This window comes from Mustela nivalis (assembly GCF_964662115.1).
Source record: "Mustela nivalis genome assembly, chromosome: 20".
Classification (NCBI taxonomy): Eukaryota; Metazoa; Chordata; class Mammalia; order Carnivora; family Mustelidae; genus Mustela; species Mustela nivalis.
The window spans coordinates 37,063,961-37,208,139 of NC_139039.1; the positions used below are offsets into that span (position 1 = coordinate 37,063,961).

Sequence of the window (144,179 nt, forward strand, 5' to 3'; positions counted from 1 at the left end):
CTGTTACTACCCAGTCAGTCAATATAGGAAAATATGTCATCATTACTCTTAAACATGATACTGTTCATAATGTAATGTCTTAGTTTTTAACATCTTCAGGCTGATAGCCAAGAGATTTATTGTTTACCACAATTTAATTTTTTATTTTGTTAAAGATTTCATTTTTTTATTTGAGAGTGAGCACTCCTGCAAGCAGACAGAGGGGCATCGCCGAGGGAGAGGGACAAAGAGACTCTGCTCTTAGTGCAGACCCCCACATGAAGCTAGGTCCCAAGACCCTGAGATCATGACCTGACCTGAAGTCAAGAATCAGATGCTTAACCAACTGAGCCGTCCAGGTTGCCCAGATAGCCAAGAGATTTAAATTCTAATCTTCATTCTGCCACAAGCAAACTAGGCATTTTTGATCATATTGTTTAACTTTACGGGGTGTAAGATCTCACTTGTCACAAAGCAGACACTGCAAGGGATAGAGCATTTGAGATTAGATTAAGTCGCGTACCATGTCGGTGTGGGGACCATGATTTCTCCTCCACTATCGGGTGTACATGTGTGTTTATGTTTAAACCTGTAGCTTATCTGATGTGCCTTCTCAGTTTCTAGGTGCTGAATGTTAAGATTTTTGGATCTGAGGAAAGATTGTCTCAAGCCTCAGGAGAAGCATGTGTCATACAGGTAGACTTCCATTACAATAAGCTTAGTGGGACACAGAGATACCATCAGAGACACCTACTGAAATCTAAAGAGAGCCATTTTCCAATGTACCTTGGGTTTACACCGTTCAGGGAAACAAGACAAAGCAGGGAGTCGAACAGAGAGGAGGCACAGGTACACCAGGGTCAGTCTTACTCTATTCCTCTACAAATCTGAGATTTCCACCCTCACACACTGCAGTTGTCCTGTCAGGTCTGTGACATCTAGGAATGAAAGCTCCAAATGGTAAAGCCTTTTAATCTAATTAATTTGATTTAATTCAGGTCACTTAACAGTCCCCCATCCTAAACTACTTCATCCCTTAGAATATTGTTTATAAATATGCCACACTGTTATCATTTTGACAGTGCAGTGTGACAACTTACCAGAAACTAATGTACCACCCAGTATTTTACAAGGTAAATGTACTCACTGTACTTGATCCCTTGGCCCCATGAAGCTGTCAAATGCAAACCAAACCTGTGGCTGGAATCATGTGACAGTACCAGGTCATTATTGGGTGTCTTAGTGAGTTTGGGCTACATAACAAATGCCATAGACTGGATGGCTTAAACAACAGACATTTGCATCTCACAGTTCTGGAGTTGGGAAGTCTGAAATCAGGGAGTCAGCATAGTCAGGCTCTAGTAAGTGTCCTCGTCCTGGTCTCTCTTCACACGGTGGAGAGAGAGAGAAAGCAAGCAAGCATTCCCAAATCTCTTCTTAGAAGGGCACGGATTCCATCATGAAGTTACCATCCTCCTGACCCACAGACTTGCCCAAAGCCTCATTTCCAAGTACTGGGAATTAGGGGATTAGGGATTTAAGGATGAATTCTGGAGGACACAACCATTCAGCCCGCCACAGTGATCCTCTGGGGAACCTGAAACTACAGTTAAAATAATTTATTTAAGATTATCTTTTTTTAAAAAAATATTTTATTTATTCATTTGAGAGAGAGAGACAGAGAGAGCACAAGTAAGGGGGAGCAGAAGGCAGAAGGAGAGGGAGAAGCAGGCTTCCTGTAGAGCAGGGAGCCTGACATGGGGCTTAATCCCAGGACCTAGAGATCATGACCTGAGCTGAAGGCAGACACTTAACCATCTGAGCCACCCAGGCGCCCCTATTCTAGATTATCTTTTAAATAAATATACAAATTTTCAAAATTATATAGACTACAGGTTGATAACCACTGATAAAAGTACATGTAAATATAATTCCTACCCTTGGTCAATCAGTATAATTTCAGAAATGAATTGCGTTGTGAAGAATACTCATCATTGCTTTTTTTTTTTGGTAGTCATCACTGGGACTTCTCACTGGTGACCATTTGTCTCCTTCTGTCTGGCACATGAAGACTGAACCCCTTGTGTTGGATGAGCCTGTATAATAGATCTGGTGAGTCTCACATCAAACATGATGTTTTATGTGTAGGTCAAAATCCTCCAAAGCTTTCTGTTATTTCTCTATTGGCCTCAGGAGGCTTGCTTTGCATTATTCAGTTATCCAGTGTTGACTGAATACCAGCTCCTCATTCGGTCCTTTAATCAAATTACACACATACACATTCCTTCTAGGACTGTACTAAAATTATGCCATAAAATCTCTACTCTCTTTCCTTAAGGAGTTACAGTTCTAGATATATCAACAAGCATTTAAACGAAGATGATGTTGAATTACAAAGGGTGCATGACAGAGAATAGCATGGCAACCTTGTTTGATAACACTGTTGTGTTATTGAAATTTGCTAAGACAACAGAACTTAAGTGTTTTCAAAATTTTAAAAAGGATACATAGGTGAGGTAATGCACGTGTTAATTCAGGAGTGGGAATTCTTGCACAATGTATATGAAATAATATTGAGACTCTAAATAAATTGCTATTTTATTTGTCAGTTATACCTCAAGAAACCTTAACAGAAACAAAGTCAAGAGTTTACAGGTTTTAATTAGAGGAAAAAATTTTTAGAATAGAACATTTAATGAGCCTATAATGGGGGAAATATAGACATTTCTCTTATAAAACCTAATATAATTTCAAAATGCTGGGTTTTTTGTTATTTATAAAATTTACTTTCTATATGAAAAACATTCTGTGAGTTACAGTCATAGTTTATTACAAATATTAATGTTCATCCTCAATTATTTGTGTTTTATGTTTCCTATCTGACACTGCTTATTTTCTAATTTAAGAGAGTCTATTGTTTTTAACAAAGATACTTGTTTGTACGTAAAGGCAGAATGAAAAAGAAATTTGTCTCTTTAAATTCACCTCTAAAATAAATACTTAGTAGTTGTAATATTAAGGAATTTTCTAAACCTGATTGTTGTGGCTGGGATTTCCAGTACTATGTTAAATGTAAGTGGCAAGAGCGGGTGCCCTTCTCTTGTTCCTGATCTTGAAAAGCTTTCAACTTTTCTCAGTTAAATGTGATGTTAGCTGTGTGTTCCTCTCGTATATGGCCTTTATTATGTCGAAGTACATTCTTCTATACTCAGTTTGTTGAGACTTTTTATCATGAAATCATATTGATTTCTGTCAAATGATTTTTCTGCGTATGTGGAGATAATAATATTATTTTTGACCTTAATTTTTAATGTGATATATCACATTTATCGACTTGCGTATGTTGGACCATCTCTTTGCATCCAGGGATAATGCCCACCTGATCCTTGTAAGGTACTGTGAATTTGGTTCTCAAATATTTTGTTAAGGATTTTTGCATCTGTGTTCATTAGAGCTATTGACCTGTAGTTTTCATTGTGTGTGTACGTGGGTGTTCTCATATAGTTTTGGCATCAGAATAATAATGACCTCATAAAATTAGTTCGGGAATGTTGTCTCCTTTCCCACTTTTAGGAAGAGTTTCAGAAGGATTGGTATTGTTTTGTCTTTAATGTTTGGTGGAATTCACCAATGAATCCATCTGTCCCTGAAATTTTCATTGGGAAGGTTTTGATTACAAATCAATCTCCTTAATTATAATTGGCCTGGTGTGTTTGTTCATGGTTCAGTCTTGGTAGGCTGTATGTTTCAAGGAATTTTTTAAAGTTCTTTTTATTTTAATTCCAGTATAATTAACACAAAGCATTATATTAATTTCAGGTGTATTAGATAGTTTTTCAGTAATTTTGTACATTACTCAGTGCTCATCATGATAATTGTGCTCTTAATCCCCACCACCTATTTCACCCATTCCTCTACCCACCACCCTTCTGGTAACCATCCATTTGTTCTCTACAGCTAAGAGTCTGTTTCTTATTTTGTCTCTCTGTATTTTTTTTCCTTTGCTCATTTGCTTTATTTCTTAAATTCGACATGAGTAAAATCATATGGTATTTCTCTTTTTCTGACTAGCTTATTTCACCGAGCATAATACTGAGCATAATGTTTTTTCTGCTAACCCCATTCATGTTGTTGAAAATGGCAAAATTTCATTTTTTATGACTGAATAATAAATAGTCCATTGTATATACATAGCACATCTTTTGTATCCAATTCACCTAACAATGCTACCATAATTTGGCTATTGTAAATAATGCTTCCATAAATATAGGGGTGCATATCTCCTTTTAAACTAGTGTTTAATATTCTTTGGGTAAATACCCAGTAGTGGAATTACTGGATGGTAGGGTAGTTCTATTTTTAACTTTTTGATGAACCTCCATACTGTGTTCCATAGTGGCTGCACCAGTTTGCTTTCCTACCAACAATGCAACAGGTTTCCTTTTTTCTCCACGTCCTTGCCAACACACTTTTTTTCCTGTGGTTTTCATTTTAGCCATTCTGACAGGTGTGAGGTGATAGCTCATTGTATTTCTTATTTGTATTTCCTTGATGATGGGTGATGTTGGATATCTCTTCATGTGTCTGTTGGCCATCTATACATCTTCTTTGGAAAGATGTCTGTTCATGTCTTCTGCCCATTTTTAAATTGGATCATTCATTTTTGTTTATTGAGTTTTACTCTTCTATATATATATATTTTTGAATACCTTTTTTGGTATTTTGGGGTATGTCATTTGCAAATATCTTCTCCCATTCTGTTTGTTGTCTTTTAATTTTGTTAGTTGTTTCCTTTACTGTGAAGAAGCTTTTTATTTTGATGTAATCCCAAAACTTTATTTTTGCTTTATTTCCTCCCTTGCCTCAGGACACATCTAGAAAAATATTGCTTCAGTTACTATGAAAGAAATTACTACCCATATTCTTTCCTAGGAGTCTTTAGGATTTTCTCTTTCAATTATTTTGAGTTATCTAATTTGTCGGCAGATATTATTTCAGGTTATTTTCTTATGATCTTTGGTATTCCTCTGTTATCAGTTACAATATCTCCTCTTTCATTTCTGGTTTTCTTTGAGTCTTCTCTCTCTTTTTTTTTTTTTTTAAAGATTTATTTATTTGACAGAGAGAAATCACAAGTAGACAGAGAGGCAGCCAGAGAGAGAGAGAGAGAGAGGGAAGCAAGCTCCCTGCTGAGCAGAGAGCCCGATGCGGGACTCGATCCCAGGACCCTGAGATCATGACCCGAGCCGAAGGCAGCGGCTTAATCCACTGAGCCACCCAGGTGCCCCACGTCTTCTCTCTTTTTATCTTAGCTTGTCTATCTGAATGTTTCAATTTTATCTTTAAAATCTGGAGAATATTCAAAGGTGCTAAAGAATATGTATTCTGCTACCTTTGGATAGAATGTTTTATTTAGGACTTTTGGGTCCATTTGGTCTAAAGTACAATTCAATTCTAGTGTTTTCTTTATGATGTTTTGTCTAGATGATCTACCCATTTTTGAAATTGACATATTGAAGTCCCCTAGTAATATTGTATTGTTGTCCACTTTCCCCTTCAGATCTTTTAATATTTGCTTTGTCTACTTAGGTTCTCTGATGTCAGGTGTATAAATATTTACAAATGTTACATCCTCTTGTTGAATTGGCTACTTTATCATCATATATGACCCTCTTTGTCTCCTGTTACAGTTTTTGACTGGGGTGTTAGGTATGCAGTCCAACCCCTTGTTTCATGGGGAGAAGCTGGGAGTCAGAATTACCCCCTAATTTTATGGTGCTATGCTAGACGTGAAGTTTATGGTAACACTGTGTCTTACTTAGCCTTTCCTGCCTGCTCTTATGCGTATGTATACATACACATAAGAGTATGTATACATACACATGTATGTATATATATGTATGTATGTATATATGTACATATGTGTAGGAGTCACTCAGCTAGTTTCTAAGTTTCTCATAAAATAAACTAGTGAATTGCTTTGTGTGTAGCTATATGTACCAGAGTATAATGTAACTTTATCTTTCAATCTGTTTTTAGGTATAATTTTGGGGAATTTCAAAGAAAATAGTACACAAAATAAGAATAACTTCCAAGAAGATTTTGCTCTGATTTTGAAAATTAACATATTGGTCATTCTTGACATCTTGCCTTTAGCAATGGCATGGATGGGGTATGATGCTAAGTGAAATAAGTTAGTCAGAGAAAGACAAATACCATATGATTTCACTATATGTGGAACTTAAGAAACAAAATAAATGAGCAAGGGGGAAAAAGACATAAACCAAGAAACAGACTCTTATCTTTAGAGAACAAAGTGGTGGTGACCAGAGGGGGAGTGGGGGATGGGTTAAATAAGTGATGGCAATTAAGCGGTGCACTTGTGATGAGCTCCAGTTCAATTAAAATAAAAACTAAAATATGTATACACACACACACACACACACACACACACACACACTGATATATATAACAACATCCTTTCTCATAATACATTATAAAGTATTTTATACAGTGGTGCTTTCTCTGTGCATAAATTTCAAAAGATAAATATTAACTAAAAAGGGTGCAATGCATCTACCCTAGTTTTAGGAGGCAGTCTAAACAGTGGTCACCTGAATGACAACAGAGCCGTTTGTTAATAGAGTTCCTTAAATTTTGGATGGATGAAAAAAAAATTTTTTTGGATGATTGAAACTGAAACCATATATATATATATATATATATATATATATATACACACACACACACACAGAGACCATGTGATTATGTACTTAACTCTCTATATTTAGACATTGCCAGAAGAATGTCAGACATTCCAAGTCCCCCAAACACTGGGAACCAAATAATGGGTCATTTATATATTGTTCTTTACACAGTTTTTAAGGACAGTTGTTATGTAAGGCATTTTAAATTTACTTTGTCCGTTCTTCATTGCAAAACAAACCAGTCCTTGTCTTTACTTATTACTTTATCATCTAAATTTAGATTCGTTAAAGTAAAATGTTGATGTTTGAACCTTGTGCACAATTTTTTGAAACTCATATCCTTTATAGAAGAGAGAATTTTAACCAAAGGAATTAGGAAGATAATATCTAAAAGGCTCTTTATAACCACTTCTCTCTCCTGGCAACACCTTGGGCTGGCAGGGTTGAATGAAACCAGACTTCCTTGTTTGTTGATAGAAAAGGTCCCAGGCTCCCAGGCTGACTCCTAATGCATGCGTAGTTGGGCTTTGCCAGTTACTCAGAGAAACCAAAATGTACCCCACTTGATAAAGTGGAGTCAGCAAGCTGAGCTGCTGGTTGACAGGGAGGGAGGTCAGACAGGGCGGCACTAGCTATGACTTCTTCTTTCTCTTCACCCCTAGTAACTACTAAAGCTTGTTGTTGGGTAAAATCAGTGGTTTCCTGGAGTTATGGAATATCCCAGGACATTAAGAATAAGGGGGTAGGAACATCAGGATGAGCTAACTACCATTATAAACAATCCCCAAATTTTAATACAGTATGTTTATTTTGCACAGGTACTGAAGGCATTAGGAGCCAGGGCTATAAGGGATTTATGCAAAATCTGTCCACATTCCACATGTAAAACCTGTGGGTATAACTCATTAACATGACCTCACTGATGTTCAGTAGAGGCTGACTTTATGCTGAGGAGAGAGAGAATGGAACATGATAGCAGTTTTTTTTTCCATATTATAATTAGTAAAAGGAATTAACTAATAAATACATTTTACATGATATTTTCCTTAATTCCTAAAAAGAGTTCTGCATAGTACGATGCAGCAAAACCGAGAACTTGGAAATAGACATGAATAGCTATGCCTCGCTGATTGTTGACCAAGATGTAGAAAGAATTCAGTGCAAGGAGAGCCTTTTCCAAATACGATACTAGAGCTATTGCACATTAATAGGCAAGATGTAAACCTCACCTTAAACCCTACACTTTATGAAAAGATTAATTCAAAATGAATCACAGGGGGCGCCAGGGTGGCTCAGTGGGTTAAGCTTCTGCCTTCAGCTTGGGTCATGATCTCAGGGTCCTGGGATCGAGCCCCGCATTGGGCTCTCTGCTCAGCGGGAAGCCTACTTCTTCCTCTCCCACTCTCACTCCTTCTGCTTGTGTTCCATCTGTCTCTGTCAAATAAATAAATAAAATCTTAAAAAAAGAAAAAAGATGAGTTGCCAAACATTCAGATTTTTACATTGGTATATATGGAATACTTTCATATTAATATAATTCTTTATCTTTAAAATTAGATGATATCAAATTCTTATCTTTAAAATTCTGCTGCTAGAGTATTAATAAATGTGCTCTTTATCTGAATGTAATGCACAATTTACATTTTTACTAAAATTGCAGGTTACCTAAATAAAATTTAAGAAATATCCTGTATTGAATAAAAATGTATAACAGTTGAGGAATACCAATAAAAATAGACATATATGTACTTGTTCTTTATATCCCAATAGGAATTTTTTTATATTCATTTAAAATACAGGGAAATTACGCCATATTTGTCTCCCTCTTCCAAATAAGTAGCTTCTTTGCTAAATATAAAAATATATTGGTGTGAGAAACGTTTGTTTCTTAGTATCCTCTAATATTGTGATGGACTATTTGCTTCATTAATTATAAAATTTTTTCAAGGTTCTGAAAGCCCAGAACCTTTTGAAGTGATTTGGTAGCTTAATCTACATTTACCAGACAACAGATATGTGGTTTCAAATCCATTTTGCACACAAAAGTGATGCATTCTCTCATAATCAATTCTATAAATAAATATAATTTTTGTCATTCTGACATGGTCATATTTGTCATTATCAGTTAAAATTCAAATAGAGAGGGGCACCTGGGTGGCTCAGTGGGATAAAGCCTCTGCCTTCGGCTCAGGTTGTGATCCCAGGGTCCTGGGATTGAGCCTCGCATTGGGCTCTCTGCTCAGCAGGGAGCTTGCTTCTCTGCTTGCCTGTCTACTTGTGATCTGTCATAAATAAAACCTTTAAAAAAAATTCAAATAAAGAAAATTCCTTTTCAAATCATAATATTTTTTCAAATCATAAAATTTTGCATTTCTGAGCATATTTAGCAGCTCTTTCTCTGAATAAAGTGCTTATGAATTTTATGATTGAACTGGATCAATATTATTATTTCTTCCAGAAATTAATTGGCCTGCATTTACTTTCTTCTTGTCCTTTGAATGAAACTGCTTCTAGTTTATTCCTTTTACTTAAATTTTTTACTTACATGTTTACTTATATTTCTCTCTGAAATAAGGGCAGGGAAATGAATTTCTCCCAATATTAGAGAAAGGACACATTTACAATGTTATTTACATTTTGAGGGATAGCCATAAATGGAAGAAAATAAAAGAGTGCTGAGTCCTCGGATTGAAAAAAAAAATCGTAATAAAATTTGACTGTAACCAAATAAGTAAGATCACTTTTAAGAGAATCATATTGCTCAAGAGACCCACATCCAAGTCTCAAAAAAATGACTCTTCAGTGTGGCCAATAGAGTCTCAAACAGTGACTCCAGCGTTCATGGGCAGTGAGCCTGCGGGGTCTGCGCAGACCCTTGTCCTCTGAGGGTGAGAATCAGCCATAAGCGGACATCTTCCTTCTGATGCTGTACAAGTTCAGGACCAGAGATAGCTGTGTGGCCCCCCATCCTTCTCCTTCCCAAGGGGCTGTGTTTATCATGGTGACGTTCTTCTGTCCTATCACTGTGGATTGTGTGAGTGCAAGGGAGATTCCTTTTTCGTCAAGTTTTCTCTCCGACAAGAGCAATAGCAGGGGAATTTCATATGAGTAAAATGGTGTCATTCAGGGATCCTAGACTTTGACCTTGACGCTGTGACTGGTGGGATTTAGATTCTCTCCCTGGGGAACAGGGTGAGTGCAGCTTATGTGAAGAGAGTGTACTGAGTCAGAGGTCGTGTTTAGAAGGACACAGACGGTTTTTGTTACTTTTTCCCATGAAAAAAATCAATTTCTCTTTCTTCTGGGTGTATGATAGAATTGCACTCCTCAGCCTTCTTTGAAGTTAACGGAGGTAATGTCACATGTCAGCCAAAGAAATGGGAACAAAGGGGACTGAATCTCTCCTGGGCAGAAACTGTAAAGGCCGTGCACAGTTCACGCTCATACGTGCGTGTGTTCCCGGAGACGGACCCCAGCAGCTGAGCGGTGCCGACGCTGCCGACGGGTATTCTCCCCCGGCCTGCATCAGCCGTGGAATGGTGGAGGTCGGCAAGACCTCGCCTGTCCTGGTGAATTAACTCCAGGTACATGCAGATTGCACTCAAAGGAGACATAACGCAGTCCTTATTAACATAGATGGAAATATAGTGACATCAAACGCTAGGGAGCCCGAGAGACTGTTTTACATTAGGGAGCTGGCCCATGTGATTGTGGGGCCCTCAAGTCCACGTTCCGCAAGGCAGGCGGGCAGGCTGGAGACGCAGGGTAGAGCTGACGCTATAGTTCAGGTCTGCAAGCGGTCTGCAGGCAGGATCTCTTCCTCGGCGAGCCTCACTCTTTCCTCTGAAGACCTTCCCCTTACTGACTGAAGCCCACCCACAGTCAGGCAGCTAGCCTGTACTTTCAACGTCTACTGATTTTAATGTGAAGCCCTTGTAACCAAATACCTCCACTGTAGGGCGCCTGGGTGGCTCTCTAGGTTAATCGTCACACTCTTTTTTTTTTTTTTTTTTAATCATCAGACTCTTGATTTAGACTCAGGTCATATCTCAGGGTGGTGAGATTGAGCCCGACCTTGAGCTCTGCGCTGGGCATGGAGCCTGCTTAGGATTGTCTCTCTTTCTCTCCCTATCCCCCATGCCCTCACTCCCACTCACGCTCTCTCTTAAAAAAACTAACAAACAAAAAACAATAGAAAGCAAAAAAGCTTCATAGCAATATCTTGACTGGTGTTTGACCAAATATCTGGGAATTAAAAGCTAGCCATGTCGGCACACACATTCATCATGAGAGGAGCACAGTGGGTGTATCTGGGAACGATTCAGTATTTCCTTCCCCTTCTTGCATTTTAATAAATATGTGAGGTAGAGAGGTGTTCTCTCTGGGAGGTAAAATGTGTCTGTGTAGAAGGAACACATTTTTGCAGATATGCTTCCTATCAGCTTCAGTGTGGGGGAGAGCACGAGAGAGAAGCTTAAGAAGATCCCTCTCTGTCTCCTGAGGTAAGCGGCCCGTCCCATCAGACTAACCATGAGGAAGCATCTAGTGTCAGAATGCAGTCTCGCGTTCTTCCTGTGTTAAGGCTGAATCCCTAGAGCGGACTACCTACCCAAACTGCAGTCTCGTCATCGGTGTGTGTCTGTGAGAAGACAGCTTGGTCTCTGGACTCCCAGTAGGTACGGACCTTCATCAGCACCTCTTCCTGAAGCCAAAGCCATACTCCTGAAGGAGGAAAAAACCAAAAACAAGTAAACTGAAATATGTTGTTTGTAAGTGGCTCTTCTTTTCTCATCTAAAAAGTCACAGAAGCCATGATCTTTTTTCTCTCTGCCCTTTTTGTTTAAGGCAGGGTCATCTTCACTGGAATCTACTGTAGATTTGAGATTCACTCCCTCTACCGTTATTATGGGAAATATTGATAAACCCTCAGAAAAGTTAACCAGTTGGGCTTTTTGGCTGGAATTCTTTTAGTTTGAAATCCTGGTTTTTTTATTCCTGTGTTTTTTATTTTAAAGATAATTCCCAGAAAAACTGATCCCGCTGAAGAAATATAAGTGAAAATTAGAACTATAATTCATTTAATCATCAATAAATGCATATAACCTTTTAAATCCAAATGATAGATGCATGTAATAAAAATATAGTATAGTATTCTATTCTAGGTTATTCCTTAACGTAGAGGTGTTGATTTTGTGATAATAGCTCAAGTTACTTACTTCTGTACTGAAAAATCTAATGTTACAGAACTATTCATCCTGAAAATGACAGCCTCTCACCGTACCTCTCGTCATCCTGTTCAACTTTCTTTATTCATTGTATCATTTCCTTGTTTTACGTGAACAATATCATCTTGATTATTTGTGAGGATGCTTACTAGAGTTGTTTTCTTTTCTTTCACTAGCTACCTCCGTTTGCGAAGTGTTGAGTTGTTCTGCTTACCTTGTCCTCTTCTGCCTTTGCTCTTTGCAGCACTGGGCTTTCTCCTGTGACTGCACATCTTGACTGTACCACTGGTTGGTTTCTCTAACCACAGCAGAGGTTCCCATATCACCAAGGCTGTGAAGTCACTGGCATACCTTAGATATTCACATTAGGATGTCTGCTGCAAGAATACAGTCGCAAGTGCAAGGATTTGACCAAACTTGAGACAGAGTAATTCAGTAGGAGAGTAAGTGGACCGTGTAAGAGCGCCAGTCAGGGAGCCTGGCTTGAGCCCTGGAGCCGCCATGTACGTGGGGGGTGAGGGTTGGGGGACAGGCGGCCTTCTTAACTTCTCCATGCGTCTGTTTCTGAACAAGGATAATACCTGCTAGAGGCTTTAGTCCATTTGGGCTGCTGTAACTGAACACCAAAGGCTGTTGGCTTATAAACAACACAGACTTACTTTCCACGGTCCTAGAGGCTGAAAGGTCTGCATCCAGACCCCAGCACGTGTGGTGTGTGGAGCGAGCACACTGCCTGGTTCATAGACACCCGTATTCTCTCTGTGCCAGAAGGGACGCGGGTGTTCTCTTATGTCCCGTTTCTAAGGGGACGAATCCCCTTCATGGGGGCTCCCCTTTCACGTGACCTATCACCGCCCAGAGACCCCCACCTCCTAACACCATCACTTTGGCGGTTGGGTATCAACACAGTGGATTTTAGGGGGACACCCACACTCAGCCTGTGGCACAGATGTTTATTTCTTTCATTTTGCCAGGTTTGGCACTGAGTCTTTTCATTAGTCTTTGTGTAGTTTTTATTGTAATGGTGTTAAGTAAGAACTGTTAAAGATGGAGGAACTTGCAGTTAGATTCTAAAAAATTCTCCCAGGGATGTGAAGAAGAGGAGTCAGAATTTTGTGTGGCACAGAAGTTTGTCATTAACCACTAAGCTATACTGACTCTGTCCATGAGACTCCATTATGACGGCAGCAGTCCCCGTGTTCCCAGCACCCAAGAATTCAGTTCTGGGTTGTTGTTGTTGTTGTTGTTTTAATTTAATTTGATTTTTTTCATTGTTCCAAGATTCTTTGTTTATGCACCACACCCAGTGCTCCATGCAATATGTGCCTTCCTGAATACCCACCACCAGGCTCACCAACCCCCCAGCCCCTCCCCTCCGAAACCCTCAGAGTCCACAGTCTCTCATGGTTCATCTCCCCCTCCGATTTCCCTCAATTCACTTATCCTTTCTTTCTCCTAATGTCCTCCGTGTTATTCCTTATGCTTCACAAATAAGTGAAACCATGTGATAATTGACTTTCTCTGCTTGACTTATTTCACTCAGCATAATCTCCTCCAGTCCCATCCATGTTGATACAAAAGTTGGAGGCATAATACTGATGGAGGCATAATACTCCATAGTGTTTATGGACCACATCTTCCTTATCCATTTGTCTGTTGAAGGGCATCTCGGTTCCTTCCACAATTTGGCGACTGTGGCCATTGCTCTTATGAACATTGGGGTACAGATGGCTGTTCTTTTCACTCACTACATCTGTATCTTTGGGGGTAAATACCCAGTAGTGCAATGGCAGGGCCATAGGGAAGCTCTATTTTTAATTTTTTGAGGAATCTCCACACTGTTTTCCAAAGTGGCTGTACCAACTTGCCTTCCCACCAACAGTGTAGGAGGGTTCCCCTTTCTCCACATCCTCTCCAACACATGTTGATTACTGTTTAGTTGATGTTGGCCATTCTAACTGGTGTGAGGTGGTATCAGTTCTGATGAGGAGGTAAAACTTGCCCTCACCTCAGTCTTTGTGCATTTGTCCTTTATGTCAATAACATGGACCCATTTTCTTGATTTTTGTCTTAGCTTTCTTCCTGGCTATGCTGTCATTCATTTTCTTCGGTATGTGAACACATGGATATATCCCAGGAGAATGCTACTTGGGAGATGGACCAGTCCTCAAAATCCTGGCTCTTAAGTCCAAGAAAATCCTTCATCTGGGCTGTAGGGAGGATTCCTGATGTAATTCAGATGTTAGGAGTTTTGTAGGACAGTGAGACTGGTATGAAACATTGAATCCTACGCTTTTCAAAATCATCAGTTACTCGACAAGTAGAGTAAAACTTGATAAATATGAAAATGGATAATAAATTTTATTAACATCTCTAAAAATTTTGCAGTGGAAGAATCCTGGAAGACCATTACATAAACATTTCTATAGGTAGAATAACTTTTGAATATGGAGTAATATAAATGGTAATGCACAAAGTTAGCAAGTATGACATGATGGTTAAGTATACAATTGGGTAAAAATTTACCCAAAAATTTACCAAAAATTGTGGGTAAATTGGGGTTGTGTTAAGTGGTTATGGACAAAATTGGATGATCTGTCCCTGAGGATCAGTGGTGAAAGCAATCCCTTATGTTGTTTGCAAGGAAGTGGGTAGAGAAAATGTTCAAAGAACATAATATAGACAGATAATTCATGAAGTTAAAAAAAAGCATTAAAGTTCCTTTTTAATAATGTAAACAATCTTCAATAATATACCTTGAAGTAAATAGAAGGGAATCAGAGGCTCAGGTATTAGCATGGCAGAAAATCATAGCAAGAGACCTGCATTAGTCACTTATTTTCATGAGATTTTCTTTTATTTATTAATTTATTTTTATTTTTTTATAAACATATAATGTATTTTTATCCCCAGGGGTACAGGTTTGTGAATTGCCAGGTTTACACACTTCACAGCACTCACCATAGCACATGCCCTCCCCAATGTTCATAACCCACAACCTTCAGTTTGTTTTGTGATATTAAGAGTCATTTATGGTTTCTTATTTCATTTATTCTTTTCCTACCCCCAGACCCCCCATGTTGCATCTCCACTTCCTCATATCAGTGAGATCACATGATAATTGTCTTTCTCCGATTGATTTACTTCGCTCAGCATAATACCCTCTAGTTCCATGCACATTGTCGCAAATGGCAAGATTTCATTTCTTTTGATGGCTGCATAGTATTCCATTGTATGTATATATAACACATCTTCTTGATCCATTCATCTGTTGATGGACATCTAGGTTCTTTCCATAGTTTGGCTATTGTGGACATTGCTGCTATAAACATTTGGGTGCACGTGCCCCTTCAGATCACTACGTTTGTATCTTTAGGGTAAATACCCTGTAGTGCAATTGCTGGGTCATAGGGTAGCTCTATTTTTAACTTTTTGAGGAAAATCCATGCTGTTTTCCAGAGTGGCTGCACCAGCTTGCATTCCCACCAACAGTGTAGGAGGATTCCCCTTTCTCCGCATCCTCGCCAGCATCTGTCATTTTCTGACTTGTTAATTATAGCCATTCTGACTGGTGTGAGGTTGGATCTCATTGTGGTTTTGATTTGTATTTCCCTGATGCTGAGTGATGAGGAACATTTTTTCATGTGTCTGTTTTCTGTTCATGTCCTTTGCCCATTTTCATGAGATTTTTTTTTAAAGATTTTATTTATTTATTTGACAGACAGGATCACAAGTAGGCAGAGAGGCAGGCAGAGAGAGAAAGGAGGAAGCAGGCTCCCTGCTGAGCAGAGAGCCCGATGCGCGACTCGATCCCAGGACCCTGAAATCATGACCTGAGCCAAAGGCAGCGGCTTAACCCACTGAGCCACCCAGGCGCCCCTTCATGAGATTTTCTTAATTCTACTTCACTGTTGCTGTAAAAGATGCCAGAACATGTATACATTAGCTAATCATTGCAGGCATATGCCTGATCCTCTCTTCCTCTTTTTTTACACCTTGTTAATGAAGGTACTTGCTAGTTCACATGATTAATGGAATCTAAATCATTCTGGTGTTTTGATGGAAGGAATTCTGGGTCAAGATTAGTTTTAACATTTCAGAGTTGACTGTGAAAATGAAAGGATTTGTACTCAGAGAACTTACAGGAACTACCTATCCTCCAAAACTATCTACTGGCCACGTCTTCATGACCAGTGAACTTAAAGTGGGAGGAGGCTTGTTGCTAGGCCAGTTAAGTAAGGATGGTCTTGCAAGTGTTTTTGAATTAACCAGGTGTCTTTGCACACGGGAGTAACAGGAGTCATTCCTGAAGATTTCCAGGAGATTAAATGTTTTGAAGACCGCTTTTCTTGACCCAAAAAATACCAAGCGATTAACAAAAAGTGAACGTTTATTTATAATAAAACATATTAAAATGATAGTAAGGTATCAAGAGAATCAAGACGATGAATCAAACAACGTACATGAAGCAGAAGTTGCCATTCGGACACCATCAGAGTTCACAAGCTATGACAGAGACGACCTGACTGGCTCTACGTCTAACACAAAAAGGGAATTTGTTGGTAAAAACACTCCCTTGAAAAATCTTTTCAAATATTTAAGGAAAGTAATACCAAATATACAAAATATTCCAGAAAACTGAAGAGAAGGGGAAATTAAGTGTATTCTATGAGGCTCCCATTACTCGAATATCAAAACCAAACATATTAACAGAAAAACAGAACAATATTCCTTATAAAATTTATACAAAAGTTTTAACAAATTTCCAGCATATCGAATACAGCAACACATAAAAAAGATAACATACAGTGAGTTGGGGGAGTTTGTTCAATATTAGAAAAGTAATCAATTTACACTGAAACATACTAAGAGACAAAAATGAAAAACCATGATCACATATATGAAAAGCATATAAAAAATTCAACATTTACCCCTGCTAAAACTTTCAGAAGCGTAGTAATAAAGGGAAAATTTTTAAAACTGATAAAGAGCATAAATGAAAACATATCATTAATATCAGAAGACAGAGTGAGGGGCTCCTGGGTGGCTTAGTGGGTTAAGCCTCTGCCTTCAGCTTGGGTCATGATCCCGGGGTCCTGGGATCAAGCCCCGCATCGGGCTCTCTGCTCAGCAGGGAGCCTGCTTCCTCTTTTCTCTGCCTACTTTTGATCTCTGTCTGTCAAATAAATAAATAAAATCTTTAAAAAAAAAAAAGAGTGATTTTCCCTTGATATCAGGACAGAGACAGGAATGTACACTCTCATGACATTAATTCAAAATCATGTTAATGTTCTAATGACTTAAATGAAGCATGAGATATAAATAAAATAAAAAAGGAAGTAAGGACGATTCACAAGCTAGACTACATGGAAAATCCCATGGATTCTATCAAAGCACTAGAAGAATAAAGTACTAAGCTGAACCAATTTTCAGAATACAGTATCAACATACAACTATTCAGTTGTATTTCTATATGTGAGCAATGAACAAATGGAATTTGAAATTAAAATTATAATATGGTGTTAAAATATGAAGCACTTTGGGATAAAACATGTAAAGTTTATGCAAAACTCTACAATAAAAGCTACAAAATATTATTGAGAGTAATTAGGAAGGACATATGGAGAAATACATCATTTTTATGGATCGGAAAATTTAATACAGAATGTCAATTTTTTGCAAACTGATCTATAGATAGATGTAATAAGATTTCAGACAAAGGTGCAGCAGAATTTTATTGTAGAAAATAACATATGAGTTTTAAAATTTAAATGGAAATATAAATAAATGTCAAATGACTTTGAAAAAAGAGGACAAATTTGGGAACATTAAACTATCTGATTTTAAGACTTATTATAGAGTTATGATGGTGAAGAGAAGGTGTGGCGTTAGCATTAATAGAGGCAGATGCATCATTGGAACAAAAGAGTGATTCCAGATAAATAGTCGCAATGTATGATTGATTGATTTTTAACAAAAATGCAGTTGCAATTCAGTGAAAAAGAAGATAGTCTTTGTAAAATGAAAAGACAAAAACAAGCAAATAAACTTTATACATCATGCCGTATACAAATTAAGTGTCAGCACAGCGAACCTAACTTACCAGCTCTCCCAAAGAAAATAGAGAAAACCTTTGTGACTACAGGCTAAGCAAAGATTTTGTAGATGCAATGCCCAAAGAATGACCCATAAAACAACAAATTGATAAATTGGAGTTTATCAGAATTAAAACTTCACCCCGAAGAAGACACTTTGGGGTGTCTTCGGGGTTGAGGGAGAGTAGCAAGCCAAGAACTAGGAGAAAATATTTGCAAATTAGAAATCTGACAAAGGATTTTGTATGCAGAAAACACTTCAATGATGATCAAGACTCAATAAGAAGAAAAATAACCCTATAGATAAATGGGCAAAAAACACTAGAGCAGACAGTTCGCCAAAGAAGATATACACATAGCAATTTAGTAGTTGAAAGATACTTAACTCATTACTCATTTTAGGTAAATGCAGATGAAAACCACAATGAGAGGCCACTATCCACTCTTTAGAATGACTAAAGGGGAAAAAAATATTGTCTATACCTAGTCTGGGCAAGGATGTGTTGGAATTTGAACTTTCAAAGAAAAAAACGGGTGAAAATAATAATTATTAGAAAATAGTTCAACATTTTTTTAAAAAGCTAAACATACACTGACTGTATATGCATTTATTCCCGTCATAGTTATTTGCCCAAACAATATGAAAGTTTATGTTCATATAAAGACTTGTCAGTGAACATGCATGTCATCATTATTTTTATTACCCCAAAGCTGGAAACAACCCACCTGTTCATCAAAAGGTGGATGTAGGGACACCTGGGGGGCTCAGTTAGTTAAGCATCTGCCTTCTGCTTGGGTCATGATCCCAGGGTCGTGGGATTGAGCCCCACATCGGACTCCCTGCTCAGCGGGAAGTCTGCCTCTCCCTCTCCCCCTCCCCTGCTTGTGCTCTCTCTCTCTTGTTCTTTCTCTCATTCTCTCTTTCTCACCTTCTCTCAGATAAATAAATAAAAATCTTAAAGAAGGTGAATCTATACACTAATGGTGATGTAATTATACAATAGAATACTACTAAGAGATGAAAAAGAAGCCAGCTGTTGCTATAGCAACATGGATATATGTCAAAATAGTTGTGCTGTATAAAAGAAGCCATAGAAAAAGCAAATAATTCTGTGTACATAAAATTCTAGGAAGCTCCAACTGGTCAGTAGCCCCAGAGAGCAGCTCTGTGGTTGCTTATGAAGATGGTCATGGGTCAGCAGAGATGGGAGGCGGAGTCTACAGAGGGTCTGAGGGAAGTTCTTGAGATGGTAGGGATATTCATTTTTTGGTTGTGGTGATGTGTACGTATATAAAAACATATGCATTTCAAACATGGACCATTTATTTTAGGACAACTACACTTTAATAAAGCAATTAAAATAATCTGGAAAACATGTAAATTTAAAGAAATTGACATTTCCATAAACACCGCACACACACATTAGCAATATCTACATAGATTTACAATCTCTTTGAAATTTTCATATTGCCCTGACTTTGTTTCATTTTCTATAGAAAAAAAGAGAGAGGTAATTTACTCTCTACTATTTTCTTAAAGACTTACTTATTTGAGAAAGAGCGTACATAAGGTGCATGAGCTGGGAGAACACAGAGAGAGTGAGAGAGCGAGAATCCACTAAGCGTGGAGCCCAGTTTGGGGCTCAATCCCATAACCCCGAGATCATGACCTGAGCCAACACCAAGAGTTGGGCACTCGACCACCTTAGCCACCCAGGCGCCTCTAATCTCTAGTGTATATTGGTCAAAATTTGTAACGGACTCTTGGATGCATAAAACATACAGCTTTTCTCTCAGTACACTGTACTTCAACTGCAGTGTTCTCAAGCCTTTCAGGGCTAACAAGTTGTATGTCATATAATCGCCATCAAAACATAGAGTGATCGTACATATTGTAGCATTTCTCTACTGCCATAATGCTACTTACAGCATGACAAATACATACCAAACTCAGTGGTTTAGCGAAGAATTACTTTTTCTCATAGGTCTGTGGCTTGACTAGCATTTGGCTGGTCTAGTCTGGCTCAGCTACATGGCTGACCAACGTTGCTTCTTACTAGAGTTCTGTGGGTCCTCTGGTGGTCCTAATCCATGATTTTCTCATTGTCTTAACACTGGGAGCAAGGCAGGACATATTTCGCTCGTGGCAACATCAGGGGAGGAACGGGCAAGCAGGACTGCATTCGGTCTCTAAATGCCCAGGCCAGAATTGGCACATTGACATTTTTACTGCATTCCTTTGTATGAGCAAAGAGCCAAGGTAAGTGTAATGTCCCAATAATGAGATCGTAACCAATATGGAGATGACTAGCAATGCAAAGGAACAGAGCTAATTGTTCAGTCCATCACATGCTTTTATAATTTATGTACTGAACCACTACGGATATTCCTGCTAGGAGGTGACTTCTGTTTTGATTAGAACTGTGTTTTCTGCCTATGATTTTATACGTCTGATGGCTGGAAGAATTTTGCAAGTCTAACTGCTAGATACATACATTTCAAACTTTGTTTTTCGTATGCTATGCATATATTTACAATACCAAGTTTGGTTACAGGGACTCCACTCTTGGCCCTGGAAATTTGTCATAGTGTTGTATTGGTTGACAACATGGCCTAAAAAAAAATGCTGCTGGAAATCATTTATAAGCTGGAAGAGTTGTTCACAGAAGTAACCGCAGACCACATCATCACATTTCCCTTGTACTGGAAAGCAGAAGCCTGTGTAGCCACTGCCGTAGCCCCAGTACAGGGGAAATCGAGGCCAAGAACATCCAGGAGTGAAAATCGAAAGCTGTTGTCATGGATTGTGATTTTACAAAATTTAGCAAAAATATATGATTATCTGGACCCCAGAGTGCATTCCTCATAGGTCTTTGGAAACGGCTGAGCAGATGAGGGTCTCTTAACCTTAAGCAGCATTGGTTTCAAATCCGTCAGCCCAAACTTTCTATCCGTTCTTGTCTACTCAAGCTGCTTGCTTCTTGAGCTCGTTTTACAGGCAATTCGGTGGGAAGTCTGATAAATGTAGCTTCTGTATTTCGAACTCAGCGGGGTCAATTTAATTCAGACATTCACTAATAAGTACGGGATGCAAAACACTGGGTAGACAGGTGGTGCTGAGCGGGTCACAGATTTTGCCCACAGAGTATTGACCTCCTGGACAGCAGGGGTGGTCTGCTCCCAGTTAGAAGACTCATCAAGTCATATACATTAGTAGGTACAGATTTTTGTATTTAAAAGAGACAGGGTTGGGGTGCCTGGGTGGCTCAGTGGGTTAAGCCTCTGCCTTTGGCTCAGGTCATGATCTCAGGGTCCTGGGATCAAGTCCCGCCTCGGGCTCTCTACTCAGCAAGGAGCCTGCGTCCCTCTCTCTCTTTGCCTGCCTCTCTGCCTACTGGTGATCTCTGTCAAATAAATAAATAAAATATATTTTAAAAATAAAAATAAAAGAGGGTTAAAAAGAATATGTTGTTACAGTGTAGCAAAATGTTGGAAACTAGAGAAACAGAGGCAGGGAATTCCTGCGTGCTTGGCGATATACAAGGTGCCCAGTCTCCCCCATTTTATCTCTGTCTTTATGGTAGTCTTGGGAGCTAAGAACTTAAAGATCTCAGGGAGAGACTAACTTTACCATATGTGATTGCAGTCATACCAACTTTGGGATGGTATAGGTCAGTTACAAGTAACAAGTCCAGTTATGTCATTCCTTAGAAACGAAGAGCCAAGTCTTCCGTAGGCCTCCGCTCTCGGGACTGTCCTGCCCTCCACGTAAAGGTGAGATCTCAGCCGCCTGAGCTTCTTGCTTTAGCGCGGGCACGGCTTGCTCCCTGTGCTTGGAGAAATACAGAAGAGGTCACACCCTCTTTAGTTCATTTTCCATCAGTTTTCAAGTTGCAATCATTCCTCCTTAGTCCACTAGAAGATATGTCTTTTATCTATTTTTTATAGAAAAATAAGAAAGCAAAACTCATGTCTAAAAAATTCTTTGAGCGGCAGGTTTGATGGTGACACCTGTTCTCAATTTTGGCCAGATTTTCTGTGAAAACGGGTGCACAGATTTAAGTGGATTCCCTCCAGGGCATTATGTGATGGTCCCAGGGTGTTGCTCTCGCCTCTTCTCAGTGAGAGGCAACAATCAGGACATGAGGAGGCGAGAGACTTCACTCAGGTCCCTCGGTGGGATTTTCCGTAGCGCCTCCCAACCTCTGATACAAAGGATCAAGAATCCTGGAGATGATGTGATTTACCCGAAGTCGAACCTGATGCATGTGACAGGCCAAAATCCAATGTAGGCTGAACTGTCTCAGACCACTAAAAACAAGAAAATACTTCTATCTGGGAGAATTTGGGAGATGATTTTGAGAAGATGCATTTAAGTGGGACCTTGAAGAAAAAAATGAGTCATTTTAAGAGGGAGAGGTGATAGGAAAAGATGGTTTATGAACTGAGGCAGGGACCTGTAGGGTCTGCTTCAAGAGGCAGTAACGGAGGCCACTGTTAGCGAATAAGATGACTGGGGGGAGGCCTGAGAGAGAAAAAGTATGACAAGGTGCAGTCATAGCGGGCCTCACCCACCAGCATAAATTATTTAGGTTTTATACTGCACACAGTGAAGCTTCGGTGTAGGAACTTTTACCAGAAGTCTGCCTTCACTTTATTTGGGTAGATGGGAAGGTTCTTGTGTGCCAAGGTCCCCTCCAGATTCAAAGACGCGGAGACAGATGCAGCAGTCAGCCGAGGACGACACACAAAGATCAAGCCAGAGGGAGGGAGTCAGTGTGAACACACACAGTTCAGACAGACGTGAGAAAGAAGGACAGCACGATTAAGATGTGACAGAAAAAAAATGACAAACCGTTCTCACGAGAGACGGGAAGTCAGTGTGGTAAGCGCCTCCCTGGGAGCAGCGATGCCGGAGTGTGGAGTACAGACCGTGGCCTCCACAGTTACCTGTCGGTCGTGGAGCCTCTTCGTCTACCCCGGAGCTGGAGCCCGAGCCTCTGCTGCCTTTCCTGCTTCATCTCCTTGCCTTGTTCGGCTTCTCCGTAAAACAGGTCATAAAGATCGTGTTCCTCTTGGAGTTATTATACGATAATTTAAATAAAACGTTTACTCCACTGTGAACAGTACCTGGACATACATATGTGTTCTTTAAAAGCTTGTTGGAGGGGCGCTTGGGTGGCTTATTAGTTCATTAAGCGTCTCCCTTCAGCTCAGGTCATGATCCCAGGGTCGTGGGATCGAGTCCCGCCTCATCCTACCTGCTCAGTGAGGAGTCTGCTTCTCCCTCTCCCACTCCCCATGCTTGTGTTCCCTCTCTCACTTTCTCTGTCAAGTAAATAAATAAAATCTTTAAGAGAATTTTTAAAAAAGCTTGTTAGAAAAGAAACTTGCCGATAGTATGCCCTCTCCCTACTCCTCTGAATGAACCTCATTGCTGTCCCTCAGCACAAAGAATCTATTTAATCTCTGAAACAAGTTTGTCCTGTGACCGTAACATTCAGTGCAGTGTCCGTTCGAGTATTGTGACCATTGTGAGAATTGCCATCAAGTCAGTCTCAGTCCCTTTGTTCCTCACCGAAGTTACAGCATTATTTTTACATGCTAAGAAAAGGACAAGGGTTTTGTGGTGGGAGAGAAGCTATTTACTGAGCATATACTAAGTCCAGAGAATTTGAATATTAATTTAATTCTCACTATTGGAGCAGAAAGATAATGATTTTATATAACTAAACAGATTAGCGATCTGAGGTATGAAAGAGTTAAGTTACCTCTCCAAAGCCATCTGTGTGGTAAGTTAGAGCCTTGGAAAGAAGCTTAGAACCCAGATCTGTCTGGTTCCGCCTGACCCATTTGCTGGCGGAGGTGGTTGGAGCTGTGTCTGTGTTCACGGCCTTTCATGGGCATTCAGCTTCTCACCCACTAATCTGCTGATCCTAAAAGAGATATATGATGTTGTGGAGTTTTTTAAAATATTATTTTTCTATCTTCTTGGAGGGTTTTGTTTTGTTTTTGTTTTTTGAAGTTTTTTTTTTGTTTTTGTTTTTGTTTTTGTTTGTGTTCGTGTTTGTGTTTGGCCAAATTAACTAGCCTGAAATGACAGGAGAAGCAGGAACAGCTTTTTATCCAGACAACTTTGTTTTTCCCTCTTCGGTGGAGAGGCATATAGTTTGAAGAGGGAAAAAGAAGGCAGATAGCCTTTCCAGAATGGACAGCACATTACGTTAGACCTTCCTGTGTAAATTCACCAACAAACTCTTCCGTCATTCTCCGACTTTATTCACTGAAGGCCTGCATTGAAAATCGGACTCAAGGGTGGGCTCAGTTTGTTGAAGGCGTCCCCAGCACAGCAGCCTCGAGGAATTCAGGAATTTCGTCAAGTAGCAAAGTTGCTTCTGAGCCTGGTTTCAGAGACAAACCAGAAGGCTGGCATGAAGCCTGCTTGTCGCCAAGACAACTGGCCAGTTCCCCGCCTGCTCTGGAAACCGGACTTCACAGTGTAAAACTTTGCGGCGTTTTGTCTACAATGAGATGAGAAAGGTCGGGTCCTTATCTTCTACCTGGCATTTTGTTTGGATTTCAGTCAGTGTTCTCAAGCCAATTATGAAGTTGCATCAAGCATCCCTGGAACTAGGTTCTTGGTCGCAAATTGTGTTTATAGGCAGAATGGCGTCTGGGAAAGTAAACACTGTGTTCTGAGCCATGAATCTTAAACATTTGCAAGACATCGTACCATTTATAGAAATTATGAAAAATATTTGGAGACTTGAAGGTTAGTCTGTCCCTAAGTGAACTCTGATGACAGGACACCCTTTCTTTGCAAAACCATAAGAGTAAGGAAAAAAGAAGAAAAATGTAAATGCAGCCACACAGAGAGTGTAGAATCTGTGTTTCTTTACTCATAGATCTGTTGGAAAAGTAAAATCTTCCATTTCCCCTCTATATCTTCATTTTTTTTTAAAGATTTTATTTACTTGACAGAGATCACAAGCAGGCAAAGTGGCAGGCAGAGAGAGAGAGAGAAGCGGGCTTCCCGCCGAGTAGGGAGCCCGATGCGGGGCTCGATCCCAGGACTCTGGGATCATGACCTGAGCCAAAGGCAGACGCTTAACCTACTGAGCACCCAGGCGCCCCTATCTTCAGTTTTTTAAAAAACTTCTTTCTTGGTTGATGATAAAGATCAATTATTGGTCTTAATAAGAGGCTGTGTTTCCAATGCTTCATGTTCACCCTTAGTAACTAGGACACCGACAGGAAGTAGGAAAGACCCAGTTCTCTTGGAGACAAGGTAGCTGTCACATTGAGTGTCATCTTCCTTTCATTCTCTTACCTCTGTTACTGGGCTTCAGTTAAATGTCAGAGGACTCCAATGAATAAAAAGCAAACGAACATCTGAAATAGAATGCTTATCCAGAATTCCTTGGGATGAAAATTTCTTTTTTTGAAAAAGATTTTATTTATTTATTTGAGAGAGAGAGCGAGAGAGAGAGCATGAGAGAGGGGCAGGCAGAGGGAAATGGAGACTCCTTGCTGAATGGGGAGCCTGATGCAGAATGCATGGCTGGACCCTGGGACCCCAGGATCATGACCTGAGCCAAAGGGAGACGCTTAACTGACTGAGCCCCCCAGGCGCCCCAGAGATAAAAATTTCTGAATGGGAATACAAGAGCCACAGTGTGGCTGAGAAGAGTGCACGTGCCCATGCTCATGAAGCTCCTAGATTAGTTCCGGATCCATAATGTGTACAGTAAGTAGCTGTCACAGCTGAGGACTCCCACTGCCACCAGCACCAGGCCCTCCTTCTCATCTCCATCCCCATCCAGTCGTGGTTGGGGGACTTTTCAAAATGCCTTATGTACCAGGGCAGGAGACAGAGACAAAACCTGAGGAATAGTGGTCACATCACAATGTCATCCCTGTGACCCACTATTACAAATGCAGAAAGCACAGCCTAGAATATATAGTATATAAATTTATATATTTCTATTTTCAGAAAAAATATATATATCCCCACCCCACCCCGTTGTGGTCACTCCATCCATTTTCACACAGGGAAAGGCCCCTTCCAGCATTACAAAGTCTCCAGGGAGCATGGCAAGCCAGGAACACTACTGAGCCTAGTTATGGGCACCAAGGGGTCTGGGAGACCCACATATTCTGAAGATTCCATACTCAGGAAGCAGATTTTTACAGAAGAACCCTTGTATGTTCTTTCCCAGCAATGTCCTGCAAAGGAAAGGGCTCACGCAGGTCCCCTTTCTGGGAGTCTTTGATGATGCTTTCGGCCAGCTGTGACAAGTGACTGATGTGTGTGCCAGAGAAAATGCCATTTCACTTACAGTGGGCAGGTTCCTAGATTTCCCCAGCTGACCTGCACATAAGAAAAGTATGAAAACTGCTCCAACTGCCATCGTTGCGAAAATTGATGCAGTGGAGAATTTGATTATACTCTGCCCCATTTCGCTTGTGAGATTCCCAGTTAATTTTTTAGACTGCAGAATGGATACTAAAAGCCAAAGAGCGAGCCATGAACTGTCTCTGTCTTTCTTCCAACTCCAGCGTCCCTGCACCTGCACACAAGCAAGCCTGGTTTTGTTGCTGATGAGAGAGTGGCTCAGACTCACTGCATTGTGTTCACTTGTCATCTTCCAAACTGCCAGAGGACTTGTTGGTCTACACATTTTGCAGGAACAGAATCTAATTTATTGTAGGCTCCCATTTAAAAAAAAAAAAAAAAAACTAAACTAAAATGAAATCCTGAAATCTGGGGGTCATGAGTAAATGAAATTTGCATTTCTTCATAGGGCATGATCCAATTAGAATGTGATTTCAGAAAACATGTATTTGAAATACATGTATCAAAATATTAAAAACAGTCCAATGTATGTTTTCAGACTCTGTTATTAAAAAGTTAATCATAATTCTTGGCCACTGCAGCACCTTAGGCAATCAGCTATAAAGTCTTAGTTGTAGGGAAAATAGACTTGGAGATCTTTAAAATGTTGCCTTGATGAAAAAGATCTTCATATTTGTTGTTTGTGGTGGGCTTCATGCACTTAAAAAAAAATCTAGTGGTGTGTGTCCGCTTTTTGTCTTATGAAAAGGGATAAAGAGAGTAAAGGTAACGATTAGCCAGTGACTTTTACTCACACAGTCGTCAGTTCCGTTCGTAAGCAGGCCCGTGAGTGTCTGCCAGGTGTGAGATTCTGCTGACTTTGCTGGTGGACAGGGAGCAGGATACACACCTGTGCCCCTGAGAAGCTCACCGCGGGGGAGAAAAAGCAGGGATGCGCACCTGTACTGAAACATAATCAAGTTTGATAAGAGGGATTAGGAATCCTGTGTTATCCTATCACGTGGCAAAGACTGATTGATTCTCTGTAGTGGTTTCAGACCATTTTTTGGAAGGCCTTCGAAGAATGGAGAGGATCTCAAAGCTTTTGAGTGGGAAGGTCAGGAGGAGGCAGGCACAGCTGCCTGGGAGCAGGGTGTTGGCAATGGCAGGTAGGCCGCGTGCTCAGGTGGCTGGGAGCACTCTGGGGGAGCACTCCCGAAGACCAGCAGGTTGGTCGTGAGGAAGTGAGGTCAGTACAGAGAAGAGTAGAAGGGAAGTAGAAGCGTGTCACAGATGCCAGTCCTTGGGCTGGCCTTGCAAGTAGGTGACTCTGATCTCTGTGGAAGGGGGGCTGGTGGGGCTGTGTGACTGGGACTGCACCAAACTACTCTGGGTAAAGACAGCGGAAGCTGAACTAAGGTACCAGGAAGACAGTGAGTGGAGAGCGTGGAATCAGGACCTTGTTCCAGGACGGCTGAGTGAGAGTCACCGGGCATTTGGACATGAACTATGAGGTTGAGGGAAGAAAGGTACTGAGTTTTGAATGGGACAGGGTGACCATCCCCAGAAGCCAGAATGATGCGTGAGTGGGCTGGGGCCTGGACTGGTAGAAGTCAAAGGAATTCACATTTATGTTTAGGATTATCTGATACCCTTAACACATTCTGAAATGTAGAAGACAAAGGAAGGCAAGAAAGAGAATTGCAGCTGTTCTCTGGGTTTGTGACAGGAGGGAACTCGGGTGGAAACAGGATCAGGTACCTGAGGGGTTACCTCTTTTGAGGCCTAATTGCCTGGTGAGTTTCAGAGCTCTGGCCCCGCAGAAAGCCTGTGCTGCTAACCCTAACCCTAACCTGTCGGGCCGATGCCACCTTCCCAGTGAAACCTGGGACACTTAATTACAAATGAGCGCTGGCACAGACACCAGCATAAGTTAATTGTACTCGCAAAGATAGCAGTGGTGGAAATTATCACTGGAACGTCTGCAGCTCTTAGCGGATATTTTGGGAAGCACACCAGCGCCGGAGTTAGAACAACTTAAGAGAAACAAAAAGAGATTCCTTTGTCTGCTGCAGAAGGGACGCTGAGGGAGAGCTTCAGAAACGACTGGGTGTGGCGACAAAAAGACGCTGCATATCGTATGTCACTGGGGAAATGCAGCTCAAACAGCAGGGAGATAGCATGATGCAGCCATTAGAATGGCCAGATCTGGAGCATTGGGACCACCACAGCTGGGGAGGGGCCCACCCAGTCGGGGCTTCCCCCCTCCCTGGCAGCAATACAGGTTGGTACAACCACCTTGGAAGGGTGTTGGGTGATTTCCCACAAAACAAAACATCCTCTTACCACAGGCTCCAGCCATGATGTTCCTCAGTATTTATCCAAAGGGACCGAATATACTCGTGTCCACACAAAAACCTGCCCGTGATGTTTATACTAGCTTTATTCATAATTGCCCAAACTTGGAAGTAACCAAGCTGCCCTTCAGCAGATGAATGGATGACCTGTGGCTCACCCCGACAACTGAATATTACTCAGCACCAAAGTGAACTGAGCCATGAAAAGACTTGGAGGAAGCTTAAGTCCATGTTGCTTAGTGAAAGAGGCTACATCCTGTACGAGTCCATTGACATGGCACTCTGCAGAAGACAGAACGAGGAACATGGAAAAGTTCAGTGATTTCCAGGAGTTCGGAGGAGGGAGGGTTCATGGGAGAAACGCAGGGGAGTTGGGGAACAACGCAACTCTAATCTGTGATACGTCCATATCTACCTACCTATCTGTCAACCCATCATGGGAGACGGATCGGTAATGATAGGTCGATAGATGTATCACATATTGTTGTATAAATACATAGCATGTATGTGTGGCTTTGTGTGTATACAAATATATACATATATGCATTATGTACCATATATTCTCATGTTCACTTTGGGGTGGAGACTTGACCTGAGAATGAGGAAGAATTGAGTCCCTGATGTCAGGAGGTTATCTTGGGACGAAGAGAATGGGCTGTGGGCATGCTCTCGGAGCTGGTACAACCTGGATGCGGTCTTAGGCTCGTTCTGTCAGGAAAAGAATTCAGGGCCTTGTTTGTTCATAGGCTGCAACCGTAGCAGTTGACCTTGAGTCCAGACTTCTGCAGAGACGACTAGTATTTTGTAGCAGGGCCTGGTAAGGCTGTGGGAAGCTCTGTAGGCAAGGCATCAGGCCAACACTTCCAAGGGGTTTTATTGGCTCCATAAAATTGATCAGACTTTCTTTCCTTTTTTTTTTTTTTTTTTTTAAGATTTTACTTATTTATTTGACAGAGAGAGAGCATACAAGTAGGAGAGCAGCAGTGGGAAAGGGAGAAGTAGGCTCCCCGCTGAGCAGGAAGCCTGATACTGGTCTTGATCCCCGCCCAGGACCTGAGCTCAAGGTAGCTGTCTCACCGACTGAGCCACCCAGGTGCCCCTGATCTTTCTTGAAGCTGTCTACCCATGTGTCTCATAAAGATGACATTCTAGGGCATATTTATTTTTTATAACATATGTGGGAGACAGATATGCATATAGGGATCTATCTCTATCCTCACTGTAATGGCGGATACATGTCTTTACATACTTGTCAAACCCATAGACTGTACAACACACGAAATGAAGCTGATTAATCTGTGTACTTTAGTTAATATTAATGTATTAGTGTTGGCTAATGTTAGATGTTAAAAAGGGGACACTGGACTTGGGGATCAGGGGATATATGGCAACACTCTATTTTACACTTAATTTTTCCGTAAAATTAAAACTGCCCCCCAGTAAAGCTTATTAGTTAAAAAAAAAAAAAAACAACAACAAAGCATTGAGTTGCAAGGTTTCATAAAGTGTCTTTATTTTTTTCTATCAATGCTTCTCTGGGATTTGACCTCCTTGGGGTATACATGGATTAAACTATTGCCAGGTAAAATCTAGCAAAATGTGGTTCTCTATATCATGCATAAGACACTAATTCATTTGAAATGCATGCTATTTTTATTTTAATTATCATATTTCAAGGCTCATTAGTCTATTATATCAAAATACCTGTGATTTATTATCAAATTTTTATAATTAGGTTTTAGATTACATAGTGTTTCTAAATTTAAAATCAGCCTTTTTTGTTGTTGTTGTTATTTCTGAAAAGGCATCGTGCTGATTGTCTACTTCCTTCTATTTTTACAGCTGTTCCCTGTTACTTGTTACCTTCCAGTTTTCTATGCTGTGAATTTCCTACATATGTCATTTGCTTTCTTTTACATTAGAATTACATGTACTCTCACACATTTTCAATATTTCCATTGATATTGTAGATACGAATTCTTTAACATTTTTGGATGTTCCAAATGTCCTCTCCGCATCTGTCATCGATCTGTTTAATTTGTTAACATGATTACATCAACATACAAATTTCTAATTTTGAGGTATTCCTATCTAAAGCCACTCGGACATTCCGATTTCTCCACGGCCACCTTTACATGGGTGCCTTTTCCATGGCGGTTCTCCACACGTCACCTGATCACTTCCGTGTGTGGTGTGGATACCAAACCGCCGGAAGTGCTTTTGCTCAGATTGTCCAAATCAAAGAGCTCTTTTGGGCTTAGTCAGCACTGGGTCACCTTAGAACACAGACAGGGAGCAAAACCGAGTGTAGAAGGAGCATCGCACAGGACACAGACACTGAGACAGAGATTCATCATGTCCTTAGTCATCCCCTCTGAAGACGGTGGAGAGGTTGGCAGGAAGCTGATACGATGCAGAAAACATATCAGCGCAACAAAGCTGTGACATTCAGGTTCCTTCTACTTAAATGTCTTGGTAGCAAGAGAGTCAGGCTGAGTGAGCAGCTCCCTGTCCGTCAGTCATGCCATGAAGCATCCAGACTGCATAGTCCGGCCAACTGACGACGCTCCCGGGACAGGCTTTCATACAGAGCTGACCACAGGACTCTCGTGTTGGTGCTTCAAGGTTAATACTGTATAGCGACCACTTTCTTTAGGCTGGAGAAGGGACCCACGTCAAACTCTTAAAACTTTTTATTTTCATGTGGAGACTCAGTATTATTCTTTTTCACACAATGAACCATTTTTTCCCTACACAATCCGTTAACTATCCATCATTTCTTCACGCTGTCTTGGGCTGTCTTTATGAGACACAGTTTCCTTTGTATTTATGACAATGTGAGTGTTTTATTTTGTATAATCTGCTTAAGTGGGTTTTTTTTCTTCTGTGCTCATTTGGCACTGTTTTTAATACTCTCACTGTGAATAATACTTTCTTTTCATGATGTTTTTCTGACTCATTATTGCTGATCATCTTGTACCTGACAAATTTGCAGAACTCTAATTTGTTTTAAACATTTGTCTGATGATTCTATTGTATTTTCTTTAACAATGAGCATATTGTCTGTACATGATACCACTTGTTGACTCCCCTCTGTTCTAGTCTGGGACCCCTAGAAAGCAGCATCTCATAAAATGGCTTATGTGCTACCAACTTATTAGCAAGTACAATTCCAGGAACACAATCAAGGGTCTGGGAAAGGGAAGCAGAGGAGGGAGAGCCGATATGACATATGCTGTCAAACTAGCTGCCACTAAGCACTGATCATTGGTTTTGTTTACCAAGAAGTCCATTTTAGTTGTTTTGTAGGACAGTGTGTCCTGAGGGGAAAAAGGAGAAGAATGAACCCATTGGCTCTCTCCTCCAATTAAGCAAAGCGTTACAGTGCAATGACTACAAGCTTCGTGTCCCAGCATACACTGTGAAGCAGAGGGGACTCAGCTTGGGGAAGCAGCAACGCCCTCTCCAGTTGTGTCCAAGTGGAAATTGATTATATCATGGACTAGTCAGTCCCTATCAGTGGTGGAAGAAGCCATACTTAAGGAGCCCAATAAAAGGTGACGTGGTCTGTAGAATGTGTCTGCTAGAGTCTTGGACCCCTCTCAGACGCACTCTGTCACTCCACTGTTGCTTGCCCTCTTCATCTTAGTATGATACAGGTCTCCATTAATGTGAGAAGAGACGCTGTGACTTGTTTCCTGAGAGGAGATCTGGCACTGTCCCTTCACAATGGCGGCCAGATGTAGACTCCACAAAGATTTCCGGAAAGATGGGGAGTGGGGCAAGCTGCAGTCTTTGCTGCTGTGAATTTGCCGACAATTATACCTGGTGTCCGTCCCCTCTCCTTCAGTATTCATTTCAGATTTCACTCACCTTCGGCCAGTATTTTGGCTGATCTTAGTGGTTTGAATGGTGCGGTAACCCAACCTTCATTCTGAAGAGAAATGGGTGTGTTGTGTTTTTTGTTTGTTTGTTTGTTTTTCCCAAGTCATATTTATGCACACATACTTTCTTATACACTAGGAAAGCAGAAGAGTGATCCCAGGGTGAATCTTCAGATCCATTAGTCCTACTCTGAAACAGGCCTTAGCTAAACCTCCATTTCTCATGCCACCTCTAAATGCATCTTGTCTATCCAGAGAATCAAAATGGTTTTAGTTGCCTCCTGGTATCAGCACCAGCTCAGGCTCCATTTCTGCTAGCTGCAAAATACCTGGATATCCTAACCTTCATCTTTTGGTGCATTACTTTGGAAAATAGTCATAGAACTTGTTGGGAAAAGTTGAAGAAGCATTTATGACATTTTTCACGTTGTGGAAAGCTCTTGGTTTGTGAACTGATTTTGATCTAGAAAGTTGGTGATGAACCACAATATTCCATTTGTCAACTGATACCAGCCTTCAGCCTTCAGGTTACCAGATTGTGTAAATAATAGCAGCACAGAAAAGTTACACGCACGTGCATGCGCGCGCACACACACACACACACACACATATACACACCACACCACATATATATAGCTAACTGGTTGTTCTCTCTTCACCATGAGAACACCATGATAAAGTAACCATTGTGGGCACTCCGTCCTTACTGTCCACTGTAGTAATGACATCTGCCTTGTCTCAAAAGGGATCGGGAATCGCTATGTCATTCTGCAACCCTACCATCCTCACTGGTACACAGCAGCACATCTTACCCTCAACCATGGCCTACAGAGAATATGATGTTTTCTCAAATATCTTTGTGCTTCTCTCAGAAGTACGTTTCTTATTTTCATAGTAAAAGGTGTGTCCTTGGACCATTTCAGGGAACATTATTAGAAGGAGTTTCTCACATTCTACAGAGTTAATCTCATTCAACATTATCACCTCACTGAGATGTCTGACATTTCCCTCAGTACTGTGCCTAGAAAGTTCTGGCATCATCAACTTATTCAGAGGTCAAGTTTTTGCATGTCAAAGAAGTGGCTCAAGGAGCCAGTTAAGCTATTAGGACCACATCCTGGTGTCCTTGAGAGCACACTGAAACTCTGACTTAGCTGTGGACTCCACATCAGTAACCCCTGCTTGGTACCTCCAGTTCAGCGCCTTTAATGCCCAGCCTTATGACACATGTGTTCCCCTGTTCTCTTCAGTGTCATTTAACCAGTTTCTGCAATTTCTGTGGCCATATAGCTTTTTCCTCCCAAAACAGAAACTATAGTTATCCTGTCAGGAGGAGATGTGTCCTGCTTCTGGTTTTAACCAGGAAGCAGCGAGAAGCCAGGTGGCAAATCCCAAGGAAAGCCTGCAACGTTGTGGCACACCCCTACCTCAGTGAAGTCACTGCATTTTTCTCTTGTCAGAGTGAGGCTACTTTTCTCTGGAAAAATCAGAGATTGCTTCTACCAATCAAAACTTTCAGGAGAGGGGCCCCTGGGCATTCCGTCCGGTAAGCATCCGACTCTTGGTTTTGACTCGGGTCACGATCTCAGGGTCCTGGGATGGAGCCCTGCGCAGGTTCTGGGCTCGGGGCAGTCTGCTTGTCTCCCTCCTCCTGCCCCACTTCCCGGCCCTGCTTCTCTGCCCCACGCCCACCACATCCCGCCCCACTCATGCTCTCAACCTGTGCTCTCTCACTCTCTCTCAAAAAAAAAAAAAAAAGAAAAAGAAAAAAATCTTTAAAAACAAACTAAACAAAGCCTTCCATGACAATCTCAGGACTCAGGCTCTCTAGACTCCCCCACCCAAATATCCCTCTCCTCACCGTCAGGTTTGTGGTCTTCCGTACCAGGGTTCCAGTTCTGACCCTGGAGAGTATTGGCCCTGGGCGGGGTCTTCTCTACCATCTTATCACACACATCTGCAGTTGGATCCTGGCTGCGAGGTCCCACGTATTCTACTCTGCACCCACAGAGACGACACTGTCTTTAAAAACAATCTCTTGAAAAGTCCCTCAGAATCCATGGTGTACTTTGAGTTGAAAGCTGACCACCCTAACTTAAGTTTCTTTCACCAGAGATTCCAAATGGAGTTATTATACCCCCCCCCGCCCCCATCCTTGCTAGTTCCCGCGCTCCCCGACCTGCTCCTGCCGTGGCCACCGTGGTCGCCGGCGCTTCCCCTGCACCTGCCCCTCTTCACGACTAACCACAGACAACAGCCTTGATCAGAACACCGTGGAGGGTCCGTAGTTCTCACTGCCAGTTGGACACCAGGGTTTGGTTTGTGTGAAACCTGAGGCTGTGCGATGACCGAGCTGCACTGCACAATCCCCGTGTGACAGTCTGCGTTCCAGGGCCATTAGCTTTTGTCTCTCAGAAAGAATCTTGGACTAAGGCGTATGTGCTTTTTCACTAGGGAAAGTAATCTCAGGGAGAAGAACTAAGGTCAAGGGCATGCCAGGGGAAAGAATGGAGAGCCAGTGAATTAGCTGCTGCTAATTGTAGCTCTTTGCTTGATTTAACGCAGCCTCCCCCAAATCGTGAAATGAACTGCATTTCTAGAGAGTCTGTCTAGAGGAAGGAAAAGAGTAGAGTTCGTTTTGGTTCCTACTTCTCTTGAGCCAGTGGTTGGCCCACGGGGCATAGGTCAGTCCCTTTCCTGAAGCTCACAACCGCAGTGCGAGTAGGGCCCCATCATGTCTCACGCTGCGGCGTGACAGCAGACCACAGGGCAGGACACAAGAGAATGCCACTTGGGCAAGGAGGAGGTTGCCCTGAGAGCGAGTTTGCGTGGAATTCAGATGGTACTGGTCCCTGCAGTAGTGGCCGCCACATCAGCCGGGTGACACTGGGAGGGTGTGAACGTATGTGCCTGTTGGTCAATTGGACTCTTTCTCTCTCTCTTTTTTTCCTTCTTTGCTTTACTTGCGCAGCCAACCAGTGGAGCAGTAAGTTGAGTGATCGTAGTGCCTTGCTCCAAGTAGTAAAGGAAGCACAGCCAGTTGTTCCTATTGTAAATGATGTTGGCTGTAAGATTTTTGCACATGCTTTTTTTTTCCTCCGTGTAAGACAGTTTCCATTTTATAAAATCTTCAGCTATTGCATATTAATTTAGATTTTTTAATTTATCAAAAATTTTATGCATGTATTCAATGACATTTTTGTATAGTTGATTGAAGTGAATTAAATTATAGAATTTTTCTGATGTTATGAGAGTCTTGCATTTCCGGAATGTACTCAGGTCCATTGGGCTGTTTTATATTTTTTAACACATTGCTGGATTTAGTGAGATGTTAGACTTTTGGATTTTATTCCTTGTCTGGCTTTGTAATCGAGGTTATATTAATCTTACAAAATGAGCCGCATTCATTTTAGTCTATAGTGAGGAAATAAACCTTTCACCAGGCAGGAGGTTTTTCTTGATTGAGGTTTTCCGAGAACTCTCAGGCAAAGCCTTACAGGAGCGGAACGTCTGGTGGAGTGCTTTAATTCCGTTTGAACATCTTCACCTGCAGTGGGTCCTTTGAAGGTTTTTTCTTTGATTCCTCAATCTTGGCCTTTGGTTTTTCTTTTTTTAAAAAACTGGTTTTGTTTCGCTGTGACCACCTGGGCCCCCGAGTGTGGCAGGAGTCCGCCTTGCGTCGCCCCTGTCCGCTGCCTCACACCGTCCATCCTGCTGGGACCCCTTGATCACCGCTGGGCTGCCCCCTTTTCCAATAAACCCTTTCACCATCAAGAAGAAAACAGCAGCAACAAACAAACGGAATGAGGGTTACAAAATCAAGACGTGGGGTGCCCGGATGGCGCGGTCTCTTAAGCACCTCGGCTCTTGGTCTTGGCTCAGGTGTGATCTCAGGGTCACGAGACACATGCTGATTCCGTCTCCCTCTCACGCCATACCCTGCTCTCTCTCTCTTTCAAATAAATCAATAAATCTTTTTTGTGTTTTTTTTTAAATCAAGGAATGGTTTTGTTATCGAAGAAGATTCCTGACAAGCACATCACTTACAGAAAATGCTTGTTGAGGAGCGCCTGGGTAGCTCAGTGGGTTAAAGCCTCTGCCTTCAGCTCAGGTTATGATCCCAGGGTCCAGGGCTTAGCAGGGAGCCTGCTTCCTCCTCTCTCTCTCTGCCTGCCTCTCTGCCTGCTTGTGACTTCTTTCTCTGTGTGTCAAATAAATAAAATCTTAAAAAAAAAAAAAGAAAAGAAAATGCTTGTTGATATTTGCCATCTGCCCCATGGCTCGTACTGATTGATATCACTTGTCCACATAAAATCCAGATACTGAGTCAGGAGCAGAGGCATCTACTTCAAAAGTATGTCATTATTTTTCAAAGTCGTGGCTAAAGTGGTGGTTTGACATGTTGAGCAGAAGAAGGCTATGCAAGGAGCCCTCTGCAGATAGATCATCAGTTTTCATTTAGATCAAATGATTCTTCTTGTTGATTAATTCATCTTCGTCCCAGTTCAGAGTGTGCATAAGGGGTGAGGGGTGCATACAGGAAAGGTCAAGGACTAGATGTTAGCACTGACATAACTTCACAAACACCGCAACAGGGGACACACGAAAAGCAGCATTCATCAAACTAAAATATCATGCTAAGTCCAACAGCAGGTTGTGGTTTTTTTTTTTTTTTTTAACAAATTTATGGCAGAAAAGTAAAGCTCTTAAAAATTCTTTATGTGGAAAGTGAAAGAGCAGAGATTATTGTGAATGCTACAATGAAAAGGTTGCATTTTAACCTCAGAGAAGAACATCTGTTGTTTTTGAAACATGAAAAATCTACAAAGACTGTTTTGGGGAAGGAAAACATCATAGTAAAACTGTCTTGCTGAATTAAGGACGTTATGTAATACAAATGTATTTGGGGTTAATTGTGGTTGAAATAGTTCATAATGTCACTTAGCATTAAAAAACAACAAGAAAAATCCATAACCTTCAAAATTCACAAATACAATTTCATATATATATAATTAGCACATATATATAATTAGCATATGTATACATATACAAAATATGTGTGTGTGTGTGTGTGTGTGTGTATATATAAGTTCTCTAATTATATATATATATAAGTTCTCTAATTATATATATATATAGAGAGAGAACTTATTTAACCAAAAAAATGGTCAGCATTATACTAGCGTACAGAAGCTGGTTTAAAAAGTAGGTTTTAAAGGCTCTAACGTTTCTAAAATATAATCAGTCACAGGCAACAAAGACGAAAAGTATTTAACAATAGCTGTTTTCAAAAGTAATTTTTGATAATGCCGGTATTAAATATAAAATCAGCTCATCTGTATATATTGTTCTTGTTTTTTGCCTGTGATCAATTATGTTTTAGAAATATGTGAACCTTTAAAACCTACCTTATAAATCAGCTTCAGGGGACACAAGGGGCCCAGTTGGTTAATCATCTGTTTATTGATTTCGGCTCAGATCATGACATGAAGAGTGTTGAGAATGAACCCCGCGTCGGGCTGCACGCTCAGCTCAAAGTCCTCTTGGGATTCTCTGTCTTCCTCTCTCTGCTCTCCTGCTCTAAATAAAATAAAATAAGTAAATAAATAAAATCTTTTTTTAAAATTTAAAATTTTTTTAAAAATCAGCTTCTGTATCCTAGAACGATATTGAACATTTTTTTGTAAATAAATTCAATAAATATTGGTTGCAATTCATTAAAAAACCAGTTGAAGATGTTTAAATAAATGAAACACCAAACTTCAGCTTCTGACACTTTTGGAAGCTGACATTTATTTAAAACAAAGCAAACAGCGAGGAGACCCCAAACACCTAGAATGTTTAATTGTGACATCCTATAATTACTCTGTGGGATAGCTTAATTCGTTTGATGATGGCTTTAATTTTAGTTGTGTATATGTTATGTCCTATACTGTAATAGAAGGAAAATGTCAAGGCCTGTGTAAATAGAGAAAAACCAATCAGACATGTTTTACCTTATAAAATAAGCATTTGTCAGTGGGAAGTATCATGAATATAGACAAAAGATGAACTATTGGTAAAACTCCTGTTTCTTAAATATTTACAAATTATTCTATCACATATATTAGAACTGAGACTATACTTCATTTAGAATAATTTGCTAAGGTTAACATGTCCTTAATGCATTGTAAAAACAGTGTATTCTCATTTAAAAATACAAAACTATCAATTAAAGTTGTTGATAATTTCAAATTTATTAATCATGAAATGAAACTTTAGAGAAGACTGAAGACAATTTTATTTAAAAAAATATGTGTGTGTGTGTATATATATATATATATATATATATATATGTATATGTATTTGTATGTATGTATCTTTAAGGATTTTTGTAGTACGTATTTTTATTTTGCACCTTTTCAATGACAACTATGGCTATGAATCTTGCTTTATTTTTTAGTTAATCAATGCAGGGGATATTTCTGTGTTTGTGAATGGGGGGGTTCCTCATTAATTTCCTTTTATAACTGCATGGAATTTAGTGTGTGATGTATCATGGATTCACAATGTCTGTGATGGATTTATGGATACCTCCACTGTTTTACTATTCTGCACAGCACTCTGAAATGTTACCGTCAACCCATATCCTTTGTATCATATGTGTTATTGCTATAGGGTAAATTCTCAGGGATTTCTGGATCAAAGAGTGAAAGATATGTGAGAAGGTCTTTTTTTTCCCCCCCATTTAAGAGATAAAAATGAAATCTCGCTATAGTTTCAATGTTTATTTCTTTTATTGTGACTGACATTGAATATATATATATATATATTTACATTCAAGAGCTGTTAGTATTTAATTGTGAACTTTCTGGCATTCCTTTGACTATTTTTCTCTTAATTTCTAGGATATACACAAACGTATATTTGTGTATACACACACACACACACACTCACACATGAATCTATGCATGTTAGGCTTTAGACATGAGCTTCAATTTTTTCCCCAAGATGTGTGTTTTTCTTTTGACTTGGTTATTGGTTTGTTTGACTGTTTCTTCATCTCAAGGAAGCATCGTTTTATTTTTATTTATCTTTTATTGAGGCACAATTCATAAATAGCATTATGCTAGTTTCAGACTTATAATCATTCAAATTTGTGTGTGCTGTGAAAGAATCACCACAGCAAGTCTGGTTACCATCTGTCACAGTACACGGTTACATTTTTGTTTTGTTCTGTTTGTTTTACCTTACGGTGAGAACTTTTAACATTTACTCTCTTGGCAACTTCCAAATATGAAAGACAGTACTTTTGACTATAGTCACAATGCTGTACTTATAGGCTCATAACTTACTTTATATCTGAAACTTGTACCCCTTGACCCTACTTATCATGTCTCCCTAAGTCCCCTCCACTCTGGCAACTACCAGTCTGTTCCCTGTACCTATGAGTTTTGCTTTCTTTTGTTTGTTCATTCGTTTTGTTTTGTAAGTCCACATGTAAGTGATATCATGGTATTATTCTTCTTCAGCGTGAATTATTTCACTTAGCGTAATACCCTCCATGTCTATCAACATTGTTGCAAGTGGTAAGATTCTGTTATTTTTAATGGCTTAGTAGTATTCCTGTGTGTGTGTGTGTGTGTGTGTGTGTGTGTGTGTGTGTGTACCTCACATCTTCTTATCCATTAGTCTATTGATGGACATTTAGGTTGGTTCCATATACTGGCTATTGTAAAAAATGATACAGTGAACATAAAGATGCATATACCTTTTCAAATTTTTGTAGGTTTTTTTTTCATATAACCACACAGAAATTGAATTTTTAGACTGTATCATAGTTCTATTTTTAGGTTTTTTGTTTTGTTTTGTTTTAAGAATTTTGTACTGTTTTTTTACAATTCCATCAGCATTGCACCAGCGTTCCCCTTCCCCACGTCATTGCCAACATGCTCCACTTCTTGTCTTTTTGATGTTAGCCATTCTGACTCGTGTAAGATGGTATCTTATTGTGGTTTGAATTTGCATTTTCTGGTTGAGGGATGTTAAGCGTCTTCTCAGGCACCTGTTGGTGATCTGAGCATGTTCTTTGGGAGGTTGTCTATTTAGACCCTTGGCCCACTTTTTAAATTGGATTATTTGGGGTTTTATTAATATTGATTTGTGTGAGTTTTTTATAAGTTTTGAATATTAACCTCTTATCAGATGTATGATTTAATATTTTCTCCCACTCACTAGGTTGCTTTTCATTGTGTTGATGGTTTCCTTTACTATGGAGAAGCCTTTTAACTTGATGTAGTCTCACATGTTTATTTTTGCTTTAGTTGCCTTTGCTTTGGAATCAGATCCAGAAATTTATTACCAAAAACAATGTCAAGGAGCTACCACCTAGTTTTATTTTTTCCTCGGGGTTTAATGGCAGCATGCTTCCATCTTTAGTCCAGTGCGAGTTAGCACTTTGTGTGTAGTGTGAGATAGTGATCTCGTGTGTTACTCTTTTACATGCGGCCCGAGAGTTTTGTCAGCACCATCTGTTAAAGCGAACGTCTTTTCCCCATGGTCTATTCTTGCTTCCTTTGTCATAAATTAATTGACCATATATATGTGGTTTATTTCTGGGCCCTCTGTTCTGTTCTCTTGATCTAGGTGTCTGGTTTTATACCAGTTATACACTGTTCTGATTACTATAGTTTTGTAGTATAGTTTCAAGTCAGGGAGTATGATACCGCTAGATTTGTTCTTCTTTTTCAAGATTGCTTTGGCTATTTGGGGTATTTTTGGTTCCATACAGTTTTTAGGGTCAGTTATTCTGATCCTGTGAAAAATTCCATCAGAATTTTAATCAGAATTTTATTGGATCTGTAGATTGCTTAGAGTATAGACATTTTTTTACACTATAAGTCTTCTAATCCATGAGCACAGAATGTCTTTTCATTTATTTGTGTATTCAGTTTATTCCGTGAATATCTTATAGTTTTCCAAGTACACTTCATTTACGTCCTTGCTTTAGTTTATTCCTAAGTATATTATTGTTTTGGATGCAATTGTAAATGGGATTGTGTTCTTAAATTCTCGTTTTGATATTTCATCGTTAACATTAAGAAAGATAACTGACTTCTATGTACTGATTTTGTACCTTAAAACTTTTAAATTCTGGTAGAATGAGAGAGTGGAATGGTGGTTGCCATGGGCTGAGGGCTGGAGAAAATGGGAAGATGTTGGTCAAAATGTACACACTTCTGGTTATAACATAAGTAAGTTTGGGGAACCTAATGTACACCATGATGAGTATTGTTAAGAATACTGTGTCAAACACTTAAAACTTGTGATGAGAGTAGAGTTTTAATATTCTCACCATAATACCACCAACAACAAAAATTATGTGAGGTGAAGAGTATGTTAGCTAATCTCACTGTGGTAAGCATTTTGAAATATATACATTTAAAAGCATTCATATGTACACCTTAAATCTGCACAATGTCACATGTCAGTTACATCTCAATAAAGCTAGAAAAAATTAATAAAATCGTTTCTAATGTAAATGTGATGAAACACATTTTCCTCTAAGTATTGCTTTAACTGCATTTTACAAATTTAATATATTGTATTTTTATTTTTTATTTCATTTGAAATATTTTCTAATTGCCTTTTGGCTTTTCTACCCATAAGATTTTTTATAAATAGGCAAACAAATGAACCTCATTCATATTTCACACCATTTGAAGAATAAACATGGTCGAAGGTAAATATAAGATGTAAAAACATAAAATTTATATAAGAAAATATAAGAGATCAGATAAGAAATAAAAATATTCATGGAAACAAATGAAAATGAAAGTACAACTGTCCAGAATCTCTGGGATGCAGCAAATGTAGTCCTAAGAGGGAAGTCTCTAGCAACACAGGCCTACCTCAAGAAGCAAGGAAAATCTCAAATAAATAACCTAATGTTACACCTAAATGACCTAGAAAAAGGACAAAAAGCAAAACCTAAAGCCAGAAGAACAAAGGAAATACTAAAGATTAGAGCATAAATAAATGATATAGAAACTTAAAAAACAATAGAACAGGCCCATGAAACCGGGAGCTGGTTCTTTGAAAAAATATCAATAAAATTGTTAAAACCTTTAGCCATACTTAGCAAAAAGAAAAGAGAAAGGATTTAAATAAATAAAATCACAGATGAGAGAGGAGAAATACCAGTGAACACCACAGAAAGGGGAAAAAGATATTTGCGTCCTTGGGTTAAGCAAGGATTTTTCCCTCAAGAGAAAAATTATAAATTTGATGATACTGAATTTACAAACCTATCCTTTGAAAGTCACTATTAAGAAAATAAAAAGAGAGACCACAGATTAAAATGAATTTTTTACAGCACATATTGATAAAGGACTTGTACCCAGTACATAAAAATATGTCACAACTCAATTCTATGAAAATAAACCAATGAATAAAAGAGAATAACAAAATTTGAAAAGACTCCACACACACACAAAAAGATATACAGATGTCAAATAATTATGTGAATAATGTTCAATATCATTATCTATTAGGGAAATGCAAAATAAAGTACAATGAAGTATCACTATGGTATTGTATTAGAATTGCTTTAAAATTACAATACAAGTGAGGTAAATGCAGTGACTGGAATGTTCATACCTCTCTGGAAGGGATAAGAAATGGTAGAATCACTCTAGAACACAGTTTGGCCTTTCCTTATGAGGTGAGAAATACATGTAATATATGATCAATGTTCTGTTTGTTACCAGACTTCTCACATCGCTAACAGATTTCCTTCACGTACATACAAGCCCTTTATCAAATACATCTTAGAAAAACAGTGCATTACAATGTGGTAACTTTGGGTTCACCCTAGTGGTGTGTCAGCAGGAAAATAAAGGCATTACCACATAATGGAGTAATTTCAATTTTATTATTGTTCATTCTTTTACTTTTAACCTATTTGTATCTTTTTATGGAAAGTTCATTTCTTCAAAATTAGTTAAGGGGTTTTTATACAATATTTTTTATGTAAAATCTGACAATCTCTGGATGCTTAGGTCATTTATATTTAATATATTTATTCATAGTCATGTGTTCACTTTACCACCATGTTATTGTTTTTTTCTGTGCTTATCAAGTGTTTATTTTTTCCTTTTCCTTTTTGTAAAATGAACATATACAACTTCATTTTTTTCTCCTTTTGTCTTCTTAGGTATAATTGTTTCCTTTTGTTGTTCTCTTTGTAAGGGCTGGTCTAGGATTTACAGGGACTTCTTTAGCCAATCACAGTTTGTCTTCACATAACATTACACCATGTTACATATATTGTAAGAAGCTTACAAGAGCATATTTCCGTTTCTCCACTCCTGTGCCTTGAGCTTTTGTCATCATTCCATTTTTTAACATATATTTGAAACCCTATAATACATTGATCATATTCTGCATTAAATTGGCAGTTATTTTTTAAAGATTTTAGAAGTGAGAAGGAAGAGTTTTGTATTTAACCACATCCATAACAAGTATGATGTTCTGCATCATGAAAACTCCCATGACTTGAGTTTTTTCTTTATGCCTGAAGGATATGCTTTAATAATATTGCAGTATAGGGGCACCTGGGTAGCTCAGTCATTAAACCTCTGCCTTTGAGTTAGGTCATGATCCCAGAGCACTAGGACATAACCCTACATCAGGCTCCTGCCCACGCTCCCTGCTTATGTTCCCTCTCTTGCTGTCTCTGTCAAATAAATAAATAATCTTAAAAAAAATTTCAGTATATATGATGGTGATAAGCTCTCTTAGTTTCATTTTGTCTAAAAATGTGTTTCTCTTAACCTTATTTATTTATTTTTTTTATATCTTAACTTTATTTTTTTTTTAAGATTTTATTTATTTATTTCACAGAAATCACAAGTAGGCAGAGACGCAGGCAGAAAGAGAGGGGGAAGCAGGCTCTCTGCTGAGCAGAGACCCTGATGCGGGACTCGATGCCCGGACCCTGGGATCATGACCTGAGCCAAAGGCAGCGGCTTAACCCACTGAGCCACCCAGGCGCCCATCTTAACTTTATTTTTAAAATATATTTTCATTGGGTATAGAATTTTTAGTTGGCAGTTTTTGTGTTTCAGCTCTGAAGATGTTGCTACATTGTTTTCTGGCCTGCAGAATCTCTCATGTGAAGTTAGTAATAATTCTTACCATTTTTGGTCTAAAAGTAAGGTGTATTTTTAGCCATCTCATTCTGCTTTATACAGTTTCATCTTTATCATTGTTCTTTAGTAGTTTCATTGTAATATATCATTCATAGTCTTATTTTCTGTGTGTGTGTTTGGTGATTGTTGAAATTCTTGCATCTGTAGATTTATACTATTCATCAAATAAATAAGTTTTTCTTTCATTATTTTTTAAAAATATATTTTTTTAATCTGGATCTTAAATACCATTTATTTTTAACTGCTTGATATTTTCCCCTGGGTCACTGATGCTCTGTTCATTTTTGATGAATCTTTTTTTTTTTTTTTACTTTCTCTTCTCTCTCTAATTTTTGAGTTTCTATTGCTATTTCTTCACCTTCCTAATACTTCACTCTGTGTTTCTAAGAGGTTATTAATTATACCAAAATTATTTTTTATTTTAGATATTAAATTTTTATCCCTTTGAAGTTCCACTTAAATTTTTTAAAAATACTTATGTTTTTCTTCATTATACTAATTTTTTCTACATTTTTGTACACACAGAACATATTTACAGTAGCTGCATTAACTACCATATCTGCTATTTTTGTCATCTTTGTTAGTTATGGGCCTATTTTTATTATTACTGATTTATCTCTTGGCTATGGGTCATATATTTCTGTTTCCTCACATGTCCAGTGATATTTTATTGGGTTAAAGATACTGTGATTTTACATAGTTGGATGCTGAATTTTATTCTATTCCTTCAATAATGTTGATTTTTGTTCTAGAATTCTGTTAAGCCACTTAGAATGAGTTTTACCCATGCAGTGCTTGCTTTTTATCTACATTAGGACCAGACCAGAGCACTCTTCAGTCTAGAGCTAATGCTACCCACTATCATTAAGGGAGAACTCTAGCAAATTCTTTGTGTATCTCAGTGTCTCTATATCCCATCTGGTGGGAAGCAAACGTTTTGCAGCCGTTTGTGGGCTCTGTGAGTTATTCAACCTACTTCTTTCCATGGTTCTTTCCCTATTATCACTGAGTTTCACCTCATACATGAAAATTCAGGGGATTTTTCTGCAGATCTAAGGTTCTCTTCCTGTCTACCTTCCCCTCTGAAAATAAAAAATAAATGAATTAAAAAAAATAAAAAAATAAAAAATAAAAGACAAAAAGATAAATAAAATAAAATTTTAAAAAACATATAAACATGAAAGTAAATTATTCCTATGGTGAATTTTTAGAACATTCATTATACATAAATAGCAAGTGAAATTTACCTTTAAAATCTAGCAGCCTCACCCTCAGTGAATTCTGGTCTCTGTCTCCTAAACCCAGAGAATGTTCAGCTGTGTTCATTTCTTTTCCCCTCTGGCTCAGAAAACTGTCTCCCAGCCTTCAGGTGTAGCTGCATTGGACTTAGCTTGTTGGTTCCTTTCTCTCAAAAATCACAACACTTTGTTGCCTGTCACTCAGTTTATGAAAATAACAATTTCATATATTCTGTGTAGTTTACTAGTAGTGTACTGTGTGAAAGCAACTTCCACAGTAGTTGATTATTCATGGAACAAGTCCATGATTATGTATTTTACTTTTCCATATATTATAGACCCCAATTACATGTTTTATGCATTCAGTATGCACTTAGAATTTAGAGGGGATTTTTAGAGACTTTATTTTTAAAAGTAATTGACAAAATTGAGAAACTATTTATTTGTTTTAGTAGACTTTATTTTTAGAACAGCTTTAAGTTCTCGGCAAAACTGAGCAGAAGAAAAAGATTTTCCACATGTATATGAGACATAGGCTCCCAGCACCATCCCATGCATAGCCTCTCCCCTTATCAATATAATCCATAGGAAATTGTTCCAATTTGTAACTAATTTGTTATAACTGATTGGTTTACATGAACACATAATTATCACCCACAGTCCAGTTTACCTTAGGATTCACTCTTCCATACCTTCTGTGGGTTTGGATAACTACATAATGAAATGTGCCCATCATCATAGTATCATACAGAGTACTTTCACTTTCTGGAAATCCCCTGTGCTCTGCCTGTTCATCTCTTCCCATCCTCCCAACCTGAATCCTGGCAAGAACTGGTCTTAGCTCCATAAGTTTGTTTTTTGCAGAGTTTCATATAGGATATAGCCTTTCATATTGGTTTCATTCGTTAAGTAACACCTATTTAAAGTCTCTCTGTGTCTTTTCAGATCTTGATAGCTCATTTCTTTTTAGTGTTGAGTAATATTCAGTTGTCTTGATGTCCTACAGTTCATTTATCCATTCACCTGGTGCAGAACGTCTCAGCTGCTTCCATGTTTCAGCAACATCCAGATGCAGGGGTTTGCATGGATGTCAGTTTTGAACACCTTTGAGTAAATGCCAAAGAGTATGATTGATGGATTGTGTTGTAAGACTATGTTTAGTTTTGTGAGAAGCTTCCAAACTGTATTTCAAAGTGGCTATAAGATTTTATATACCCCCCCAAAAAAGATTTTATATTCCCACCAGCACTAAGTTAGAGTCTCTGTTGCTCCGCATCCTTGCCGGAATTTGGTGTTGTCCAAGTTCTCTACTTTAGCCATTCTGTTAAGTGTGTAGTGGTATCTCATTGTTGTTTTAATTTGCATTTCCTTAATGAAAATTTAAGTGGCATATCTTTCCATGTGCTTATTTTCCATCTATATTGCCTTTGGTGAGGTGTCTGTTCAAGTTTTTGGCCCATTTCTAATGTTTGTTTTCCTCTTAAAGAGTTTACGAGTTCTTTTTATGTATTGGATAACAGTCGTTTATAAGGCTTTTCTTTTGCCATATTTTCTCCCAATCAGGCTTGCCTCCTTAAGATAAACTTAATTTTTTATGAAAACAAAGATGATTGGAAATTTCACTTGCTATTTATGTATAATGAATGTTCTAAAAATTCACCATAGGAATAATTTACTTTCATGTTTATATGTTTTTTAAAATTTTATTTTATTTATCTTTTTGTCTTTTATTTTTTATTTTTTTATTTTTTTTAATTCATTTATTTTTTATTTTCAGCATAACAGTATTCATTATTTTTTTCACCACACCCAGTGCTCCATGCAATCCGTGCCCTCTATAATACCCACCACCTGGTACCCCGACCTCCCACCCCCCGCCCCTTCAAAACCCTCAGATTGATTTTCAGAGTCCATAGTCTCTCATGGTTCGCCTCCCCTTCCAATTTCCCCCAACTCCCTTCTCCTCTCCATCTCCCCATGTCCTCCATGCTATTTGTTATGCTCCACAAATAAGTGAAATCATATGATAATTGACTCTCTCTGCTTGACTTATTTCACTCAGCATACTCTCTTCAATTCCCGTCCATGTTGCTACAAAAGTTGGGTATTCATCCTTTCTGATGGAGGCATCATACTCCATAGTGTATATGGACCACATCTTCCTTATCCATTCGTCCATTGAAGGGCATCTTGGTTCTTTTCATAGTTTGACGACCGTGGCCATTGCTGCTATAAACATTGGGGTACAGATGGCCCTTCTTTTCACTACATCTGTATCTTTGGGGTAAATACCCAGTAGTGCAATGGCAGGGTCATAGGGAAGTTCTATTTTTAATTTCTTGAGGAATCTCCACACTGTTCTCCAAAGAGGCTGCACCAACTTGCATTCCCACCAACAGTGGAAGAGGGTTCCCCTTTCTCCACATCCCCTCCAATACATGTTGTTTCCTGTCTTGATAATTTTGGCCATTCTAACTGGCGTAAGGTGATATCTCAATGTGGTTTTAATTTGAATCTCCCTGATGGGTAGTGATGATGAACATTTTTTCATGAGTCTGATAGCCATTTGTATGTATTCATTGGAGAAGTGTCTGTCCATATCTTCTGCCCATTTTTTGATATGATTGTGTTTCATGTGTGTTGAGTTTGAGGAGTTCATTATAGATCCTGGATATCAACCTTTTGTCTGTATTGTCATTTGCAAATATCTTCTCTCATTAGCCAACATGTAAACATCATTAGTTTCAGATGTAGTGTTCAGTAATTTATCAGTTGCCTATAACATCTAGTGCTCATCACATCACATGTCCTCCATAATGCCCATCACCCGTTACCCCATCCCCCCATTCTCCTCCCCACCAGCAACCCTCAGTTTGTTTCTTTTAGTTAAGAGTCTCTCATGGGTTGTACCCCTCTCTGATTTCTGATTTCTGATTTCAGTTTTCCCTTCCGTCCACTACAGTCCTCTGCACTATTCCTTATATTCCATTGCTTAAATGAATAAAACCATACGATAACTGTCTTTTTTTGATTGACTTATTCACTTAACATAATAACCTCCAGTCCCATCTACATGGATATAAATAATAAATACTCAGTAAATGTAAATAATAAATGTAAATGTAAATAATAAATACTGAGTAGTGTTCCATTGCATGGATGAACAACATCTTTTTTATCTATTCATCTGTCAGTGGACATGTTTGTTGCATTTTGGTGCCTGTTGCACTGAAAGGAAACACAAACATGTCACACCTTTATTGTTAATTCTTCTTGATTTTATGTACTTAAGATTATTTAGATTTGTGTGTTCTATTCCAAATTTCCCTTTTACACAGGGAATATATTATCAGAAAAGATTAATTTACAAAGCTTTTTCTCTGAAGACAGTGACAGAATTGTGAAATGTGAGACCACAAAGCCATTACAATAGGAGGATAACACAGGGACAACATGTGGAGAGTTCCCTTCTCACTGCAGACACCTTGGAAAAGAAAACAAACATTACACATGAAACTGAGATATCTTCTGTTTGTCTATGTCCTACACTCTGCACCATAAATTCCCACTGTGTAGAAAAATATTTTCAGAAATTCCATGTTTACTGTTCCAAGAGTAAAGTGCTTAGGACAATGCTGGGCATACAGTAAATGCTCAGTAAATGTTCTGGATATTTTACTACATATTTACTCAAAATATTGCTCAATATTGTATTGCAAGTATTTAAGTTTTATTTTTCTTTGCAACTTGCTTTTTCTTACTCCATATTATGTGTTTGAATAACCAAAGCTGTCAAAGTAATTTATAGTTTCCAACTTATAACTGGTGCTATTACTACTTTCTATAAAATACCCACTTCTTTATAGATTTTCCTGTTGAGGGACCTTGCATTATATCTTATTTCTGCTATTAGAAACAAATTGCCAATGAAATTTCCTATACATTCTTATACTTGTGCAAGTTCATAAGAGTTACTCTTAATAATATAACTTGTAAGTGGAATTTCATGGCTGTGGCATATAATCATCTTCAACTTTATTCAATATTATCAAATTTCACTTCAAAATGTCAGTCATAATTCAAGTTCACACCAGTCGAGTATGAAAGTTCCTGTTGCTCTCTATCCTTGCCAATGCGTTTTCAGGTTTTTTTTTTTATTCTAAAGGTATGAGAAGAGTACCTGGGACACAGAGAAGGAGGTGATTATCTCTGTAGGTGCATGTTTCCAAGGAGGCTGTGAATAAAGCAGCAGTGATGACGGCCTGAGCGAAGGCAGGGATGCTGGGCCTGACGAGGAGGAGTTAGGACGCTCATATGCAATTGAAAGTTGTTAGTAAAAGCAGAAAGACGGAGAGTCAGTCATTTTTTTTTTTAAGTGAAAATATAAGAAAATAGAAGTAAAAATATGACTTAAGGCAGTGTAGGTGAGTGGCAGGGCGGCCAGTCCGCATGGAGGTGGAGAATAGGGGCAGATACACCCTTTGCTTGGCATGAAGTTTGTTTGTGAAATAAATGTGTATTATGCGTGAAAACCATGCGGCCCAACATGTGCAGGTGTTTGCGTGCCATTCGTTTCTCTTCGTCCTACAAAAATAGAACATGAGTGTCCTAGGCACACCCACATTTCTAGAATTAATGTGTTTTAAACTTAGATCTCTCCTTCGTTTGGCTAGGGAGAATATTTCAGAGAGAAGAAAGAAAAGCAATCGGGTTATGATTCTTGCTGTTCCTTCTATAGATAGCACTTGAAACTTCAAACCTATGCTTCAAGAGTTTTCCCTACGAAGCACATGATTCATTTAGGAAAATAAATAGAACAGTGATCTTGCTACACTAATTATGTGAGTTCTCACTATAATTACCATAAAATTATAAGTTACAGTAATTTTCGGTACTCCACCAGGGAAAATGAAGTTACTATGAATTATAATGGCAAATTGGATAGTATCTTACAACAATATGAGACAGTGTAAGTAATTTGGGTCACTGTAATATGTGTTATGTCCCCGGATGTGTCCTTTTCATTATCCGATTAAATAAAAACCATATATCCATGCTTGAATTTAGCCTTACTCCCACCCAGTGTATAATAGATGACGAGGCTCAGAGAATCACAGAAGTAATAGTAGATGAAGAGTTCCTCTCCTTGAAGAGGGCAAAGTCTATACATGGGAAATGGGGTGAGGGGGGTTGGGTTGGTTCAGCTTGCTGGTGTGCATTGCAGGAGGGACGCATGTGACATGTAGCTGGGCTTCCATTAACTGCAGCCATGGCCACTCTTTTTTTTTTTTTTTTAAGAAGACTGAAATCATGCCAAGTAGATTTTCCAATCTCAGTGGTACAAAACAAATCATCAACCATAAAAAAAAAAAAAAACTGGAAAATCTACAATGTAAATATTAAATATTTAATAGTAATGTAAATATTAAAAAGACACACTACTGCACAAGCAATGGGCCAAATTAATCAAACAGCAAATCAAAATATGTCTCAAAACAAAAGAAAAAAAAAAGCACATTATTCCAAAACCTATAGGATGCAGCAAAAGCAGATGTTAGAGTAAAATCTATGCTGTAAATGCTTATATTAAGAAATAAAGTTCAAATTAAAAAATCACACCATGAGGAACTCAAAAAATAAGCAACTTAGCTGTAATTTAGTAGAGGAAGGAAATAACAAAGAAAAAATCAGAAATAAATAAAACAGAGACCAGAATAAACAGAAATGTAACATTGAAAGTAATGACCAGTTTTTCTAAATAAATAAATAAATGAACAAACTGGCAATGCTTTAATTACATTAACTAAGGGGAAAAAAGGGAAAAAGCCCCCAAAACCAAGATGAGAAATGCAAGAGACAACAATACAATAGATAATCACAGAAATACAGTGTGATGACAGATGACTATAAACACTCACATACCAGCAAATCAGGTAACTTAGAAAAACACAGATAATCCCTAAAAATGCACGTTACCAAGATTGAGTCATGGATCTTGAATCCGACAAGTAGGGAATCTTCTTAGACCAATGAGAAGAATGAAAGTTGAAGTTTGATTCTGCCAAGTTGTAGAATCAGCAGCCACAGAAGAAGCATATTTTGAGGAGAGATTTGTGGCAAAATAGAAAAAAGAATAGTGGCTTGTTATTTTGTTTTGTTTTGTTTTCAGAGAGGCTCAAGTTCGAATACAGGATCTACCATTTTCTCTTGAGTTGTTTTTTTGTTTGTTTGTTTTTGTTTTATTTATTTATTTATTTATTTGGCAGAGAAAGAGAGGTCACAAGTAGGTAGAAAAGCAGGTAGAGAGGGGAGGAAGCAGGCTCCCTGTTGAGCAGAGAGCCCAATGCTGGGCTCAATCCCAGGACCCCTGGGTTCATGACCTGAGCTGAAGGCAGATACTTGACGACTGAGCCACCCAGACACCCCTTCTCTTGAGTTTTGAATTATTTATTGATAATGTGGGTGTGGTAGTCGCATTTCACAGAGCTACTAGAGAAATTAAATCGTAACATATGAAGTGTCAGAGAGTTTATTACACAGTCAGCTTTTAATAAGAAATAGCCCCTCATTTCTCAGGGCACCCCAAAAATCTGTCCAAAAAGGGACAGGTGATGTAGCATTTTCCTCCTTAACAAAATCCCAGGCAGGGATGTATCAATTATCACACACACACAACTTCTCTGCACGTCAATGAGGTGGTTTCTGATAAAACCATCAGCGGCTCTCAGTGGTGCCGTGAGGAGCCAACAATGGGAATGGGAAGTACTGTGCGCGCTGCAACGTGGGTAGGTTATTTTCAGACACAGCGTTGCCCTCAGTCCCCATCAGAAATAATTCTTCACTTGGGTAGAAAGAGGTTCAAAATGTAACGCTAGGTTCAAATTGTATGACAGTGTTACAACTCTTAAGACAAAACTGGATTCTGAACTTCGAACCTCCAGAACTTTTGTTGTATGGGACACTTCTCCTCCATGACTTGAGTGTAGCACCGAATAGTTTCATCATTAGCTAGAAGGACACTGTTTTTATTTCTCCCCATGAAATAGGATTTTGGAAACCTGGGAGTGATTAGTTGACAAATTAACACAGCAGATAAAATAATATATCCAGAAAAATGGATGCTCCCCTTTCAGAGTATGGTGGGATTACCAGGAAGATTGGGGACTGTGTTTCCCAGACCCTGGTATCTAGTTGTCACGTGACTCTGGTAGCCACCTCTACCAGAGTCTCTAAAATATCCCTGGTGCACTAGCATTTTAATAAGAAATACATTTCAAACTTACTTCCATGTTACGAGATAATTCATGATTCATGAGAATAATTCATGAGAATGTTCTATAGGACATGATGACTATAATTCATTACTGCTCTGTGGTATATTTGGAAATTGTTAAGAGAAGAGATCCTAAGTGTTCTCACAAGGAAAAAAAGCTTTTGCTTTTAAAAATCTATCTGAGATAATGAATGCTAACTAAACTTACTTTGCAGTATATGAAAGTGAAAGCATTATACTGACTACATTGAACTTGGTGCCGTATGCCAATTACATCTTTTTTTTTATTTTTTATAAACATATAACATATTTTTATCCCCAGGGGTACGGGTCTGTGAATCGCCAGGTTTCCACACTTCACAGCACTCACCATAACACATACCCTCCCCAATGTCCATAACCCCACCCCCCTTCTCGCAACCCCCTCCCCCCAGCAACCCTCAGTTTGTTTTGCCAATTACATCTTAATGAAAGTGGACAAAAGTGGAAAAAAAAGAGAAATGTTTCCATTATCTTTCAAATCTGATTTGAGTTTCATTTTTTTTATATTAGCTAGTGTTTCTCCAGCTAGTATAGGTGAGTTCTATTCGGACTAAAGATCCTAAGCTGATTAATATACCTACTATAGGGGATGCCTCGTTGTTTATAAATTACGGGTACTTGGTGACTTTTGATTTGAACAAGATTATTCATTGCACAGGGTTATTTTAATCCCAGTGCAATGGCACCTGAATCTCTGGAACATTATTTTAGTGCACATCATTTTATTAGTCAGTGGTCCATACCAGCCCTGCATTCTGGTTATATTTCCATGTGAAAGGAAATATGGCATGGTATGAAGAACCTGGTGAGAGGAACAAGAAGAGCCATGTCCAGTGCCCGGCATTGAAACTTTCCAACCATAAAGTCTTACTGTGTTATTCAGACTGAACCTCAGGTGTGTGTCCTTATCCTTTGACAGGAATGAAATATATAGAAGTTAATACAAGTACTCACTTCTCACAGTTTTCAAATATTATTACCAGTAGGACACTGTGGTTTATAGTCTTGGGACCACTCTGTAAACAGACTTAAAATAGATACACACACCTGCAGTTGTTATTACAACCACAGAACCTGTGAGCGCAGATGATAACAGCTTTGTGAAACATGTCGCATAATTACATCATACTAATATTTTAGTTCCACGCTAGTTGCTTGCTATTATTAAGGCTTATAATCTTCTCTTCTATGGGATAGAAGATTCATGTTCATTAGTCCTCCTGAATTTGTTTTGAAACAAGAGGAATTTAAAAAAAAAATTTATTTGGAGTCATCATTAAGTCGTCTTACTATGCAAGTGATCATAAATAATTGTGTAGAGTGAAAAAAAAAAGGAGCCAGTTCCTCTATAAATCCAATTAAGATGTCCCCTTAAGCATTAGTATGCATATCCCAAGCACCAGATCACTCTCCAAGCTGAACAGCCAATCTGTGGATACTATCATCATGGGTCAGCTAATGACATAAATACTGTCCTCTCCTGGGTGGGTTCTGAATGGTTTTTCAAGGTGTTTGGTCAGTGGGAAGCATGAAGCCAGTGGCGTGACCATACGCTGTGGGTCAGATCAGGCAGAGATCGTCAGTAGTACACAAATACTCATTTCTGGGGGTCAATGCTTAAAAGATCTGAGGCTCAAAATTGCGCCTGCAGAAAGTTCACTCTCAGAAGCTCTGAGTCCTACAGAGCTTCCACCTGATCTCCCAGTGCCCTAACCAAAGATGTAGTGAGTTCGCAATATGTATTTTTTACATGTGACATTATGTGCATTTTCTTTCATCCACAATGGAAGATCCAGTGACGATGAAACCTAGCAAAAAGGCCTTGGCTCTTTGCAAACCTGCCTTCCTAAAGCTAATCAGATGTAGATCCCGGATTCTTCTCAAATATCTTGTGGGCAGGGGGAATCTGTGCTGAGGGTAAAGCCAATCTGGGGGTTATAGATTCAGTTTCCACTTCTGCTTCGTTTTCTCACCCACAAAAGACAAGTATTAATTAATAGTAGGGGATCTTAACATGCCACTCCCAGTAATAGATCATCCAAGCAGAAAATCAACAAAGAAACAAGAGCATTGAATGACGCATTGGACCAGATGGCTCTTATAGATGTGTACAGAACATTCCACCCTAAAACAACAGAATACTCATTCTTCTCGAGCGCACATGGAACCTTCTCTAGAACAGACCACATACTGGGTCACAAATCAGGGCTCAATCGATACCAGAAGTTTGAGATTATTCCCTGCATATTCTTAGACCACAATGCTTTGAAACTGGAGCTCAACCACAAGAAAAAGTTTGGAAGGAACACGAACACTTGGAAGCTAAAGACCACCTTGCTTAAGAATGCTTGGATCAACCTGGAAATCAAAGAAGAACTTAAACAATTCATGGAAACCAATGAGGATGAAGACATTTCAGTCCAAAACCTATGGGATACAGCAAAGGCGGTCCTAAGGGGGAAATACATAGCCATCCAGGTCTCCCTCAAAAAAAAAAAAAAATCCAGAATACATCCGCTCTCTTTATACCCTAAATAACTGGAGAATCAACAACAAATTAAGCCAGCCCCACACAGAATCAGCGTGAAGTCAAAATTGTGAAATGGATAGAATATAAAGTTAGAAGTCATTTTCCCCAAATTTCCCTTAGCTCTAAAATTCTGTATCACTATAAGGACTTACCAAATTCATTCAGTTATGTAATTACTTAAAATAACCTGGATGTATCTGTTTATCTACCCCTGCATCACTGAAAATCTTGATAATTTGTTTTTAGAACCCAAATTTTATCTTGTATATGGAACAGTTTAAAGATTAACCATTGCATGAGGTTTCTAAGACAAATAGGATTTGATTGGGCTCAGTTCTGTCATCTGTAAACTTAAGACTGCAACAATTACTATAGAATATAGATTAAATTAGATTATAAAAGTAACAGTCCTCCTGAAACCAATATTGCACTACATGTTAACTAACTAGAATTTATTTAAATTTTTTATTTGAATTCAATGAGCCAACATGTAGTGCAACATTAGTTTCAGATGTAGATGTTAATAATTCATCAGCTGCATATAACACCCAGTGCTCATTACATCACGAACTAACTAGAATTTAAATAAAATTTGAAAAAGCAAAAGTAAAAGTATTTTAAGAAAAACAAACTAAAAAGTTTGTTGTTAATTGCTTATATATGTGTGTATATGTAATTATACATATTACTTAATAAAAGTACATATATATTTATATGAAAGTACCTGTGGCTGTAGTAGCTAAGCTAAAATATTTCTATTTATGGCAGCAGGAAAAAAGCAAAAGCAGCCCCCCCCACCCAGAAGTAACAGTGATTCCGCAGGTAGCATTGCAAACTTCCAGTACACATTCCAAAGTTTTTAAACCACATGTTAAATCTTGCATTTTGAAATGACAGCTCTTCCCGTGTGGCAGAGCCCTCTCTGTGGAAATGACTTTCGTGAAGCCTCATCTCGGCAAATGCTGTAATTTTCTCCCAGCTGGCCATTTCCGATCCCCTTCGTGTGCACTTTTCTTTGATGGAAAATTCCCCTCTGTGGTACAGCCTCAGAGATTTAGAAGTTCAGCTCCTGAACAATTGTTCCTCAGAAATATTCAAAATGCATTTTAAGATGATGGAATGTCTGTCTCTTTCTTCCATCTCCTCGTACAAGACAATGAGACAGCCAAGAGGTTACCAGGGGCCCGGGCGCTTTCATCATCAGCGTGGCTGCTGTTGGCAGTGAGCTTGGGGCTGGCGTGGCGAGGGGATGATTTGGTTAATGAGCACATGCTCCTGTTAGAGTGCCTGCCTTTGGACAGAGCAAACCTGTTTGCATCCTAATTGCTCTCCTTGGTGGCTTAGGCTTTCTCCCGTCGTCTTTCTTCTAATAGGATTTCAAACTCGAGCAGCCCTGCGTGTAAGATCCCCCACACAAAGCCATACTGAGCCATAGTGCTTTCTTGGAGGTAGCTTGATGGGTAGCGAGGAAAGGGCACGAGCGCGTGAGAAGACCTGTGCTCTCACCCCAGGGCAGCCACAGGCGAGAGGCATAATGTCGAACAAATCACTTTGCCTCTGAACTTCTATTTCCCTATTAGCAAAATGAAGATTTTGAACGAGATAGTTCTGAGATCCTTGTTAGCTTTCAAATCAAAGTAACTTTTTCTTTTAATGCAAAGCCTTTAGAAAATTAGAATCTGTCCATTCTCAACCCTGACTACAAAACTTGCCCTGCTATATACGTTTTTAGATTCTAGTCTATGAAACTTCTGCATGATTAGATAAATATAAACCCAAATCTGTAATAGGCAGTTTCAGTGAGTTAAAAATATCCTTAGGATCATGCTACTACAGTTTCGACTTCCTTTCTCTTTCTTTTCTTAGACTTCAGCAGTTTTAACAAAGCAGACATCTTTTAAACTGGTGACGGGAAAATAGACACTCAAACACAATGTGTGGAAGGAATGACTGTGGCTGATTCATCCTCATGTACACAAAGCTTAGTACTGAGTATGAGGACTCAGCCCTAAGTGAGGGCCCCGAAGCTGAGTGAGCTACAGAGTCGGGTGGTTGAGGACCGCATTATTGTCACACAAAAATGATGACTACAACAGAAAAAGACCAAAAAAACAGTGTATCTGAAAATTTTGTAAATGATGATAACATTTTTACAAAGAAGGAGGGTAAGACTTATTTGGCTAATGATGCTGAGAATAATGACTAACTGTTTGGGGAAGCAGGCAATTAGAATCTTTCTGCAGACCAGCCACCATACTTAAAGGTAAATGGGTCTGGGAATGTGAAAAATGAAGCCGTAAGGACTATAAGCAGTTGAAGGAGTATTTATCCACACGAGGGATGAGAAAAAGGCTTCTAAGGACCACAAGATCGATAGATTGGTAAATGTTAAATCTGCTCTGTCAAAAGTCAGCATGAGGGGCGTCTGGGTGGCTCAGTGGGTTAAGCTGCTGCCTTCGGCTCAGGTCATGATCTCAGGGTCCTGGGATCGAGTCCTACATCGGGCTCTCTGCTTAGCAGGGAGCCTGCTTCCTCCTCTCTCTCTCTGCCTGCCTCTGCGTACTTGTGATCTCTGTCTGTCAAATAAATAAATAAAATCTTTAAAAAATAAAAAAAGTCAGGGGCGCCTGGGTGGCTCAGTGGGTTAAGCCGCTGCCTTCGGCTCAGGTCATGATCTCAGCGTCCTGGGATCGAGTCCCGCGTCGGGCTCTCTGCTCAGCAGGAAGCCTGCTTCCTCCTCTCTCTCTCTCTCTGCCTGTCTCTCTGCCTGCTTGTGATCTCTCTCTGTCAAATAAATAAATAAAATCTTTAAAAATAAATAAATAAATAAATAAAGTCAGCATGAAACAATGAACCAAGACCAGCTGATGTCCATTCATGTTGTGGGTGTCAGCCGTAATGCTTTCTATCACTGATTAGTATTACCCTGGAAGAGTAATCAGAACGCTATGGATAAAGTTACTGAGCACATTTTAGAACAAGGTGTGTGTGTGTGTTTCTATGTTTTCTTTCTCTTGTGTGAATACCTAGGAGTTGACTTTCTGGGTTATATGTTAGGCGTATCTTTTTTTATTTGTAAGAGCGTATCCAGCCTTTTTCAGAGCAGAATACCATTGTACACTCCCAGCAACAAGAAGAGAACACCATCGGTACCATTGTACACCCCACCAACAATGCTTCAGTGTCCTCTTAGCTCTACGTCCTTGTTAACGTCTTGTGCCAGAAATCTGGTCTTTCTTCTTACGTATTCTAGTGGTGTGTTTTTCACTGTGGTTTTAGTAGGCGTTTCTCAGATTACTAATGATGCAGAGAACCTCCATGTTTATGGGCACTTGTGTGCTTGCCTTATGGACAATGCCAGTTTAAATATTTCACAAATGTATTCTATTTGTTCTTGTGCGTTTTTTAAATACTGCTCTGTTCAGGACTTTATGTCTATCTCAGGTACCAACCCTTTGTCACATACATATTTTATAATGATTTTATTATTTTCTCCAACTCGGGGACTTGCTTATTTATTTTCTTAATAGTGCCTTTTGATAAATAGAAGTTTTGCGTTTTTAAAAATATATGTAAAGTCTAATTTAGCATTTATTATTATTATTAATTCCTACAATTTGTCTAGGAAAACTTGGCTGGCTAGCAAATTATGAATGTTTACTGCTATATTATTTCTCTAAAGCTTCATTATTTTATCTTTTATGTTAGGTTTTTGATTCACTTTGAGTTAATTTGTGTGTAAGGTATGAATTAAGGGCCAAATTTATTTCTTTCTTTTTCTTCTTCTTCTTCTTTTTTTTTTTTTTTTTTTTTGGTGGGTATCCCGGTAATCCAGCATCATTTGTTAAAAAGATTTCCGTTCTCTGAAAGGTTATATTTGGCATTTTTGTCAAAAACTGCATGTATGGGTCTATTTCTGCATGCTTGGTCCTAGTCCATAAATCTATTTGTTACTTCCTATGCCAACTTCCCTCTGTTTTAGTTTCTGTAGTTCTAGAATAAATCTTCAAGTTAGATAGTATGAGACCTCTAGCTATGTTTCATTCATTTTTTTTTTCAAGCTTGCCTTGATTTTTTGTTTTGGTTCTAAGTCCCTGTGTGTGTGTGTGTATCTTAATATATATGCATATATTTTTAAAAGATTTTTTTAATTTATTTGTTGGACAGACAGAGATCACAAGTAGGCAGAGAGGCAGGCAGAGAGAGGAGGAAGCAGACTCCCTGCTGAGCATAGAGCCTGATGCAGGGCTCGATTCCAGAACCTGGGATCATGACCTGAGCTGAAGGCAGTGGCTTAACCCATTGAGCCACCCAGGCACCCCTTAATATATATTTTAGATCATCTTTCCCCCTGGGATTGGCAATGCTCACGTATACTGCCTTTTCTGAATGTCCTTTTCTCTACTCCCTCGCATTGGCCCCTTGCAGTCACCTCAAGAAAAAGCCATGTACATCCATCTCCTTGTCTCGGGCTCTGTTGTGCGCGAATGAAGGTGTTCTTCATTAGTCCTACCTTCACTGGTCTTACGTCATACTTCGTGTGCACTTTCTCTAGCTTAGTAGTTTTAACATATCATAAACATACTTTTGAAAAAAGATTTTATTTATTTATTTGGAGAGAGAGAGAGCACAGGAAGAGGGGAGGGGGCAGAGTGTAGGAGGGAGAAGCAGACTCCCACTGAGCAGGGAGCCCGACAAGGGGCTCATTCCCAGGACCCTGAGATCATGACCTGAGCTGAAGGCAAATGCTTAACCAGTGACCATAAACTTATTTTTAAAAAGACTTCCTAAAGTCTTTACCAGAAGTGTAGATTGGGTTAGAAGTCACAAGTCATTGGAATATACCATTGCTAACTACTATATATATCTCCATGAAAAATTTACTATGATATATTTCTACATTTTGAAAAATGAACATATTTCTATGTGTTCTACCTACTCACAAATGTTTTATACAAACTTTGTATTAAAGTAAGATGGTCTGTGTAACATGATTTTAAATCGTGATTCGTTAGTACAAATATAACGGACGATAGATATAAGAAGTCATTGATAATAATTTGTTTTCTATATATTACCTATAACAAGCGAGTATTTTTACTGTGCTATTAGATTTATTACCACATGGGGTTTTTTTAACTTGAAAAATGAGTATCCTATAATACGACAGGGTCCCTTCCAATGTCAGAAATATTGCCCCTCCCCTACCTAAGATCTTCATGTGATCTAAGGTACTATCGCTTCTACAGTCATAATAAGACATGTCCATAAAAGCAGGAGATACATATATTTTCACTGTTTTCCTAAACTGAAATTTGAAACAGTATTGTGAAGATTATACATGAGTGTGAAGTGTTGAGTGATTTGCAGCGATTCATTTTGGATTCAGGGTCTGTGACTTTCTTCCCTCTGTGGACTCCATATTGCTGTCTAACAGATCAGCCTCGTACATGGAGGATGTTGGGCACATGAATTTTCTTTTCATCCAGCTTAAATGTCTGCGGCAGTTCCTCTGCCTGAGTGCCACCCTGCTGTGCATACCCAGACGGCAAACATCTCCACATAATCTTTCTACAAAGCCTCCAGAAGATAAGAAATGAATGGTCCTTGTCCTTTTCCGTCTTCCCATTAATTCATATTTCTCTGCTTGATTTTCTTGAATGGTAGACTTCCCAAGCCAAAGGAATGCCCAAAGAGAAGTCTTTCTATTCTAGTCTAGAAGGCAGGAACACCACAATGTTTGTCACCCTGTCTTTTATCTGTAACTCATCTCTTCTTAAATGGGCATTTCTGCAAAATGGGGGATTAGTGATGTATTCTCTGGTGGTCCTAGAGGGCTCGCCGTCATCCTCCTGCTTGTCCAGCTGCTGGCTGAAGAGGCCCAACGTATGCCGTTGATTTACTATGATAGATTTTCACAGATGTTATTTGGAGTTTGGTCTGACCGGGGGAAGCAGGGTAATTTATCATTAAGTAACCTGAGATCTTTATCCCAGGGAAAATTAGCGGAAAAAGCAATGTTAATAATGGGAGGGAAAGAGGATCTTTCTATATAGTAATTTTCCATCCTTGCTGCCAAAACAGCAGCCCCTGATCATCCAAAGGAGTGAGTCTGTTTCTCCCTCTGCCGTAATCAGGCAGTGCCACGGAACAGAATGGTGCTCAGGTTTCTGGGAAGAGCAATGTGCCGAGGTCATGCAGAGCCGAATTAAGGAAGCAGCTTGACCTGAGGACGGCTGAAACTTAGCTGTCCTGATAAATGCAGATACACAGGTCCCACTGCTACTTGACGCTATTGGCTTACATCTATCTTACTTTCAGCATTGTGAATAGGCAGGACTATTTTATTGTTAATTTAGCAATTAAAAACCCAACATAGGGGAAAAAATGGTAGCTTCCGGTTGTCACACAGTCTCCTTATAAACACTGCTGATAAAGTCGTGAGAAGTCTCATTTTTCCGTATTTCCTTAATGTCAAAAAACACAAAGAAGGAGGGGTTAATATTCAAGCTCCTTCCACTTTCCAGGCCCGAGGGGAACCTGTTCTCTACATCATGTTATTTAACCCCATTGTAATTTGGAAGTGGTATTCGTGGCAAGGTCTCAAAAGAAATTAGCTTCGAATCTTAGTATTTCACCAAGTCCTTCTCCCATAGGGGTTGCATCCACTTACTCCTTTGTGTGTTGAATTTTTTTTAAAAAGTAACAAAAACTTAAAATTTCATTGTCTGTATTGTTAAGAAGAACATATTTGAAAGGTCAGCCAGAATGGCAGGGATATTAATCACGTGTGTGGCGAGGAGGACCGTGTCCCCCTCCTCCAGTCTTCGTACGACCTCCTCCGTGGTTCCAGGAGCTGCTCTTGCCAACGCCGTCGCGGGAAGAGCGGTCCAGAGGCTGAAGCTCTCCCCGAGTAGGTGAAGTGAGGGAAGATGGATTCTTCTGTCCAAAGGATTGCTTATTCCATTCAGATTTGTGGTGTCTGCAGAACAAGAGCGCTGTCCCTTGTAATGGCTCCGGCCGTCATTCATTTATCAGTGCAGGCAGCGCCTGTGACTCCCAGTCCACCCGGCAGCGGCTGGGCTCGCGGGCCACGCGTCGTCCCCTCTCTCTGCTCAGGCTGTCCGCCTCCTTTGCAACCCGCCCTCTCCCGCTTCCCAGCCTGCGCACTCCGCCTGTGTTTGACCACTGCCCTCCGGTTCCAGAAGGGAACGACTGGCCCAGACACAAGACACAAAGATTGACCGTACACAGTTTAGAAGGTCATTCTGAACCCGGGAGACAGACATATACTTTCACTTGCTTGACCTAATGAGAAGGATCTTCCTTTCCACTCACGTTGCGAGCTGATGGGATGTGGGCGCGGGGCTGCCGAGGGCCGTCGGGGGAGAACCTGCCAGGAGTCACTCTACACCAAGGAAGGAAGACGAGGACACGAAACAAAGATGGAGAGGAAGGCTGCCTCTCCGCCAGCATTTTGCTTTTCTTTTTTCCTTTGCTCCTTTTCCTTCAGCCAATGCGAGGAAGGTGTCTTGTATCTTGGAACTGAGAGAATTCTGACGAAGAAGCAACCAGTGCATTTATGGACGAGATGGGGAGGGATACTGGAGACTAAAGTAAGTGAATCCAGAGAGATGGAACTGTCTTATGACTGACGGACTCACGCCGTCGCAACATCGATGGGCACATGGGCCAACGTGGGCAGGATAAGTTCAGCGAATCACATTGAGAGGAATTGATGAACCCGTTCTCCACCATCTCCGGGAACAGAGACTGGGCGCGATTTACTTCAAATGTGTGATACTTGGGCCTTTGGTACACTGCATTTGTCAGACTGTGATGACTACTAGATAGTATTTTTCTCACTTTCAAAAGATCAAAACTCATGGGCAGGGATGAGGGGCACTGGGTGGCTGAGTCAGTTAAGTGTCTGACTCCTGGTTTCAGCTCAGGCCATGATCTCAGGGTTTTGGGATCCAGCCAGGGCTCCGCGTTCAGTAGGGAGTCTGCTTGAGATTCTCACCCCTCTTCTCCCTCCGCCCCTCCCCAACACCTGCTCATGCACTCTCTCTCTCTTTCTCAAATAAATAAATAAAAATCTTAAAAAAAAAAAAAAGATAAAAACTTGGGTGCAGAAAAGCTGCTATGTACTCCCCAAATCACAAACAAGTAGTGGGAACATAGACAGGATTTGAAGCTACATCTGCCTGACCTGTTTGTTTGGACATGTTTGTTGACTCTCAGTTTATTTGTTGAAAGATTTACTTCTTTATATGTGTGTGAGAGAGAGAGAGCACATGCATGTGCATAGAGGAGGGGGAGCAGTGCAGAGGAAGAAACTCAAGCAGACACCCCACTGAGCACAGAGTCCATCATAGGGCTTGATTCCGTGATCCTGGAGCCAAAACCAAGAGTCGAACTGTTAACCAGCTGAGCCACCCAGGGTCCCTACTCTCAATTTATTAATAACACTAGTGATGCTAGTTATTTTACTAACTCTAGTAGTTGTATTTTTCTGAGATAATAGACAGGCATGATCAAAAGGACCTCACCCACCAACCAGCACCTAAAATCTTAAAAATCATATTGCCTAAATCTTTATTCCTGGACTTTTCTCTGAATTCAGATTTTCTTAATTGCTGTGCTTCTAGGCAGAATACTTAATATGTCTAAATATATTATTCAGAATACTTTTTCACATTCAAAAGGAATTTTTGCCTGTATTAAGTTATCTAATCATATTGATTAAAGAATCTATGTTTTAGATTCCTATTGATTAAATCTACATTTTAGAATCTTATTGATTAAGTCCCTGTGCTTTATGTAGGACTCTTTTTATTTACAAATGTTTTTCAGATACACTGTTTAATGTGAACATCACAGGTCCCTGTGTGAGGAACATGAAGATCCCATTTACTTATTAACTGATTTTTAATTTTTTTTTTTTAATTCAAGTAGAGTTGATGCACAGTGTTGCATTCATTTCGGGTGCACAGACAGTGACTCAGCATCTCTGCGTCTGCTGCGTGGGCATGTATGTGTCCGTGAGCACATATGTAGAGATGATGTCCTGTGGTACCATCTGTCACCATACGACCCTACTATCGCATGTTCTCCATGTTTCTATGTCCGATTCTGCTCTTGGTCTGCTCATTTGTTTGGGTTTTAGATTCCACGTGTGAATGACAACTGGGACTTGGAAGGTCATGCAGTTTGGGAGTGGAAGAGCTGAGTGCTTGAAATGCTGAACTTGACCAGGACACAGAGCATTGAAAGATGACTCTGGGAAAGCATGTGACTGATTCATTTGCTGCCCGTGAGGAAAAGGAAATGCACTTTAAAGAAAAAAAAATTGTAATTAGCTGTAACATGACTAAACAGGCTCTGTTCTGAAGCAGAAATATTTATAGACTATTAAGTGTAAAAGGAGAGCTCATAAATTCACAAAGATTATAAAAGCAGCTTCCAAGCTGTACTCTGGGATCGACATACTCTGAACCGAAACTAGTAGATTAACTGCTACAGAGAAAGAGAAACCCAAGACAGGTGGAGGATTCCTGAGAGCGCACTTAATCCAGTTAATTTACTGGACAGGGAGTCAGCCATTTGCAAATTAGGTTGTGGAAATACTGTCAGTGACTTCCGAGGAACCGCGATCGGTGAGTCTGTGAGAACGCAGGTGAAGGAACACCCTGTGCTTCCTTCAAAGTGCATTCTCCCAGAATGAGCCATATTGGTCTCACAGATTTTGTTTTCCCTTACAGAGGGCATAAGAAAAGTATCCATATAACGGGGTTGTTAAAATCAAGCATGCGTCAAAATCTCCTGGTGGGCTGGTCGCACGCAAGACAAAGCAGACTGTTGGGCTTCCGTTCAGGAGGGTCCGGAGGGCTGGATGGGGACCTGAGAATGTGTTTCACACACTGTGAGGTGCTGCTGCTGCGCTCTTCCAGCAGCCACACATCGAGACCCCCTGGGTGAGTCGTGGTGCCCTGCACTCACGTGACCGTTGGACGTGGTCTTCTCCGCAGCCATCTGGGGAAGCCTGGGTGTGCCATAAGGACACTGTCGGGCCGCATTGTTTCTGCCGTCTCCAGGCCCACCTGATGCAACAACTTCTTCCAACCGAGCTTATGTTACCTGTGCTGTCGGTGACCGGAGGAAGCCTTGGGGCACCCTAGCTCTTTTCAAGTTGCCCAGTTGAGTCATGCATGTTCCCTTTTCTCTAACTTCAGATAAACGGAATCCACTCTAAATAGTTTAGGTAGAAAATAAACTTCCCAATGATTCCCAAGTCAATGACAGAATTGTTAGGACGGCCAAAGATTTATACTTAATGGTAAAATGGCAGGGATAATGCTCAAAACCGTAACACCAAACTGGCCTATTGCGGTGTCCTGCTGGTGTGACTGAACTTGCAAACCATCCTCATTCCGAAAGCCATATGGCATTATTAGCCTGCCTTTGAAATGTTTAGAGTGTCCACAGCTGCCATTCCTTCTGGAGAGGAGAATCTCCCCACGGAGCCTTTTTCCTAAAGTTGCTCACGTCTTCACTGAGGTCTGTGGGTCCACGTAACCCTGGATCACAAACCTGTATCCTAACCAAAAGTGAACTAAGAAATACATGTTTTACTCTACCTTGGAAAGGTAGAACGTGAGGGGCCTATCCAAATTTATGGAGATGTTCCAAAAATGTCAGATGACCTTCTCAGTAGTTGTTTTGGTTTATGGTATGTACGAATGGTGCCAGACCCAATGTATTAAGACGACAATGAGACATCTTTCATGTTTCTGTGGCTAAGCTGGGACGAGCTAAGTGGTTCGTGCTTGAAATCTGTTGTGCATTTATACTCAGAAGTGGTTGGGGCTGTGTCCGTCTGAAGGCTGGACGAGGCTGGGTGTGCAAGAAGTCACTCACTTTGATGTCTGCTGGAGCTGCCTCTCTGCTGAGAGGTCATCTGAGAATGTCATCATCATGATGGCTGATTGTAGGAGAACACAAGTGAAGAGGAAGTATGAGGCAGGGTTAAGAAGAAATGTCCAGATAGTCCAGAGGACTATCCCTGTATTTGGCACAGGACCATCATTCTCTTTGGATCACAGGACCTGCCCGGATTCAAAAGGCAGAGAGCGGCCAGTATTATATTCCAGAAGAGCATGAAGGGCTTGAGTTGTGGTCCTGGCCATCTTTGGAATACACAGTCTGCCAGGGTGCTGCTTGAAAGTGGACAGACGGGGCATTTTTCCAGCTAATTCAAAAAGCAAACAATGCCCACCCCCACGTGTGTGTGCACACACACACCCCACACACGCGCAGCTCAGTATGCGATCAGGTATGTCCCAGTGCCGTTTTCAGGTACTGAGGTAATTGTCCTTACAGCCTACTTCTACACATGCAAGACAAATTGAAGGTCTCTCACCGTGATGGAAACAGCATGGAGATGAGATTCGGGCCTTCCCTCCCGGTCACAGGTGAAGAGTCAGGTTCATCAACACAGATTTCCATACCGATGCTGTCTAATGATGTACATCATTTCTGCCTTTGCTTTTTGTCCTAAGTCAATTTTGCCGGGGCGGTAGGGGGGAATGTTTATACCGCAAACATGGGGTTACGCTGGACCATCAGATTGCTACTCTTGGTTTTGTTTGTTTGTTTGTTTTTAAATTTTATTTAATCAATAGAGAGAGAGGGATCACAGCTAGGCAGAGAGGCAGACAGAGAGGGAGAAGCAGGCTCCCCTCTGAGCAGAGAGCCCGATGCAGGGCTCCATCCCAAGACCCTGAGATCATGACCTGAGCTGAAGGCAGAGGCTTAACTGAGCCACCCAGGTGCCCTGGTAATCTTGTTTTGAGGTCAAACCCCACAAATTGAATATCCTCATGAATTAGTAGTTTGCTTTTAAATAATAAGTTTCATGTTAGGATTCATCTTTAAAAACAAAGGCATCCGTGCATCCTGTGACTTTGTTGCTCAAACACAGAGCTAGTTTCATCTTCGACAGACAATTGTGTATAACGTCATGACCACATTTTCCTTGCTGACCGGCTCTTAGATCAGAGAATACTGATTCTCATTATTCCATCCACCTCTGAAAAATACAGTAAAAGTGGGGACTGTCCCTGGCTGTCCCCGTGGAGAATCTTTATAGACACAGCTGTGCTGTGTAGTTGCTGTCAAGCTGAACGAATTCCAGACAACACTCAAAGGTTCTTCACACTTGATGACCCGAGGCCTTCCTGGACACCCACTAAGGTTATTTACAAGTCCTCACTGAGATCACTTAGAACTCTTCCAAAACCCAAGAGCTTCTTCGACTCTTTGGAAACTGCTTCCAAATTCCAACAGTCGCCAAGAAGTTATTTCTTTTGAATACTTGTCAAATAATTTAGTGCAATCATGAAAACGGATACAGGTGGGTATATTGAGTTGTACTGAATGAAAACTGTCTTACATATGGAATTACATTAAATATTGTAAATGCTGAGACTTTTCATTTTGCTGTCTGTCCCCTCACGATATGGTATCATTTTGATGTGAACAAAAGGCTCCACTACTCTTAAAGTAATAATTTAAAAATATGATGGAGTTGTAGGATTTGATTAGAGGGAGAAGATTGTGAGTCTCACCTTCCTGTGTGCAAACATTTACTTAAGTCCTCTACTTTCAAAATGAAAGTACCACCCTCAGTTGGTCCTGAAACATTAAACCCTAGGGTTCCTAGAACCTGCCTTGTCCATAAGATAATTATCTGTTCTTCTGCCAAAAGAGAGGACAAGCTGGTATGATGAGCTAGAAGGGGAGGCCAGCTAACTGCTTTCCAAACTTTCACCAGGTCTTTCTGTTTATAGCCCAGCCTTCTTACCAACTTCCAGGGAATAGGAGTTCTTCCACAAAAATACGCTGACTTCAATGTCATTTAGCTTTTTAGGATCTACTGAATAAGTTATTAATCTACCATATCCTTTCCATAGTACTGTTTTTCTTACTGTAGCTCCTCTCAAATTGCATGTTTTTGTTGAATTATTTTCCTTTCAAAATAGCTGCTTACTGTATTTTAGGGAGATTTAAGAAATAAAAATACAAAAACATTTTTTAGGGTAGAGAGAGTGCTCCATGGGGTACTGTAGTGATGGGCACATGTCATTATTCATTAATCCAAGTCCTTACTATAATGGACAACACAAGAGTGACCCTGGTATAAACTTACTGACTCTACTGATAATCAGGTATTACCGTGGGTTCATTGGTCATAACAAATGTACCATAGGGTGAGGGATCCTGACAGCGGGAGAGGCTGCTCAGGTGAGGGGCAGGGACTATGTGGGACTGTATCTGCCTCTCAGTCCTGCTTTGAACCTAAAATTATTCTAAAAATTAAGTCTTAGAAAATACAAGATCCTATGATCAATACTCCACTGTAATCTTATTGTGTGATTTTATACTTTTGCCTGCCCTTGACATAATTCAGAATATTCAGTCTAGCAGACTGAATGACTGCCAAGGTGCATGATAAAATATTTATTTGGTATAAAAAAAAATCAAATCAACATATCATGTTCATATAAGTAAGATGTGCTGAGTCAATATATTTAAATCATAAAACTAATTTTTTGCCTATTTCCAATTACAGATTTTTAAAATTTTCCAAAATATAAATATGCACTTTGCATGAAAAGTAGTTATTAAAAATTAAGTAGTGAAGGCATGCCTGGGTAGCTCAGTTGGTTAAGCATCCCACTCTTGGTTTCAGCTCAGCTGAAATCTGATCTCAGGATCTCAGGATCATGAAACCGAGCCCCAGGTGGGGCTCAGAGCTCAATGCAGAGTCTGCTTGAGATCATTTCCCTCTCCTTCTCCCCCTCTGCTCATGTTCTCTCTCTCTCAAGTAAATAAATTTAAAAAAAAAAACTAAGTAGGGGTTGTTTTGTAGAGAAGAAAATAGATGACTCCAGAAATCCTTTAAAGAAGGCAGAACCATGATTCAGAGAGTTGACTTTTGGCTGCATGAGATGTGATAAAACATTTGGAGAAAGCTTGAAAACTGAACGGTAGCAATCCCATGAAGTAAACAGTAAGGATTGTTTTTCCTTGAGAAGAGAAAAAAAATAAAATGATGAAAGAAATGATTACATCTTGCTTTGTGAAAGACATAAATATGTGGTCAAAATATGGGACACTGTGGAGTTACAACAGAAGCCATGATGGCAATATGGAAAGAGCACATGTATTGACTCTATCGGAACGTGAGTGATGCTCTCCACGATACAGGATGTATGATGTTGGCCAAATCATACTCTCCCTGTCTGCTTCCAGGGCTTGGCTGATTATCTGCAGACTCCTTTGAGTTATGCCATGAAGACTGAAAGGATTAATTGAATTTGTCTTGGACTTACTCAAAACAGTCATAGGTTAGATCCTGTCCGTAAGCTACCCGCTCCTCCATCAGAGGAACCAGCATACCTACTAGATGCTGAATATCAACAATCTAATTCTTCATCGAATGTCCATACACTCTTCTCTTATTCAGTTTTCCAATAGCAGAATGTATAGTAGAGCCTCAGGAGGGTTCCCCACACGCCGCTTCCTAACTTTGATGAGGTCGCTGGCTTTAGTAGTTTTCCCTTCTGGACACCTGCCCTGCCTGAGCGCCATATTTAGTCAGTTCTTGGACTTTGCAGTACACACTGAAAATCTAAACTTTGTCCTTCGCTCTTCATCTTCGCTTTCCGCGCCCATGGCCAGCTTCTCACCCTTGATTCTGTTCTGCCGAAGTACACGTATAGGAACGGTTAGACTCGGAGCCCCCAGTCTTGCTTTCTACATAACCATGAGAAAATCTACCTAAAAAATGTATCTGTATCACTGTCAAAGTTATATAAGATAAAAACAATTATTTCTTTTTAAATTTAAAGGCCATGTGCCTTCGCATGACACAGCAGGACCTGGGCCTTCCGGCCACTGATCCCCTTTACATTAACCAATGATACATACTTTTCTGCCTGATCGTAAAGGACCCACCATTGGGTTCCCTCTTGCTGGAATGCCAGCTCGTGTGTCTTTGGTCTGTCCATCACCTACTCATCCTGTTTTTGAAGACTTGGCCCTGGCACCATTTTCAGAAATGTTTCCCTTACGGCCCATTCCTCAGTCTGAGTTGGGTTCTGTCCTATTCTCTACTCCAACTAAACCCTGAATATCACTCTAACAACACGTTAATATAGTTTATCACCACATGTTATGTCCAGCTCAATGACCAATCTCAGGCCTTCTGCAAGCAGGGACCATGTGCTGTTTTTGCTACAGCATTCACAGCCCCTAGCGTAAGCAATTACTAAGTACTCACTGAATAAATACACGATTTTGTCCTCTCCCAGATCATTTGGAAGAAACTTTACATTCTTTTTTTTTTTTTTTAAAGATTTTATTTATTTATTTGACAGAGAGAAATCACAAGTAGATGGAGAGGCAGGCAGAGAGAGAGAGAGAGGAGGAAGCAGGCTCCCGGCCGAGCAGAGAGCCCGATGCGGGACTCGATCCCAGGACCCTGAGATCATGACCTGAGCCGAAGGCAGCGGCTTAACCCACTGAGCCAACCAGGCGCCCGAAACTTTACATTCTTAAAATGATATTTAGTACCCTTTCTAAGTAGTCTAGAAAATAATTGACAGAGAAATGTTACATCAAAAAAAGTAACTTTGGGTTTCTGTCCACCGACTTGCTAAATTTCAGTTTTATACCCACATGCAGCATGCAAAAGTGCATTAAGCAGAAGTAGTTATCAAGGAAGAAAATCTTCATGACACTTGGAAAACAGGCTTCATTCTGGACTGCCACCATAGGTGTAAGGACCACAGCAATGGGGTTTTGCAGCATGGGTGGGAACTTGGGCTCTACTCTGAATGCAAGGAAAGGCAGGGGTATATAGCCAAGGAGCAGGCTGTGGTCAGTGCTTGGAAAATTACTAAAAGGAAATATCATAGATAAGATGGATTCTGCATAAATTGACTTAGCAGGAACCTTGCCAAACTTGGTCTCTTGAGGACAGGCCCAAGGATGGTATCTCATCAAAACAGGCTCAGGGAGGCCGTACAGAGTAGTTAAGGAGAGGGTCAGTATCCGCGGCAATTAATACAGATGCCATTAGCACATTCTCATTTATTATATCAGTGAACAAAAAAATAAGAGCTAACTTATTTGCCCATGGAAGTTGTAGTACAGAATATATATAAACTTCGAATTGGTTCATCTCTTTTCAACACCATAAAAATGATTTCTCCTAATACCGGTATAATACAGAGACTATGCTGGAGGGAGATTTTAACAAAATCAGATGTAGAGGTGCCTGACAGGTTCAGTCAGAGCATCCCATGACTCTTGATCTCAGGGTTGTGAGTTCAAGTCCTACATTGGGTGTAGAGAGTACTTAAAAAATAAAATTTTAAAAAATAAATTAATTATAAATAAATTAAAGATCAGATGTGATTATCTTTTGGCAAAGCCTGTGACTCCCAGTCTCCTGGGTTCCCTGAGGTCCTTTTACCCATCTCTGAGATGAATGGAATGTAATCAGGAAAAGATTTTTGTTTGATAAAGAGTTAGAAAAATTAATTATACAAACATCAAACATAAATTCATAAGTAGAAATAGCATTATTTGAATATATATACCCATAGCCCTTTTCCTTTGTAGAGTGGAATCACTACACAATTTCTGAATAAGCCACAAGCAATCAGCCATTGGCCATATTTTAAGTGTAACAACCAAATCATAAGTTATTCAAATAAAATGCCTTTGCAAATCATTTGTTTAAAATAGTGTGAGTTTGATTTTTCTTTTAGCACTCACCAAAGCACATACCCTCCCCAATGTCCATAACCCCACCCCCCTTCTCCCAACCCCCCTCCCCCCAGCAACCCTCAGTTTGTTTTGTGAGATTAAGAGTCACTTATGGTTTGTCTCCCTCCCAATCCCATCTTGTTTCATTGATTCTTCTCCTACCCACTTAAGCCCCCATGTTGCATCACCACTTCCTCATATCAGGGAGATCATATGACAGTTGTCTTTCTCCGCTTGACTTATTTCGCTAAGCATGATACGCTCTAGTTCCATCCATGTTGTCGCAAATGGCAAGATTTCATTTCTTTTGATGGATGCATAGTATTCCATTGTGTATATATACCACATCTTCTTGATCCATTCATCTGTTGATGGACATCTAGGTTCTTTCCATAGTTTGGCTATTGTGGATATTGCTGCTATAAACATTCGGGTGCACATGCCCCTTCGGATCACTACGTTTGTATCTTTAGGGTAAATACCCAGTAGTGCAATTGCTGAGTCATAGGGCAGTTCTATTTTCAACATTTTGAGGAACCTCCACGTTGTTTTCCAGAGTGGTTGCACCAGCTTGCATTCCCACCAACACTGTAGGATTTCTCTGCATCCTCGCCAGCATCTGTCATTTCCTGACTTGTTGATTTTAGCCATTCTGACTGGTGTGAGGTGATATCTCACTGTGGTTTTGATTTGTATTTCCCTGATGCCAAGTGATATGGAGCACTTTTTCATGTGTCTGTTGGCCATCTGGATGTCTTCTTTGCAGAAATGTCTGTTCGTGTCCTCTGCCCATTTCTTGATTGGATTATTTGTTCTTTGGGTGTTGAGTTTGCTAAGTTCTTTATAGATTTTGGACACTAGTCCTTTATCTGATATGTCATTTGCAAATATCTTCTCCCATTCTGTCAGTTGTCTTTTGATTTTGTTAACTGTTTCCTTTGCTGTGTAAAAGCTTTTGATCTTGATGAAATCCCAATAGTTCATTTTTGCCCTTGCTTCCCTTGCCTTTGGCGATGTTCCTAGGAAGATGTTGCTGCGGCTGAGGTGGAAGAGGTTGCTGCCTGTGTTCTCCTCAAGGATTTTGATGGATTCCTTTCTCACATTGAGGTCCTTCATCCAATTTGAGTCTATTTTTGTGTGTGGTGTAAGGAAATGGTCCAATTTCATTTTTCTGCATGTGGCTGTCCAATTTTCCCAGCACCATTTATTGAAGAGTCTGTCTTTTTTCCATTGGACATTCTTTCCTGCTTTGTCAAAGATTAGTTGACCATAGAGTTGAGGGTCTATTTCTGGGCTCTGTATTCTGTTCCATTGATTGATGTGTCTGTTTTTGTGCCAGTACCATGCTGTCTTGATGATGACAGCTTTGTAATAGAGCTTGAAGTCCGGAATTGTGATGCCACCAACTTTGGCTTTCTTTTTCAATATCCCTTTGGCTATTCGAGGTCTTTTCTGGTTCCATATAAATTTTAGGATTATTTTTTCCATTTCTTTGAAAAAGATGGATGGTCCTTTGATAGGAATTGCATTAAATATGTAGATTGCTTTAGGTAGCATAAACATTTTCACAATATTTATTCTTCCAATCCAGGAGCATGGAACATTTTTCCATTTCTTTGTGTCTTCCTCAATTTCTTTCATGAGTACTTTATAGTTTTCTGAGTATAGATTCTTAGCCTCTTTGGTTAGGTTTATTCCTAGGTATCTTATGGTTTGGGGTGCAATTGTAAATGGGATTGACTCCTAAATTTCTCTTTCTTCTGTCTTGTTGTTGGTGTAGAGAAATGCAACTGATTTCTGTGCATTAATTTTATATCCTGACACTTTACTGAATTCCTGTACAAGTTCTAGCAGTTTTGGAGTGGAGTCTTTCCACGTATAGTATCATATCATCTGCAAAGAGTGATAGTTTGACTTCTTCTTTGCCGATTTGGATGCCTTTAATTTCCTTTTGTTGTCTGATTGCTGAGGCTAGGACCTCTAGTACTATGTTGAATAGCAGTGGTGATAATGGACATCCCTGCCGTGTTCCTGACCTTAGCGGAAAAGCTTTCAGTTTTTCTCCATTGAGAATGATATGGTTCTTGTTCTTTCTTTTATTGATGTGTTGTATCACATTGACTGATTTGCGGATGTTGAACCAACCTTGCAGCCCTGGAATAAATCCCACTTGGTCATGGTGAATAATCCTTTTAATGTACTGTTGAATCCTATTGGCTAGTATTTTGGTAGAAGTGTGTGTGAGTTTTAACAGAGAACTATCTATCCACGTTCTTGTTAAAACTACTTACAGTTCTGTTTTCACAATTCATTTGCTTAAGCATGATGTGAATAAAGGAAAAGTGGGAGGAATCTGTCTCACAGGCAACAGGTGATATGTCTTCTGTCCATCCCTGAATCTCAATGGAAACCAAACAAAGCAGAAGAAAGTTTGGCAAGAGACGAGCAATAACCCCACTTCATTTTGCCACCGCCGCCCCCGCCTGTAAGTGCTCAGCTGGGACATTTGTTTCATCCTGCATCCATGAAACTATTTCACAGTTGTGTGAACATACCGATACAATTGATCCAGATGACACAATAACTTGAGAATCAGTGAGCAGAACTCCAAATTCAAAAAGTAACAGGACATGCAAAATTGAAACTCACAGACTATTTTTTTGGTTAATTGAATTTCATTCAGTTTTGGCCATTAAAAGAAATGTGCAAAAAAAAAAAAAAAAAAAAAAAAGCTGTTTCCAGTCGCAGTGTTAGGAAATGACCGGGGTAACATGAATCAGAAATACACTTCACCATGTACATTCAGAGGCATCCATGTCACCAATACATATGACTTTAAAAACCCTCCTTTATTTTAAGAAAAAGAAATCCCTGCAGATCTACAGTGTGAAGCCTGTCAAAGCACACGATTGTAGAGGAAAAACAATACCTTCTCAATGTTTTACATCTGTTAAGAGCTATCTTAGGAGATATCACTAGATCGTTAATGCCGCTTTTCTAGAGATGGTGTTGTTTTCTGAATAACACTGTTGTCTTGACACATAAAATGTAACAATCCTTTTCTAACATTTGAGCTGCTTGTGCCTAGGGATTGTGTCCAAAGGTGAGCAAAGAAGTCTTGCATTCAGAGGGTGGTGGTCCCCTTCCTTTCACCAGAAGTTTCCAGAAAGTCTGCACTCAGCAGTGACAGTTTAAACTGCTACCTGGAGACTCTTGCTCTCCACTGAGATAATGAAGAGTTAGTGACACATTCTATCAGAGATCTCCATATAACAATGCAGAATTTCCACCAGAAAAACCTGAGAGTAACTCTTTCTGGTTGTTTGTTTTGTTACTACTCCTTTCCATCCTTATCTGCCACCCTTATCTCCAATCCACACCCCCTTCTGCTTTCCACCTTAAATGGTAAGTAAACCTGTAGAGCACTAGGAATTATATGCAACAAATGAATCATTGAATATTATATCAAAAACTAATGATGTACTATATGTTGGCTAATTGAATTTAAAAAATGAAATAAAACACATAGAATGGTTGTTGGAATATTACTATACAAGTTCCATTCACTTCTAAATGGACCATTTAGACAGATTCCAGATTTTAAGAGTTGTTCACACGTCATTTGTATGCTTTAAATAAAATCTCTGGGACATATAGAAGTAACACTCTTCCTGGGAATTGGGCTTCTATACAAGTCCCTGGAGAACATGAAATGTTGTTTAGATATCTAACTAACAGTAACCATCAAAGGGAAATGAAAAGGTCATTTTAGCTCATGTCCCCTCTTTCTTAGAAGCTATGTAATAGAAAAATAAATTCTTTTCTTTTTGAAACAAACCTAATTTTTCCAGACCTTTCATCATTTTAATCCAGCTGGAAGCATCCAGAGATGTTAAAAAAAAAAAAAAAAAAAAAAAAAAAAAAGAAACACTAAGATATTTCTTTGACTCTCCCATGAAACTTTTACACAGGATTCAGTGTGACGAGGAAACACCACACATAAAAAAGGGGAATCCTATCATTCTTTAGGTCATGGAAATGAGGCAAGGTGGTTGGTTAACAGGAGTTTATGCATAGACCTGCTAGCATGGGATACACCAATGGCTAGAGAAGCCACGAGAAATTTTGCAATAATTAGAGTAATATGTAAATATGAACTGTCTTTGTTCATGTTACTCTGACACTGAAGTTGTGGAATTTTGTAATTCAGGGTTCCACTACTGGTGACCACCACAAGTCTGTATGTGGACTTTCAGATGTTCAAAATCATTAGGAGTGTTTGGTTTTGTGAATGTTTTTATTGCTTTGTTTATTTTTTTTAAAAATATCCTGTATTTTATATACTCTATCATAACCCATTCTTTGCAAATGTCTGGCACATAATAGTTACTCAGTGAATATTTGTTGATAAATTAATAAATGTTATTGAGAGAAGCAGATTGGATCACTTTCTGGAAAATGTTGAGACATATAGGTCCAATTCACAAAGCATTACAATTCTTCACTTGGTTCTTGGCAAAGAAGGAACCTTGCCAAGAGCAAAGACATCATTTTTCAAGTTTAGTGTTTAAATTAGACTTTTAAAAGCTCATAAGACAGACCATCAACATATAAAACTTCAGAAAAGTGAAGCCTCAAGTCTGGAATTTAAATAACAAGAGAAGAGTTTGGTAAAGTGATTGTAGACATTTTTACTTTATTTCATAGCATTGGTAAGATGAAAAAAAAACCAGTTTTCTCACATTTTTCAAGAGGTTCATATAAACCATTCCTTGGTCCCAGTGTAGGGTGAAGAGGTATGCAGAGATCTGAGAGAAGAAGGAAGGAAAGTATGAACAGTAATGCGCGATCTGGGTTCCCACACCTTGCTCTTTGTTGGAAGTCCCCAGTGAGATTCAGGGGGATTACAGATCCCAAATAAGTTTTGTGGGTTCACCATCAGGAGAATCTTGCCTCCTCTTTCAGAGTGGAATCCTTCAAAGGATCTCCATGCAGTAGGATAGATGAGGCAGTGCGACCTGCTTAGAGGACAAACCTGAGAAAGCCCAGTACATGTTCCATCTCAATATTCTTTCTCCAACTTTCCAGCGTGAATGAAACTGAGCCAGTGAAGTTCCAAGAGCCTCATGGGAGACAGAGAAGGTGCCTAAGAATTGAGAGTTAGTGTTCTGGCCAGGGAGTTCTTGTAACAGAGACTGAGGAGACTCTACAGTCAGGAGTGTAGGAGCACAGTGCAAGAAGAGATGCAAAATGCCCTGAGGATTTGAGGACCAGTCACACCATGGAGAGTCAAGGAGTGAGACAGTGGGGTGTGGCTCTGTGCAGTGGCCCTGTTGGCAAGACCACAAGTTACAAGAGCTGTAGACCTAGAGCCCACGAGAAAATACACAGGGGTCTGGGAAGCATCAGAAGACAGAAAAGACCAGGTCAAGACAAGGCAAGGATGATAAGAGCTGAACTCTCAATTCCCCCTCATAAAAACTAGATCACACTCAGAAAGAGGATGAGACAGAGGATGGAAATTATCATTAATTCCCTGAATTTGAGTCTTGAATTTGGCAAAATCTTTTTCGTGTACAACTATTGTAATCCTTATGTGGCTGAATTCCCTTTAAAGGGCAAAAATAAGGTTTCAGTCTTTGGTGGAAATGTGGTTTTCAAGGAGACATGGAATTCGTTTATCAGGTAGTCCACATCATTACGTTGTTGCTCAACGGTAAGGTGATGAATTTCAAACCTGCACAACAAGGGGGAAAGAGGACACTTGCATTTGAGTGATTATCTAAGCAAACTTGTGTTCTGTCCTAGAAACAATGGATGATAAAGTGATGGGTTACCTTCAAGAAGATTATAGTCTAGTGGGAGAAACTTACATATGAAAAGATTAAAAGCGGGAAAAATTCCTTAAGGATAGGTTGAAAAAGTCTCACATATGTGATGGCAGTGGCCCTTGATTGGAAATCAGATGCCGTGAATCCCATTCCTACCCCAACACTAAGCACTAACTAAAGGGTTCTTGGTATGGAAATAACATGGGTTCTTAAAATCTGAGGATACATGGCAGAGTTGGAATTCAGTGATTATAATGCTACTGAAAAATCACTGAGCCCTGAGGCACCAATTTCTTTTTTTTTTTTTTAATTTTTTAAATTTTTTTCAGTGTAACAGTATTCATTGTTTTTGCACCACACCCAGTGCTCCATGCAATCCGTGCCCTCTCCAATACCCACCACCTGGTTCTCTCAACCTCCCACCCCCCGCCCCTTCAAAACCCTCAGATTGGGGGCGCCTGGGTGGCTCAGTGGGTTAAGCCGCTGCCTTCGGCTCAGGTCATGATCTCGGGGTCCTGGGATCGAGTCCCGCATCGGGCTCTCTGCTCAGCGGGGAGCCTGCTTCCCTCTCTCTCTCTGCCTGTCTCTCCAACTACTTGTGATTTCTCTCTGTCAAATAAATAAATAAAATCTAAAAAAAAAGTTATAAAAAAAAAAAAAACCCTCAGATTGTTTTTCAGAGTCCATAGTCTCTCATGGTTCACCTCCCCTTCCAATTTCCCCCAGTTCCCTTCTCCTCCCCATCTCCCCTTGTTCTCCATGCTATTTGTTATGCTCCACAAATAAGGGAAACCATATGATAATTGACTCTCTGTGCTTGACTTATTTCATTCAGCATAATCTCCTCCAGTCCCGTCCATGTTGCTACAAAAGTTGGGTATTCATCCTTTCTGATGGAGGCATAATACTCTATAGTGTATATGGACCACACCTTCCTTATCCATTCATCCGTTGAAGGGCATCTTGGTTCTTTCCACAGTTTGGCGACTGTGGCCATTGCTGCTATAAACATTGGGGTACAGATGGCCCTTCTTTTCACGACATCTGTATCTTTGGGGTAAGTACCCAGTACTGAGGCATCAATTTCTGTAAAATGAAATCACCATCACATATCTCAAGGGTGAAATGTAATGTTTATCGAGTATTTTGTCAACTATTGGTGTCTGTATCAGTAACTTATTTGGATCCTGATCTGCTTCACTTTAGCCACGTTTTAAAGTATTTTAACATGAGAAAATCACAATAATAGAATAAAAGAAAGCTTATCTAACCACAAGGCCTTTGAATGTTATTGTAATTTTTCTAATTATGTTAGGGAAATATATCGTGTCCCTACAGACTAATGCATGCATCTCAGTACTCGGCTGTTATTACATGTCATGGAACTGAGCCATCAGATGTGTGAGGGACCATCACTGTGATGTCACTGTAAGTCTCTGTTGTGACCCATTATGCTGTCCCAAGGATACCACATACCAATACCAACTCTAATTTATAGCTGAAGAGAACACACCAGTCTCCTTTGCTGATACTATTGCAAATTATTTTTTTACCAATTATGGAGGGATTAAAAATGAGTGGTCATGAGAAAATCTTTGTTAGTAAGGTCTATTTGGAAGCTTCTGGTACTTGGACTTCAAGATCTATTATCTTCTGCTATGGACATTTAATAAATATCAGTTCCTCTCACTCCCCTCTGATAGAATTTCATCTCAGTCTGAACATGATAGGTGCCTAGTAGATGATCCTATGAGGCAGGTAAATCAAGGCTACATTTTATAGCACTTCTAAATTAAAGCCTAAGCACTAACCCCAAGATTGGACTTTACTGGTATATGAAGACAAAGGACTTTATATTATCTTGAACATAGAATCATCTCTTATGAAAGAAACACTAGCCAACTTCATATTTAAGATGCTGGGTAGAGGAATTGGACTGACCTTTTCAAAACAGGACTGAAGTTTGTCCTAAAATGTAGCTATGGAAAAATATACTAAGATAATTAATAATTACTAGTGGAAGTTGGAGGGATTGGAAGAAGTATGAATTGTTTTACTAAAAAAAATATACAATTCCTCAAGAACCTGCAAGTGAAAACTTTAATGGGGAAATTCATGGTATAAAATCACTTTTTACTGGTCATTAAATAAAATTCCGAAATTTTTAGATTGATTCAAATTGTGCTTCGGACTCATATGTTCTTGCTAAAATCTTTGACTGTTTCCCACTGTTTGGTAACCATGAAAATGCTCTGAACAATGTCTGCTTTTGCTCATAGTTACATTTTTAGCCCTAGACTGGTGTCTTTCTCTGCATTCTGCACTAGTGTCAATAACTATTTACCAAATTAGTTAAATTGAATTAGAACTTGTTCTAGACATTGGGAGTAGAGATGTGATTCAAACAGATAAAATGACTCGAAAAAAATGAGAACAAAACCACATCCAACTACTCACCCTGCAGACAAGGAAACCAAGACCTTACCAGATAGGGAATTAGCTAATGTCTCGGAAACAATTAGCCACTGAGAAAGACTAGAATGTGATACTCTCACTTCTAATTCATTGCTTATTTTTGACAAGAAATTATCTCAGGAGGGAAATTAATTCCTATTGGCTGCCTGACTTGTGTCAAAATGGACCCCCCTACCATGAAGACACAGCTAGTAGTTTTATTTATAAAATAGTTTTACCCTTTAAAATTCCTGTTGATGTGAAACAGTCTGGTATAAATTTCCTATTTGAAAACCTTACCAGTCCTGTATATATTGCTTAATTGGGTAAGGACTAAGAGTTTATGGCAACATAAATCTAAAAAATTGTGGAATGTTCCACAAAATTTACTCACAGTGCATGGTGTTAGTTTCTTCTTATCTCTCTTCTACATTGAGGCAAATTTACAGGGCATTTATGAAAGAAGACAGCATATTTATGTATTTTTAAATTGTATTAGAATTTCCTTGTAATGATACATTCTAACATTGATGAAGAATCAGAGATCTTTAGAATATGCTTTGGACTGTGTGTAATACTCTTCATTACGATTAGGTACAAGTTATGTGGAACTTATGAGCCACATCTTTATTTCTGTTTATTATACTCTAAAACATTTCCTAAAAGTACTAACAGAGACTTAGTATACAATATGCTTTACCTTACCATTATGGAGACTAATTAGAAAAGTGCTTGATGGTTCATGTAAACACACTTTAGAATAAATAAGTGTAGGGAAAGATTCTTGTGGGTGTTTTTGTTTGTGTGTTCTGTTTTATTTTGTTTTGTTGTCTGGGCTTCTGAACATTTTCAATCCCTGGGGAGTCTACTATTAAAGTACTTTCTAAAAAAGAATATTTTTTTAAAGATTTTATTTATTTATTTGACAGAGAGAGAGATCACAAGTAGGCAGAGAGGCAGGTAGAGAGAGAGGGGGGGAAGCAGGCTCCCTGCCGAACAGAGAGCCCAATGTGGGGCTCGATGCCAAAACCCCAAGATCATGACCTAAGCTGAAGGTAGAGACTTAACCCCCTGAGCCACCCAAGGTGCCCCTAGAAAAGAATACTTAATGGAATTTTTTATTTGCTCTTTTTCCCTATAAGAGTTCACGCTCCTGTGGACTGTGACTTTGACCACCTGTCAGTGAAATGTACAGATCAGACTACCATTTTACTGGTGGTGAGTGGAGAGATTGAAAATTCCTAGGAAAGCAGGGGAACGAGATCACAAAGGAGGACAAAAGGGAGGTTTAGGCATTATAAGCACTGAATGAACATTGCACTGGAAACCAAATCACCTAGAACCCTGGTTTACCTTTGGGAACATACTGATCTTTATTACGGTTGAGACTGCCTGAGAATGATCACGCAAGCATCTTGAAGCCAAAGACATCAGGGATTCGAGACAGTATTTTGACATTTCAACAAGAGCTCTCCAACAATCCCTACCCATGCCACACTGGTTCTCCTGATGGAGACGACCGTTGCTTCACGTTTCCCGACATTAGAAGAACGGAATGTGATTTCACAAAAAAGAGACTTCAGAAATTAAGATGTCCAACTGTTTCTATTTTGTGACTCCCTGGGAATGATGACTTCTCAAGGGACGTTTATTAACAGTTGCCATATTGTTCATTACAAAATATTTGAAGGAAGGCATGTACGGAAATATCCTCAGACTGGGCTTTTCTCTTCACTGGGAGGGCAGGTTGCCCCAGGAGACCTCAGTGAGCATGTTGGCCATCACAGCTAGCTGAGATGCAGCAGAACAGCAAGGCCGTGTGGTAACTCCAGTACGTTTCACAGTGGAAGGATGAGTGTGATCTTCATGAAGGCATAAGAGGATGCTTTTTTTTTTTTTTTTTTAAGATTTGATTTATTTATTTGATAGAGCACAAGCACGGGGAGGAGGTGAAGGAAAGGGAGAAACAGGCTCCCCTCTGAGCCGGGACCCTGGTGTGGGACTCAATCCCAGGACCCTGGGTTCCTGACCTGAGCGGAAGGCAGACGCCTAACTGACTGAAACACCCAGGAGCCCCAGAATGAAAGGATCCTTAAGAAATGTATTGTGTAAGTGGTTCATAAAAGGAGAAACGTGTGTAAAGATCCGGAGTTGCTCACAACCCAAGATCCTGTGGAAGAGAAAGGCTTATAAACGTGGTGAGTGGGTTAAAGGGGTTCATTTGAGCATATACCCCAAATTCAAAGAACTCACACCACAGCGAAATCCCCAGAGTGATGATGGTTGTGTCAGGGATGACTTTAGTGTTTGTATCTCTATGAACAACTTTATTGAGAGTCATTGGACACTCTGCAAAAAGAGAAAGCTTATAAATATTTTTATTGGGGAAAAAAAGGTTTTGTTAGGAGAACAACTTTCTGCTTTCACAGTGTTCAGAAAGTGAGAGACTTCATAAACACAACAGACGGATATCTTCTCCTATTTTCCTGTTACTCATAATGTATATCCTTAATTACATAAAAATACATATAACTTAGTTATACAGAAAGACATGACTACATGGCCTAAAGATAAAAATCAACATTTGGACATATACCTCCCGGAAAATTTAAAACCTGTAGTTACATATTTATTTTGATGGTGTTCTGTTATGTACATACTTTTGCAAAAATGTCAGTTCCTTCTGCAGTGGCTTTAGTAGATTTCTTATATTATGAGTGAATTTACTACAGCATGGTTGACCTTCATTATAATTTACATTTCACTATTAAATAAGAAAAAAAACTGTGATGAGCATTTCTGTTTGTGCTCATATTTAAGTTATATCCTGTTGACCAATGGTTTATGTATTTATGCCTATGAAAACTACTTAATAGTTCAGCAGGGAAGCATTTGAGGGTATATCTGCAGTGTCTTACCTGATTCCTGCTGGTAACTAACAGCATGTGTTTTTGTTTTGTTTTTGGTTTTGTTTTGTTTTGTTTTTGTTTTCCTGTATTAACTTCTAAGTTCTCCTTTAAGGGACACGCCCGAGTGAATGAAAACCTTGGTGTCATTAGCACAGACTTGCCAACTGTGAAGATTCTCAGTCCTATGTACTTTATTTTTATCTTCTCTATTAAGGAATTGGGATTTTCCTCATCTCCATCTTGAAAATCACATTAAGAAGAAAGATGTGCATACAAACCTTGACAGACACATACTAGGTCAGATTTAAGCGAAAGTAAATTTTTTTCTTCTAAAGATTTTATTTGTTTATTTATTTGAGAGAGGAGAGGAGGAGAGATTGAGTAGGAGAGTAGGAGAGAGGGAAGGTGAGAGGGAGAAGCAGACCCCTTGCTGAGCGGGGAGGCTGGCAGGGCACTCGATCCCAGGACTCCAGGATCATGACCTGAGCTGAAGGCAGTCACTCAGCCAACTGAACCACCAGGTGTCCCAAGTAGATTTTTTTAAAGTCATACAATGAGAGGACAGTACAAATCATGTTTATTTCATACACTTCGCTAATGAAAACAACTGCTCTTTGATAACTACAATTTATCAGGTGTTTTTATCCCAATTCGCTAATTAGATTATTAGAATGATGCTAAGTTGATAACTGTTTTTACAAGTTTCTCCTTTCTACCCGAGGCTCGGAGAAACTGAACAACGTACCGCAGATATCATAGCTAGTGAGTGGCGAGATCGATCTTGAAAGTATGTTCTTCCTTACCCCAAAGCCTACCCCGATACCTAATCTGCCCGGTTGGTAAATTTGCTGACAGGACACTTTAAATCTTTAGGATCGCTAAAGGAAATCATTTCTGTTGAGTTCACTGCCTCAAGTTGTCTCTTAAAAAGGGAAAGGTGATTATTCGTTTTTCTTTGTGTTTTCCTGAAGTTGTGAATTTCTGAAACAGAAACTAGCCTTCCCCAATGGCTAACTAAATAGTACTTTTTACTTTCACTGGTGAATCACTTTAAATATTAGCAAACTACTTGTATATATCCAATAAAGGAAAACATCACATTCATCCATTGCTCACAGGGACACAGCTGTGTATAACTGCTGTGTCCTCTGTCTTTTTCTCACCTTCACCACCATCCATGACATCCAACACCCGCTGGTTCCCTTTAATATGACGTGGCATAAGATAAAGACAGGGTTAATTTAATTAAGTGACGTTCTCAGTGTTGCCAGGGTCCCCTTAGACCCTCAGTGTCTTCCCAGGGCGCCATACTGCAAGCTTCTGCTTCGTAGCAACTCCTCCAATCCACTATGGTTGTGTTTCTTTGCTGGGTTCCCCAGCATGGATACTGATATTGGAGAGTTCAAGGCTGGCTAGCTCGTTATCTGCCACATGTGTCTCTCTTACATCTCATGCTGTTTGGCACAGTTGTGGCTGAACAGATCCCTTGCAAAATCCATATGTAGAAGTCTTATCTCCGGGATCTGAGAATATGATGGTATGTGGAGACCGGGCCTTTAAAGAAGTGACTTAACTTAAAATGAGGTTATTAGGGTGGGCCCCTAGTGCAACATATACACAGAAGAGACCACATGAGGCCACAGCAAGGAGGCCACATCTGTAAGCCACGGAGAAGGGCCTCAGGAGAAACATCACCTGCAGAAACCTGGATCTTGGACTTCCAGCCTTCAGGACGACAAGGAAAGGAATTCCTGTTGTTTGAGTCATCCAGACCATGGTGCTCTGTGAAGGCAGCACCAGGACACTGATGCACGCCCTGTACACAAGAAAAAGAAAACAAAACATTGACTTTTTGGATGCAACTCCTCTGTTGTCCAGTTTGCAAAGACTTTTACTGATTCTCTGTCTGATAAAGAAGAACGTGCTCTTGGGATGAACACCAAGAAGGAGTCAGAGACACAGAACCAGGCAGAGAAAGATGAGCTTGTGGTCACAATGAAGACTGCCAGTTTGATTGGGATGAGTCCGTGGGCGCAAGACAGCACACCTTGAGCAGAGTAGTCCCTTTTGCCCAGAAACTACTGCAAGCATCCCAGCTGCATTTCTACCCTGGCCCTTGCAATTATACCAGCTACATCTTGAAATTTCCTTCATAGCGTAGCCTCTTACCTCCTCCAGGAATCAACATTTTTCCGTGTTTTTCTCTGGTGGAGGTGAGTGGAGATGAGTAGATCCTGTAGGAATGCATGTTATCTTGTAAGGCAAAGGCCTCTATGTTATCTTTAAAGATGGAGAGTTTGGAGGGTGGCCACTAAACTCTCACAGTTGCAGGTGAGAGACAGTTCTCTAGGCTTGGAAAGTTCAGGGGGATTTGGAGTTTTGGGGTTCTCTAGAGCATCAACTCCAATGCCTCCATCCTACGTATCAGGATGCTGTTCCTTCCGCTCCCTTCCTTTCCAGGGCTTTGCTAGCGCAGCATTGCCAAGTGAGAAATCAGCTATCCAGGGCTTTCTTGCCCTCACCATGAGACCCGTGTCCTGACCCTTCTGGTTGCAGGAGACAGGGGTTCTGTTTGTGTGCTGGCAGAGAGGCCCAAAGGACTGGCAGACATTGGTGATTCATCACCCTTTCTGTTCTCCAGTACATCCATAGCATTTAGCAAGAATCATCTCGCCCCTTTATTCTTTCTGTTAAGACTCCCTGCTCGGCTCTCAAGTGCATTATCCCTCACTGCTCCCCCATCCCAGTTCATCCATGGCAGTGTAACAACCGGCATGGGGGCAGCATGGGGGAGGAGAGGTTACCCCAGTCTCCTTAGTACGAATGATGGGCCAAACAATTGGCAAGACATGTGGTCTCATCTCCATCTATTGGGGCTGCTGTAACAAAATTCCACAGCCTGGCTACCTTATAAACAACCAAATATTTCGTACTCAGGGTTCTGCAGGTTGAAGTCCAAGATGCGAGTTCCTGTATGGTTGGAGAAGGACCCTCTTTCTGATTCACAGTCGGTGCCTTCTTTCTGTGTCTTCACGTAGCAGCCAGAGATGAGGAGCTCCGCAGGTCCCTTTTACCAGGCACAGTACCGTTCATGATGGCAAAATATTATAAAATATTATAATATTCCTAATAAGGAACAAAGACAATAAATATCAACCTATTTTTATCACCTTCGGTGTTAAGAATTTCAACAAATGGATTCGGGGAGGAAACAAATATTCAGACCGAAGAAGTGACACAGTTTAAAAATGTCATTGTAAAGTCTTCTTCAGATTACTATCAGCAACACTGTCTAAGGTGACCTTCTCCGGGAATCAGTATGAGATAGGGTACTCACACCCCTGAGCACTGGGTACTGACCTGGAGGCAGGAAAGCCACCAAGGAACACTCTAGTGATACGTGTGAGAGGATCAAGGAAGCGGGATTAGTCAGAGAACGAGGGTCAGGTGCCATGCACACGTAGCAGGGCCAGCTAAGCCTGGGGTGGGGCGCGGGGGCCGGTGGGGGGGACTCTTGAGCTGGGATGGCGCTTGGATTTGCCCGGCGTGGATGGAGGCGTATACGAAGTTGCTGGCTCCAGGCTGCTCTCAGGGAAAAAATACAAACTTGAGTAAAGAGGCTCTCTTTGGAGGAGGGTAATTCCAGGGAGAGACTCGGCCAGTTGCATGCAGGACGCAGCTGTGAGCCTGCAAACACCTTCCCACCCGCTGCCGAGGAGGAATGCTTCTGCCTGGAACAGAGCATCGGGGCGGCGTGCCGCGGCACTTAGAGTCCCGACAACGCTAGCAGAGAGAAAAATAAGCCCTTGAGGAACACGCCATGTGAGGCTGAGGTCCTGTCTGCTCTGTCACCCACGAGCAAGTAGCCACGGAGCCCTCTGGGCCCAGACGCAAAAGCAATCTAAATATTTCATGCAGCCAGATCGTCCCGTGTCTCAGTGCGGGAACAGAGGGTTTCCCTCAGAGCTCCGAGGGCCATGGTGTTCTGCCACGGTGCTCTGAAATTCTGTTGCTATTAATATTAAGAATTACAAGCTTGTTTGTAAATGTTGGAACACAGAGAAATAGCATCACCGTCCACGGTTGCGAGCTCCCGTGTTCATCTGCGACAATCCTCTCTCCCTGCCCTCCTACCCACCCACACACCGGGGTCACCTGCCTTTTGCATTGTTGCTCTAGGTTCTCTTCCATTTTATACCTCGAGTTTTTTCTTTTCACTTCGCTTTTTAAACTTCACCTGCACCACAAGTTGCATGAATTAAAAGGACACAGTTAATGGGAGTAAGAGATGTGGGCACACCAGATATCATCACCAGCCTTTCCCTCAACCCAAAAGGATCCTTGAGCCCTTGGGCTGGTTGTTCCTCTCCGTACCTCACCCCAGGCAACCAGGGAGCTGCTGCCTGTCATTACCAGTTACTTTGTGTTTCTCTAGTATTTTATGTAAAGGGATCCTGTCATAGATACTCGAGTGGCTTCATTGATTAAGCAGATTCTGAGATTGGACAATGCCGCTTCCACGTATTAGCAATTCATTCTTTTTACTACTAAGTGGCATTTTTTGTATGGATACGCCACATTTTTCTGTGCGTTCACAGATTGGCACATATTGTCTTTGTTCCCAGGTTGGGCTTCTCGTGAACAATCACTTCTGCACAAGTATTTTGTAGGCATATGTTTTTATTTCTCTTGAGTAAATGCATAAAAACTAATTGTGAGGACAAATAGTAAGTACATGTTTAACTTCTAAAGAAACCACTGAACTGGGGCGCCTGGGTGGCTCAGTGGGTTAAGCTGCTGCCTTCGGCTCAGGTCATGATCTCAGGGTCCTGGGATCGAGTCCCGCATCGGGCTCTCTGCTCAGCAGGGAGCCTGCTTCCTCCTCTCTCTCTCTGCCTGCCTCTCTGCCTACTTGTGATCTCTCTCTGTCAAATAAATAAATAAAATCTTAAAAAAAATTAAAAAAAAAAAAGAAACCACTGAACTATCAGACCTGTTGTAGTTTAAATTCTTATCAGTAGTATATATTCTGCATTCTTGTAAAACCTTGATATTGTTGGTCTTTTTAACATGCGACATTCTAATGGATGTCAAGAGGTATTTATTGGAGGTTGCAATCTGCATTTTTCAGATAACATAATGAACATGTGTGATATGATTATTTGCCATTCATTTATCTTCTCTGATACAGTGTTCAAATTTTTGCCCATTTATTTTAATTTCCTCTTTTCATAAAATTGAATTGTAAGAGTTCCATATAAAGGGTTTTTTTGTCAGATAATATGTATTTTGAAAATGTATCCCGTAATATGGTTTGACTTTTGTTTTCTTCATGGTGATTTATAGAAGAACATTTTTAATTTTGGTAAACCGAAAGGTTTTTTTACTAGTTCATGCATTTTTTTAACCGCATTTGAAAAATCTTTGCCAGAGTTGCAAAGATTTTTCTCCTATATTTTCCTCCAGAGGATTTATAGATGTTTATATTTAAGTCTAGAAACAATTTTGCCTTGATTTGATCTCCCACCATTTTTTCGAAAAGACTTTTCTTTCCTTGATGAAAATTACCCAATGCTGTGAATTTATTTCTTCAATCAGTAATCTGTTTCATTGATCTGCGTCTTTCTGTAAGTCAGGGCACCACTTTCTGGAATCTTCACAAGTCTTCAAATCAGGGTATTTAAATTCTCTAAATTTGTTCTTTTTTTAAAAAAAATTTGCTTTCACTATTTTAGGTCATTTGAATTTCTGTATAAATTTAGGAATAAACTTGCCAATTTCTGTACAAGCCTGTTGCTGTTTTTCACTGTGATTGCCTTGAATCTGCCGATTAATTTGTAGACAAGTGACAACCAATCAGTACTGAAGCTTGCAGACCCAGCCCATCATCTCTGTGTATAAAAATTCTGTTGATTTCGGGAGAGGTCTTGTACTTAGCCTGTTACATTTATTCTAAAATGTGTAACGTTGTGTGAGGCTAATATAAATGAAATGATATCTTGTTTTCTGATTGTTTATGGCTCGAATACTCATATTTTTTATTTCCCCCCTGTGACCTTACTCAACTTTCTTACTTGTTCCAGCAGGTCTCTGCAAATCGCTTACATACACTGTGTAACTAGGTTTGGCGTCTGCAAGTACAGACATTTATTTCAGATATATCTGCCTTTCGTAGAAACAAAACAAAACATTATCTTCATGTACATGGTGCGCTAAGGATTTAACAAAGGTTAACGAGTCAGAAGCTCACCAACTCCAGAGCGTGCTTTTCCAATCAAGAAATGGTCAGGATGCCCTAATAAGATACTACTTCCGCCTTTAAAAGTGACAGCCAGTCCCAGGACATAAAATCTTATCTGTATATCCCCTTCCTAGCTTTTCTCCAAGTTAGCACCTTTTTCTGGAGCAATGTTACTTTTCTTCTTTTCCGCTAGAATATGTTACTATTAGGGCAGCGGCCCTGAGCTTCCGCAAGGCAGAGCACCCTCCCTGGTCCCCAGGCACTGAGCAGCGGGTGAGGAGAAACCCTGCCAGGTTCCCGTACCGGCCCGCATGTCCGCACAGTGTCACTGTGGAATGTGGGGACATCACGTCCAGAGAATCAGGAGCACCCAAATGCTACTAAGAATTGTTGGATGGGGACCGTGGGCACTTGTCTTCTTTTTCCTTCCTTCCTTCCTTTCTCTCTCTCTCTTTCTCTTTCTTTCCCTTTCCTTCCTTCCTTCCTACCTCCCCCCACTTTGTTTTTCCTTCCTTTCTTCCTGGTTCTCTCTCTCTCTCTCTCTCTCTTTTCCCTCCCTCCTTCGCCCCCCCCATGTCCTTCAAATCAGCCATAATAAAGAATGCACTATTTTTAAACCATGAAATTAAAACTTTGTCTATAAGAAGAAGCTTATGAGACAGTTTACAGTTGTTGTTTTTCCAACATCGTTATTTTATAAAGCTGAGAAATGCAAGGCTTTGGAGATTCCTTTTTGAACTGCACTTTTAAAAAAGAGAAAACCTCTACTGTTCAGTTATGCTACTTGGTATCATTGTATCTCTCTTTTATTACCCAATTAGGACCATCTTTATAGTCATCAAAAACTCATCAGCAGAAACCTTAGATTATTTATACTGAAGGGTTTTCAAGCAGTAAATAAATTAATGTGTATGATTTGGAGGTTTGTTTGCATATAAAATTTCTGGCAAAGTTTTTATTAATATTAAACTAAAATGAAGAAAAATCATATCCAATGCTGTTTCATTAGTAGTGCTTTCTGATTTTAATTTTATCTAAATATTTTGGGGCATCTGAGTGGCTTGTATGGTCAGGTGTCTGCCTTCAGCTCAGGTCATGATCCCAGGGTCCTGGGATTGAACCCTGGGTCAGGCTTCTTGCTCAGTGGGGAACCTGATTCTCCCTCTCCCTTTGCCTGCTACTCAGCCTGCTTGTGTACTCCCTCTCTCTCTCTCTGCCAAATAAATAAATAAAACTTCTTAAAAATTAAAAAGAAAATAAAAATAAGTTATATCTAAATATTTAATGTATTTGTATTATACTTAGTATATTATTTTCATATAATTATTGTAGTGTTCATATAATTATTATAGTGTTTATATTATCAATATTTAATGTTATATCTATTTACATATGTTGAAATAAGCAAAATTTATGCAATTGTTTATTTTAAACATGACAGTAGAAACTTGTAATAAAATTTCTACCTGGAATTCCTATATTGCATACATGTTATTTGGTCTAAGAAATTAAATACTTTCATAGATTCCCAAAAGTCAATTCATTGCAAAAATTAATTGTAAAAGATAGAATTCCTTTTGCATTCTATCTTATATAAAAACCTTCTGATAGTTTTCATGTTTAGAATTACATTGATGAAGATCGGTTTATTTGGGATATGAGAGAGGTAGAATGGCTTTCTGGAACTCATGAAAATATACGTGACTTCTTTACAGAAGACTTATAGTTCTCTGCCATGCGTAGACTAATGGTTTCTTTTGTTCCTTTTACTTGGTTGTAAGTCCTTTAAAATCTGATTCATTAAACCCTTCTTCTGTGTGGGCAACACTTTTAAGGAGACACATTGACTGCTGGTTTCGGATGGTTTGCACATCATCCTGGCCAACTGGGCGTGAGTAGAAGCAGGCAGTGAGGGGTAAATGTGGCTTTATGGCAGAGTGTTTAAGTAAGACACCTCTGGGTTTTTAGCTCACTGCCAGCGTGAGTCAACCACTTTAACTAAATTTCACCAAACTCAGAGTTCGGTAGTTGTTGAGTCTAGGTGCCAGAATCAGCACTTAAGAGAACCGCAACAAAATTGAGGTCTGGACACACCGAGGTGATGATGTATGATCTGGTGGTAAAATGAACTAGAAATGTTTGTTATTGGAATCGATGCCTTAAAGGGGATTAGCAGCTTCCATTAAATGATGAGTGTTAAAATGTGGAATTAGTGCAAACGGCAGACCTGAGATGGATCTACAAAACCCACATAAATAATGGACTAAGCCTTGTGCAGTGGGTTCTCTCCCTGGGTACCCTGTGGGCCACTGTGAAGCTAGTGTCGCAGGTCTCTTAGCTGCGGTGGATGATCTGATTTTCCTCTTCTGCCTAGATGTACGTGACCTCGCTCTACCAGGGAAGAGACTGGACAGCTGCTGGCCCGGAACCTACTGGGATGAAAACTGCACTAAAACATCCAAGAGTCTGTAAGTTTTGCTCTTGGTTTTTTTTTTTTTTTTAATTCCCGCAGAGCTGACAGACAGTATTATGTCAGTTTCAGGTGTGTAATACAGTGACTCAGAGTTTCCGTAACCAGCCAGTGCTCACCTGGCCGGGCGCCCTCCTTCCTCCCCGGCCCTATCTCCCCCACCCCTCCCCTCCTGGAGCCATGGGTTTGGTCAGTCACGTAACTTTCAGAGGACATGATGAGGAAGCATGAATTCACTTCCCCTCTGGAAAATACGAAGATTATTTATTTATTTATGATGTACTTACAATTTATCCTATAATTACAAAAATACATGACACAGGAAACAAAGTCTCATTTTTTTAATTGTCAGTCACCAGAGTTTCCTTGAAAATGAAAAGCAGTGACACAAAGTGAATCACACCTTTAAAAATACCATTCAAGTAATAACCCAAAGAAGAGATTGTGTCGCGTTTTTAATGACAGGAAGTGAGGTTCAGGACGACCTTTAGCAGCTCACAGAACTCTTCCTCTTCCCTCTTCGAGGTAGAGTTGGTGAGTTGGTTGACTGTACATTGGTGCTGGTGGCAGGCACATCATTCAAGAAGAGAAAAATACTTAAAATGTTAAAGACCACCATTATGATTATAATTTTATAATCATATAATCATAATGATTATCAATTTATTAATTTAGGGTCATGCAGGGACAGATAGTGGATCAGGATTTACAAAATTCATTCAGTTCCGTGAGTGAAGACCTCAGTCCTTTATGATTTCTCTTCCTGGAAATTCTACTTCCTTCCTCTCCTTATTTTGTATTTTTTTTAAAGCGGTGGTCACAATTCTCACACAGCTATATTTATTCCCAAGGAATTAAGTAAGAATGAAGATGCTTCATAAGTGTACTCTACATAAATACAACATCCTCAGTAGGTTTCTCAAACTATTTTAAGAAAATATTATTTTCTTGCTTTTGTCCAGATTATGTGAGAGTGACTTCAGCAGGACACTGGAATAGGAAGCCTTCAACTGATTCCCCTTACCCCCACAGACACACGGGTTTAGCAGCAACACACACAAACCAGTTCTCTTTGTGAGAAAGCCAGGATCCAGTTGAAAGACCCCGCATCCTGGGCAAGTGTGAACAGCCATTACCACCGACCACAGTATAGGAAACAGAGAGGAACTCCAGTGCCCAGCTGAGCCCTGAGGAGTCACAGAGCGGCACTGACTTAGTGCTGCAGATTTTCTAGCTTTTTCCCAAGAGAAGCTTCTGTCTTGCCTGCCCTGGAGAGCTGACCCTCATTCCCGCAGGGGCCTATCCAGAGCCAGCTGGTGGTTTGAACTAGCATGCAGGTGCAGGGGAGGAAAGCGTTTCCCTTCTTCTCTTCTGTGCTTCCTTGGCTGGCATAATAGTTAAATTAGCATCACATTAACAGGAAAAAATCACATTTAATTTCATGCGGACAAGAGTTCATAGAAATATGAGACTCAAGGAAGTAACCAAGGCAGGCAGCTTTCATGCGTTTTAGAGAAGGAGACAATAAATTTGTAGAGAGTTGACAAGACAAAGGGGTTTAGGCTGGGGGTAGTAAATTAATGAAGCAGGAACAAGATTTGTTTGCACAGCCTTCTCCGCCCTCAATTCCCCATCTCTGGTGATAGGACGTCTCTCTTCCTCCTGGTACCCAGGGTCCCTTCCCATAGATTCACCATCTCTGGTGATAGGACGTCTCTCTTCCTCCTGGTACCCAGGGTCCCTTCCCATAGATTCACCATCTCTGGTGATAGGATGTCTCTCTTCCTCCTGGTACCCAGGGTCCCTTCCCATAGATTCACCATCTCTGGTGATAGGACGTCTCTCTTCCTCCTGGTACCCAGGGTACCTTCCCATAGATTCCCCATCTCTGGTGATAGGACGTCTCTCTTCCTCCTGGTGCCCAGGGTCCCTTCCCATAAATTCCCCATCTCTGGTGATAGGACGTCTCTCTTCCTCCTGGTACCCAGGGTACCTTCCCATAGATTCCCCATCTCTGGTGATAGGACGTCTCTCTTCCTCCTGGTGCCCAGGGTCCCTTCCCATAGGGAATGTATGTCGTGCTGCAGAACGACAAAAGAGGCCAGAGTGGTGTTCTTGCACTTCACTACTTTAGTTCAAAATCATCATCAATATAGGGAGCGCCTGGGTGGCTCGGTTGGTTAAATGTCTGCTTTCAGCTCAGGTCATGATCTTAGGGTCCTGGGATGGAGCCCCAAGTCAGGCTGCCTGCTCCGCGGGGGAGTCTGCTTCACCCTCTCCCTGTGCCTGCCATTCTGCCGCCTCGTGCTCTCTCTGTCTCTCTGTCAAATAAATTAATAAACAAATTACTCAATTAATTAAATCTTAAAAAAAAAAAACAAGAAACCCCAAATAATCAATATACAAAGTGGCATATTTTGGGGTGGCACATGGTCCCCACGTCCCACACGCCAGTCCCCATCTCAGCGCACAGTGAGGAGGGGGTGAACCCCAGCCCCCAGCGTCTTCTTGAGGAGGGAAGGAGTTGGACCACACGCCCAGTGTCCCAGCTTTTCTGGGGTTGCCCAGAAGGCTAGCTTCTCGCGCCTGTCTGAGCGCTGGCAGGACGGAGCCCAGCGCACTCGGCTGCCGGCAGGTCGGGGCCAGGGCAGCTGTGCACGGAGCACGCGGCTGGTCTCCACGGCGCCTCCTCCTGGTGCAGCGAAGAGTAAACAGGTGAGAAATCTCACACCTGTGCCTAGTCCCGGAGGGGAATTCTTCACACGGGGCCCCCAACAATCCAGCTTGCAGCGGGCTCCAGAGGACCCCGTGGCGGGCACTCCCAGGAGCCAGCGGAGTGCAGCCCCCTGGACCCCTGTCGAAGGAAGTCCTGCGGTCCGTGTCAGCACGGCTGAGCCTGCAGCTTCGTGACATGAGGCCCGGACAAGACAAACGCCGCCGGGCTCCACCGAGATGCCGTGTCTGCAACAGCCAAGCGCATCGAAACAAACCGTAGAATTGGTTGCGGGCGCTGAGGAGAGGACCGAGGAGTTGCTGTCCGATGGGTGCGGAGTCACGTCCGAGACTCAGCTCCGGATCCCGGCCGCGCAGCGCACCGCTGACAGCTCACAGTGACTACTGCGCACTTAAAACCTGCGAGGAAGGCGGATTTCATGCCGCAGGTTCTTGCCACGCTGGAACAGAATAGAATAAAACAAGTGATGCATCCCTGAACTTCAGCTCTGAAACTAATATTACTATATGTTAAATTTATTGACCTTAAATAAAAATGAATTAAAAAACACTAAAAAAGAGTAAGATTAAAGAAAACGAAAAAAATAATAGTATAAATAAGTAAAATAAACCAAACTCTGGGTGCCTGGTTGGCTCCATCCTTAAGCGTCTGCCTTCGGTCATGACCCCAGGGTCCTGGGATCCAGCCCCGCATCAGGCTCCCTGCTCAGTGGGGAGCCTGCTTCCCCCTCTCCCATTCCCCCTGCTTGTGTTCCCTCTCTCCCTGTGTCTCTCTCTGTCCAATAAATAAATAAAAATATTTTAAAAATTAAAAAACTTTTTTTAAGATTTTTAAAAACTTAAACTGATACTATGCTAATAAGTGTCAAACTGGCAATTTGATTCATTTGTTCAAATGTAAAAAGTAAATTATAATGTAAATCACTTTCAGTTAGTAAAATTGTTCATCATATGGGGTCTTTTCCCCAGTGTCCTTAGTAACAACATTAGACTCTGTGACTGAGCCTGGGGTGGAAATTACACCAAATGTATCATCGCCTCAACGGGGAACGTTGCAAAACCAGCACTGCTTCATTTTGCTAAAATATATATATATATACACATATATATGTATATATATATATATATACACACACACACACACATATACGTACATATATATGTATATATATTTTGCTAATTAAACTGGGAATGTACTCTTAAGAACAGATCTCTCGTGAAGTATAAGGCTATTCAGATATTTTCTGTAGGTTTTGTAGAGTGAACAGTCTAAGGGTTGTGAAATAAGAAGTTCATGTTCAATCTGATATTTTTGGACTTCAGTCTCAGCCCGTGATCCGTCCTAGCTTTGAGGACATTACTTAGAGTCTATTTTTTCTCGGTTTACTTACTCAGATGACCAGAATATATCTCTATATGTATTTGGTTTTCTCCCAGGATTCCTGGCTCACAGCTCCCCAGACCTTTGGAATTCTCTGAGAGGTAAGAGCAACGGGAGCTCCTCTTGTTCTAATATTTGTCTCTTTGTCTCCAGTTCCTGAAATCCTTCAGGACCCTAAAGGTGAGTGATTGTCTTGGTATTTGTAACAAGCCCCTTTCCAGCACAGTGGGGGGAGGGGGAGGGAGGACGCCTGTGTCAATGACGTGATACTGGAAAATACCAAGCATGGACGGTTGGTCAGGTTAACAAACAGGTGGGTAGAAGATGGAAGACTGGAACTGATTCCTGGGAAAGGGAGAGTGAGTGCCACAGAATCGGTTAGCAATGGCCGGTGGTTTCATCTCTCCTGCCCATGTGATGAAGTGTCCATAAATGTCCAAATAGAATGGGGTTCAGAAAGCTTCCAGGTTGAGAAGCCAGGACTCTTCCATGTGCTACTGTACCAGGTCGAAAGCTCCACCGGGAGAGAAGCTCTTTGCTGGGGCCTCGTCCTTCCTTCTTCTGCATCTGGCTGTTGATTCCTATCTTCTAATATCCTATGTGATAAGCTAGTAATCTGTGCAAGCCACTCTAGCAAATTAATTGAACCTAAGGAAGGGTTGTGGGGATTTTTGATTTACAGCCTGTCAGTCAGAGTACAGGTGATCACGTGGGATTGTATTGGTGCCTGAAGTAGAGGCAGGCTTGTGGGACTGAGCCCTTGACCTGTGGGATCGGATTCTGTCTCCACATCGTGTCAGAATTTAGGTGAATTCTCAGACACCCAGACTGCTTGTTGGTGTGCAGTAGGCTCCACCACGCACACACTGTAATTGTGTCCTGGAACCCAAAGGATCAAAGGTTTCAGCTGCCTACTTTCACTGCTCTGATTCCTTATCTTCTTCTGCCGAAGAAGTCGTGGAGAAACACCAGTCTCAGTGGGCTCTAACTTCGAATCTCCCGAAGACGTCGTGGAGTAACACCTGTCTCACTGGGCTCTAACTTCTGCCGAAGACGTCATGGAGAAACACCAGTCTCAGTGAGCCCTAACTTCTACCGAAGACGTCATGGAGAAACACCAGTCTCAGTGGGCCCTAACTTCGAATCTCCCGAAGACGTCGTGGAGAAACACCAGTCTCACTGGGCCCTAACTTCGAATCTCCCGAAGACGTCGTGGAGAACACCAGTCTCAGTGGAATCTAACTTCGAATCTCCCGAAGACATCGTGGAGAAACACCAGTCTCACTGGGCCCTAACTTCGAATCTCCCGAAGACATCGTGGAGAAACACCAGTCTCACTGGGCTCTAACTTCTGCCGAAGACATCATGGAGAAACACCAGTCTCAGTGGGCCCTAACTTCGAATCTCCCGAAGACGTCGTGGAGAAACACCAGTCTCAGTGGAATCTAACTTCTGCTGAAGACATTGTGGAGAAACACCAGTCTCAGTGGGCCCTAACTTCTACCGAAGACGTCATGGAGAAACACCAGTCTCAGTGAGCCCTAACTTCTACCGAAGACGTCATGGAGAAACACCAGTCTCAGTGGGCCCTAACTTCGAATCTTCCGAAGACGTCATGGAGAAACACCAGTCTCAGTGGGCCCTAACTTCGAATCTCCCGAAGACGTCGTGGAGAAACACCAGTCTTACTGGGCTCTAACTTCTGCCGAAGACGTCATGGAGAAACACCAGTCTCACTGGGCCCTAACTTCGAATCTCCCGAAGACGTCGTGGAGAAACACCAGTCTCACTGGGCCCTAACTTCGAATCTCCCGAAGACATCGTGGAGAAACACCAGTCTTACTGGGCTCTAACTTCTGCCGAAGACGTCATGGAGAAACACCAGTCTCACTGGGCCCTAACTTCGAATCTCCCGAAGACGTCGTGGAGAAACACCAGTCTCACTGGGCTCTAACTTCTGCCGAAGACATTGTGGAGAAACACCAGTCTCAGTGGGCCCTAACTTCGAATCTCCCGAAGACGTCGTGGAGAAACACCAGTCTCAGTGGGCCCTAACTTCGAATCTCCCGAAGACGTCGTAGAGAAACACCAGTCTCAGTGGGCTCTAACTTCAAATCTCCCGAAGACATCGTGGAGAAATACCAGTCTCAGTGGAATCTAACTTCTACCGAAGTCGTGGAGAAACACCAGTCTCAGTGGGCTCTAACTTCGAATCTCCTCCCACCCGCATAAGAGCCTTTCAAGAGAGACTTTTTCTTGCACACTCTACCACTAAAACCTTGAACTTGTCAACCTCCACTGAGGACTGAAAAGTTACCAGGACATCCTATGGTTCCTTAATCACCTCTCCCTCTATTCTATATAGTGGCAAACAAAAACTCTCCGCTCTCCTGAAAACTCTGACCCTCACCCCTTCCCACCAATCGCAAAGAGGTCATAAATCAGAAAACAATATTGACATGTTTTAAATTCTTCCAACTTCCTGCTCAGGAAGTTGGCATATTTATATACTTACAATATTTATATTTATATAAATAAATATATATTTATATTTTATATATAAATATGTATATTATATTAAATAAATACTATATTTATTTTTTAAAGACTTAATTATTTATTTATTGGGGGGCGGGGGGGTAGAGACAGAGAGAGAAAGAATCTCAAGCAGACTCCCCACTGAGCTTGGGAGCCAGACACAGGGCTCGATCCCAGGACCCTGAGATAATGACCTGAGCTGAAATCAAGAGTCATTCACTCAATGGGCTGAGCCACCCAGGCATCCCCAGGAGTCTATATTTAATTTTTCCTTTTCCATTCTGAGAGTTCTGCCTCCCATGTTGTGAAAGCATGACCCAGAGCTTAGAGCATAAACTGTTTACTTCTGGGTTAAATCATTCATGTGTACATTGTGATGATTAGTCAAGAATTTTGAAATAGATTGCAGAGCATGATCCACACCACTGCTTCCTGAAGTGGACGTCCAGTGAGATATCTGACACTTGATGGAATGCTGGTGGTGCAGGTGAAACAAAAATTCGGTTGACTGGCTTCCACATCAGTGATTTTCTCACTAGGTCTCATGGCCTCACAAAACTCTAATGTCTTTACACTGAAGAAAAGATCTTTGAAAAGAAATGTTAGACTTATCAGTTAATGAGGAAGTTGTTGGGTTACCAAAGTCAGAGGAAAGATTCTAGGTTCATCCAAAGCACATCATGTCAATGAGAGCAGATAATGAACTTCCTGAAAATGAATGAGGCCATACTTTTGAATGAACCAATAGTAACAGTCAAATCTATGTCTGTAAATATAACCATGCTGCCAGTGGCATTCCGTTTTTTCATGTGTTTGTAATCTTTATCAATTTTTCTCTTACAAACCTGATAATTAGGTTTATATGTCTCTAATTAATATTGATTATACTGTCAAGTAAAGCACACGTGCTCCTAAGACAGACATGGAGGGACCAAATGGGCATCTAGACTTCCACAATTTGCTTTTAACAGCTTTCATTTTCTTTATATTTTGGATTTCTATATATGAGCTATATGGATAATTTTAAGTGCTTTATTCAAATATTCATTTTCCATATCATGAAATTAATGTTTCAAGAGACGATTTGATCTAAGTCATGCCTTTGATTTCTTAAATTCCATCTTATTTAAAAATGGGAATAAGTAAGAAAATCTAGACAGTATGATAAAATACACACATAGAAATGAGAAATTTTGTTCCCAGACATAAATGACAAGAATGATTGACTTAGTTCCTCATGGTTCCTAATGAAAAATTCCAAGCAAACATTTTCGCCCTTCACTTTCTTAGGTACCTACATTCCCTATAACAAATTCTCCTTAAACTGCAGCAAAGAATCTAATTTTTTGTTTGGCAAACATTATTAACTAAAGCTATATGCAGTATTCATATTATGAAACCTAAATTATTAGAGGTTGAGTACAAGGGATTCTTACAGCACCAAAGAGAAAGCGGAAATAGAATCCATTATGTTGTCCTTATAAGGAAAACATTGTTCAAAATAAACACAACCACTCTTTAATAATTATAGGAAGCTAGTATGTCCCCTGGGTCTTCATAGGATAAGTTGCATATAATATGATGAAAATTAGCTTCAGGAACATCCTTATAATAAACATAATAGATTCACAAGGTTATATTTTTAAATTTCTTAATAGAAACCAATCACATAATATCAAAGGAGAATTTAATAAAGTCTATTCAGTATGGGTGGTTTGAGTACACATTCTTGATAGAACAAATATTGATGTTGTGAGAACCAAGTCACTTAATTCTTAGTTCAGTGATTTTGTTTGCTTTCCATCTATAATGGAAGCCACAAATACATATATATACACATGTACACACGTGTGTGAGAGAGAGAGAAATAGTGTCTTCCACATGATGCTTACTTGTCAGTGATATGTTCTGGATTGGTAAATCAAAACATACACACACACACACACACACACACACACACACTGCTGACTATTTCTGATATGTGGGAAGAAATGTCACTCTTTTTGCATGATCTGAAATGCACTGACATTTATCAAGTATTTCTGTTTTTAATTTTTTGAGGAACATCCCTACCATTTTCCATAATGGCTGCACGGATGTACATTCCCACCAGTAGTGTGTACAAGTGTTCTCAATTCTCCACATCCTCATCAACACTTCTTTTGTTTCTTTTACAATTATCATCCTAACAGGTATGAGGTGGTATTTTATTGTGGTTTTGATTTGCATTTCCTTGATGATGAGCGACATTGACCATCTTTTCATAACTTGTTGGCTATTTGTCTCCTTTTGAGAAATGACTGTACAGAGTCTTTGTCCAAGTTTTAATCAGATTGTTTATGGGTTTCTTTATTTTTTTTTTTAAGTTGAGTCGTAGGAGTTCCTCCTATATTTTGGAAATTTTCCCTTATCAGATAAAGGTTTTACAAATATTTTCTTACATTCCATAGGTTGTCTTTTCACTGTTGATTATTTTCCTTCCTGGACAGAAACCTTTTAATTTGATGTAATTTACTTGTCTGTTTTTGCTTTTACTTTTGGTATCACATCCAAGAAATAATAGCCTACACCAGAGTCATGGAGCTTTTCCCCTGTTTTCTTCTAAGAGTTTTGCAGTTTCAGGTCTTACATGTGGTTCCTCGGCCCATTTGAGTTGATTTTGGTGTAGGTTAGACAAGAGTCCACTTTTATTATTTTGAATATGAATGTCCAGTTTCCCAGTAATCCCACTTCTGGGTATATATTCAGAATAATTGAAATCAGGTTTCCAAAGAAGTTTCTGGGCTCCCATGTTTATGGGAACATTGTTTATACTAGCCAAAGTATGAAATACACAAAAATATATAAATGTTCATCAAAGGATAAATGAATAAATAGAATGTGAGATATATATAGACAATGGATTTTTTTTTACAATGGAGTAGTTTTCTTCTTATAAAAAGGTAATTTTGCCATTTATGGCAACAAGGGTAAACCTAGAGAATGCTTCACTAAGATGAAAGAAGCCAGTCACAGAAGGACCAACACTGCATCATTCCACATGTAGGAAGTATCTAAAAAAGTCAAACTCATAGAAGCAGAAACTAGAATGGTGGTTTCCAGGGGCCAGAGGAAGGTAGAAAGAAGGGCTGCTGTTACCTGGTTGTAAAGTGTCCTCACACACGGTGAACAAGTTCTAGAGAGTAGCGTACAACACTGTGCCTGTAATTAACCACGCTCTAGTGTGCACTTAGAATTTGTGAAGAGGCTAGAACTCATGTTAAGTGTTCTCACTACAATTAAAAATAGATAAGGAAATAAATGCATTGGCAAATGGAGGTGAAGCTAATATTTAGAAATACGGAAATTTAGAGAACTCTGAAAGCTGTTGGTATGCATTTTCACGCATTGTTGATAACTTTCAACCCCTTACTTTGACTGATCCGCAGTGACCAACATCGGAACTATAGGTTCCAATCAATGGAAGTGCCTGTTCTGAAAAAGCATACTTTGGCCTATTAGTTTTATTAAAAAATTAAATAACAAATCTCAATAAACGTTGAGAAAGTGTTACTACAGTGTGCATGTTGTACCTTCAAGCAGCCGATAAATGAACCATTTCTCAATGATCCCATAATGTCTGGGATTATCACAAGCATTTATCTCTCTTCATCAGCTTTCCCTGTTCTCGGCCAGTCTTCTTCCCATCATTGTCTCTATCACCAGCACAGCTCTGGTTGTACTGGGGGAAATGCTGAGGTTTGGTTCCTCTATTTCCACACCTTCTATCATAAGATGTGAAGTCATAGAAAGATAGATCATCTCAATTTCTGCATTTTGAAGGTAAGGAAATAGCAAGGTAAAAATCACATATCTAAGTCATGAAATTAGCAGATGACAGAACGGAGCACAGAACCTGGCAATGTCACCTAGTTCCCACAGTGGCTCACACAGTTCTCCGGTACAAAGACTGATCCCTTCAAAATCGATAGTGATCTCCACAGTTACTGTTTGGAATTCTTGAACTTTTAAAAAATTTCTGTTTCTATTCACTCATTTTCTCAGGCTTTGATGCATTTTATCTACTATAGTTAAGCAGTATTAACTTATTTATGCTGACATGCCTTGATTCAGCCTCTTATCTCCAGTTTCCGTGAACCAGTCTTCTTCATCATAGTCTCTGACGAGGTTCCAGATGTGTTCTTTCATCTGGGGATGAACTCAGAATCAGAAAGTTCTCCTCTGTAATGACTAGTTCTCTGTGACATTCACTTGCTGATCCTAGCTGTCTGCCTTTCTGCACTATAAAGCTGGTGTTTGGACTCATACATCTAAGCAGATTTGACCTGTTTGCTATCAGCCCTCAATTCCTGTTTGAGTTTTCTCTGTATGCTGGCTGTATCTGCCTCTGTTCCCGATAAGTTCCCAAGACACATAGGTATCGAGCGTCTACTCTGTGTCCCACCATGCACAGGGGAAATAAACAAACACAATGGAAGAAAACTATGGATCTTTTAAAACAATCCTTTAGGGGCTCCTGGGTGGCTCAGTCAGTTAATCATCTGCCTGCAGCTCAGGTCATGATCCCTGGGTCCTGGGATTGAATCCCACATCAGTCCCTCTGCTCAGCAGGGAGTCTGCGTCTCCCTCTCCTTCTGCCTGCCATTCCCCCTGCTTATGTTTGCCTGTTCTCTCTCTCTCTTAAATAAAATCTTAGAAAAAAAAAATCCTTTAACATAGGAAAAGGGGCAAATTTAAACGAACAATTATGCAGAAAATTTATTAGTATTGTTATAGGTTATAAAGGAATACAGAGAACTGTGAAGAAATAAGCCAGGGAGATGTAAACTAGTGTGGAGAACATTCGAGGCATTTTCTTTTCACGCCTGTATCCCAGCATCGTTCAATGAAGGGACGAGGGGGTACTCAGCAAACCCTCCTCTACGCCTTCACCTATATCCTCTAGATCTGTCTTACCATGAGACTCCCAGAGTATGACACCGAGCTTCACGCTGTGACGTTCTGATAATGGAGTAGGGCATGACTACCACATTAACCACGACACATGCTATCTTCCCCCTTTTATTTGTTCTTTTAGATTTTTTTTTTTGTTTAATGTTGGATTTACCTTTGAAAAAAATCCAGTGTTATCCTAAAATAAGTCAAGCATACTAATTATGCTCAAAGCTCCTGTATCATGTGAAAGTACAAAAGTGAACACATTAAAATCTCAGAGATGGAAAATGAATCAGAGTCAAATTTGGATAAACATCTGGAGCTTCCACTCTATCATGTATTTCTCTCTATGCGTGTATTTATATTTTAAGCTTAAACTTTAAAATTTTAACTTTAAGCCATGTACATGAGTCATGAATATGTCACACAACGGACCATGTATAGATCAGGTGTTTTGGCATCCAGCAGATTATCCGCTATCGCATGGCGATCTCTCTGTAAAGATTCAGAAGCATGTCTTATCAGGAGTGCCACCTGCTCCTGTCTTATTCCCAGCCTTCTTTCCCAGTACCTGTCTATCAGGTATCTACCTGCAACTGCCTTTAACACCTTCTGTGTGTCTCTGCTCCCCGCGGCAGGCTGGTAAGAGCTCTTGGTGCCCTGATACCACTTTTGTTATGGTTCAACTCTCTTTCCAGAGAACAAGGAGTTCAAGAGGTCTGATGTGGCCTGAGCACAGAAGTAGAGCAGGATAGGCTGTATTTTTGATTTGTTGGTCCATGGAGACTGATATCCAGGGATAACAGTGGGTTTCAAAGTAGGGAAAGCGGTAGTAGTGAAGATGCAAAGTATAGAAGCTAGACTCCCCAGCTCTCCTGCACAGGAGGCAGAAGGAAGCCAATACTGGGGCCATGTTTCCTCCCAACAGTGGAAGCTGCATCTAAAGAGTAGCTCCAGTGGGTAGATAAGAAAGTGCAGAATCCCCAAGGTGCCGGCTAGCTCAGTTTGGCTTGCTTCCTTAATGATTCTGTTGCTGAAAAGGAACCTAGCTAGGGTGGTTCTCACACTCTTATGGCATCAGCAACTTCTGTGCAAATTACTCCTAAAAATACTTGGAATGGCAAGTAACTCATCACCAGAACCCTTGCTTTAGGTTGTCTTCCATTTTCAAATTGTTGATGTGGCCCACATTTTCTAGAAAATCTGGATTTAAATACTGGAAACCAATTTGAAATAAAAAGAAAAATAATACAAAGAGAAAGGCTGACAGAGGGGAAGCTCTCAAAAAGACAGCAAGAAAACATAGAAATGAAGATCTAGAAAAGCCATCTTATGAAACATGGAAACATGGTGACCAGAGAAGCTTCAGGTCTGCACAGGGTGGGCCTGGGGCCACTCAGAACTTCAGGTTCCACATCCCTCCTCACACATGTTTCGGTGTCTTTCTTCAACTGTAGGCAATTTAGTGGGAAACATGGTCTTTAGAAGGTCCTGGTCCATAAGCTTCACATCCATTGAGGCTCATAGTTCCAGGGAAAGAATCTGATGGGCCAGAGTTGGATTAGATGCCCATTCTTGGGCAAATCACTGTAGCCAAAGGAGCAAAATATCGGAGTGGCAGCACTGCCTGGGGTCAGCGGGGATCACTCTCCTGAGAGATTATTACTCTGAGAAGACATGTCCTGAGGGCCCATTATAGTCTGTTACTCTACTGTCCAGCATTTGCCTTGACTTCAGTGTGGCACATTTTCCCTCACAGAGATCGAAGAAGTTAATTTTGTGGAAGCCTTGAGTATTTACACAATAAATGTCTTATTTTGAGACAGACTGTTTCAGAGTTTGGGAATGTTTTTCCCCAATATGAACACCTTAGGATAAATGTGCTTGATCCATCTCTCAAGGCACAGGGCCTTAAGACAATTCAGCAAGTCAACAACACAAGGCTTCAACTAGTTGATTAGATCATACAGCAATCTTCTTAAATAATGGAGGAAATTGAGTTCGTTAAGGAAAAGACAGAAGAAAACGTTCCAGTGGGGCAAGCTCTACTTAGCGGGGATGAATAATCCAGGTGTTTCTCGAGGAGGAGGCCCAACCCATTACGGGAGCAGACTCAGATTCCATTCTACCATGTCATTAGTTAATTGTATCTGTTTCTTTTAGTGAGTCATGGTTTAGCAGGTCATTGCTGACTCTGACCCATGAAGGGATTCTAGGAAGTCATTTCATATAGGGCTCTGGAACAAACATGGGACATGTATTATCAGAAGGAACCATGTGAAAAACAGCCCTGGAATCTTCAGAGCGGAAAGAGATGTGCTCATTCTCCATGCCTAGGGTGCGTGGTCTAGGGATTTCTCCACTCCTGGACCCACGCCTCTGGAGGCATCTCCTAAAAGTGGCTTCTGGTTTGCTGGACCAGAAAAGAACAGGTCTGACTGTGGTTTGTCAGTTCTCTTATGCTCCCAAATGCATGGGAAACATCCTTCTGTCCTCAACGCATTGGCCAGGACTCATCACGTGACTAGCCTGACTCTTAGGAGACTAGGAAATTTGGGACAACAAAGAAATTAATTGAGGAGCAGAGTTGTCCCTGTCATAGAATAATAGAATGCTGCTTTATTGTTATTATTTGTTTTGGTTTTGTAATATCTTTATAAAATCCCCTTATCAGAAAATATCTGGGTCAGAAATCTTATCTTTTTATGAGGGACTCGAGGGCATAGGGATCCTGCAGAAAATATGAATGCTTACTGATTCACCAACTGTCCATTTCTCAAGTTACAAAGGTATAGAGAACATGCTTATTATAAAGTATTTATAGCAATGCCTTTAGCTCTGAAAATGTCACCTTCTACAAGTACCCCGCACCCCAATGTGTCTTCTGGGAGAACAAGCTTAACTATAATCACTTCTTGGCGAAGTCCCTTGATTTTTAACTCTTTTTAACTGAACGTATATACGAGATCTGCTGTAGGGGCAATGTGTTGTACCAGCTTGGAGGTGATACATAACCTAAGTTCCTTCTAATAGGAGTGCGCTGACATTTGGGCAATCCCACAACACGCATGCATGACGGCTCATTGCATGATTAACTCCAAAGCATCTAAAAGTTTTTTCCTAAAATGGCATAATGTCACGAGAGAATCTGTAATTTCAAACAGAAGCTATACAGTGGCTGTGGTTTAATATTTGAAGTTCAGCTGGTTATGCATTCATATAAACATGGTCTCAGTTATAGCTTTGTAGATAGGAAAGTAAGATTAGAGTGAGAGTGAAACAGTTTATGTTAACACAAGACAATTTAATTCTAAGGAATACATTTTATACTTTGGAATGCATCCTCTGCTTTTTCATCATTAAAAATGTATTAACCATTTATATAGAAATTATGATTCCACTAATTTTTCTCTCAATTATTGAGCCTAATGTTTATGTAACATGGATTCAAAGAACCAAAATATACTTTGAAGAGATGTATTCTTTACATTTGTGAAGTTGAGTTTTTCACATTTTTTATAACACAGCACATGCTGAATTATCAGCACAAAGGAGGCAACAATGAAAAGTCTCTCAAGAGTCTTCACAAAACCACAATATATAAACAGGATTTTTTTTCTTCATCCTCATCACACTATTAGTATTTCAGGAAAAATGGTGAATAATTAATGTAATCGTGCACATTCTTACCTTTCGACTTTCACTGGCTGTGCTTCTAATGTTTTCTTATTAAACATATTAGTTTTAGGGTGAAACACACAAACGCACACACACAAACACACACACACACGATTATCATGTCAAAACAACAAAATATTCACTTCAAGGAGTTTTATCAGATGGTGGATTTTATCAAATGCTTTCTTTGCTCCTGAGGAGATAATTTTAACCTTTTTATAGGTTACTGTGAATTATTTTAACGTGTTACAAATATTGTGATATTGTTTCTATTGTTCTGAATATTTTAGTATTTCATTTTAAAATTTACATTATGTATTACAAGTGCTACTGGTCTAGAAATTTGGCCTCAGATGTTGTGTCAACATTATGGCGCTACAGACAAAAACTTTCTCTTCTTCCTTCTCTAATCCATGCTCTGAAATAAATTAAAGAGCTTTGAAATGACCTCTTTCGAAGAGCTAAAATCACCTATGACGTGGACTTAAACTTACTAGGTTTTTTTTGGGAGGGGAGGAGAACGTAGATTTTTTTAAGCGGTCTCAATTTGTTCCACAGTAATAGTACCTTAGACATTAGTAGTTTTCTTGGGAACTTAAAATATTAATTTACATTTTTTGAAAAATCATCATTTTCATCCAGGTTTTCAAATTCTTAAACAGAAATTGAAAAAACTGCAAGCTTTTATTTTCTTGTATTTGTGTTTTTGCTTTTCTTATATTCACATTTAAAAAATTATGTCTACTTTGCAGAAATGTCTGTTCATGTCCTCTGCCCATTTCTTGATTGGATTATTTGTTCTTTGGGTGTTGAGTTTGCTAAGTTCTTTATAGATTTTGGATACTAGCCCTTTATCTGATATGTCGTTTGCAAATATCTTCTCCCATTCTGTCAGTTGTCTTTTGATTTTGTTAACTGTTTCCTTTGCTGTGCAAAAGCTTTTGATCTTGATGAAATCCCAATAGTTCATTTTTTCCCTTGCTTCCCTTGCCTTTGGCGTTGTTCCTAGGAGGATGTTGCTGCAGCTGAGGTTGAAGAGGTTGCTGTCTGTGTTCTCCTCAAGGATTTTGATGGATTCCTTTCTCACATTGAGGTCCTTCATCCCTTTTGAGTCTATTTTTGTGTGTGGTGTAAGCATACGATCTCCCTGATATGAGGAAGTGGTGATGCAGCATGGGGGCTTAAGTGGGTAGGAGAGGAATCAATGAAACAAGATGGGATTGGGAGGGAGACAAACCATAAGTGACTCTTAATCTTACAAAACAAACTGAGGGTTGCTGGGGGAGGGGGGTTGGGACAAGGGGGGGTGGGGTTATGGACATTGGGGAGGGTATGTGCTTTGGTGAGTGCTGATTCACAGAACTGTACCCCTGGGGATAAAAATACATGTTTATAAAAAATAAAAAATAAATTATAAAAAAATTATGTCCAATTCTATATGTATATTCATTTTCCCCCTTTGTTTTTTTTTTACTAAGTTAATTAGTGGTTTTCCCTAGTGGCCAGTTTGTGCTCCCACCAGCAGTTCACGGGGGTTCTCTTTCTCTATAACCAACACTTGCTATTTCTCATCTTATTGATGGCGGTCCTTGTACAGGCATCAGGTGATTAGTGACCATCTCTCCAGTCTCTATCACTCCACGGACAATCTATAACTTAAAATTATCACATACTAATGGATATTTGTTACTTAATTGAAGGTGCAGAAAATCCAAGATTTTGAGGTTTCTTGTTTATGTTCTTAAAGGTTGCAAGTTTATATTACCTTGAGAACAAAGCATCTCAATTTGGAAACCTAGCAGAATCAGACATTAAGCTGTGTAGAATGTGTGAAATATATCTTTTTTTTTTTCCATTTGGAGATATGGTTCTCTGAATGAATTATAAAGTATGGTTGTGGCGCTATCTCATTGCAGTTTTGATACAGATATCCCTGATGATGAGTGATACTGACCATCTTTTTTATATGTCTGATTGTCATCTGTATGTCTTCTTTGGAAAAATGTTTATTCAGATCCTGTGCCCATTTTTGAATTTGATTGTTTGTGTCATTTTTTTTGAGGGGGTATTGTGTTGTATAAATTCTTTATGTATTTTGGATACTAACCCATTATCAGTTATGTAATTTGCAAATATCATCTCCCATTCAGTGGGTTGCATTTTTGTTTTGTTAATGGCTTTATTTGCTACACAAGAGTTTTTTATTTTGATAAATTCCCACAAGCCATCGCTTTACACTGTCAGAATGGCTAAAGTAAAAAAGATAAGAAATAAAAATTTTAGTGAGGATGTGGAGAAAAAGGAACTTTTGTGCACTGTTGGTGGGAGTGTAAATTGATGTGACCATTATGGAAAATAGTATAGTTTTCTCAAAAAACTAAAAATATAGAAATATCACATGACTCAAAAAATTCCACTTTTTTTTAAGTGTTCTTACCATGTTTTTTTTTAATTTTTTATTTTTTATAAACATATATTTTTATCCCCAGGGGTACAGGTCTGTGAATCGCCAGGTTTACACACTTCATAGCACTCACCAAAGCACATACCCTCCCCAATGTCCATCACCCCACCCCCCTTCTCCCAAACCCCCTTCCCCCAGCAACCCTCAGTTTGTTTTGTGAGATTAAGAGTCACTTATGGTTTGTCTCCCTCCCAATCCCATATTGTTTCATTGATTCTTCTCCTACCCACTTAAGCCCCCATGTTGCATCACCACTTCCTCATTATCAGGGAGATCATATGATAGTTGTCTTTCTCTGCTTGACTTATTTCGCTAAGCATGATACGCTCTAGTTCCATCCATGTTATCGCAAATAAAGACACAAACGTGGTGATCCAAAGAGGTACGTGCACCCGAATGTTTATAGCAGCAATGTCCACAATAGCCAAACTATGGAAAGAACCTAGATGTCCATCAACAGATGAATGGATCAAGAAGATGTGGTATATATACACAATGGAATACTATGTAGCCATCAAAAAAATTCCACTTTTACTTAACCAAAGAAAACAAAAATACCAATTTGAAGATATAGGCACTCCTATGTTTATTTACAACAGCCAGATGTAGAAGCAGCCCACATGTCCATGGATAGATGAATGGGTAAGGGTAAAATACACACACACACACACACTGGGATGTTATTCAGCCATAAAAAAAAGAATAAGATCTTGCCATATGGGACAGCGTGGATGGACACGGAGAGTACTATAGCAGGTGAAATAAGTCAGACAGAAAAAGACAAATACCATATGATTTCACTTATATGTGGAATCTAAGAAAAAAAAAAAAAAAAAGAACAAACCCCAACAGAAAACAGACCCATCAATACAGAGAACAAATTTTTGGTTGTCAAAGGGGAGAGAGGTGGCAGATGGACAAAATGAGTGGGAGATACAGGCTTTTAGTTATGAAGTGAGAAAGTCACAAGGATGGGGGATACAGCGTGGGGAATATAGTTCATTATGTTGCAGTGTGCTGTATGGGGAGGGATGGTAGCTATACATGTGGTGAATGGAGCATAATGTGTAGACTTACAGAATCTCTATGTTGTATTCCTGAGGCTAAAGTAATGCTGTCTGACAACAATGCTTCCATTAAAAAATTAAAAATATATAAATAAATATGAAGTAATGGCATCTTCTCTTTGGGGACTCTAAATATATGTATCGGGCATATTATGAAGTAAGTGATTCAGTATTAGACTGTTGTTCAACTCAAAATATAAATATCACTCTAACAACACTATTTGTAAACAATGCAACAAGAAGGAGAAGAAAACACCACTGGAGGAAAATGTGACCCATTATACCCAATTAGCTATTTTTGCTAAAGAATCTGATCAGCAGTGACAGTCTTCCAGGCTATAAATAAGCACCAGGTTTTGTCTAATTAACACCACTCCTTAGTTATGTAGCACCTTCGAGTTTCTTCCTAGAGTTTATGTAAGTTCAAAAAAAAAAAAAAGAAAAGAAAGAAAGAAAGAAAAGAAAAGAAAAAACATCTCTTACACAGGAAAGCCAGGGTTTAGAGGGAGCGGATAATGCCAGAAAGATGACCAGGAATCTGTCCACATCCAGGATGTCTCCTGTGGGATTTGAACATTTACCATAATCCAATACTCAAGCCTCAGTCTGCAGACTCAGAAAAAGACCGTTTTTCAGGTTACCAGTAGCAGGTCTCTTTTTGGTGAGTATTTCAACTCCTTGTCCCAGCTTTATTCAGAGGTAAATTCACATATTACATATGTCCTATGGCGTCAATTTTGCGATACACAGATGCTCTTGATGCCGACGCCACGATGAAGCCAATGAACACATCCATCACCCTGTTTCCTCAAGCTTTTTGGTAATTCATCCCTACCCCTCCCCAGCCCCAGTCACTGACTCGTTTCCGGTTCCTTTAAATTGGTTGACGTGCCCTGAGATTTTTATAAATGAAACCCCCCAGTACACTCTTTTTTTTGTATGCTTTTTTCTCCAAATATAATTATGTTGGGATTCATTTACATGTGTTCGGTCTACTCGTGGCTGATTTGGCTCCATTCCGTGGTATACAATCAGTGCAACCATGCACTTGTTGAAAGGCCTTCTGTTTCTTTCCAGTGCTTGAGCACCACCAGTAAAGCGGCCACGTCCATGAATGTCGAACTCACTGCACGTCCACGTCATGGCGCGGATGTGCGATCTCATTTCCCTTGGCTACTCACCAAACCATGGCATAGCTGAACAATACACTATGTGTGCTTCATTTTTTTAAGGAACTGTAAAATTGTTTTTCAAAGTAGTTTTAAATTTTATATCCCCAAGCATTATATTAGAGATCCAGTTCATGTGCATTTCCAAACATCTGTTCTAGCCACATTGTTTGTTTAAATTTTAGCCATTCTAATTGTGAATATTCTTTCTTAATTGTGTTTTCAACTGGTTGTCAAAAACCAATTGTCTCTATATGTTTAGGTCAATCTCTGGGTTCTCTGTGCTGTTTCCTTTTTTAATTATCCATCATAATGTCTATACCACACTGTCATAATTACTGAGGACTTAAAATAGGTCAGATAAAGTTATTACTTCATGTTTTGTGCTTTTTAAAATACATTTTGGATATATTTTAATTCCTATAAGAATTTTAGAATAATTTTGTCACTTTTTATAAAATTTTCAATTTTTTTCATTTCAACAAAAAATTTGATTAGGGTTGAATTGATAAATGTGAGTAGATCTGACATTAATAATACTGGATTTCCAACCTATGGAAATGGACTATTTTTCCATTTATTTAGGTCTTCATTACTTTATTCTCCACAATGTTTTATAGTTTTCAATGTATAGGTCCAACATGTATTTAGTCAGAATTTGTGTCAGACAGAGTGTAATGTAATCACCATGATGTCCACCTCCTGATATTCTTACATATATATAAACTTCTTCCACTGAGAGTGGTTGGGACCTTAACTGGTTTCTAACCAATAAAATGTAGTTATTATTGATTTTTTCCATTTTTTTAAAATTTTCTGTATCTTTACTTCTACTCTCATCTTTCTTGTTTCCTTTTTTTTAATCTACTCAGTTCAATTTTTAAAATTCCGTTTCTTTTTCTTTTTTTTTTTTTTTAATCTATTTGACAGAGAGAGAGAGAGAGCGTGCAAAACCTGAGCCAAAGGCCAAAGGTGGTAACCTAACTTACTGAGCCACCCAGGTGCCTCTAATTCCTAGTTTCTTCAAGTGTTCACTGGGGTCGTTGATTTGAGAGCTTTCTTTTCTTTTTTTCTTTCATTTTTTTTTAAGATTTTATTTATTTATTTGACAGAGATCACAAGTAGGCAGAGAGGCTGGCAGAGAGAGAGAGGAGGAAGCAGGCAGCAGGCTCCCCGCTGAGCAGAGAGCTCAATTCGGGACTAAATCCCAGGACCCTGGGATCATGACCTTAGCCGAAGGCAGAGGCTTTAACCTACTGAGCCACCCAGACACTCCGAGCTTTCTTTTCTTATATAGATGATTCTATAGATGATTCCTGTCCCCAAGCCCCACTTTAGCAGCATTTCACAAATTTTCATATGCTGAATTTTTATTGTAATTTAGTTAAAATATCTTTTAATTCCCCCTTCAATTCCCTTTTTGACCCATGAATTACTTAGAAACTTATTTAGTTTTTTTTTATGGCAATTTTCCATAGATGCTATTTATTTCTCATTTAATTTAATTGTAGTCAGAGAACTTTCTTCATATGATTTGAATCCTTTTAAATAAATATATTGAGCCTTGGTTTATAGCCCAGAACGTGATTTCTCTTTAAACATGTTGTATGTGAACTTAAGAAGTATGCTCTTTCTGCTCTTGGGCTGTCTTGTCAATATCAGTTAAGTCAGTTGTGTTTTTCCAGTCTTCTAGATCCTCGCTTGTCTTGTTCTAGCAGTTACTGTGAGAGAGAGAGTGAAATCTCAATTACGGATTTCGTTTAGCTTATTTCTCTTGGTCTGTCAGTTTTTACAACATGTATCTTGAAGCTCTGTGTCTTAGTCTGTTTGGGCTGCTATAACAAAAATACCATAGCCTGGGTAGCTTATAAACAACAAAAGTTTATTTCTTACAGTTTGGGAGGGTGGGAAATCCAAGGTCCAGGTGCCAGCATAGCCATGTTCTGTGAAAGCCTTCTTCCTGGTTCACAGTTGATACCTTCTCACTCTGTCCTCATTTGATGGAAGGAGCCAGAGGTTTCTCTTTTATAAGACACAAATCTCATTCATAAGAGCTTTACCTTCATCTCTTAAGCACCTCCCAAAGGCCATCACCTTAACATGAAATTTGGGGGCACAAGTATTCAGACCATAGCATTCTATTATTTAGGGCTACTTTTTCTTTTGGATGACTTAATCTTTTTAACATTATTATATGACCTCCTTTATTCCTAGTAATACTATTGTTTTCTAAAAACTGTGCTGTCTCATTAATATGGTTACCAGCGTTTATTAAAATTGATATTCTTATGATATATTTTTACATCCTTTTACTATTTTTTTTTAATAATTAAGGTTTGTTGTAGGCAGTATGTAGCTGGATCTTGCTTACCCCCACCCTTCCTGCAATCTGAGAGTCTCTGCCTTTTAATTATGGTATTTAGATCACTTTCACTTAATGCGATTGTTGCTATGGTTCAGTTTAATGTCATTATGCTATTTGTTTTGTATTTGTTCCTCTTTGCTTCCCTTTTTCTCCTTTTCTGTCTTCTTTGAAATCACTAGCTCATTTTAAAAAAATACAGTTTATCTCTTTTGTTGGGTTATTAGGCATACACTCTCATATTTTAGTGGATCTTTTGGGGTTTTAGAATTCATCTTTATAAAATCACAGGCTACCTTCAGATGATGTTATGCCACCACAGTTACAGAATAAGAACTTTATAACAGTATGTTTTCACTTTTCCCAATATTTATGCTTCTGCTGTCATATAACTTATGTTTACAATCCTCATAAACCCCACAGATCATGATCACTCTCTTTAAACAGTGAATTCTCTTTTAAAAATATATAAATAATATGAACATCTAATGTATTTAATCATAAAGTTATCCTTTCATGCTGTTTATTTCCTTGGGTAGATCCCTATTTCCCTGTGGTATCATTTTCTTGTGCTTCTAGGATATTCTTTAACATGTTTATTAGTGGAGCTTTACTGGTGTTTTCCAGCTTTCCTATGTCTAAAAAGTCTTTATTTTGCCTTCATGTGAAGTTGTTTTCAGGGAACAGAACTCTAAAGTGGTAGATGGTGTGAGCCTTACCTTAAGTGGCATCAGATGCTTTTGTGTTCCTAGAACTACTCTTGAGCTTTGCTGTGAAATGATGTTATGTTACTTGCAAATTGTTTCATCTTTTTAGGTGTTGCTTTTAAGATTTGTTGGGCAGTGATTAGTCTAAAACTAATTATACCTTATTACTGAGGCAAAATCCTCTGAGTACTCTTCTCAATATATACTCTTGAAGTTTTCTAATCTGCTGGTGGAAATAGTCACTATTTGTGACCCTTTCTGAATATGAGCTGTGTTTCTGTGGTCCTCTTGGGAAAATTTCCCACTAGCCTCCAGAGTTTCCTCTCTCCAACACACTGATCACTACTCTGCTGAAGACTTTAGGGGACCCCCTCTGTATATGTCTGCAGTATCCTCTCTGTACAGGCACCTCCTCGTTGGTATTCTGTGCAGAGCCCTTAGCTGCCTTGAACTACCTCAGCTCAGGGCACCAGCATGGCCCCACCTGGGTGTCCCTTCCCTGACACGTGGGCTGGAAACTTGAAGTAGTAACTGGTATAAGCTCAGGGCTTGACTACTTGGTTTCTTCTCCTCCCAGGGATCATGGTTCTTGTTGCCTGAATCATAGCATGTGAAAATTATCATTTCTTATACTTTGTATTATGGATATATCAGGTAGGATGTTATAAAAATATATCTCAGTGCAGATGAACATGAACCAAACTTACAGTTAGTAAGATAAAATTAATCCATGAGAATTGCTATGAATGAGGAAGTAATATATTCAATCTCTCCTATTTGAGCTTTGCTATAAGGCAACATTAGAAGGTCATTTGTTGATCATAGACTCAGAAGAAGTAAAGCCAAATTGGAACAATCAAGCTAGTGGCACGATGCCAAGACAGCGTGACGCAGCCATCTCCCATGAAAAAGCTCTTCAATCCATGGGCAAGTGTAGAATCCAAGAGCATAAACCTCTCCTTGCCCCTGGGCAGTGTCTGGGTGGAGACTGACAACTTTTCTATATGGTACTCTATCTGTGCCTTTATGGCTAACAAAGATGACTGATAAATACTCGTTCTAAAGTCATGTTCATAACTAGATACTGCATGTTCTTTTTCAAGTTGCCTTCAGGTCCTGTTGGGCTGAAGATCCTCAAGTAATTCACATATTCTTTAATTTTCTACATTAATCTCATTTTAACCTACAGAAACAACTTCCTTCACTTAATTTTCAAATTCTTATTAGATTCTCAGTGAGGCCCAAGAGCTGGCCATAGTATCTTAAATTTGTTCTTATATCCATGACTTCCCACTGGAAATACTTTACTGTATAGCAGCGTAGGTACACAGATATATTTCTCTCCCCATTTTCCATTCACAACTATTCACCATTGAATACACAGCACTGAGCTAGTGCTTAAATATTATGAGATAAAGGCATACATGTTTTCCTTCTTTTACACACTCATCTGAAGGCACACCTTTCAGAATCTCACTTATCTCCAAAATCAATATCCTTTATTCTTTACAGTTAACATTCTTTGTAACTGCAATGGAGTCACATTTCCTTAGAAGCATTACTAATTGTTTCCAGAATACTTTATACTAACCATGTGTGAATGTTACCTCATCCCGTATTTTAACCTTTTCACACTATTTATATAGAAATATTCTTTCTTGGGGCACCTGGATGGCTCATTTGGTTAAGCACCCAACTCTTGGCTTTGTTTGGGTCACGATCTCAGGGTCTATGTGCAACACGGAGTCTGCTTGAGATTTTCTCTCCCTCTCCCTCCTGCACTCTCTCTCTCTCTTTCTCTCTATCCCTATCCTCCCAAATAAATAATTTTTTTTTAAAGAAAGAGAGAGATGTTCTTTCTTTCCCCGAAACCCTAAAATGCCTTTAACTGCCACTTTGTATAAAATGTTCTCAATGATATTTACATGATTCTAGTTATTATCCTGCTGCCTCTAAAAATAATTTAGCCTTCCTCTTAATTCAATTTCATCATTTAAGGGTTCCCTGAATAATATGATTTAGTTTCTTTACTTAGGATATTGTTTGTGCTACCTTCTGTCCACTTTGGATTATGTCCTTAGAAGTTCACTTTTTTTTTTTTTGCCATGCTCAGAAAGATATGATTTGAAGCTTCCTGATCCATTGCTTTTATCTCTTCTTCTCTAATATAAAATACAACAGCACACTGAGACTTCATCCACCATATCTGCATTATGCTGCTGAATAGTCTTGAGTTTTCCTTGTTTCCTCACAGAATGCTGACAAAATGACCCATTTGAGGGCGCAAAGATCCCCTTGGGTGAATCTGAAGGACTTCTCAGCAGAACATACATGTCTAGCCCCTATAATTTGCAAATTTCACCCCCAAGCATTTGTCTACATTTCCTGTTAGTTCCCAACATTCTGGCATCATCCTCCTTCCTACAAGTATGTCAAAATCCTTTTTCCATTGCCCGTCTTGGGTACAGTCTACTCATACTCTGTGGCCCAGCCCTCTTGTGGCTACACCATTCATCCCTCCATTTTTTTCTCCTAGCTGAACACTGGCTTCGTTCCTGGTGGTCATGTGTCCTATTGCAGACCATAGTTTTAATCTTCACTTCTAGGGATGGCGACCTTCTGTAATTTTAGTGGTTGAGTGGAGATTCTAGCAAAGTTCTTTGAGACAGTAGACTAAGTGACAGGAATCCATTTTTCTGCCAGCTTTTCTGTAGAGTCTTACCCAGAAAATAGAGTCAGTGGTTGCTGGAGAGCAGAAATCAGACAGTAAAAATGGCAGAGCAAAGTTGGCAGACTGTGTATCTAAGTACTTTAAAGAACATCATCTCAGTCCTGGACTGTTCATGTGGCACTCACAGAAAAGCAAATAAATACTGTGTCTAGGCTACGGGGCTGGTGTTTGATAATCACAGTCAGGGTCCCTAGCCAGGTTCCCGTGACTATGGCTTTTTCTTATGCTTGCTGCGACTTCTACTTCTCACAGGAACCTTTGTTGAGTAATCCACATTTTTGTTGGAACTGCTCTGAGTAGTTCTGACAAACTATCCCCTACAATGTAGAGTGATTATTTGAGTTTATAATATCTCTGAGATGGTAGAATCATAATTCAAACTTAGGTCTGACTCAGAAACCCGAACTTCAATATTTCATATATTGATGGTATATTATTATATTCTGTCAAGCTTTGTTTCATGTCTTAAACATGTGGCTTAGAATAACATAGCAGAAACAGCTTTACCCTGGCCTCAGTTGCATTTGATGTGCTTACCTTCATGAGTGAGTCCAGAGAGGCTCAAATAAACAGGGCAGATCTTTCTGGAAAGGTGGTCTTACCACACCTGGTTCCCACCCCGCACAGGCACGAATAGCTTGTTCCCCTTCTCTCGCTTGGTCAGAGAGCCGTAGCATAACCTTATGTGTGGGTCAGTATGTTTTACCCACCACTCACTTATAATGACTTTTAAAATAATAATCATTTGTCCAGTAGATTTTTTTCTTTACTCTAAAAATATATCACTCCTACTATAAAAATGGTAAATAAATATATCATTTTCTGGCACCATCAGGCATAGCAGTGTATGTCCTAACTGAAACCCCCTCACCTACTGTATATCTAGTACTAAGGCACAACCATACATAAAAGGATACAGATTCTACCCCACCTCATTCATGGGAAATTCCTAGCAGCATTAACTGAACCCGCACGATCCTTGCCCCTCCTATTATTTTACTGTATTTTCTTCTTACAGTACATTCTACATCCTCCATATGAAGCCTTTGTCGGTCTACCTCTCCTATGAGATTTTAGGTTCTAAGAAAGGACTTTGTCCACATCCATTTCTCTCTGTCCAGCATGTAGGAGAGTGACAGATTCATAATAAGCGATTACAGCAGACATGCTCATGAAATCAATCATTGCAAACATCTGGGGGACCACGTTTAACAAGACTCTTCTGGTGTAGACAGTGACCTCCATTTCACCAGTAACGAAACCGAGGTGGAAAAAAATGGATGGTCCTTGCCCCCTTTTGAACAACAGATAAGCAGAACTGGAGAACTTGAACCCAAATCTCTGTCTGAAAAATCTATGCTGTTTGGATTATATCGAGAGCAGAACTTCCCCAGAGCCTCACGGTCCACGTTCAATGATCTCTTTCCTTCCTCGCTGTTTATCGTGCCATTCCCACGCATTTAGTTGTGACATCTGGCTTTACACACATTCTCTTTATCCTTTGCTTGGTTTTTCATCATTAGTACCTATCTCCCCCTCTTCCTCTCTTAATCCTGAGAGGGTTATCAGCGGTGCCTCCCGGAGCACCAGCCCCTCCCTCCCCACCCCCACCCCATGCAGTGCTGGGAGCATCTGCTTCCTTTCCTGACAAATGAACTAAATTTGTGTGGTTTGAGCTGAAACCTTACTCTCCCTTGGCATTCTCTCCTTCCTTTGACTATTTACAGGAGCTTTTCTCAATAGAGTTCTGGTTGGTTGGTTGGTTGGTTGGTTGGTTGTCTTGTTTCCTTTCGTTTGTTTTCCATTGTTCCTCTCCTTGCTCTGGTTTTCATTATTGGACTTTACGGATGACACCAGTGTTTTTCTCTTCAAAAATGGGGGATTCATTCTGCGTCTTCAGAATTACTTCCCGTGGCCATTTTATTAAACCACACCCTTCTCCACAGAATCAGAGGATTTATAATGAAAATAACACCGTCATTTCCATTCTGCAGCCCAGAGAGAATGACCGTTAGCTGTCTTGGGTTTTTGGTGGTTACTTTTGCAATTTAGATGCATGTGTGGTTCCTTTGGCATCAGGTAGGGCTGGCCCCTCCTCTTTGAGTTCTCAGATTATGGTTATTTTCTTTCTTTCTTAAGATTATTTATTTATTTATTTGACAGACAGATCTCAAGTAGGCAGAGAGGCAGACAGAGAGAGGGGGAAGCAGGCTCCCTGCTGAGCGGAGAGCCCGATGTGGGGCTCGATCCCAGGACCCTGGGATCATGACCTGAGCTGAAGGCAGCGGCTTAACCCACTGAGCCTCCCAGGTGCCCCTCCCATAGGTTTTTTTTAAATTAAGTTTCCCATCTTGAGACTGTGTTCTTAGCTATCGTATGCTTCTGTGATCATAGACAGGCCTGGCTGGGCTTTCCCAATGTTGTAAGTCTGTCTTAGTCCATCTGCTTGTAAATGAAATTACATCCCCGGAGACTGTGGGAGTCATTACCAAGAACAGGTTCTTGTCATGATCTCACAACTTAAAAAAAAAAAATCCTTCGTCTGGGAAGGAAAGACAATGTCCTGTAAGTAACACGTGGGCCCTCAGAAAGGCACTCGGGATTGGGACCGAGGGGTGTTCTTTCTTAGGTGGTGAATATGTATCACCGAACCCCACTTCTTCTGCTAAAACTCTTCCCGAAGCATGTGTCCATTTTCTCTTCAAAGAATAAGACTCAGAAGCGTCTCCTTACACCTCAGCTCGAGCGCCCCGTGGCCGGAGTGAGCCGCGCATCCCTGAGCTCCCTCTGCCCGGCTTGTCCGTGTTCTCGCCCGACCTCACGGTGCTCTCCTTCCTTCTCCTTCTCCGGCCCCGTCTTCCCCGTAGGGTCCGTCCCGGCCCTTCCACGGCTCCCACCGCTGGAAATGCGCCCTTCCCTCCTCCCCTGCGCTCACACCAGCACTGAGCTCTGCTGTGTGTCTCCTGCCACTCCCCTGTCCCCCCGTCCCCCGACCGTGAGGCGACCACAGTGGCCACTGCTTGGACAGGACTGCCTTCGCCTCCACAGTTCCGTGGCCCCCTTACTCCGCGAAGCGACTCTCTCTCTAGCTTGGCTGAAGACCAGGACTGGTCATCAGCCTTTCTTTTAGTTTTGCTTTCTTGTTTTGTTTTTGTTTTCGTTTTTCTCTATCTATCTTTAGCTTGCCCGTTTCCTCCTCTTTTCGGTGTTCAGGCCCTCCTGCCCATCCTGTAAGCCGGATGGATCTGGCTCTGTGTCGTCATTTCAAAGAAACAGAAACTGGGCAGCCCGTTTTACATTTTGTTACATGAGCTGCAGGATTACAGTCTAAAAACTGAGCAAGCTTCCCAACCAGCCGTGGGGACCATAAGAAAGTGATTTGTTGGAACACAGATCTCAAGATGGTACAGATGTCTTCCTTCTGTAAATCAGTATAATGGAATTGGTAAATGAGCAGACTTAGTAATAAATTCTACAGCCCTTGACAAACTTCTGTTTAATCCCCACAGCCCTAGTATCAATCGGGTCAAGCAGTAATATTCCCAAATTAGCATTTCATTTACAAGAGAAAGCACATGCTAGAATTTTCCTCACAATTGCTTTCCCAGCCTGACCAGTTCCGCAGCTCAAGGTTATGGTAAGGCCCGAGCACGTGAGAAAAGTCAGGGGAGCTATTCACTCTTACTGAGTTGTAGTATCTAGAAATCCGTCTTCAGGTGCGAGACATGAAGGACAAGGAAAAAATAAGAATTCTTTTTACATATCACACCACTTTTTCTAATAGTCATGTTATTTTCAATCCTTTAGAGGTACTCAAACAGGTGTTTGAAGATAAAATAGGCATATATTCAATTAGACCAATTTTCTGAAATCTCCTTGTAATTCCTTTATTCTTGCTTCTTTTTTATTGTTTCTTCTGCTCTTTTGATGTATTGAAGACTGCTCTTCCAATTCTAATTGCTAGTTCTGAGTTCACTTGTCACTTTTGGGTAACTGCCACATTGAATCAGCTGTTTCAAGGAGAGAGGTAATTCAGAGTAGCTCTGCGTTTTCTAAAGATTTATTTATTTATTTGAGAGGGGGAAGAGAGTGTGCATGCATGTGTGAGGTGGATAAGGAGCAGAGGGAGAGAGAGGCAGAGAAGCAGAATCCCTGCTCAGTACAGAGCCCCACATAGGGCTTGATCCCCAGACCCTGAGATCATGACCTGAGCAGATACCGAGAGTCAAAGCCACCCAGGCGCCGCTAGAACAGGTCTGCTATTTAAGGAAATACTTACCAGGAAGCAAATTCCACTACCATGTCTTTTAAGATGTTTGTAAAATTTTAAACGTCGAAAGGTCCGTTTATTATGATTATCCTGCCAGAATAATCCCTTTGAGCAGGTAGTTGGTAAGTTCTCCTGAAACGCATCATTAGTAATGTTCGCGTTTCTCCATTATCCACCTTCCCTGCGGCAAGTACGTACTAGCTTCCACATTTTATACAAATCACGTGTAATTTGCATGACAGGACAGGTGGACATTTCCCCATAATTTATTTCAAAATTTAGAAGTCACTTTTGTCACGGCATTCAAGACTTGTCAGTGATCTCTGGAAGAAGGTGGTGTTTAATTTCTGAGCCATATATGGGATCTGATTTCAGCCCAAAGAAGTGAGTGATTACTGACATTTCATCTACTTCATCGGGTTCTCTGATAGTCTTGAAGATGTCAGTTGATTTTCAGATGCAGAATTAAGCTCTGCAAACAAATGTGCGTTAGGCACTGCACATTTGTGACTGAATTTGGAACACCAGCCCTGGAGTTGAGCCTTTTGTCTGTTTTACATCTGCACATCCTGTGAACCCCGGTTAGTTCTCTCTGTCTGCTCTGACCGCAGCCCTGCGAGCAGCTCATTTTCCCAAAAGGGTGCTTTAGACCATAGTCATTAGAAAGATGTGCGAATCCGTCCAGCTCTGCCAGCTTGGGGGCTTAGTTCTAATCACCGTTAATGAAGGCAATGATTTAGTGGGTGGAAGAATGAGTATGAGAAAGAATGATTAGACTCTACAGGAGTTTCATAACCAATCTCCACAGCAGCTTACTCTCTGTCTCCGCTGATCCATTCCATGTTTGGAAATGATCCCTGAGAATAAAGGGAGATTGAAAATCCTCCAACCCAAGACACAGTCAGGCTTTTCTTTTTAATAAGAGCTATCCAATTTTAGCATTATTTCCCCCAAAACCCAAAGTTGTGTTAGTCTACCATTAAGGCAAAAAAAATCACTACTATTCTGATGCCAGTAAGACAATAATATTAGTAACTAATGAAGGAGAGGCTTCTGGATGATGGCAAACTAAGTTTTCTAGTAACCCTTAAGACTTTTAGAAAAGCCGTAAGTGAAGCAAAACTTACAGGTTTTGCCCAAATACATCACTGGAGATTTGGGAAGTGTGTGTTGCAGACCAAATAAATGGCCTGGGTTCCCTAACAGCATAACGGTTACAGTAACGGCTGAAACAGAGAAGACCCCTCCTCCTCTCACTCCTGAACCCTTGCAAACTGCGCTGTGGCTTTCTCATTTCACAAGTGGTTAAGAGATGTCTAAAAACACCATCATGGTCAGAGTTGAGGAATGATAATAATCTTGGTTTAAATGCTTGATAACTCAACAAACAAACAAAAAAGTTTTGTAATAACCATAAACCGTAAAGGGCCAATGTTGGTACAGTGGCTCCCTGCTCTTAGTGTTACCCTCAGAATGATCTTTCATGGGGCAAGAAGAGGCATCTCTCTGAGCATGTGAGGTCGGGACACTCGCTGACCTCAAGAAAACTGGACAGGTGGGGACACTGGGGGCTCACGTTCCTGTCCTATTGGAGAGGAACTGGTGACCAAGTGTTTGCCAGAAAGCTAATGGTCCTGGTATGGATGCGGTTTGAATGAAAGGCTAGATTTCTGTAGGCTTGGAAACTGCCTAAATCTGTGCAGAAACTTCTTCATAAAGAAATATATTGTTTCTTTGCGGGGATAAAGAAGGCTTTGCACACACCCCATAACTCTGATATGTGCATGTTCGAATGCAGAGCTGCAAGGAGTATTTGTCAAATCCTAGAAACAGTTTTAGGCTTCTTGTTCTTTCAAATGTCAGAGGTCAATTTACAAATTTTACTTAGTGTTAGACATATCACTATCATGAATGCAGTGCTTGTTAGAATAAGGAAGTAAGTTGTAAATTCTTTAAACCATTTTTAAAATATTTGGAACAAGTAAGAACATCATTGTTTTCGATGGTGTGTGACCAAACACAGAAAAGCCAGCTTTAGGACATTATTTAAGGAAACTTTTTTTTTTTTTAAATGCCTTTGAGGTCTAGATCTGTTTTGTCCAAAAGTAGGGACAAACTTCTCATTCTCCAGCTTCAGAAAGCAGAGTACAGTGTCTTGGTACAGGGGAGAGAGAGGACAGAGACAATGGTCCAGGTGTGTTGGGGAGGAGAGATGTTCAGCCATGGAGCACATAATTATTTTCAAGACACTCTTAAAAGTGGATTTCTTTTTTTAAATTTCTGAAGCCTACAGTAAGGGTGCAAAAAATTGTTAACCAAGGACTATTGCTTTTCTAGATGTGGACAATGGATAAAAGACCTATTGAAGGTTGTAAGAAAGCCTCAGTACTAGGGAGATACTATATTGACTTACAGCTGCTAAGGTCAGAATAATAAGGCTTACTATTTAATTTTAGAAAACAGCTAGCTGAATTTCTGGATTGGCTTTTTTTGTATGTGTTAACTTAAGGAAAACTCCGACAGTCCAAGCAAGTTTCATTGGTCACACAACCTGGGCCCCAGTGAAAAATTCAAAGATGATTACCTTTCTACACACAGAAATTTTCATCTTGTGGTTTATCATCACCATGGATTTGTGGTTTATCTATCATCATGGATAATAGAAATTATCATCTCATGAAAATTGGGAGAGAATTTTATTATCATGTCTCCCTTCCTAAATTTCTAAGTTTTGAAAAGGTACGCTTACTTTATTCTTTTGGTGGCTATCTAGTTGCCTAAAATACAAAATTAAGAATGTAGACAGGGCTATTTAATGCATGCAAAATAAAAGTATAAGCATGACTTATGCATACACATGGGTACATATATATGCTTGTTTTTATATAAAAATCTCTGAAACAACAATATGATTGTAGAATTTCGCTCAATAGTATTTCAGCAGGAGGAAGGAGATACAAATGTGAAAGAAAAATTTGAATCTAATGTAACTGATAAGTAGGACATTCCAACCTAGACATTATATCTTTATTTTTTGGTGACTTGATCCCTGAAATTTGAGTATTCTTGTAAGTTTTTCATGGCACGATACAATTTATCTGTGTTGCACAGTCTTGTGTGGAAATATTCTCTGACATCTTTACTTCCTGATAATATTTTGTGTGTGTGATTTTGGTAGGTTTAAATTGAAATAATAAATATAAACCCAAGCATCTCAGAGAAGTTACTCAAAACTCAGAGTTTTGTAAGGGGACATGAAATTTCTAAAATGGTGTCTGATACTGAAATTTAGTCATACCTAAAAGGCTGTTGTTGGGGTGAAGTTTTGCTGTGACTAGTTTCTGTAAGCTGTATGTGGGCACCTCAAAGCCGAGGGTGTGTCTATGTGTATGTCTAAAAGTGGGACTTTATGCTGTCAGTTAAAGATGGCTCAGAGGCCTCACGGATTGGAATAGTTGTTTCCTTGTGTCCCAGTGAAAAGTTGTGAGCTGTAGGTGTGAACTGCCACTTAGCTAAAGACTATTAATACACACAGGGTGGAAGTTTCTTTTTTTCTTTTTTTTATTTTAAAGATTTTATTTATTTTTTGACAGAGTGAGAGACAGCAAGAGAGGGCACACAAGCAGGGGGAATGGGAGAGGGAGAAGCAGGCTCCCGGCCGAGCAGGGAGCCCGATGCGGGCTTGATCTCAGGGCCCTGGACAGGATCCCAGGGCAGATGCTCAGCGACTGAGCCACCCAGGCACCCCTAGGCTGGAAGTTTCTAAGAGAGAGAGAACATCAGAAGAGAAATTGCACACTGCGCAGTTAGAACCTGCAGGAAGAAGACGCAGGCTCAGAAGCGGCTCGCCTGGGAGAGAGCTGTGTAGGCTAGCTTATTACCAGTTAGCACATGAAGAGAGAGCTGTTCAGTGTCTCTGCCTAAGCTCCGCTCCCTCTGCAGACCTTCGTATCTGATGTGTTGTCTGGGCTTTTGTGCTGATGTTCTCTTCGCGTACCTGGCCCATTTCCATCTTACAGTTCTCCCCAGGAAGAGAACCATAATGTTCAGTCTCGCTTGATCGACTCTAACCTTCTTCCCAAACACATGTCCAGGTACCCCATCATTCTGACCACCAGACCCCTTCTTGTCGCTGACATTCCTCTCTTTTCTGCTTATCCTTGTCCTTACCTGATCCAGTCCAGCTCCGTGGCGTGCAGTGACTCCTGAATGCATCCCTGTGGCCCAAACCTCTCGGATGAACACCAGCATCAGGTGACCCCACCACCTGCTGGACATCTCTGCTGGGACGTCTAGGGAGCCTCTCAGATTTGACATGCTCGGTTGAGCGACGCCCATCACTCTGGTTGCCTCCCAACTTACTCTTTCCTCAGTCTTTCCAATCTCGCTTAATGCAAACGCCACCCTTCACTTTGCTCAGAACACAAAGTTCCGAGTGATCCCTGGCTCCCCAGAGCCCTTATCCTATCCACCAGGTAATCCTTTATTGAAACAAAGATGACTTATCTTAGCACCCATCTATCTTCTAAGTATAAGCTACTTTTTTTTTACATTTTTCTTTCTTTCTTTTTTTTTTTTTTTAAAGCTATTTATTTATTTGAGAGAGAGAGATAAGAGGGGCAGAGGGTGGAGGCGGGCAGGGAGAGAATCCCAAGTAAACTCCTCACTGAGCTCGGAACCGGATGCAGGGCTCGATCTCAGACCCTGAGATCATGTCCTGAGCTGAAACCAAGAGTCGGACACTTAACTGACGGAGCTGCCCAGGTGCTCCCCGACCTTGTTCTTTATCTTTTTCTAATGGAAAATAGACAAGTTCTACCATATATAACTCAGTTCTCCAAAACTGCTTAATGTGGAAAAACTGTGTAGGCTACCTTATTACCAGTTAGCACATGAATTAGATACTCTTTTTAGCATTTAACATTTTCCAAATGTCAGGTTTATGTTAAATTAGATTTTAAACACTCAGAGAATTACATACTTCAGATCTCTAAATATTTTGACAATATATACATAATTTTTAAATGATACAGCCTTCAGAAATTGTGGGGCCAATGGCAGTTGCTACGTGGATGGAATTACAGAAGATGTATAAGCGGCATATGGTCTACACATGGGTAAAAGATGCTGTAATCTCACGTGGCAATGAGATTTTGCTCTCGCTATTTCCTTTAGAGCCAAACTGGGAATGAGATAAGCCCATCATGTATCTTGTTCAATGTTTTGGATTACTAAAGCATCCCATGATTACATTTTACATCTCTAAATCAGTAATAAGACTTTGGCTATTTTGGGAAGATATTTGTCTTAAAGACATAACTAACAAAACTATAGAATTTAAACACTACATCCACTTGTTTAGGGTAAAAAGTAAAGTTTTTTTGCAATGACAATGTAAGACTGAATTTCTTCTATAAATCTATAGACAGATATTAAATTATACACACACACACATACACACACACACACACACACGATATATATTTTAAAAGGATAATGCTCAGTTGCTGTTCTGTGAATGTGTTTTGCTCAGTAGTTGAAGTAATGTTGTAGGGGATAACCCAACTCAATGGGGCTAAAGCCGTAGCCTCTACCTTAAAGTGTGAGTTTCTTTCCCATGGAAATAGAGCAACACTGTGAAATTGTTCTTGAGCACAATATTACGAAGTATCTTCATGTTTTCTGTATTTCTGCTGAAGGACAATCAGTGCCGACCCCTCTGAAGATTCCCTGCCTTCTCTGCACTTTCTACCTGCTTGACCTCTTAGACATGGGAGATGCTTCAGAAACCGATCCCGGGTTTCCAGGCAAGACTGAGTTTTAACACCAACAACGCAGCAGAGTTTCGCCGAGTAATCACTGTATTCCAGACCCTCGTGCAAAGGCTTTACGCACATGAACTCATTTAACCTTTGGATCCATGCTTCAAGGTAGGCACCATCATGTGTACCTATTCTACAGATGAAGAAACTGAGTCCAAAGAAGTCCGTGATTCTTCACACATCCCCACATCTACTCAGCGGTAGATCCGGGCTTCCAAGGCAAACGGACTGGTTTTTACAATTTACCCGAGTTTCCCTTGGACAAGATGAATAATTTCTTGATAAAGGTGATTCGTTAACAATCCTGTCTTGTCTATTTAAAATTTGCTAGGAGGAGTGTGGCCTTCTGTTTATTTAACTCGAGGTAAGGATAGAGTTAGATATTCTAGAGTAAGGTGTATTCCTTATGCAACTGTTTTGGAAACTCAGCCGTTTTGTTGCCTAACAGGTATGCAGTGATTCATTATTGAGTTAAAGTCAAACTTTGATAGTGGACAACTTGAGATTAAAGTCCCTACAGAGCGCTCTTAGAAAAGTAACTCCCAGGAGAAATTTATGGTTTAGATTTCAGGGCTGTAAAACACTGGATTCGTACCTGTTTTTAGAACAGCTGACATGACATGACTGGGATTCAGCAGATGCCTGTGGGGCCGGGTACCTCTGAGTGCAGGTGAGCGTGGGCCCAAAGAAACTCCAGTCTCTTTTGAAAGGTTTCATTTGTGGCTTCCTTTCGTTCATATTTGACTAATAGCAGATGAGTGTCTTCTTCCTGAGGGAGGTAAACTATTTATTCTATCTCAGGAAAAAAATATTGTCTTCAGGATTTTAACTCCTCAAATATTTTTGTCCTTAGCAAATGCAGACATGGGAAGACTTGTGACTAGTGATGAGGGAGCAGGGGCTGGCGCCTTGCACCCCCTCTCCACCCACTCCCCTTGGTAATATGTGTGACATCCCTCAGGCACCCCTGACCGCCCTAAAAGAAGAACAAATGGCTATCTTGCAGAGATCACAGTCCAGTAAGGCAGGAGTCTCCCTTGGTTTGCAAATGTCCTTGAGATTTACAACAAAGAAGTTACCTTATCAATAGCCCAATTTCCAAGGACACATAACTCAGTTCCTCAAGCCCTAACGTCACCCTCCCCTCCATAAAAAAAACCGAAGGAGGCGGAGGTAAAAAGAAAAGTAAAAAAAGTTAAATTTCTTCTAAACCTAAATCTCACTCACAAGGATGGTTGATAGCAGGAATGTAACATTCCACCAGGAGACTCCCAATTGTCTTTATGTTAATGCCTCATTAGAGGGGAAGTGGCCTTGGCTAGATAGTAAACAGGCCTTCAATATCCTGATAGTATTCTTTGCCCCAATAGCCCTTCTGAACACCCCTTTGTCCTCACCTACCCAACTCCTGTGTATATAACCAGCCACTCCTCACAGGCCCTGGGCAGCAGCTCTTCCTGCCCACTGGTTCTGACCCCGTGCTTTAATAAACCACCATTTTGCACCAAAGATGTCTCAAGAATTCTTTCTTGGTCATCAGCTCTGGACCTCAGCCCACCGAACCTCACCTAGGTTCTAGAACTTCATCACTAGGAACTGACCAGAAATAATATGCAGTCTTCACACTTGAGAACTTAGAGATTCTTTGTTCTAAAGGCATTTTTAGGTGAACATTAAGGATTTTATTTCAACTGTAGGAACTTCAGAAATTATTTAGGCAATGTTATATATTAACATTTTTAGGTGAACATTAAGGATTTTATTTCAACTGTAGGAACTTCGGAAATTATTTAGGCAATGTTATATATTAACTTCTGTCGGAACAGATCTTCCCTCCACAGATGTTTAATATATAGCTATATATTATGTATAGTGGTATATATTATATACATAGTATATTGTACATGTATAGTATATGTAATATATTTATATAGTATCATTCATAATTCTCTTACATAAATATGTCTTAAAATTCCTTTTTTCCCTTTCCTGATAAATTGATGTTTTTTAAAATAGACAACCGACCAATATTTTAAAAGAGATTTAAACATCACAGACTGGAATGATATGACATTGCCTACAGAGCTGTTTACAGTGGTGCTCGAATTATACAGAAAAAAGTATTTAAGTGGCACCAACCCAGAGACTTTGCAGAACAGAGGGCCCCGCACTCCAGCTTCTTCTGTAAAGACTGAGAAAATGAGGTCAGTTGGCATCTGTTGATACATTCCCTACAGTGAATAATGGTTTGGGATAAAGTGTTTTTGTTTTTGTTTTTCCTTGAAAGAGTTGGCGGTTTAACTAATAGGCATACCTTCAAAGCATTTAAATACCAATAAAAGGGAATTTGAACCTGGAAAGAAAGAAAAAAGGCAGAATCCCCAGGCACCAAGGGACTTTTTGCATTAAAAAGTAAAACCTGCCCGGGGAAAAGGACAGAAGCAAAGTACCTCTACAGTGAGGAAGTTAACAGAAAGACCAGATCTGAAGTCAGTCTGAAAAGGGGAGTCAGGAAGTGTGCTCATCAGGGAGGTGAGGAAGATCGTTGCAGAGGAAGGAACCGTCCTGGCTGAGGATTTTAGCACTAAGGGAACAACACCCCAAAAGCCAAAAACAAAATAAATTTGCTGCTTTTAAAAGTTATTTACAAAATTTACATTTAATGGTACAAGCCGTAGTGATTTTATTTTGTTCATTAATATAGAAGAAGACTTTTCATGGTGAGTTTGCTAATACAAAACAGTAACATAAAAGCTGATGCCTTTTTTTAAGATTATTCATTTATTCATTTATTTATTTATATGGCACAGAGAGAGAGATCACAAGTAGACAGAGGCAGGCAGAGGAAGAGGGGGAAGCCGACCCCCTGCTGAGCAAAGAGCCCAGTGCTGGGGCTTGATCCCAGGACTGTGAGATCATGTCCTGAGCCAAAGGCAGAGGCTTAACACCCTGAGCCAAGCTGACACCCTTTTAAATGTGACCAAACTCGCTCTCTTCGAAGAGTATATATTCAACTCTATGGCAGATCTTGAACGTCAATATAAAGATACATTAAATTATTTATTGTTTTTGGCAAAATAAGAGGAAAACAGTTTTCAGAGGATAATCATATGACAATGCATAATTTGGCCACTTTTAGATAAGTATATCTTGGGACGCCTGGGTGGCTCAGTTGATTGAGCGGCTGCCTTCGGCTTGGGTCGTGATCCTACCATCCTTGGATTGAGTCCCACATCGGGCTCCTTGCTTGTAAGGGAGCCTGCTTCTCCCTCTGCCTCTGCCTGCCTCTCTGTCTGCCTGTGCTCACTCTCGCTTCTCTCTCTATGGCTAAGAAATAAATAAAAAATCTTAAAACAAACAAACAAAAAATTTAGATAAGCATATCTTTATGTAATTTGAAATATGGAATCAGTTCCTATCCTAGACATGAGAGCCATTTCCTTTTCAGTGACTGTGTCTTATTTCATCAAAAAGTTCGTATATACACACATCTCAGGAATTGTCTCTCCTACCCTGGTCTCTTCACAGTGTTGTTGGGGGAAAATGAGTTTATTAGACCCTGTTACACAAAAGCCAGTGAAAAGGTTTTCCAAATATTAAAGAGACAGACTTTTATCCCCATAGTAAATACACACACACACACACACACACACACCATTCCTAGAATGGTCCATGCTAGGGCAAGGGGCTTAGCGACACTTTGGTGAAAACATTACCAAGTATTAAATAGTGAAGAGCCAGGATGCCTGGATGGCTCAGATGGTTAAGCATCTGCTTTTGGATCAGGTCGTGATCTCCAGGTCCTGGGATCTGATCAGGCCCCAGGTCCCCCAGGTCAGGCTCCTGGCTCAGCAGGGAGTCTACTTCTCCATCTCCCTCAGCCTCTCCCCACTGCTCATGCGCTCTCGCTCTCTCTCTCTCTCTCTCTCTCTATATATATATATATCTGTCTCAAACGAATAAATAAAATCTTAAAAAGATAGTGAAGAGTCTACTACCAGTAGTCAGTTACAAAGTGGGATACTTCCCATCTATCTGCCTCACCTGTATTTTATTTCTGTCCATTCAGAACGGCGGACAGGCCACAAAGAGAGTTTATTGAGTTGCAAATAATGTCCACAGTGCTTCAGACCTCTGGAGATGAGTTAGCTGAGGTCCTGAGCCCAACATTCCCTCGGATAAAGAGGCCATAAACAAGAAGAAGACTCCAAGAAACCTAAAATATATGTCAAAGTGATTTAATATTTCAAATTGAAGATTAGGACAATTTTAAGAAGTTTTGTTCAGTTCCTATTTTATAGCTGTTAAATAATGTAAGCCATGTTGTCCAGAACTCCCTCCTCACAAAAAGAAGAATTAGAAATCAAAATGTATGTAGTGTTTATAATGAGTCCCTTGAATATAAGGTTCTTCAAATTTCTGAAAATCACATCACACTCATACTTGGGTCAAACCATGAAGAATTGAAAAGCCTATCATGTTCTTGTAATTTACATATATATAATATTTATAATATATAAATATATATTATATAGTGTTTAAATTTATATTATATTATATATTTATAATATAGATCATATCTGTAATGTTCTATCATTAAGATAGTAAAAGAAATAAACTTTCCTATCATTCTCTGCTTAAATCCTAAAACAAAACTTTGAATCGTATTAGCATAATTTGCAGCAGTGTAAATTGAACCTTTGCTGAAACTCAAGAAGCAGGACTAATTAGTTTGAGTGTCGCCAGCACTAGGTTAGCGTCATCAAACCGAATGCAGGACCTAAAGGGAGACTAAGACAATTAGTGGGTAACAGCTGGCTGAAATAGTAGGATTGGAAAAAAAAGTCTTAAAAATAGAAGATAAATGATGACTTTTTTTTTAGAATCCCAAGAGAAATATAGGTTCTGCTCAACTGCAGGATTCCTGTATCATTGCTATTGAAGATTAATTTCTCCTAATCATAAGATTCCAAATGCCGATGAAATCAACAAAGATTTAAAGTCCAAGTTTGTGGAATAAAAACTGAGGCCCATGACTCCTCGGTCGAATATGAACATCTAACTTCACTACTCTTAATAGGGCATATGCGCTCCATTCCTTTTGATGGCTTTTTTTTTTTTTACTTTTATAGCAAGCCTGAAAGTTTGGATATAAAGTTCTGAAAGGTTGACTATAATACTTGATGGAGTTTTGGGACCATATGTTCCATCTCAGTTTTTAGTTAGAATTAAATCAAGGCCAGAAATAGTATCTTTCATATGCTTTGGATATCCAAACAGAAAGATCTAAATAATGTGTGTTAATGATCCTTTTCAGCATTTTAAAAGTCCATGTGTTATGAAATATCTGTCCTATGCAATTTTAATTATCTTGCAACTAATTATTTATATATATATATATATATATAATCATAAATTTTATTGGAAGAACAGTGCTTTACCATGTCTCATTAAGCAGATAGTAGGCCATGGATAGTTTGAGGAATAAACCTTGGAGAACATACATGTCTTTCTCTGTTAGTCTCTTATTATTCCGTCTTGTGAACCTGACTAAGATCCTTTAAATGCTCATCACCACGCTCTTGCCTGGGTCTTTGGAGGACAACACCTGACAACGGGCTGTCGGAGTTCGCACAGGGCTGGGGAGGCATGGAAGTGTTCATATTTTCTTTCATTTTCATAATGGATATTTGGACAGTGAGAAATGAAATTGTTTCTATACAAATTAACAATATTAAAATATTCTTGGCAGGTAGAGATACTTAAAAAATTGGCTCCAATGGGTGCATATCAATGATTTTCAACTGGGAGGGGGAGGGTATTTTATTTTTATGCTAATCAAAATTGATCTGGGCTACAAACAAACAGTAGAGAAACGCTGGTCCAGATGGTTTGCGTTTTGACACATTAGAAGGACTCTCGCATGTTATGTTCAATTGATGAAAGATGGTTCACTCTCAGAACTATTTTATTTCTACTAGTGATACCATATATGTGTGTGTGTGTGTGTGTGTGTTTGCTCATGATTTCTTTTCCCTCTCTTCCTCTCTCCTTCCTTCCTGCCTTCCTTTTTTCCCCTAATGTAAGTGGTGAGTTGGGAGTTAAATAATGAATTATTTTCTAGTTTACCATATGTATTTAGTGTTTGAAATTGCATGTCTGTTTTTCATTCTGCCACTGTGATACTCTCTGAGATACAAGGTAGAGAACAATTCTAGACTGCTGATGCCCTGTAAGACTTTGGTAATTCGGGAGGATGAGGGACAGATTGTCACTGTCGTGGAGGTGTAACTTTGAACTTAGTTAGGGGTCTCTAAGCACATAGGACAAACCTGACCCAGCACTTGACCTAGAAGTTCTTGGTGGTGGAGCACTGGCTGGGATATCCACTCTGAGAAGTCTTTCCTGTATTTGTGACATTGGACCTGGAAGCTCAAATAGTTAAACCTCTTAGCACAGGAAACTTTGCTTGTAAGAGAATATGTAACCAAAGTATGTATTTTTTGTCTAAAGCAGATATTGTCACCAACTTACCAAAAGCACTCAGGTTTCAAAGTTTCAATTTAGATAAATAGCCTGGAAATAATACCTTAGTTTCAGGGCAAAATGAGTGTAAACCTTTTGAAGTATCTATACAATAATATGAAAATAACTTTGATGTGTATGAGTAACATAGAGTTACTGCTAGCATTTCACTGGTTTGCTGTCTACATGACCGAAAGGGGGTGGGTCCTCCATTTTAGTTAAAGGTTAGTGAAAATAAGTATGTAATTATTTCTCCCCTTCAAGTTCATATGCCTCTTGAATTCTATTCACAGATCTTTTCAGTTGAGTAATCCGACAGAGAAAATTTAATGATTTTTCTTAGCTTAGTTTACTTACGTAAGGAACTTCCTCAATTTTGATTCAGGATCTAGATGACCTTTTATGTCGCACTGCGATATGCTGAGTAGTTTTCTTCACGTTTATCTTCGTACATGGAAGGTAGATATCAAATAGAGAGATCCAATACCCATGCCCGTAAAATTCTGACGGAAGGTTACCCAGGTGACTCCTTCAGTTAAGCATCCAAATCTTGATCTCAGCTCAGCTCTTTATCTCAAGGTCATGAGTTCAAGCCCTGCGTTGAGCTCCACAGTAAGCATGGAGCCTACTTAAGAAAAAAAAAATCCTTATATAAACTATTTTTCCCTTGATAAATTACAGAAATTTAGCTACCAAGATTATCAAATTGTAAGAGAGACATCCAAATTATATTATATTTTAAACCAGGTGTAATCAATTGAAAGAAATTACCTTAAGTTTCAAAAATATTATAAGACATCAGGCCCTCTTAAAGGGAAGTCATGTTTTATTCCTGAAGACAATTCTTGTGTTATTTTAACCATGTGACATGTCAATGTAAAAAGTTAGAGGTATTCATTATTAGAATAGTACTAAGAGTCTATGAAGTACTGAGTACAATGCTAGCTATTTTATTTTATTTTTTAAGATTTTATTTATTTATTTGACAGAGATCACCAGTAGGCAGAGAGGCAGGCAGAGAGAGAGGAGGAAGCAGGCTCCCTGCTGAGCAGAGAGCCCGATGCGGGGCTCCATCCCAGGACCCTGAGATCATGACTTGAGCCGAAGGCAGAGGCTTTAACCCACTGAGCTACCCAGGTGCCCCAATGCTAGCTATTTTAAACACCACAGAGTGTAGCAAGGTCAGAGGAAGGAACCCCGTTTTACAAAGGTGGACACTGAGACTCAGGGTTTTCTGGTTCCTGTGCTTATGCCGACTATTCCTGCGAGAGCATTTGATAGAGACCATGGGCTGCTGTTGATTCCATTATAGATAAGAACATCAGCTGGAACACATCACATGGCAAGATACAAACCTGCCTTTCCCCTTGCAGGGTACTTCGGATGCAAAGACCTCCACAAGAAGAGATTTCTTTCTTATGGTAGAGTCTTTCTTCAAATGCCTGGAAGCTGTTCTATTTCTATTACAAGTCCCTGTAGTCAATAGGGACTTGACTATTTTAAGAGATCTGAAAGAACAGCTTTCAAAGAGAACTTGGTTGATGATGCATTTACATTTACTTTAATTTAGTTGGTGGACTTTGCGGTGGAAATCTCATCTGAATTGCCACCATCAGTTTTCTCGCCCCCATATTTGTATGGTTTGGGGGACAATGCATGTAAGAGATGGGTTTGGTGTTTCTTAGTCCTGGCAATTCCTCCTCAGTCTGCTTTTCTTAGTCCCAGTGCACTCAAGCCCTCAGCTTGAAGAGTTCTCTCTCTTTTCTCTTTACTCACCTTCACTCTTAGGAGATCCCATCAGTTCTTTTGGGGAAACGTGCTATTTGCAGGCATCAAACTCTTAAGTTTATAACGTCAGTCAAAACCTTGCCTATGGGACCCTCGCCTGTTACTCCATAATTATCTTTTGCTCTTGATGACATTTTTTTTAAAAATCCAAACATTCTGACTTCTATCTCAAACTATTCTTTCTTTCAGCAAATGTGCCCATTAACCTACCTTGTCACAAAAATTGTATATGAGGAGTCTTCTTTAATTCCTTTTTATTTCTCTTTCTCCTCCAAGTACCCATCCACAATCCTAGCAGTTCTGCCACCAAAAGATTTCTCAACACACATGAATTCTGTCCATCTCAGCTATCAGCAACATACTCATTTCCCCCCAAATTCATTGATTTTAAGAAATGTTAATACAACACCTACACGATGGACTAGATATTGTTCTAGCCGCAAGACATTCAACACTGAATAAAAATAACTCCAATTCTCATGGGGCTTACAATAAATAATTATTGATCGCCTTTTATTTGTAGAAAGCATGACAATAACACTCTTGGAAGGAAAAAATATTATAGTGGTATTTTATTCTTTGTATAAAGTTCTACCATTAATTATTCTCATTTTTTTTTTTAAGATTGTATTTATTTATTTGACAGAGAAAGAGATCACAAGTAGGCAGAGAGGCAGGCGGAGGCAGGGGGCGGGGGGAGCAGGCTCCTTGCTGAGCAGAGAGCCCTATGCGGGGCTCGATCCCAGGGCCCTGAGATCATGACCTGAGAGGAAGGCACTGAGCCACCCAGGTGCCCCCAAATTATTCTCATTTCTTTGAACGTGACAAGGTAGAATCAAAGTCCCTGGTAGTTGTGTCACTGATTAGGTTTCAGGTAAGTTTTGATGAGTTATTAACCAGTGAAACACAACCCACAATACAGATACTCGACATTCAAACTATTGTTTAAGGAGTTACAGATCTTGGATAATATTCTTATCCATTAATAGTATTGGACTTGGATAATATTAGTGCTTTCTCTGCCCTCATTACTGAAATTATATGTCATTTATGAAACCGTCTTGGGGTAATATTCCTTTCTTTGTTGATTACCACATGATTGTTTTAAAACAACTTCTATTTTTGCATAGTCTCAAAATGTGGTGCTAAGTAAAAGGTTCTTGGATTTCAAATGTCAGTCAACCCAGAAAATAGGCCAAATAGGCCAGGTTTCACTGTTTGAGATAAAGAAAGCAAAAAAAGAAAACAAAGCAAACTTAGATCGACTTTCCAAAAAAAAAAAAACAAAAAAAAACTAAGAAACAGACAAATATTTTAATAGAATTTTTCTTTTTTCATTCTAGCAACTAGATAATTGAACAAGCATGAAGATTTTGATGAACATGATTTGTTCTTCACAAGAGTTTCAGAAGCTAGTCACTTGTCAAGGTAAAAGCAACATTATCATTCAAGACTATATTCTCTAATGTTTTGTTTTCTGCTGACTTTCAAAATACTTTGATTAGTTCTAGGGGCTCCTGGGAGGCTCAGGCAGTTAACCATCTGCCTTTAGCTCTCAGGTCATGATCCTAGGGTTCCGGGATTGAGCCCCACATGGGGCTCTCTGCTCAGCAGGGGATCTGCATCTCCTTCTCCCTCTGTGATCTCTCTCCCTTTCACTCTTTATCAAATAAATCAAATCTTTAAAAAAAAATGCTTTGGTTAGTTTTGGAAATGATGGAGCAAATAATGAATTAGTTCTTAACAGATGATCAAAGAGAGTTCATAACCTTGAAGTAATTGACATTTCTGAAATGCGGAAAATACTAGAAACACATTACTGCCTGAAGTATGACTTAGTTAACAACATTCTGTTTGCACGGTCCCGATGGAGATTATATTTTCCAGAATCAGGACATTGACGTGCATATGATCATTAAAAGTTCTTCATAGAATAAACATTCTTCATTTTTATTTGAGTATGTATTTTAATAATTTTTTGTGTTAATGCTTTAAATGATCAACTTGTTAAGCATTAGAGGGTTATTTGCTCTTTTAACAAAAAGTGTATACACTCTAACGATGTCAGTTTACATGAAAATACAACTTTTCCAATTTATAGAAGAGGAGAGTTTGGCAGAAGTTCCGCAAGCTGTGACCTAGCATATCAATATCACAACGTAAAACAGAGCTCCCTCCCCTCAAATATTAAGTATTAGTTGTATTGGAAAAGTTGTCTTATTCATCTTTTAGTTCCCTTCAGATGCTTAACCCAGTGACTGATGAGTCTTTAGGGCTTCATAATTGTCTGATAAATGAATGAAAATACCAAGAGTTGAACTGTTGCCATGCATTATTTACATTTGCAAATAACTTCCGTCTACTTTGTTAGATAGACAGGAAGCAATTGTGAGCAAGTGGGGGATGCATGTCATTTCCCGACTTTTAAACAAAATTGCTAAAGTGCGACACGGTCAGTGTTATATATCACTTGACTGACGTTATCTTTTCAACTTCGTTTTTGTCTTATATCTACCACCTTTGTATGATGTCCGACAAACTCAGGAGGCCCAAATATGAATAATTTTCTTGCTGATCAATCTCTGCTCATTTTCTACATATATATATATATATTTTTTTTTTTTAATTATCTTGTGTATTTTATTTATTTATTTTTTTAAATGTTAACCCACAGGAATTGCGGTACTAAGTTCTTGAGAGCTTTGTCTCCAAAAGATGATCTGTGTCCCTCCCTCGTGTAGCGAATGCCACCCTGGTAGGAATGGTGAGAACAGAGCTCTTGGGTGCTTCCTCCCCCTCCTGGCCGAGTTCCATATTACAGCGTGAGGTCTGTCGTAAATCCGTCTAACTCCGAAAGCTTCTGGCACTCGGAGTATTCCCAGTTTTCTATTAGTTTATGTTTATGTCCAAGTTCTTCTTTCATTAAAGAGAAAATGCCTTAGTGTTGTGGTAGCTTTGTTTGCACCTGCATTCAAAAACACCCATGTGAAAACTGCGTGATATTCGAAGTCTCCAAAAAATGGGACTGGCGTGGGCAACAAGGAATTGTTGTTAACTTTATTAACGTAATTACATTCTGGTTATGTAAGAAAATCTCCACATTTTGTTTTTTTTCTAAATATTTTATTTATTTGAGAGAGAGAGGGAGAAGGCACAGAGGGAGAGGGAGAGGGAGGGGCCGACTCCCCGCGGAGCAGAGAGGCCGGTGGGATGCAGGGTCCCAGGACCCCGGCATCGAGACCCCCGCGGAAGGCAGATGCTCAACTGACTGAGCCCCCAGGTGCCCTGAAAATGTCCAAATTTTAAATACATCTGCTTGTGTGTAGGAGTGGAAGAATGTGACAGCTGGTATTTTCTTCAAAGTGCACCGTCAAAAAATAAAGAAAAATTAGATACTTAATTCAAATGTAATGTGACCAAATTTTGGCGAAAAAAATTGAGAGTAATAGGTATGTGGGATTTCTTATGCCAGTTACTCTAACTTTATGCCCCCTGATTTTATTTTCTAACTTACAGCATAAAACATGTACTTCAGAGTGATGATTAGAAAATATCCACAGCTGTTCCCAAGGAGCCATAACATTCACTCCCGTTTGGGACGAGAGAAAGCACTGTAACTCGGACCAAAGCTGGAGACAGGAAACATACAAATAGTAGAGATAAGGTCTCTGGTTTGAGGGTAATTTGGGTAATCCAGTAGATTTAAAATGCCCCCGGGGCCAGCCATTCCCTCAAAAATCTCTTCGCAGCCACACTGTAAAGCCGGATCAGAGCGAAAGGAGGGAAATCAAGAATGTGGGAAAAGAAGGAGTGATGCCATCCCCTGAGGACACCCAGGGGACCTGCATTAGGACCAGGCAGACATACCCTCTCTCTCTGCCTGCCTCTCTGCCTACTTGTGATCTCTCTCTGCCAAATAAATAAATAAAATCTTAAAACAAAACAAAACAAAACAAATCCATAGCAACCAAAATCCTCTTAGAGTTAATGTCAAGGGCCCCTTGAGACCAAACTCCAGATTAGAAATAGCATTTGGCTTAAAAGATGTTGAGGCTCTTGTAACAACAGCCGTCTGGGTTAGGACCATAATGCGCATCAAAGACCACACTAAATAGTTTTTTCACTAGGCCAATCTATGCTTACCCTAAACCTATGCAGTAGTTCCCTTTTATTTTTATTTTTTATTTTTCCTAAAGATTTATTTATTTGAGAGAGAGAGAGTATGAGCACAGGGAAGGGACAGAAGGAGAAGCAGTTTCCACGCTGAGCAGGGAGCCCCGTGCGGGACTCGGTCCCAAGATCCCAGGGTCATAACCTGAGCTGAAGCCAGACACTTAATCGACTGAGCCGCCCAGGAGTCCCCATTAGTTCTTCTTAAAAGCCATTTTAGTGAGCTATGGTTGATATATATAAACACCTGATTTCTATGTGCTGATTTCAACTGAATGAGTTTGGAGAGAAGTATGCAGCCATGAAACGAAAAGTCTAGTAGCAGGTCCCATTTTCCAGATGAGAACAATAAAACTTGGAGAGGTTAAACAACTTTCCCGAGTCCTCCCAGCTAACAGAAAAGGTTAGGGCTCCAGGCCCGCCCCCGTTCAGAGCCTGCGCTCAGCCAGCAAACTGCCCTGTGTTTAGACCGAGAACGTCCTGCAACAGGGATGAGAAGGGCCCTGCCGGTCTCTCTGGTGAACACCACTTACAGTCTCTGTTTCTTGCTTTTCTTTTATAGCAAATCTCTGAACTTAATTAACCACATTGCTGAATCACATTTTCCATGGTAACTGCTAGTAACCTTTCCGATTGCAATTATGCGTAATGACTCCATCATATCTTTGTCCACAACTACTCTGTATTGAATGGAATCAGTCTCACAGAAGACGCTCCTCAAGCAGCAGTGGTCTCCGTGTTAGACGGACTAACCAAAGCCAGGGACAAGCAGCCTCTCGAGTAATAAGTAAGTACATGGATGTAGAAACTGCTTTTCGGAATAAAAGCGCTACAGTTTTTAACGTGTCTGGTATATCTAAAAGCCTTGGATGTCTATAACTTCCATAAGCTTAATTAGAGTTATATTTGGAAGAACTGGAGGACATATTTTAATTACATAGCTTTAAAAATATGTCTTATTACAATGTTGCGTTCACACAGAAGTCCTCAGGTGCTATATTTATAACTTGCATCACAGTCAGGAAACAGGAGCGAGTTTCTAGAGCACGAAAGTGATGGGTAATATGAAATGTTAAATTCTGCTTCTTGGGGTTGTCGCCGTCAGCAGTAGCTGAGCGAAGACAGTGCAGGTCTCTGTTACTATGTTTGCACCTTCCTGGGAATGTGTGATGATTTCAACTTAAAAGAGTTTTAAAATTTGCTGCTTTTAATAAAAAACCCCAAATGTAAAAGTCAAGAGATGCAGGTCAGGATAATTGAGTCAATAGTCAGATCTTTTATAAATGAAAAATAGCTGGGAAAAATCAATAACCGAAAAAACCCACTTTTAATAATCTGAAAAAAATAATAAAACAAAAAGTGGCATCCTAAACAACCTTCGGTTGGAAGTCAGCATTATTAATTTTTTAATTAACAGAAGAAATGACCAGAATAAATTTCTGAGCTGAGACATACACGAGTGAAAATTCCATGGTGAATTATTTTTATATGAAAACAGTCTTTCATGATGAAAGCAAGAGATATTAGTTCCATGTAATTGAAAATATAGCGTTCAAAAATTTTTCTGTGTATGCGGGGTGCGTGTGAGTGTTTGGGTCAGAGCAGCTACCGATAAAATAGCTGGTACTGAATGCAGAACGAATATGCAACTGTAAGACTTTGAATGTGAGGAGATTTCTCCAGAAAGGAGATCAAGTCAGAAGTGCCCCGTGCTGGCAGATTTGTTTCCAAGGCACAGGCTGGTTTATCCCATCCTCTTTTTAAAAAATATTTGAAAAAAAACTAACACAGAAAACACTTTGTTTATTCTGAGAGGTATTAATTTTTTCTTAAAAAAAAAAAAAAAAAAAAGGAAAGCAGACTTGCTAACTAAAGTCAGTCTGGTGCTAAGAGGAGGAGAGTCTCCCGAAACTCTTCCTTTGGTGTCGGCCAATTAAACGCTTATACCTGCTTCATCATTTAATGTCGGGAAGATCAAGATTTGTCTGATCAACACAGGAAAATGACTTTGAGGATAGAGACGCCTCTAATGTGAAATCACAGAATCACGATCCTTTGAGGATGGAAATGGCTCATAGGTAAGTAATTGGAATATTTTTTTTTGACAACCACAACACCAAAGGCATTAAGGTGTTTCCTTTAATGGTCTCCTTGTCAGCAGATCAACCAAGGAAAGGCCTTTCAGTTATAAGCAAGTCATGGAAAGTGCATGTAACAACAACAGCGACAAAGATGACCCACTCAGACCCTGCGGCAGAGGTTCAACATTTGGCTCTGCAGTGGACCCTTGGTCAAGTTTCCAGCTCCACGCCTCTGTAGCGGTCCTGGGCAAGGCAGCTCCCTTCTCGTGCCCAAGGGCCCTGCTCTGGGATCTGAGGGTTGTGTGATACCCTGGGGTTGCGTGGGTATGAAGTAAGTTGATGCATACAGAGGATCTAGAACGTAGTACTCAGTAGCTGTCACATCCACTCTTTAATGAGGCGTTCCCCGTAGCACGTACCAAGTCCACTGATGGTACCATATGCGGATCTTGAGGTGTTAGTCCTTTTCTGTTCTAAATACCATTCTTCAGATGTCTGCTGCCCTGACTGTCCATTTACGGAAAGACTCTTCTGCCTTTCCAGCAGAAGGTTTGCGTGGGAAATTAGGAGTAAACCAATACCAGCACTAACCCATCTGCCGGAGAAACTCTTGAATCGCTTTTTGCCTTTTACAGTTTTTCTACACTATTCGTCTAATACTTAGTAGATTGTATGGAAATGTAAGGTCATTCACATCAGAAATTTGTGTCCATTTGGTTTATGTATCTCTGGGGCCACAACAGACCCTCAGCAAACACTTAGTAAATGGGTGCCATTGCACGAGAGAGTGATTTTTCAGGCTGGCTTCTGAACACTTGTGTCACCCTGAAGAGGAGATAGTTTGGAACATCACTGGGAGGCGTCTGACCCATTTTCTTCTCATGTGTCTTCTCTCTCATATTCAGACACTGACGCACCTTTTCCCCGGTCCACCTGGCTTCTCTGTCACCTAGCTGATGATTGTCACAGAGCTCACTCCTGAACACAACAGGTATTGTGAATGAGTACAAGACAGTGAGAGATGTAAGGCATTAAAAATGCCCCCAAAGCCAAGAGGTCTCAAAAACAGAAGACTGTGCTGTCCTTTTCTGCCATTAAGTCCACTTCTGGTGAATGTTGCCTTGTCCATATTTGTATGCTGGTCACTGGCGGAAGGAC

At 39.9% G+C, this 144,179-nt stretch overlaps 2 long non-coding RNA genes across 3 annotated transcripts; both read left to right on the top strand.

Moving 5' to 3' along the window:
- The first annotated feature begins 596 nt into the window (after positions 1-596).
- LOC309855231 lies at positions 597-96,792 on the top strand. Its single transcript, XR_014306687.1, has 4 exons — positions 597-675; positions 1,994-2,091; positions 92,505-92,598; positions 96,729-96,792. It is a non-coding gene; the product is annotated as an uncharacterized lncRNA (long non-coding RNA).
- Positions 96,793-138,111: 41,319 nt separating this feature from the next.
- On the top strand, positions 138,112-144,010 carry LOC309855503. Of its 2 annotated transcripts, none has more exons than XR_014306838.1 (3): positions 138,112-138,198; positions 141,503-141,727; positions 143,927-144,010. It is a non-coding gene; the product is annotated as an uncharacterized lncRNA (long non-coding RNA). The 2 variants fall into 2 exon arrangements; XR_014306839.1 differs by having other exon boundaries at positions 138,132-138,198; positions 141,640-141,727.
- The last annotated feature ends 169 nt before the right edge of the window (positions 144,011-144,179 follow it).